This window comes from Salmo trutta, unplaced genomic scaffold, assembly GCF_901001165.1.
Source record: "Salmo trutta unplaced genomic scaffold, fSalTru1.1, whole genome shotgun sequence".
NCBI lineage: Eukaryota > Metazoa > Chordata > Actinopteri > Salmoniformes > Salmonidae > Salmo > Salmo trutta.
Genome location: NW_021823043.1, coordinates 1,667,679 through 1,808,409, shown reverse-complemented (window position 1 = coordinate 1,808,409; position 140,731 = coordinate 1,667,679). Strand labels below are relative to the sequence as shown.

General features: G+C 45.0%; 11 protein-coding genes across 21 annotated transcripts in view; 7 read left to right on the top strand and 4 right to left on the bottom strand.

The window, feature by feature from the left end:
- Window positions 1–15,288, bottom strand: part of LOC115188454 (calcium-independent phospholipase A2-gamma) — a 25,070-nt gene extending 9,782 nt beyond the window's left edge. Inside the window, exons 1-8 of one of the 3 annotated variants that reach the window (XM_029747328.1) lie at window positions 15,224–15,288; window positions 13,484–13,970; window positions 12,170–13,427; window positions 11,815–11,964; window positions 11,389–11,635; window positions 10,548–10,719; window positions 9,382–9,439; window positions 8,655–8,849 (exon numbers count right to left, since the gene is read on the bottom strand). In XM_029747328.1, coding sequence (XP_029603188.1) covers window positions 8,655–8,849; window positions 9,382–9,439; window positions 10,548–10,719; window positions 11,389–11,635; window positions 11,815–11,964; window positions 12,170–13,258 — 1,911 coding nt within the window. In that variant the 5' untranslated portion in view covers window positions 13,259–13,427; window positions 13,484–13,970; window positions 15,224–15,288. Of the gene's footprint in view, window positions 1–8,654; window positions 8,850–9,381; window positions 9,440–10,547; window positions 10,720–11,388; window positions 11,636–11,814; window positions 11,965–12,169; window positions 13,971–14,161; window positions 14,254–15,223 lie in introns of those variants that run through there. The other 2 variants (XM_029747326.1, XM_029747327.1) reach the window with 2 other exon arrangements.
- Window positions 14,281–14,969, top strand: LOC115188455 (A-kinase anchor protein 14-like). Its single transcript, XM_029747329.1, has one exon. The coding sequence runs from the start codon at window positions 14,303–14,305 to the stop codon at window positions 14,819–14,821; it is 519 nt and encodes a 172-aa protein (XP_029603189.1). The 5' UTR covers window positions 14,281–14,302; the 3' UTR covers window positions 14,822–14,969.
- Window positions 15,289–25,552: 10,264 nt separating the features above from the next.
- Window positions 25,553–28,192, top strand: LOC115188448 (arg8-vasotocin receptor-like). Its single transcript, XM_029747314.1, has 2 exons — window positions 25,553–26,614; window positions 26,945–28,192. Exons 1-2 carry the CDS (start codon window positions 25,759–25,761, stop codon window positions 27,022–27,024), a joined length of 936 nt encoding a protein of 311 aa, XP_029603174.1. The 5' UTR covers window positions 25,553–25,758; the 3' UTR covers window positions 27,025–28,192.
- A 6,396-nt stretch (window positions 28,193–34,588) lies between these two features.
- On the bottom strand, window positions 34,589–38,331 carry LOC115188368 (THAP domain-containing protein 5-like). Of its 3 annotated transcripts, none has more exons than XM_029747138.1 (3): window positions 38,135–38,331; window positions 37,570–37,756; window positions 34,589–37,031 (listed from the first exon to the last, which is right to left on the bottom strand). In XM_029747138.1, the coding sequence occupies exons 2-3, from the start codon at window positions 37,708–37,710 to the stop codon at window positions 36,204–36,206; spliced, it is 969 nt and encodes a 322-aa protein (XP_029602998.1). In that variant the 5' UTR covers window positions 37,711–37,756; window positions 38,135–38,331; the 3' UTR covers window positions 34,589–36,203. The 3 variants fall into 3 exon arrangements, with proteins under 3 accessions (XP_029602998.1, XP_029602999.1, XP_029602997.1); XM_029747139.1 differs by having other exon boundaries at window positions 38,230–38,329; XM_029747137.1 differs by having other exon boundaries at window positions 38,140–38,328.
- Window positions 38,332–38,891: 560 nt separating this feature from the next.
- On the top strand, window positions 38,892–55,766 carry LOC115188369 (CD82 antigen). Of its 2 annotated transcripts, none has more exons than XM_029747140.1 (8): window positions 38,892–39,111; window positions 39,281–39,359; window positions 39,577–39,689; window positions 39,949–40,023; window positions 40,243–40,347; window positions 40,477–40,653; window positions 40,852–40,935; window positions 55,372–55,766. In XM_029747140.1, exons 1-8 carry the CDS (start codon window positions 39,046–39,048, stop codon window positions 55,663–55,665), a joined length of 993 nt encoding a protein of 330 aa, XP_029603000.1. In that variant the 5' UTR covers window positions 38,892–39,045; the 3' UTR covers window positions 55,666–55,766. The 2 variants fall into 2 exon arrangements, with proteins under 2 accessions (XP_029603000.1, XP_029603001.1); XM_029747141.1 differs by lacking the exon at window positions 55,372–55,766 and adding an exon at window positions 41,504–42,664 and having other exon boundaries at window positions 38,907–39,111.
- On the top strand, window positions 46,071–50,468 carry LOC115188367 (thymidine phosphorylase). Of its 3 annotated transcripts, none has more exons than XM_029747132.1 (11): window positions 46,071–46,316; window positions 46,468–46,572; window positions 47,094–47,285; window positions 47,697–47,899; window positions 48,044–48,142; window positions 48,242–48,371; window positions 48,456–48,574; window positions 48,775–48,937; window positions 49,240–49,467; window positions 49,638–49,778; window positions 49,867–50,468. In XM_029747132.1, the coding sequence occupies exons 1-11, from the start codon at window positions 46,268–46,270 to the stop codon at window positions 50,004–50,006; spliced, it is 1,569 nt and encodes a 522-aa protein (XP_029602992.1). In that variant the 5' UTR covers window positions 46,071–46,267; the 3' UTR covers window positions 50,007–50,468. The 3 variants fall into 3 exon arrangements, with proteins under 3 accessions (XP_029602992.1, XP_029602995.1, XP_029602996.1); XM_029747135.1 differs by having other exon boundaries at window positions 46,072–46,316; window positions 47,139–47,285; XM_029747136.1 differs by lacking the exon at window positions 46,071–46,316 and having other exon boundaries at window positions 47,135–47,285.
- Window positions 55,767–58,280: 2,514 nt separating the features above from the next.
- On the top strand, window positions 58,281–63,041 carry LOC115188366 (thymidine phosphorylase). 3 transcript variants are annotated; one of them, XM_029747130.1, is made up of 11 exons: window positions 58,281–58,377; window positions 59,133–59,237; window positions 59,668–59,919; window positions 60,301–60,503; window positions 60,708–60,806; window positions 60,894–61,023; window positions 61,108–61,226; window positions 61,427–61,589; window positions 61,812–62,039; window positions 62,148–62,288; window positions 62,371–63,041. In XM_029747130.1, exons 1-11 carry the CDS (start codon window positions 58,347–58,349, stop codon window positions 62,508–62,510), a joined length of 1,611 nt encoding a protein of 536 aa, XP_029602990.1. In that variant the 5' UTR covers window positions 58,281–58,346; the 3' UTR covers window positions 62,511–63,041. The 3 variants fall into 3 exon arrangements, with proteins under 3 accessions (XP_029602990.1, XP_029602989.1, XP_029602991.1); XM_029747129.1 differs by lacking the exon at window positions 58,281–58,377 and adding an exon at window positions 58,745–58,982; XM_029747131.1 differs by lacking the exon at window positions 58,281–58,377 and having other exon boundaries at window positions 58,749–59,237; window positions 59,769–59,919.
- A 9,057-nt stretch (window positions 63,042–72,098) lies between these two features.
- Window positions 72,099–75,682, bottom strand: LOC115188389 (U6 snRNA-associated Sm-like protein LSm8). Its single transcript, XM_029747194.1, has 4 exons — window positions 75,563–75,682; window positions 73,120–73,160; window positions 72,688–72,815; window positions 72,099–72,440 (listed from the first exon to the last, which is right to left on the bottom strand). Exons 1-4 carry the CDS (start codon window positions 75,591–75,593, stop codon window positions 72,350–72,352), a joined length of 291 nt encoding a protein of 96 aa, XP_029603054.1. The 5' UTR covers window positions 75,594–75,682; the 3' UTR covers window positions 72,099–72,349.
- A 1,554-nt stretch (window positions 75,683–77,236) lies between these two features.
- On the bottom strand, window positions 77,237–92,464 carry LOC115188390 (RAD50-interacting protein 1). The gene is made up of 13 exons (XM_029747195.1): window positions 92,154–92,464; window positions 91,670–91,911; window positions 91,345–91,518; window positions 90,869–91,009; window positions 82,929–83,085; window positions 81,714–81,824; window positions 81,246–81,471; window positions 80,777–80,914; window positions 80,226–80,425; window positions 79,294–79,514; window positions 78,749–78,929; window positions 78,334–78,452; window positions 77,237–78,137 (listed from the first exon to the last, which is right to left on the bottom strand). The coding sequence occupies exons 1-13, from the start codon at window positions 92,382–92,384 to the stop codon at window positions 77,918–77,920; spliced, it is 2,361 nt and encodes a 786-aa protein (XP_029603055.1). The 5' UTR covers window positions 92,385–92,464; the 3' UTR covers window positions 77,237–77,917.
- Window positions 92,465–97,822: 5,358 nt separating this feature from the next.
- On the top strand, window positions 97,823–104,226 carry LOC115188395 (tetraspanin-8). The gene is made up of 9 exons (XM_029747204.1): window positions 97,823–98,035; window positions 98,852–98,917; window positions 99,188–99,301; window positions 99,600–99,674; window positions 101,126–101,221; window positions 101,449–101,547; window positions 101,999–102,109; window positions 102,970–103,053; window positions 103,620–104,226. Exons 1-9 carry the CDS (start codon window positions 97,976–97,978, stop codon window positions 103,746–103,748), a joined length of 834 nt encoding a protein of 277 aa, XP_029603064.1. The 5' UTR covers window positions 97,823–97,975; the 3' UTR covers window positions 103,749–104,226.
- A 3,782-nt stretch (window positions 104,227–108,008) lies between these two features.
- LOC115188423 (ras-related protein Rab-19) lies at window positions 108,009–115,348 on the top strand. 2 transcript variants are annotated; one of them, XM_029747272.1, is made up of 4 exons: window positions 108,009–108,263; window positions 108,372–108,635; window positions 112,394–112,577; window positions 112,834–115,348. In XM_029747272.1, the coding sequence occupies exons 2-4, from the start codon at window positions 108,432–108,434 to the stop codon at window positions 113,115–113,117; spliced, it is 672 nt and encodes a 223-aa protein (XP_029603132.1). In that variant the 5' UTR covers window positions 108,009–108,263; window positions 108,372–108,431; the 3' UTR covers window positions 113,118–115,348. The 2 variants fall into 2 exon arrangements, with proteins under 2 accessions (XP_029603132.1, XP_029603131.1); XM_029747271.1 differs by having other exon boundaries at window positions 108,009–108,635.
- Window positions 115,349–140,731: the final 25,383 nt, after the last annotated feature.

Sequence of the window (140,731 nt, the reverse complement as noted above, 5' to 3'; positions counted from 1 at the left end):
TCATTTAGCTAGCTATAACAAACAAACCTGCTCATTTAAATCCCCATAACAGCAGCAGGTCATTTAGCTAGCTATAACAAACAAACCTGCTCATTTAAATCCCCATAAAAGCAGGTAATTTAGCTAGCTATAACAAACCAACCTGCTCATTTAAATCCCCATAACAGCAGGTCATTTAGCTAGCTATAACAAACAAACCTGCTCATTTAAATCCCCATAACAGCAGCAGGTCATTTAGCTAGCTATAACAAACAAACCTGTTCATTTAAATCCCCATAAAAGCAGGTAATTTAGCTAGCTATAGCAAACAAACCTGTTCATTTAAATCCCCATAAAAGCAGGTAATTTAGCTAGCTATAACAAACAAACCTGCTCATTTAAATCCCCATAACAGCAGCAGGTCATTTAGCTAGCTATAACAAACAAACCTGCTCATTTAAATCCCCATAAAAGCAGGTAATTTAGCTAGCTATAACAAACCAACCTGCTCATTTAAATCCAACCTGAGAGTCCCTGACTGAGGCTTCTCAGCTTCTCTTCATGCATGATATCCTAACACAACACTAGCACAAAATGGATGTACTGGCTCTCGTCTCATTGTTTATCTGTGTCCAGATGGGCAGATGACAGGGACTGGGAGAGAGGATATGTTGCATTCAGCTGAGGCAGAAGAGATCCCATTTTCTGTCCCGTTGCCTCATGAACACTGGGGAGGTCGAACTGGGAGCCACGCACTGCTCATCTCCCCTCTAGACTCTGGGTGTCCCAGAAATAGCACCCTATTCCCTATGTAGTGCACTACTATAGGGCTGTGGTCAGAAGTCGTGCACTATATAGGGAATAGGGTGGCATCCTCTCTGTCACAGTGTATTTATGACGGAACAACATTCATGCTAATGCCAGTAAAACAAACACCACTGAACTAAACTGCACATGGCTGAGCCAGACTAGCTACATGTTTAAATATACCAGATCACTGTGTATTAGTTCACCATGGATCTACTATAGAACCAGTACTATACAACCGAGCCAGACTAGCTACATGTTTAAATATACCAGATCACTGTGTATTAGTTCACCATGGATCTACTATAGAACCAGGACTATACAACCGAGCCAGACTAGCTACATGTTTAAATATACCAGATCACTGTGTATTAGTTCACCATGGATCTACTATAGAACCAGTACTATACAACCGAGCCAGACTAGCTACATGTTTAAATATACCAGATCACTGTGTATTAGTTCACCATGGATCTACTATAGAACCAGTACTATACAACCGAGCCAGACTAGCTACATGTTTAAATATACCAGATCACTGTGTATTAGTTCACCATGGATCTACTATAGAACCAGTACTATACAACCGAGCCAGACTAGCTACATGTTTAAATATACCAGATCACTGTGTATTAGTTCACCATGGATCTACTATAGAACCAGTACTATACAACCGTAGCAGGCGGTGCGGTAAGCGCAACGCATTAGCCGGGGTCACACTTCCTGCCCTCCAGGACATCTACAGCACCCGGTGTCACAGGAAGGACAAGAAGATCATGAAGAACCTCAGCCATCCGAGCCACGGCCTGTTCACCCCGCTAACATCTAGAAGATCATTAAGGACCTCAGGCACCCGATCCACAGCCTGTTCACCCTGCTAACATCTAGAAGATCATGAAGGACCTCAGCCATCCGATCCACAGCCTGTTCACCCTGCTAACATCTAGAAGATCATTAAGGAACTCATCCACCCGAGCCACGGCCTGTTCACCCCGCTAACATCTAGAAGATCATTAAGGACCTCAGGCACCCGATCCACAGCCTGTTCACCCTGCTAACATCTAGAAGATCATTAAGGACCTCATCCACCCGAGCCACGGCCTGTTCACCCTGCTAACATCTAGAAGATCATGAAGGACCTCAGGCACCCGATCCACAGCCTGTTCACCCTGCTAACATCTAGAAGATCATTAAGGACCTCATCCACCCGAGCCACGGCCTGTTCACCCCGCTAACATCTAGAAGATCATTAAGGACCTCAGGCACCCGATCCACAGCCTGTTCACCCTGCTAACATCTAGAAGATCATTAAGGACCTCATCCATCCGAGCCACGGCCTGTTCACCCCGCTAACATCTAGAAGATCATTAAGGACCTCAGGCACCCGATCCACAGCCTGTTCACCCTGCTAACATCTAGAAGATCATTAAGGACCTCAGGCACCCGATCCACAGCCTGTTCACCCTGCTAACATCTAGAAGATCATTAAGGACCTCAGCCATCCGATCCACAGCCTGTTCACCCCGCTAACATCTAGAAGATCATTAAGGACCTCATCCACCCGATCCACAGCCTGTTCACCCTGCTAACATCTAGAAGGTGGAGACAGTACAGGTGCATCAAAGCTGGAACCGAGAGACTTAGAAACTCCTATCTCCAGGCCATCAGACTGTTAAATAGTCACTACTAGCCATCCTCCACCCAGTACTCTACCCTGCACCTTAGAGACTGCTGCCCTTGGTACATAGAGTCATTGAACACTGGTCACTTTAATAATGTTTACATACTCTTTTACCCACTTTATACTGTATTCTAGCGATGGCTCATCCTAACAATTATTACATTTTTTGGGATGTTTGTGTGTATTGCTCGGTATTATGTGTACGCAACCAATAAACTTAGATTTTATTTACTGTGTAAGGATGGTAGACACAGTGAGAAACAGGTCAACTCCACTGCCTCAGTCAAACTCTGTCTGGCAGATGCTCTTTGAGAAATGGCATCTGTGGTGTTGAAGAATAGAGGGAGAGTGAGAATCTAGAGTCCTGAATGACAACGTCGGGTCAAACGGCCAATAGAACATAACTCAGCTCCAAGGGGAATGTAGAGAACAGCACAGAGAAGTATCAACTCCTCCCCGTCTGCTCTCTCCAGGTGGTCACTGGAAATACACATCAGCCTTCTACTACTTCCACTACCATAAAACTACAGCTGACGCAAGCACACACAATGTCTTCAGGAAATGTACCTTTATTAGTTGTTGCTTGGTTAAATCAAAGTTGGTCTAACGGTTCCATACAGACACTCCCAAGTCTTTATTCAAGGCTAAATAAAGGTCAAATAAATAAACCACTCTCTGATTGTGAGGTTCCTAGGATGATTCTGCTTGGCCAATCTAAGAGCTTTGGCTTGGGTCAATGGACTGATGCCAACCCAGGGCACTGGTCCATGTTATTACTGACAGAGTGGAGGGACGGAGTTGGACATTACGACCATTACCGTGGCACCCATCCGCAATGTGTGTGTGCAGGGCCGGCTCCGGGCATAGGCAACATAAGCAGACGTTTAGGGCCCCAGGCCACTAGGGGGCCCCAGACCCCCAAAACAGGATCTCAGTCGGTGTCTCAACTTACTGTTGAGATATGAATAGTAGAATACACAAGATGATAAATGTGGTTGTGCATCAGCAATTTATCTTTTGTTATGTCAGTCACAGTTTGCCATGTCAACTAACAATTTTTTTTATTTTAAAGTTAGTCTAGCCAGCTATCTAAACTTGTAGTAATCATGGTCGAATTACCGACTGGACAGGCATGGCACGTACCCAGGGGCCCTGATCTCCAGGGGGCACCCATTGATTTTGTTAGTCACTCAGATATCATCAACATGGCATGAGTCATGGCAAAATGTGTAGAAAGTAAAATTGCAGGACATTTGCTTTAAAACTGAAACAATCTCTCTAACCCATTGCAAAATGGGTAGAATTGCAACAACAAAAAACTCTGCCCCTTGGCAACAGGTATAGAACTGCAGTAAACATACTTTAAAACAGCATCATGTTCTCTACACCCCATGGCAAAATGGGTAGAATTACAGCAAATTGACTTTTAAACATAAATGTTTTTCTCTCCGCTGTCAAGTGGGAGGCCCCTAAAATCTTGCTTAGGGTCCACAAAAGACTAAAACTGGCCCTGTGAGAGTGTGTGGTCGCGTTAGCGCAGGACTCAAATTATTGTTGTTGTAAATTCTGCTCGGCTTCAGTCAGGGTTCACGCCAAATCATGAATGTAAAAGGACTAATTTCGTGCTTCAGTTGCACTTCTCCACTGGATGAAATATCTTCTCTGTCATCATTGGATCACCAGACAGCGCTTTGACTAATGTGTAGGCTACTTTTCTACAGTGTAGTTGTTCTTAAAATGAAAGACTAACTATGATAAACAGAAATATTTTACAAGTAAAATGTAGATAAGCTAGCTAGGATCCCCTTAGCTATAATTATTAGCTAGCTACATAGCTAGATATCTCATTAGGAGGTGTCTGTTTATCTGTGATATGATTCCTGAAAATAGTAGCTTAGCCTGTTGATGGCAATAATGAATCTAGCCTAAACCTGAAGCCTAACCGTTATGGGCTCCCGAGTGGCACAGCGGTCTAAGGCACTGCATCTCAGTGCTGGAGGCGTCACTACAGACCCTGGTTCGATTCCAGGCTGTATCACAACCGGCCGTGATTGGGAGTCCCATAGGGCGGCGCACAATTGGCCCAGCGTGATCCAGGTTAGGGTTTGGCCGAGGTAGGCCGTCATTGTAAATAAAAATGTGTTCTTAACTGACTTTCCTAGTTAAATAAATAAATGATGATGATAGCTAACCAAGCCAGCTAGATAATGACCCTTTTGAAAGCTTAGACTCAGTGTGCAAAACAGTCATCAAGGCAAAGCAGGGCTACTTTGAAGAATCTTTTTTGGTTACTACATGATTCCATATGTGTTATTTTATAGTTTTGATGTCTTCACTATTATTCTACAATGTAGAAAATAGTCCAAATAAAGAAAATCCCTTGAATGAGTCGGTCCAAACTTTTGACTGGTACTGTATGTGCTTAATATACTATCCAGATAGGAAAATGTCACAGAACATTCCATAGAATTCTAGAAAATACCACTGGATCTCTAAAACGTCTAACTCATTCACAGTAAAAGGTATTACTATAGTGATTTCAGATGATCAATCCTTACAGAACACGGAACACTCAATATGCTTTAAGTTTTTCTCCATCTTCATTAGGAAGTTGTGTGGCAGTTGTTTGGGGAAAAAACTTGTTTTTTCTTGACTGATGACCATTTGATGGCTGTGGTGCCAATTTGTCATATCATTTGAAAGGGCTGTTTCTCAGCTTTCAAAATATGTATCATGTTTTCATATATGGTTTGACACCAGCAAATGTATCTCATTAACGCATGCAGAGGTCATGGACTGAGTACATTTCAGAGCAGTTAGCTGGTGATCTAAAGCCTAGTGTTTTCATTCCCCTTTAAAACACTGATTTATTATGGACGGGCTGGTGGGCGGCGTCTCCATCCGGACTGACTGAGAGCAGAGGGAGTTCAGCTGTCAACCGCTTTCTCAGCCAAGAGCTACAGCTGCTACTTACATTTTAATCCACACACACGCACACACGCACACACGCACACGAACATAAAGGGATTAGTGATAAGAGTCTATTGACTATGTAATAGCGTATTAGTTAGGCCTGTCCACTGGGTATGTAGCATTGTCAGAGAAGAGAGAGAGCTGAAGGGACATTATGATAATGAAAGCACTGTGTTATGAAATGGACTTAGCCTTATCAAAATGTTGAAGCAGGAAGTTCAATGATCAAAAGGAGGTTCCTCCAAGATAACAGGCAAGTCTCATGACAAACTAAGGATTCAAATGATTACTGGCACATTAAAACAACTAAATATGTCCATTGAACAGTAGCGAAAACTCCCAAAACAACGCAGCTCTCTGAAGAGGCGAGTCAAGAGCTGCGGACCTTGAATACATCTCTAGTCTACACTCTCCTCTTTGGTCTGTTGTGAAGCTTTTGAAACGAGGGAAACAGGGCCAAAACACAGTGGCACACAGTAAATAAAGCATGTCACCAAATCATCCATCTCTCTCCACACACACAGATCTCACACCGACTAATCCTGTGGCGTGTGTGTGCGGTACGTGTTTAAATATCAATAAATGATGGGAGTGTGTGTGGCAGGGCACTGTGCTCCATTGTGAATGGCTGATCAAAGGGCCTGTAGGGCAGGAAGCAGCTACCTCTCCTTTCAGACTGGGTAAAGGTTAAAGAACGGCTGTCTGAGGGCTCTGCCCAGATGGAGGGATGGAGGGAGGCCCAAACCCACTTGGTCGGGTAGATAGAAATCTCCATGGCAACCAGTGAATATTCTAAGGCTCTGAGAAGAGAGCTTGCTTTGCAGTTAGCTCTGATTTCCTACTTCCTGAAACAAAGTAACATCCAGGAAATAGCCTTCGATCTATGACGCAGGTGTACAGTCTACAACCAAACAAAACTAAAGCAGGTCAACGGAGTGGCGTCCAAATTACACAGGTCAAATAGCATTTTGTTTAGCTGGAAAAGTCTGACAAACAAACAGGCTGTTGAGGTACAACCTGACAGGGGGTTGGCTATCCAGCAGATATTCTCTTTCATTAAGAGTCACTGTCTGCTCCCATTCCCCTACAGACAGCAGCACCTACAGGAACCCTTCTCCATCACGGGGGGCTCAGTCTTTCATGTGTGTTTGAAGTGAGAGTTCTGTTCACAATCAGACCCCACAGAGCCCCAGGAGAGCAACAGGATTAGACCCAACCAAATCATGAGAGAACAAGAAGATCATTCTTTCCAATGTGTCAAGTAATTAACAAAAAAACAGAGCAAACTAGAATGATATTTGGCCCTAAACAGAGGGTACACAGTGGCAGAATACCTGTTCACTGTGACTGACCCAAACTTAAGGAAAGCTTTGACTATGTACAGACTCAGTGAGCATAGCCTTGCTATTGAGAAAGGCCACCGTAGGCAGACCTGGCTCTCAAGAGAAGACAGGCTATGTGCCCACTGCCCACAAAATGAGGTGGAAACTGAGCTGCACTTCCTAACCTCCTGCCAAATGTATGACCATATTAGAGACACATATTTCCCTCAGATTACACAGATCCACAAAGAATTTGAAAACAAACCCAATTTTGATAAACTCCCATATCTACTGGGTGAAATACCACAGTGTGACATCACAGCAGCAAGATGTGTGATCTGTTGCCACAAGAAAAGGGCAACCAGTGAAGAACAAACATTATAAATACAACCCATATTTATGTTTATTTATTTTCCCTTTTGTACTTTAACTATTTTCACATCATTACAACACTGTATATAGACAAATGTCTTTATTCTTTTGGAACTTGTGAGTGTAATGTTTACTGTTTATTTGTTATTGTTCATTTCACTTTTGTTTATTATCTATTTCACTTGCTTTGGCAATGTAAACATATGTTTCCCATGACAATGAAGCCCCTTAAATTTGAATTGAAATGGAATTGAGAGGGGTTGAGGTAGAGAGAGTACTAAAGCTACACATCCAGAGACAGATGAATTGAGAGGGGTTGAGGTAGAGAGAGTACTAAAGCTACACATCCAGAGACAGATGAATTGAGAGGGGTTGAGGTAGAGAGAGTACTAAAGCTACACATCCAGAGACAGATGAATTGAGAGGGGTTGAGGTAGAGAGAGTACTAAAGCTACACATCCAGAGACAGATGAATTGAGAAGGGTTGAGGTAGAGAGAGTACTAAAGCTACACATCCAGAGACAGATGAATTGAGAGGGGTTGAGGTAGAGAGAGTACTAAAGCTACACATCCAGAGACAGATGAATTGAGAAGGGTTGAGGTAGAGAGAGTACTAAAGCTACACATCCAGAGACAGATGAATTGAGAGGGGTTGAGGTAGAGAAAGAGAGAGTACTAAAGCTACACATCCAGAGACAGATGAATTGAGAGGGGTTGAGGTAGAGAGAGTACTAAAGCTACACATCCAGAGACAGATGAATTGAGAAGGGTTGAGGTAGAGAGAGTACTAAAGCTACACATCCAGAGACAGATGAATTGAGAGGGGTTGAGGTAGAGAGAGTACTAAAGCTACACATCCAGAGACAGATGAATTGAGAGGGGTTGAGGTAGAGAAAGAGAGAGTACTAAAGCTACACATCCAGAGACAGATGAATTGAGAAGGGTTGAGGTAGAGAAAGAGAGAGTACTAAAGCTACACATCCAGAGACAGATGAATTGAGAGGGGTTGAGGTAGAGAAAGAGAGAGTACTAAAGCTACACATCCAGAGACAGATGAATTGAGAAGGGTTGAGGTAGAGAGAGTACTAAAGCTACACATCCAGAGACAGATGAATTGAGAGGGGTTGAGGTAGAGAGAGTACTAAAGCTACACATCCAGAGACAGATGAATTGAGAGGGGTTGAGGTAGAGAGAGTACTAAAGCTACACATCCAGAGACAGATGAATTGAGAGGGGTTGAGGTAGAGAGAGTACTAAAGCTACACATCCAGAGACAGATGAATTGAGAGGGGTAGAGAAAGAGAGAGTACTAAAGCTACACATCCAGAGACAGATGAATTGAGAGGGGTTGAGGTAGAGAGAGTACTAAAGCTACACATCCAGAGACAGATGAATTGAGAGGGGTTGAGGTAGAGAGAGTACTAAAGCTACACATCCAGAGACAGATGAATTGAGAGGGGTTGAGGTAGAGAAAGAGAGAGTACTAAAGCTACACATCCAGAGACAGATGAATTGGTTACCTGGTGCAGGTCTTTTCCCAGTGTATACTCCTGGAAGTACCCTGGGGCGGCGGAGGAGGCTCTGATGGCCTGCCACATCTTGTGTTTACAGTCTCCTATGTAGTGGGACCTGACCCCTGGTAGCAGGCTGTAGTTCCTGAACACATAGGCCTTCAGAGGTAGACCCCTGTTCACTATGGTGCTCACTGCTGACACCTGGAGGAGGAACAGAGGCATGAACTAAATGAAGACGTGTTCATGAGAGAATGGATGGGTTGGTTGTTTAGCAACAAAACCGACGTGCACAACTATCTGGCAAAACAGACGGGTTGGCTTAGATGGTTAACAACATAAACTATATTTAGTCTCCAATCTTTATTGAAAACATAAATACATTTGCACAATGAGCACTTGTTGTCTCTTAAATGCGTCGTTACAGTTGTTGGTTAGCTAGCTAGTGAATTTTATCCATATTAGCATTGACATGACATGAGTCAAAACCCCTGAAAACAAGAACAAGACACAATGAGACTAAATGAGTAACCTAGGATTCCCTACATGGCAGCTTGTGGTCCTTGTTGCTATCTGACCGTCCAGGACCGTAACAACGCAGGCCTTCCGGCCGTATCGATGCGGTCGTATCATTTAGGTGGCGTTGTCAGCCAACCCGTCTATATGGACTTTATTAAGTCTTTGTTCCCTGTGTAAGCGTATGGTTGTTTAAAGTGATGTATAGATCAAATCTTACCTTTGGGCATTTTGGATCCCGGGCTGTCTCGACCATGAGGCCTTCTCCCATTCTCTCCCTGTTACACACAAAACAGTCACCACTTCATTATCAAATCAGACAAAATGATATACTGACATGACAGTATCCTAGACGGAGCAGCAGGGTACTGACATGACAGTATCCTAGCCGGAGCAGCAGGGTACTGACATGACAGTATCCTAGACGGAGCAGCAGGGTACTGACATGACAGTATCCTAGACGGAGCAGCAGGGTACTGACATGACAGTATACTAGACGGAGCAGCAGGGTACTGACATGACAGTATACTAGACGGAGCAGCAGGGTACTGACATGACAGTATCCTAGACGGAGCAGCAGGGTACTGACATGACAGTATCCTAGACGGAGCAGCAGGGTACTGACATGACAGTATCCTAGCCGGAGCAGCAGGGTACTGACATGACAGTATCCTAGACGGAGCAGCAGGGTACTGACATGACAGTATCCTAGACGGAGCAGCAGGGTACTGACATGACAGTATCCTAGACGGAGCAGCAGGGTACTGACATGACAGTATACTAGACGGAGCAGCAGGGTACTGACATGACAGTATACTAGACGGAGCAGCAGGGTACTGACATGACAGTATACTAGACGGAGCAGCAGGGTACTGACATGACAGTATCCTAGACGGAGCAGCAGGGTACTGACATGACAGTATACTAGACGGAGCAGCAGGGTACTGACATGACAGTATACTAGACGGAGCAGCAGGGTACTGACATGACAGTATACTAGACGGAGCAGCAGGGTACTGACATGACAGTATACTAGACGGAGCAGCAGGGTACTGACATGACAGTATACTAGACGGAGCAGCAGGGTACTGGCATGACAGTATACTAGACGGAGCAGCAGGGTACTGACATGACAGTATACTAGACGGAGCAGCAGGGTACTGACATGACAGTATACTAGACGGAGCAGCAGGGTACTGACATGACAGTATACTAGACGGAGCAGCAGGGTACTGACATGACAGTATACTAGACGGAGCAGCAGGGTACTGACATGACAGTATACTAGACGGAGCAGCAGGGTACTGACATGACAGTATCCTAGACGGAGCAGCAGGGTACTGACATGACAGTATCCTAGACGGAGCAGCAGGGTACTGTACTCACTTGAGGATGTTCTCCCAGATCTGGCTGTCGTAGAAGGCGTGGCTCCAGCCCATCTTGACGGTTCCCACGATGACGTTCTGTTTGAACACATCAGAACCCAGCTTCCTGTAGAGTTCCTCACAATCATCCAGAGGAATCTGGAACACCCCCAACATGAAGGCCAGGATCGCACCTGCGAAGTAGGGGTTTATTGTGTTAGGATGCCACGTGCCAAACAGGACTTTCAGATTTACATTTTCTTATTATTCTCCCCAATGTCGTGATATCCAATTGGTAGTTACAGTCTTGTCCCATCGCGACAACTCCTGTACGGACTCAGGAGAGACGAAGGTTGAGAGCTATGCGTCCTCCGAAACACGACCCTGCCAAGCCGCACTGCTTCTTGATGCACAGCTCGCTTAACCCGGAAGCCAGCCTCACCAACGTGTCAGAGGAAACACCGTACAGCTGGCGACCGTGTCAGCGTGCATGCGCCCAGCCCGCCACAGGAGTCGCTAGAGTGCGATGGGACAAGGACATCCCGGCCGGCCCAAACCCTCCCCTAAACCGGACGACGCTGGGCCAAATGTGCGTCGCCTCATGGGTCTCCCGGTCATGGCCGGTCTGTAATGACGCCTCAAGCGCTGCGCCACTTGGGAGGCCCTGACTTGATTTTAAGACTGGACTGTATAGTGCCTTTCATTAAACATAGGTGACTGGTTTCTCAGACATACATGAAACCCAGTCTTGGCCTAAAAAGAATGCTCAATGGGTTATGTTGTCAGGACTAGGCCTAATCTGTCTGGGAAACCAGCTCTAGTAGTGTTGTAGAAAACACAGGGAGCATGGTGAAACAGCCTACCTGTGCTGACCCCACAGATGTAGTCAAACAACTGGTAGATGGGTTTGCCCGTCAGGGTCTGCAGTTTGTGTAGGGTCTGCAGGGCTACCAGTCCCCTGGTCCCCCCTCCATCGATGGCCAGGATCCGTATACCCTGGCCCTTCACAGGGTCTGTGTATCCCACCAGGGCCAGGGCCTCTCTCACTGCAGCCTGGAGCCTGGGGTCTCTGGTCTGCCTCAGACGCAACAGGCACGGGACCACCCTCTCCTGGGGGGGGGGGGGGGGGGGGGGGGGGTTCACTTCAGCAAATTCACACACTTCTACATGTACCTACCTTAGTTGGTCTATGAGAGCTTCTGCTATACGACTAAAATATGAATGTAAATATACCCACAGTATATCTACAAGGATTGACGTTGACATTGTCTCCAAAAACAGCCCCACACCTTGACGGCCACGCCGCGTGTCTCAGGGTACTCCAGTAGATGTAGGCTAAGCTCCTCCACACGGCTGGTGTGGATATTCATGTCTGTGGCTTTCTGGATGCCCTGCACCAAGGCTCTGGTCCTGTTGTCCATACTCACCCGGGCTATGATCTGGGATGGGAGGGAACAGAACATATCCAGGATCCTTTTTTAAAAATGAATATCAACATTAGATATAAGGTAAGCATTGTGTGTAATGTTTTCCCTCTGTCCCAGATCATTGAACATGAACTTCAAACTGACAGGGTATTAAAAGTTAATTTTAATTCATTCACATGGCATAGAATCATTAATGTATATGAATCAGTTTCAGTACCTTCTCTCTCTGGCTCAGCAGTAGTTTCTTGGCCCCCTCTTCAGCGTTCTTCTCCTCCTCAGTCTCTATCTTCTCTCCAGGCTTCCTCATAGCCACCTCAGTGGTCTTCTTCTCTCCAGGCATCCTCACAGCCTCCTCCATGGTCTTCTCAGAGGTCTTCTCTTTAACTGCTGCTGTGACGCTCTTGGGGTCAGCTCTGAACTTACTAGGTACCAAGGGTGCTATGTAGCTGCCAAAGAATGCCTGAACATTGGGGCGAGGGTCGGACAGATACCGCCCAAACCCCCCTTTTTTAGAGGGTGTTAGGGTGGGGGTAGGAGTGGAGGTATGGGTGACTGGGTCAGAGGAAGTACTGTCTGTGGCAGGGCTCTCTCGGGTGGGAACCCCCGAGGTTGGGCTAACCTCCTCCAGGGGAGGAGTCGGTGGTGGGGTAGCAGCCTCGCCCTGGATAGCCTTGGTCTCAGCTGCCACAGGTACTGAAACGGGGATGTGGTCCCCCCTCTTAGTGCTCCGGTAGCGTTGATTGAGAGCAGGCTTGGAGGACGTGGATGCTTGAGCATGGTCATTTAGATGGTGAGGCTTCTTGTCATCTCCTGTTGATAGACTACTACTACTCCCGAAGTAGTCGTTGACATGTTGAGACAGGGTGCTGTATGTCTCGTCCATGTTGGTAGACAGGGCCTCTGGTTGGAACAGCTGTAACGTCTGCTTGGCCATGGCTGACGAGGAGCTAGCGGTGGATATAGCCACTGATGCGGCGGAGTTAGCCACTGACGCAGCGAGGCTATGTTTGGGCTTGATGTTGGCTATGAAGGGTTTCTCTAAAACCTGATTCTCCTTCCCCTCCTCTCCATTGTTCTGGTCCTGTCCTACTGTCTGGTCCTGCTCTTGTGGCTTCATGGCTATTGCAGCAGCTGAAGCGTCACTAGCTGCCAGGGTTGGAGATGGAGTCGGAGGCTCCGCTTCGGCCAGTACCTTCTCTGCATGGGCGGCTGCGGCACTGGGCTTAAGGCGGGATATCTTGGAGAGGAGGTCGCTGCCGCTTACTGCTTTAGTAACAGTGTTGAGCGTGCTCCTGATACGCGACATGCGTCAGCTCACACCAGAGACAGGAGATAGTTCAAATGGTATGACTGGACTACAGCCTTTGCTTGTGCCAGTGCTGATACAGGAATAGGCCTTGATGGGTCATCTCCTTCACTTGTGTGGTCTGTGTTCAGTTAGGACAACCTCTGGAGACTGGGTGAGTTAGGACAACCTCTGGAGACTGGGTCAGTCAGGACAACCTCTGGAGACTGGGTCAGTCAGGACAACCTCTGGAGACTGGGTCAGTCAGGACAACCTCTGGAGACTGGGTCAGTCAGGACAACCTCTGGAGACTGGTTCAGTCAGGACAACCTCTGGAGACTGGGTCAGTCAGGACAACCTCTGGAGACTGGGTCAGTCAGGACAACCTCTGGAGACTGGATCAGTCAGGACAAGCTCTGGAGACTGGATCAGTCAGGACAAGCTCTGGAGACTGGATCAGTCAGGACAAGCTCTGGAGACTGGATCAGTCAGGACAAGCTCTGGAGACTGGGTCAGTCAGGACAAGCTCTGGAGACTGGGTCAGTCAGGACAAGCTCTGGAGACTGGATCAGTCAGGACAAGCTCTGGAGACTGGATCAGTCAGGACAAGCTCTGGAGACTGGGTCAGTTAGGACAAGCTCTGGAGACTGGATCAGTCAGGACAAGCTCTGGAGACTGGGTCAGTCCTCTTGGCTCTGGTCCAGCACAGGTCATCTAGGAATGAAGCTGCCTCCTAGAATATCCGAGAAAGAAAGCTAATGGATGTCAGAGGACTTTGTGCAAAGTGTAGCTAAATAAACATACCATTTAGTCTAAAGTAAAACCACAATGGAGAGAAACAGCCCCTCATTAGAATGAACAAAGGTATTGGCCCACACAAAAAAATAGATAGCACTGGTTGGCCATTCAAACCCTATCAATTACCCGGATGTTCCTTCTGTTCCACGGTAGCCATGGAAACCCTTCAAAACAACAACATTCGTTTTACAGTGTAGAAAACTAATGATATCTACGGGTTTCCAAATACTTTCTCAAAGTAAGTTTTGATATACGAAGAGAAACACGATGGATGAGAGACCTTCATCAAACCTAAGCTTGAGAGCATCTGAAATCGTGAAAAATGTACTGGAGAACGCACGCGGTGCCCTCGGCCACCAGCAAGAGGTGGAAGACTCCACCGAATACGAGTTTAGAAACATCGAATGGATCACTTGCAAGGACTTTACAATTGAACTGGGGAAACTGCGAATCGAGGAGTACATCCACACATGGGAGGTGCACACCAGCTGGCTTTTTAGCCTAGTATTCCTCCAGGAGACGGATCACGAGTTTCACAAACAGTACCACTACCGGGCACAATGGAGCATCCCCACCCGACGCACCCCGATCCCCAAGGCGACTGCCTGTGTCTACTTTGTCATTGTGATTTCCAAGATCAAACCTCAGACTTTGCCCGTGGAGGTGTACTTTCTAGTGGAGTCGAACAGGCTGACACACAGGCCAGGCCAAACGAGGTTCAGGGAGAAGTGGTTGAAAGACGTCATCGAGAGCAAAACGTTGCTCCAGAATACTGTAGACTTTTAGCTGTCCATTCCAATGTTTACATTGCTAACGTTTCCGTGGCGAATATTCATCTCGAGACACCTAACGTTACCTAGCGAGCACATATCTGTATCATATATGTATCAATAAAGGGACCACTGCCTTCACTGTGAAGAGTTGAAAAAAAACATAACTGCATAGATATTTGTTTTACAACAACTCGGTGGTTTTTTGCTAGCTAGCTTAGCTCGCTAACTAGCGATACAACCCAGCAGCTAGTACCTAACGTTAATGTATTTTACGCCTGCTACGCTGGGTTAGCTAACTAGCAATGCAGCATCAGCTCGCTAATCATCATTGAGTTTACGACAGCCCATTTCAAAAGGTGTTTTGTAAATGATGATAAAACCTAGACAAATGTAACATGTCATCCAAGGAAATTACCAGAATAATCAGCGTTTCATTGACAGATCTGCTCGCTTAGGAAAACAGGAAATGTGTAAATATACAATAGATCACGTTACGGTGCTCTGCTTCTCGATTGGCTGTTTCATAGGCACGTCAACCGCTAACCACCAACCACGAGAGGGCATGCATTGACTTCTCTCTAACACTAGAGGGCAGCATTTTATGTGACATCATCCTCCCTGTGTGAATCATTAGATTTCATTGTGGAACAGCTACAGTATTTCATTGAATTTAAATAGGAGAAAAATCATTCCGCACGACTCATTTGTATTACTTATGTTTGGCACAAATGTTTATTTCACCAATTAGAGTATGAACTAATGATTTGATGAAATCTAGATGGAGTGTGCATCCGATTGTAATCTACAACATTCCAGCATCATGGAGAGCGGCACAGCCACATACAGCCCACCACCGAAAGTAGCTAATGGCTTAGCTATAACATTATTATTTTTGTTGTTAACCCAATCACAAGAGGAGGATTGTTCAATTGATAAAATACAATATCAACATGTGATGCAAATGAAATATGTATGATTTAGAGATCATTGATCATCCCATTGAGAATTGATTTATCTCTACTATGGATTCTTCCATGCAGAGTCTCATTCAACAACATGCAGTGTGAAATGTCATGAAGGTGTACAAATGTCAAATGAGCTCAGTGGTTTTTGCCTGTCTCTTATCTTGATACAACATGGTTGGGAGGAACATTGTTTTCTATGATTTCAACAAAGGTAATTGGACAAGGTCCATTCAGGCCTCACAATGGGGTGCCCACGAATTCTCTCAAACCTCAATGTAAAACCACTGTCTGGATGTGTCCCAAATGGAGCCTGTTCCTGTGCCTGTTCCTGTGTCTGTTAATGTGTCTGTTCCTGTGTCTGTGTCTGTTCCTGTGCCTGTTCCTGTGCCTGTTCCTGTGCCTGTTCCTGTGTCTGTGCCTGTGTCTGTTCCTGTGTCTGTGCCTGTTCCTGTTCCTGTGTCTGTTCCTGTTCCTGTGTCTTTTCCTGTGCCTGTTCCTGTGTCTTTTCCTGTGCCTGTTCCTGTGCCTGTTCCTGTGTCTGTTCCTTTGTCTGTTCCTGTGTCTGTTCCTGTGTCTGTGCCTGTTCCTGTGCCTGTTCCTGTGTCTGTTCCTGTGTCTGTTCCTGTGTCTGTTCCTTTGTCTGTTCCTGTGCCTGTTCCTGTGTCTGTTCCTGTGTCTGTTCCTGTGCCTGTTCCTATGTCTGTGCCTGTGTCTGTTCCTGTGTCTGTTCCTGTGTCTGTGTCTGTTCCTTTGTCTGTTCCTGTGTCTGTTCCTGTGTCTGTTCCTGTGTCTGTTCCTTTGTCTGTTCCTGTGTCTGTGCCTGTTCCTGTGCCTGTTCCTGTGTCTGTTCCTGTTCCTGTGTCTGTTCCTGTGTCTGTGTCTGTTCCTGTGTCTGTTCCTGTGTCTGTTCCTGTGTCTGTTCCTGTGCCTGTGCCGGTTCCTGTGCCCGCTCTAAAGGGCCACAGGGTTCTCGATGTGTTTATTGGATTTCCACCCTATTACATGACACAAACAGTACGCCTGCTTCACCAGTAGTGGGCATAGACCAGTTGAATAAATGACTCTCTGGTACAGCGTGTAATAACATGGGAGAGCACAGTAACAACCCACAGAGGCACAGTGCTGCTGGAAGAGCACAGTAACAACCCACAGAGGCACAGTGCTGCTGGAAGAGCACAGTAACAACCCACAGAGGCACAGTGCTGCTGGAGGAGCACAGTAACAACCCACAGAGGCACAGTGCTGCTGGAGGAGCACAGAAACAACCCACAGAGGTACAGTGCTGCTGGAAGAGCACAGTAACAACCCACAGAGGCACAGTGCTGCTGGAGGAGCACAGTAACAACCCACAGAGGCACAGTGATGCTGGAAGAGCACAGTAACAACCCACAGAGGCACAGTGCTGCTGGAGTAGCACAGTAACAACCCACAGAGGCACAGTGCTGCTGGAGGAGTACAGTAGCAACCCACAGAGGCACAGTGCTGCTGGAAGAGCACAGTAACAACCCACAGAGGCACAGTGCTGCTGGAGAAGCACAGTAACAACCCACAGAGGTACAGTGCTGCTGGAGGAGCACAGTAACAACCCACAGAGGCACAGTGCTGCTGGAAGAGCACAGTAACAACCCACAGAGGTACAGTTCTGCTGGAGGAGCACAGTAACAACCCACAGAGGCACAGTGCTGCTGGATACTCCTGTTGATCCTAGCTGCCAAAATTAAACACAATTACATTTTTGTATTTGTGTATGTATGGATGTTTTATAGCAAAACCCCTTCCCCTTTGTTCCATTCAAACAGTAATAACAGTTTCAATAGAGATCATCAAAAACATACAGCAGAAGCAAACCCATTATTATGTCATATGTCATTATTATGTCATATGTCATTATTGTTCTATCATCCATAGAAGAAAAGCATTCTCTGATTATACACTGTATTCAGATTCCTGTCACAGTGCTCTGAACTGACTCAATAGTAAACGTTGTTGAAATGATGTTCCTTTCTATGAAGGGCAGCAGATAATTCCATATATTAGTGGCGCAATCCAATTCAAGTTGCCCTTCCCTCTTAACCATGACAGGTCCCCATAGCAACCAGGTCTTGCACCGTGCTCCTTGGAACCGTATAGGTAAGGTTAATGATAGGGGTAAACAAGACACAGAGTGAGATGGTCAGATGTTTGGAACCGATAGATGATTCACACAGAGACTGAGGATATAGAGAATCCCATGAGGTCATATAGAAGTCAATTACACTCATGTGGATTTACTGTATGACTCCAGATTCATTTTAAAGTCTATCGTACACAGTGCATGTAACGCCCTGGCCATAGAGAGGGGTTTTTGTTCTTTATTTTGGTTAGGCCAGGGTGTTACATTGGGTGGGCATTCTATGTTCTGTTTCTATGTTTTTGTATTTCTTTGTTTTGGGCCGTGTGTGGCTCCCAATCAGGCACAGCTGAAGTTCGTTGTTGTTGATTGGGAGTCACACATAAGTGCATGTTTTTCCGTTGGGGTTTTGTGGGTAATTGTTTCTGTCATTGTGTTTCACCTGACAGGACTGTTTGGCTGTCAGTTTCTTATTTTGTAGTTGTATAGTGTTCCGTTTAATAATTAAATATGATGAACACTAACTCCGCTGCGTTTTGGTCCACTCTCTCTCATGACAGCCGTTACAGTGCACGATGCTTCGCAACCTAAAGATGAATCACACCGAGTGGGGATATTGGGAATCCCAAGGGATCATAGAAGACAAAATTGCAGTTATTGCTATGTGGTGTTACAGCGTCACTCCAGAATCATTTCAAAGTGGCTAGTGTAGCTCAGATCTACTGTATACTGTAGCTAGATACAGCTTTACTGCACCACTCCAGAATCATTTCAAAGTGTCTAGTGTAGCTCAGATCTACTGTATACTGTAGCTAGATACAACTATACTGCACCACTCCAGAATCATTTCAAAGTGTCTAGTGTAGCTCAGATCTACTGTATACTGTAGCTAGTGTCGTGTCTTTGGCTATGCCGGATTAAGTGATATGACATGCTAATTTATAAAATTATTTCTCTGTAATTAATATTACCTGATTAAGCTAATCATGTAAATGTAATTAACTAGAAAGTCGGGGCACCACAGAAGAACGTGTATAGAGCTGTTATCTTCTGAATAAACTCTTAAAATACTTAGCAATATTTTACATCGATAGCAGTCAATATTAACCCTTATCTTATTTTCAGTCTCATCATGAAAGTTGTCAATTCTTGGTTATCTTCACGAACCCTGGCTAACAAGTTGAATCAGCAATACAAAATTGGGTTTAATTATTTATTTACTAAATACCTAACTAATCACACAGAATTACAAATACACAGAATACATATGATGTCATACAGAAAACGTCCCGGTGGACGGAACCTGGTTACACAAAGGAAAGGGGGTTGGGCTTGAATGAAAGGGCTGGAAGACTTAGGAACAAACAAACAGCAGCTATGCTATCGTAAATACATTATCTTATGCATTCTAAATTACCGCCCATTTGGAAAAGGAAAATGCAATAAATATTTACTCTGAGCTGCGCTTCGGTAGGTTGGTCGTAGATGCTGGCCGGGTTGGCCACAGATCTTCCTGTAGTGGAAGAATGTCAATGGTGGCAAATTGGATACGTGGTGGTATCTTCGTCTGGTTGTTAGACTGGATCCGTCGTCCGTCCTTTCCTAGCCCACGTTAGCAGCGGCTAACTCAACGGCTAGGAAGTATCACTTCTGTAGTGAATAAGCTCAAAGTTCATACCAGTTCATACCATAGCTCACGCCGAGGTTGGCTTAGTTCTGTCCTTGATATGTGTCTGTCCTTCTAACGTAGAGGCTGCAGACCTCACGTACTGGAACACCGTGAATGTCTTTTCGTCAAAGACTTATATAGTGGAGAGGAGGGAAGGAGGTGTTTCATCGTTTATAACCCCTGTCTCTTCACAGGGTTGGCCACTGATCGAGCAGGGCACATTCCTTATGAAAACCCAATTCTCTCATTTGGAAGCTAAAATTACATTTAATCTCCTAACAAACAATTTCAATATCAAACATTTCAATTGCATAACAATTCCATGTGACTCTGATAACTAGAGGGTGTATACTTTCTCAGGTACAGTTTATGTCGTCCTGTCATCAATCATAATGTCTCAGATAACAATGAACTGACATACATACTCATTACGTTATCAAGCATATTTCCAACTGGTTTTATTATCAAAAGATGGTTCCTTTTCCCCATTTGTTTGATGTTCCCAGACTCTCTATATTTAACACAGGCTATTCAAGTCCTTCAGTAGGGTCAGAGAGAGAGGGGAAGGGAGAAAGGTATTTATGGGGGGGTCATAAACCTTACCCACAGGCCAACGTCATGACACTAGATACAGCTTTACTGCACCACTCCAGAATCATTTCAAAGTGGCTAGTGTAGCTCAGATCTACTGTATACTGTAGCTAGATACAGCTTTACTGCACCACTCCAGAATCATTTCAAAGTGTCTAGTGTAGCTCAGATCTACTGTATACTGTAGCTAGATACAGCTTTACTGCACCACTCCAGAATCATTTCAAAGTGGCTAGTGTAGCTCAGATCTACTGTATACTGTAGCTAGATACAGCTTTACTGCACCACTCCAGAATCATTTAAAGTATATAGCAGTGTAGCTAAGAGCCATTGGGAAACAAAAACTATATTTATATATTTTAGGCATAGAGTACATGCTGTGTAAAAGTTGATATCTGAAGACAGAAGATGCAGCAATGGAAACGTAATAAACACTGGATGAATAATCTAAAAGGGTCTATTTCTGACTTGCTTTACGACAGCAAGCTTTAGAGCATCACTAATGTATGGACATTACGTCTGTATGTATGTTGCCCTGATCATATTGCTCTCTGTCACTGAGCATGATGGGTGGCATGGATAGGTGGCATGATGGGTGGCATTACTGGTGGCATGAATGATCGGCTATGAAAAGCCAACTGACATTTACTCCTGAGGTGCTGACCTGTTGAACCCTCGACAACCACTGTGATTATTATTATTTGACCCTGCTGGTCATCTATGAACGTTTGAACATCTTGGCCATGTTCTGTTATAATCTCCACCCGGCACAGCCAGAAGAGGACTGGCCTCCCCTCAGAGCCTGGTTTTTCTCTAGGTTTCTTCCTAGGTTCCAGCCTTTTTAGGGAGTTTTTCCAAGCCACCGTGCTTCTACATCTGCATTGCTTGCTGTTTGGGATTTTAGGCTGGGTTTCTGTACAGCACTATGTGACATCGGCTGATGTAAAAAGAGCTTTATAAATAAATACATTTCATTGATTGATGGACGGTTGGCATGGACAGGTGGCATGGACGGTTGGCATGGACAGGTGGCATGGACAGGTGGCATGACAGGTGGCATTACGGGTGGCATGACCGGTGGCATGTGTGGGTAGCATGGACAGGTGGCATGGATGGGTGGCATGGACAGGTGGCATGGATGGAATGGACTGGTGGCATGGATGGGTAGCATGGCAGGTGGCATGGACGGGTGGCATGGGTGGGTGGCATGGACAGGTGGCATGGACGGGTGGCATGGATGGGTGGCATGAACTGCATAATAGATATGCAGTTGTATAGTTGGAAAATACTATTATGTGGTACTTAACAGCACCATAAACAGTGTCGGTGTGTCCTCACACTGAAGGAAAACAGCCTTTTATTCTAGCATGATGTGGGTGCATCCCAAATGGCACCCTATTCCCTATATAGTGCACTACTTTTGACCAGGGCCCATAGGGTCTAAAGTAGTGCACTATGTAGGGAATGGGGTGCCATTTGGGAGACAGTCATGGTGTGGAAAGGTTGTGGATAATGAATAACAGCACGCAGCACACTGTAACACTCAGAAGCGAAGGCTCTGCAAGCTGCTAGACACAAATCTCAGCTTCAATATTCAATACATCCTTTCAGATATGTGCCTTCCTGCTGATAAGTACTGTACAAATTACCTTTTCTTCACGATTGTCACAAAGGCACTAGGTGAAACAGGACTCAGAGAAGTGCTCTCACGGAGGCCAGAGTAACGGTATAAACACATCATTTCACAATATGACATTTACCACAGTCTGAATCTCTAGAAATTCCCTTTATCCAAGAATATGCCCTGACCAGTCAATACAGTTGTTGACTTGATGCTTTTAAGTAAACGTGGTCCGTATTGATACATGGATGCTGAGGGGGAAATGCACACCAATGTTCTTTTACATTAAATTGTAAAGGATACAAGTCCTTATACCTGACTTTTATCAATCATATTCAACATGGATTACATTTGAAAGAGTCTTGTTTAGGGGTGGATGTTGTCACGTCCTGGCCAGTATATAAGGTTAATTGTTATTGTAGTTTGGTCAGGACGTGGCAGAGGGTATTTGTTTTATGTGGTTCAGGGTGGTGTGTTTGTTTAAAGGGTGTTTGATGTAGTATTTCCGGGGTTTTGGTTTATAGTCTATGTTTATGTATTTCTATGTGTAGTCTAGTGAGTGTATGTCTATGTTAGGTTAATTGGGGTTGGGACTCTCAGTTGAAGGCAGGTGTTGTCTATCTGCCTTTGATTGAGAGTCCCATATAGTAGGGTGTGTTTGTGTTTGGATTTGGTGGGTGATTGTTCTGTGTTGAGCCTATGCTAGCCAGACTGTTTGTAGTTGTTCGTTCTTTTTCTGTTTTGTTATTTTGTATGTTCATTTTTTGAAGTTAATAAATTCTCAAGATGAGCATACACGTACCTGCTGCGTTTTGGTCCTCCTTCACCGACGACAACCGTGACAGATGTAGTCTGTTCCTGTCACGTCCTGGCCAGTATAAGGGTTAATTGTTATTGTAGTTTGGTCAGGACGTGGCAGAGGGTATTTGTTTTATGTAGTTCAGGGTGGTGTGTTTGTTAAAAGGGTGTTTGATTTAGTATTTCTGGGTTTTTGGTTTATGGTCTATGTTTGTGTTTCTATGGTTGATTAATTGGGGTTGGGACTCTCAATTGAAGGCAGGTGTTTTCTCTTTGCCTTTGATTGAGAGTCCCATATATTGGGGTGTGTTTGTGTTTGTCATTTGTGGGAGATTGTTCTGTGTGCAAGCCTTATGCTTTGCCAGACTGTTTTGTCGATCATTATTTCTGTTTGTTATTTTGGTGTTCATTTTTGTATTCGTTAAAACGTCGAGATGAGCATACACATACCTGCTGCGTTTTGGTCCTCCATTACCGACGACACCCGTGACAGAATCTCCCACCAACTAAGGACCAAGCAGCAGAGGAAAGGAGAGTTCGAGTTGGACTGGCGGGAGAGATGGACCTGGGAGGAAGTTCTGGACGGGGCTGGACCTTGGCACCAGGCTGGGGAGTACCGTCGCCCACGGGAGGAAATTGAGGCAGCCAAGGCAGAGAGGCGAAGGTACGAGGCCTTGGACGCGCTGAGGGAGAAGCACGAGAGGCACCCCCAAGAAATGTTTTGGGGGGGCCCACGGGTAGTTTGGCTAGGCCTAGGAAGAGCCGGAAGCCAGCTACCCGTGGTTATATGGAGGAGCGTATGAGGTGGAGAGCGCCATGTTTCGCTGAGGAGCGCACTATCTCACCCATATGCACGCACAGTCCGGTGCGCGTTATTCCAGCCCCTCGCAGGTGCCGTGCTAGAGCGGGCATCCAGCCTGGTAGGAGGATGCCTGCGCATCTGGTCGCCGGTACGCCTCCGAGGACCAGGCTACCCAACTCCCGCTCTACGCACGGCTACCATCAGGCCCCTGCACAGCCCAGTCTGCCCTGTACGAGCACCCCGCTTGTACAGGGCTACTAGTTCCATCCAGCCAAGGCGGGTTGTGCAGGAGGTAAGATCAAGACCGACTGTGTGCCTCCATAGCCCTGGGTTTCCAGCGCCTGTCTCTCGTGCAGACCCGGAAGTGCGTCAACCCAGTCCGACTCGTCCTGTTCCCGCTCCCCGCACTAGCCTGGAGGTGCGTGTTCACAATCTGGTACGCCCAGTACCAGCACCACGCACCAGGCTTCAAGTGCGTAAACCCAGCCTCGCCAGTCAACAGTCACCAGAGCTGCCCGCCAGTCAACAGTCACCAGAGCTGCCCGCCAGTCAACAGTCACCAGAGCTGCCCGCCAGTCAACAGTCACCAGAGCTGCCCGCCAGTCAACAGTCGCCAGAGCTGCCCGCCAGCCAACAGTCGCCAGAGCTGCCCGCCAGCCAACAGTCGCCAGAGCTGCCCGCCAGCCAACAGTCGCCAGAGCTGCCCGCCAGCCAACAGTCGCCAGAGCTGCCCGCCAGCCAACAGTCGCCAGAGCTGCCCGCCAGTCAACCGTCGCCAGAGCTGCCGGCCAGTCAACCGTCGTCAGAGCTGCCCGCCAGTCAACAGTCGCCAGAGAGGCCAGACTGGCCCGAACTGCCGGAGTGGCCAGACTGGCCCGAACTGCCGGAGTGGCCAGACTGCCCCGAGCTGCCGGACTGCCCAGACTGCCCCGAGCTGCCGGACTGCCCAGACTGGCCCGAGCTGCCGGAGTGGCCAGACTGCCCCGAGCTGCCGGACTGCCCAGACTGCCCCGAGCTGCCGGACTGCCCAGACTGTCCCGAGCTGCCAGACTGCCCCGAGCTGCCAGACTGCCCCGAGCTGCCAGACTGGCCAGACTGCCCCGAACTACCAGAGTGGCCCGACTGCCTGGAACGGCCAGAACCGGAGCCACCTCCTGATATAGGTGGGTTGGGGAGGGGGGGTGTAGCACAGTGCCGCCGTTGACGGCAGCCACCCTCCCTTCCCTCCCTTTTAGTAGAGGGGAAATTTGTTTTGTTGTTTGGGGTTGTGGTTTATTTTTATTTTAAGGTGCTTCCGGGGTTAGCACCTTTAAGGGGGGGGGGGTACTGTCACGTCCTGGCCAGTATAAGGGTTAATTGTTATTGTAGTTTGGTCAGGACGTGGCAGAGGGTATTTGTTTTATGTAGTTCAGGGTGGTGTGTTTGTTAAAAGGGTGTTTGATTTAGTATTTCCGGGTTTTTGGTTTATGGTCTGTTTGTGTTTCTATGGTTGATTAATTGGGGTTGGGACTCTCAATTGAATTGAAGGCAGGTGTTTTCTCTTTGCCTTTGATTGAGAGTCCCATATATTGGGGTGTGTTTGTCATTTGTGGGAGATTGTTCTGTGTGTAAGCCTTATGCTTTGCCAGACTGTTTTGTCGATCGTTATTTCTGTTTGTTATTTTGGTGTTCATTTTTGTATTCATTAAAACGTCGAGATGAGCATACACATACCTGCTGCGTTTTGGTCCTCCATTACCGACGACAAGCGTGACAGTTCCTTTTGTATTTTGTGGAAGAAAGGCTTTTCATTAGGCCCATGTGGCTGATGGTGACAAAGTACAGGTCTATGTCTCCAATTAATATTGACAAGAAATGGAAATGAGGGACATTGAAGGAAATGAATGTGCACTTACGTGTGAAGCCAGGAGAGGTGTTCATATTGAACACGTAGACTAGATGTGCGTTACACTCTGGGAATGCGCACTGCGCACCTACCTATACAGCACATTCTGATTTCATTGGTGCATCCAGAGCCATATTTAAACAGGCCTACAGCTCTGGTGCACCTGTCGTTGCAGGCCATCTTTTCTCAGACGCTGATGGCCCGTACAAAATGTCTCAGTCAGACGATGCTTGCAGGGCTACCCAACCACATAGCGCCCGGCGGCCAAACTGACGTTTCTTGAAGGTATGTAGCGATCAATGGAGCAGCAAATTAAATTCAGGTTGAGTCGTCAGGCAAATACGACGCTACTACCAGCTAAAGCACTTGTTGCTGCTGCGCAGAGCTACTGCGCATCATAGGCGAGAGATAGGGGCCGATTTGCAAATAGGAAAGTATTGGACCTAATTTTCTGAACATAATTAACAATGAGAAAACAAATAGTAACCAAAAAAATATTGTAAGGGACAATGAGTTTACAACTCAATTATAGTGGCAATGGCAGTTCAGAGCGGGAGGACGCGGGAGGAACTGATGAAACAGGTGAACACGACTTTGCGCTTCTAAAAGCTGGAGTTTTGGGATTGATTTTTGTCTTAGCCACATGTGGGAATTTGTGCCTTCTACGTGCGCTTTGGAGGAAGCGCAAGATGAATACAAGGACCCACCTGTTCCTTCTGCACCTGTGCTTCGCGGACCTAGTGGTCGCTTTCTTCCAAGTCCTACCGCAGCTCTGCATGGAGGTTACGCACCGGTTCCGCGGCTCAGACTTCGTCTGTAGGTCGGTGAAATATCTTCAGGTGGTTGGGATGTTCGCCTCCACATACATGATAGTGGCCATGACCATAGATCGGTACCATGCGGTCTGCAAACCCATGGTGTCGTTCTTGAAGGGTTCCTTTAAGAGGTACGTCGCCATAGGCGCAGCGTGGCTGATCTCTCTGGCTTTCAGCACTCCGCAACTCTTCATCTTCTCTCTCCAAGAACTAGAGGACAACCTGTATGATTGTTGGGCGACATTTATTGAACCTTGGGGTTCTAAGATATACATCAGCTGGATTACTTTATCAGTGTTTGTTCTCCCGGTTATCATCTTGCTGTACTGCCAGATTAAAATATGCACGGGGATATACTTTAACATGAAGAGAAAGGCGCTCCAGGCTTCCACGAGCGACGGGCGCACGGGCACCAAAGGGGTCTCGAGCGCGATGTTGAAGACTGTCAAAATGACATTCGTCATCATTATGGTCTACTCGATATGCTGGAGCCCCTTCTTTGTGGTCCAGTTGTGGTCTGCATGGAGTCCCAGTACAGCGCCCACAAATGGTAAATTAGATTTTATTTGTGTATCTGCTTGTCATTTTACTACATTGTTAGGAGCTAGTAACATAAGCATTTCGCTGCACCTGCTATAACATCTGCTAAACTGTGTACACAACCAATACACTTTGGGATTAGAAATCAATGTGGTTTACTGTTTACTGTGGTTTACTGTCAATCGTTTATACCCTTGTGCCACCACAGGTATCTAGTTTAATAACAATGATTGGACTCCAGTTCCATTGATTTGCATGACCTTTCCCATTCTTTCTGTGGAAACCTGTAGTGCTATTTTTAGCATGCCATATCCTCTGTCTCTCTCTCTCTCTCTCTCAGGTCCACTGTTTGTCATCATCATGCTGCTTGCCAGTCTGAACAGCTGTACCAACCCCTGGATCTATCTTTACTACAGCTAGGAGACACTATGTTGGACTAGCTCTGGTCCAGGGTGCTACGTTCAGCTTCACAGGGCTCAGCATCAGCAAGCCACACATAACACCATGGACCAGAGCTATTGATGGACCATATGGGCAATATGGAAAGTCCCCCTAGTCCACTGCTTCACCCTGTACTGTATATAGCATTTCTTTGATGTCATTGAAGACCCATGGTTTAGACACATGTAAATATCCTCGTTGATTCAACATCAAGATTGGTATGTCAAGCCGACCATTTTAGCTCTCAGCAGTAAGCAAATTGAATGTATATTCTTTCAAGCTAATATTGTATAAGAGGTGCAGGAACTGGAGCAGTAGAACATTTGAGGTGGCGGTAGTCAGTTCGGGTGAGCTCCTGCCCAAATCAATCACTGATTATCTAGCAGGAAAACTATTGTGAGGAAGGATATGGGCATCAGGGAACAACGGATGGTTGCTTTGTGAGTATAATGTACATTTATTATGACTATCTGGTCCATATATTTATTGATGTGTTTGAGCTTTGACATATCTTTACATAGATATCTGTATTTTCTCCGTTTTGTGTAATGCAACAATAAAACACGTCTGTACATGATTTGAATAATTCCCTGAACAAGTCTGAATGTATCTATCTACTAATACTCACATTGTTTTTTTAAAACCCTGGTGCAAAACTCTGTTCAGGAGGAGAGTAAATGTTTCCTGTAGCTGGGGTCATGTGGTTGTGCTGATTGTTTTTCATGTTTAACATTACTGTACTGTTGTGTTGATTGTTTTCATGTTTAACATTACTGTACTATTGTGCTGATTGTTTTTCATGTTTAACATTACTGTACTGTTGTGCTGATTGTTTTTCATGTTTAACATTACTGTACTGTTGTGTTGATTGTTTTCATGTTTAACATTACTGTACTGTTGTGCTGATTGTTTTTCATGTTTAACATTACTGTACTATTGTGCTGATTGTTTTTCATGTTTAACATTACTGTACTATTGTGCTGATTGTTTTTCATGTTTAACATTACTGTACTATTGTGCTGATTGTTTTTCATGTTTAACATTACTGTACTGTTGTGCTGATTGCTGCTGCCTTCTCGGCCAGGCCTCCCTTGCTCTGTGTCTCAATTGGCTTTTCCTGGTTAAATAAAGGTAAAATAAAAAGTTCCGTATGGAAGTGAAATAATTCAGTGTTTTCTGGGAAAGCAACACTATCAAAGTAATAACTCCAATGACTTACATATGCTTGGGCTCTCTCCCGTCTAGCTTCAAACAAAATGGCACCGCGGGGTAAACATTTCAAAGAAATTAAGACCATTGTTGCATTCAACAATAGTCCTATGGTTTTCTTTTGAAAATACTTTTCCAATAGCAGACTCTCAGAGCTGATTTCCTTCCAGCCAAGTGATTATGACACATGCAGGCAGGGTTGGGGAGTAACTGATTACATGTAATCTGATAACCATCAGTTACGTTACCAGCAAAAATATTGTAATCAGATTACAGATGCTGTTAAAATACTAGATGTCTTCCATTACATAAAATACTTATGTCTTCCATTACTTTTAAATTGCGTGATAAAATACATTATGACACCTTTCTGTTTTCTCAATGACATTCAATTGTAAAAAGACATTAAAGTTTGTTCCACCTGAGCAAGTCTGACCACAAGTCAGAGATCACTATGATGACACATCAAATGATGACCACCAATCAGAGACCACTATGATGACACACCAAATGATGACCACCAATCAGAGACCACTATGATAACACACATTTGATGGATCCATTTTGTCTTCTTCTAATGCCTCGTAAAGGGAATGTAATCAGATTACATTACTGAGTTTGGTCAATCCAAAGTTGCATTACTGATTACAATTTTGGACAGACAACTAGTAACTCTAACGGATTACATTCAGAAAGTAAGCTACCCAACCCTGCATGCATGTTATTGACAATGTGGTAACACTTTATATTAAGGTCCCTTAATAAACAATATATAAACAGTTTACTTATCACTTATTCATCATTATTCCTACATTCGTAAATGTCATTAAGCAATCTCTAAATAGTCATTTACGCATTTATAAATGTTATTTTAAATGATTTATTAATGATTTATGAGATCATTCATAAATTGTTTAATCATAGTATGTTAACAATTTGTAAATTATTAATAATATACAACTAATGTACTTATTTGTCAACATAAGTTATTGTCAACATAAGATTATTGATAATGTATTTGTTAATGGTTGATTAATGGTTTGACTCAGCATGTATTTACATATTTATAAATTTATTTATATACAGTATGTCATGAATGGTATATTTATTAATTGTTAATGAGTACATTTATAAATGTGAGAACAGTTACTTACTAATATCTCAGTTGATGATTAATTTAGATCCTTATAAACCATTTACTAATTATTAATAAACTGTAATATAATAAATGTTGTGAATCCAATAGGTTGCTTTAGCATTACCTAGCCTAGCATGCTGATGAAAAAAAGCAGTTTAATGAAAAACGAGCAGTATTTAAATCTTCTCGGTTTTGTGGCTTGGATAATGGGATAATTCGGAGTACAAGCAACACCTTCTATTCACGGATTGACATACGTGTTTCAAGCCATATCCCTCATCCGTCACTGCGGTGAAAGCATATTGGAATAGGACAGTTTTGACTTGAAGGCAGACTGAACTTCAAGCTGAGTCTTGGCTAACTAAACACAGTAACATACTGTACCAGTCTAAAGTCTGGACATACCTATTCATTCTTTATTGTTACTATTTTCTACATTGGAGAATAATAGTGAAGACATCAAAACTATGAAATAACACATATGGAATCATATAGTAACCCAAAAAGTGTTAAACAAATCAAAATATAATTTATACTTGAGATTCTTCAAAGTAGCCACCCTTTCCCTTGATGACAGTTTTGCACACTCTTGGCATTCTCTCAACCAGCTTCATGAGGTAGTCTTTTGACTGCTACTGTATATAAATACATTGATAAATATGTATATAAATGGTGAGTCAAACCATTAATCAAACATTAACAAATGCCTTATAACTAATCGTATGAGTTGACAATAACTCCTTTATAACAATGTTGTTATGATTGCTCCTGGCTGGGGTTTGCTTCATTGTCACTTAATGTGAATTTCAGACTGCCTGAATAACAGACCATGAAATAACAAAAACACAAGACGATCTATTCTCTTCACAAATGTTTATCCATCTTGCAAACATTCAGACAAAAGAACAAAGGACTTGATTGCAAATTGCCTGTGAGGAAGGGAAATGCCTTTCATGTTCACTTTGAAAGCTATTATCATACTTAAGCAAGTGTGTGGTATATGGCCAATATACCATGGCTAAGGGCTGTATACAGACACTCTGTTTTGCGTTGCGCTTCAGAACAGCCCTTAGCCGTGGTATATTGGCCATACCCCCTCATGCCAATATAGTATATGTAGTATGGCTTGTCCAACAGGTTTCATAACCACTACCTGCATTCACATAATTACTGTACTTTGTCTTTAAGGGGGCAGTCTGCGTTTCCTACATCCATTTTTGGACTTTGAAATTAATTATATCTACCCATAGATTCTTGAAGAATATTACTTATAAATGCCCCATGAGTTTAGTTTAACTGTCGTACCCTATCAGAACCCAATCGAAAAGCTTGTTTTACTCCAATATTTGTAAACAATGCAATTGTAAACAGTGTATAGCCTCATGGTTAAAAATATAGTTATCCCTTAGCTTTTTCCCAAAACAGTGGTGGGGTGCCGCTTTGCTATAGTTTGACCTGCAGATTTTTAAAGACCAACTGTTCCAAAGACATGAGTCCTACATGGAACTGTATGTGCTGTACTGTTGGGTTTATTCTACAGGTTACAGTTAGATTACCCTGCCTGTCATTCCCCTGCCTTTATATAATTAACTGAAGAACATGTTGTTCATTTACTTGATGAACAAGCCTTAATTAGCATTGATGGACACCTACTCATCATTCAATACAAAATCAATTAAGAGACTTCTCTCCCAGCCAATCAGCCCCAATTATAGATGATTTGTAATGAACAATGGTGGGAACACCTGTCAGTAACCACAGGTTTGTTTACTTGGCTCATCTTGTACTGCAAACAAACACTCAATTTGGACTCCTCATTGGCTTTTATGGATCAGAGTGGTTACTGTGGGGTTTTTGTGTCTCTATGGCAATTGTAGACTAAGCTATATTAGTATGTCTTGGGAGTGGTTATGTCCACTCGTCCCTGTTGACACTGTAGTGGTTTTAAGTGTGCTTGTGAGCGAGCAAGAGCGAAAGAGAGAGAGAGATACTGTAGTGGTCCTCAGACCCTTCTTTAGTCCCTCTGAGAGAGAGAGAGAGAGAGAGAGAGAGAGAGAGAGATACTGTAGTGATCCTCAGACCCTTCATTAGTCCCTCTGAGAGAGAGAGAGAGAGAGAGAGAGAGAGAGAGAGAGAGAGAGACTGTAGTGGTCCTCAGACCTTTCTTTAGTCCCTCTGAGAGAGAGAGAGAGAGAGAGAGAGAGAGAGAGAGAGAGAGAGATACTGTAGTGGTCCTCAGACCTTTCTTTAGTCCCTCTGAGAGAGAGAGAGAGAGAGAGAGAGAGAGAGAGAGAGAGAGAGAGAGAGAGATACTGTAGTGGTCCTCAGACCCTTCTTTAGTTGGATTGGTTCAACAGTGCAGAAGTGAACCTCCCCGACATTTTTCTCGTCAGGACCAGAAAGAGAGAAACGATACACGTGGAACAGCGCCATGACTCAGTTGAACCAATAATGATTGTGTAAATACTCCCAGGAAACACGTTTCTTCTTTCTGGAGTCATTTTTCTCAAATGAAAAGCAGAAACGACTGACCTGTTCTGACAATACCATGCATAATGCATGTTAATACTTTAGACTCAAGGTGATTAGTAGCTTGCCTTCAATTACTAGAAGTATACTCTATCTTTGAATGGACATAACACAGGGAATGGATGTTTCATTTAGCATTAGCCTTTCACAAACAACAATAATAATACCATCAAAAGAATCTTATTACTCTGAAATTAAATTAGACTCTAAGTACAGAACAAACAATGGCCCCATGAAGTCTGTTTGTTTAGAGTCTTGCTAAACACCTCATTCATTCATATGAGTCGTTCAGGCAAGTGCAGTCAGGGCGGGCGTTCCAAATGGGCCCTAGTAGTGTATTATACAGGGTGCCCTTTGGGAAGCAGACAGGGCCTCGGTTCCTAGGGATGGAAAGCGTTTCTCTCAGGGGATGGCTGCAGAAAGATGCAGGGGTGAATCCTAACATGTTGACGTAGTCATGCAGTGATATCAACGGGAAACGAAGTGAACATTTGGCATCTAATGATAGCCTTCAGAAAGGTCAGTTATGATGAATGCATCAGCATATAATTATCATTGAAGAAAATGGACTGTCCACACTGTGGCAGTAGCACTAGTGGTTCTGGGGGGGGGCAGGGGGGGGCAATTCCCTGTGACAACAATTTTGGACCCCCTTGTGGCCCCCCTAAATGTGGAGTATGAAATAATTTTTACATAACTAATTTTTGCTATCGTTCTTTTTTTACATCCGTTATTAGACAGTGGCAACGCGGAACACTAATGATTATGAACATGGTCTTTTGCCTGCTAATGCCTGCAATGCAGTGAAGACAACGATATGACAACAATAACGTCTAATGTAACTGGCCCCTCTAACAGTACAACTGGCCCCAGCTTGGCCCCCCCAGTTGAAATGGTCTAGAACCGCCACTGGGCAGTAGCACCTAACAACCACTTACCTTTTGTTATGACTACGGGTACAATTAAAGTAAGTGCTTTTCTAAGGCAAAAGTCAGTGCTTAGATGTTCAGCTCAACCATAACTGGAGATATTCCTGTATCCACACAAACTCTGTGAATAGGCTGCTGCTCCAGAAACCTGGATCAAGGAGTTAGCCAGTTAACTGTCCAAAACTGCCTGAAATAACTTCATAGTTCTGAAGTTTCCAATAAAAACTATATTTACAATAAAAACAAGCAATAAAAAAATTGCTTTCTTAATCAACCAGAACATCAATAGTTAAATGTGGCTGCTAATCAAAGTTAGCTGGCTAAGTTAATAATCCTGCTTCCTGAAATACCCCACTGGGTTGGTGCAGTGCAGACATAAAGCCTGCCCCATGGCAGTTTGAATCCTAGATCCTATGCAGAATGCAAACAGGATTAGACTATCACTTGGCAACAGACAGAGCTGCAGTCAGATGACTAGGAGAGAGCCTAAAGGCAGAAGAGTGAGGAGCAAACTCAGATCGCCATTTTGAGGGCCATGTTCTAATGTAATATAAAGTTCATTAGACGTGTTGCGAGCACAAAGGTACTGCATTGAAACACACAAGCACAGCAATTAACATCTGTAATTGAATAAATATTGTTTTCCTATGACCGACATGATTGGGTGTTGTGTGTGTCCTTGTATTTGAGCTGCTGCTACATTCTATAGGACAGACACAGAACAAGGGTGTGGGCCAATCATCTAGAGCCAAAGACACGACCTACAGGCCTATCTTTACATGATCAAAGTCAACCTATATGATTTGAAATGGTCAGTGAAGTCCCCCAGCTTCTTCATTACTGCTCAAAAGGTCTTCTCGGATATCAATACAATTGCTGTGAAGTTCACTTTGTAGCATTGCAGACTAGTAATCAATCAGTCATCTCAGTATACATGCTGTTCTCTTTACCTGAGATCAATAAACTGGGAAAGTGACAATGTCGTAAGTTTGTCTTCAGAGTGGCTCTGTGAGGCGAGTGACGTTTCTCTTATAGATCTCAGGTCAAAATAACAGCATGTAGTCTACACTGGGACTAGACCTTCCTTCATCTCACAATAGTCTCCAAGCAGCCCTTTTATCAATGCTGTTGTGCTTTATGTAGCTGCTATTTCTCTCTCTACTATTGCTCCTATGGAATTCTAGTGGTTGCTCACATTATGTTTCATTACAAGTGATGAGAATTGAAACGGTCAGTTCTGGTTCGAGGTTACGCCACGTTCATAACAACTGTGAACTCGGAATAAAACGAGCTCCGACTGGGAAAAGTAGTTTTGAACGGTCGTTCAACTCGGAATTCCAAGTCGGGAACTCGGGCCTCTGATGCCCGGGAACTCCATCAAATATAAGGTCAAATCATGTCAGCGATCTACAGGTGGGAAGGTCGGAGCTCCAGAACGAAGCCTGAGTTCCCAAGTTGGAATTCCGAGTTGAATGACCGTTCAAATCTATTTTTTCCTGTCGGAGCTGGAATTCCCCCCAGTCCCCCCCCCCCCCCCAGCTGCATAAAGCTCCGTCATGAAGATCACTGACGTCATGATTTGACCTCGTCCCCCCCCCTCGTCCCCCCGAGTTCCCAGTTGTCTTGAAAGCACCATCAGTTTCATCATGACACGTGTGATGTCATTGCCAGTGCATTGATAAAAGGGTAGCTTGTAATGTAAGCCATTTCCAACAAGAAAGAGGACCGCAGTATTGTATTTTCATTGATGAGAAATCAGTTGACCATTTAATTACATTGTGGAAAGTAGAGGACGCCCAACCAATGGGAGTCAAGGAGCAACCAAACAGTTACATCATCAAAAAGGTGCAAAGCTTGTTTAACATTCAAATATATTATATTATTTAAGTAAGTATTAAAAGCTTGACGTTTCGGCCTTCAATGGCCTTCACCAGAACCGATTTATTCACCAGAACCTGGTTATTCACCAGAACCTGTTTATTCACCAGAACCGATTTATTCACCAGAACCGATTTATTCACCAGAACCGATTTATTTATCAGAACCTGTTTATTTATCAGAACCTGTTTATTCATCAGAACCTGTTTATTCACCAGAACCGGTTTATTCACCAGAACCGATTTCTTCATCAGAACCTGTTTATTCATCAGAACCGGTTTATTTATCAGAACCGGTTTATTCACCAGAACCTGTTTATTCACCAGAACCGATTTATTCATCAGAACCTGTTTATTCATCAGAACCGGTTTATTTATCAGAACCGGTTTATTCATCAGAACCGGTTTATTGATCAGAACCTGTTTATTCACCAGAACCGGTTTATTTATCAGAACCGGTTTATTCATCAGAACCGGTTTATTGATCAGAACCTGTTTATTCACCAGAACCTGTTTATTTATCAGAACCGGTTTATTCATCAGAACCGGTTTATTGATCAGAACCTGTTTATTTATCAGAACCTGTTTATTCATCAGAACCGGTTTATTCATCAGAACCTGTTTATTCATCAGAACCTGTTTATTTATCAGAACCTGTTTATTTATCAGAACCTGTTTATTTATCAGAACCTGTTTATTGATCAGAACCTGTTTATTCATCAGAACCTGTTTATTTATCAGAACCTGTTTATTGATCAGAACCGGTTTATTGATCAGAACCTGTTTATTTATCAGAACCTGTTTATTCATCAGAACCTGTTCTGATGAAGGCCATTGATGAAGTCCGAAACATCAAGCTTTTAATAGTTGCTTGAATAAAATATATTTTGAATAGTGATCAAGCATTGCACCTTTTCCTATTCAACCATTTATTTAGAACCTAGAAGATACACCTAAAACGGTGTAATCGTCTCAATTACTCAGATATAAAACATTACTGAAAAACACATGCCTTTTAATACATTAATAACAAGCACAGTAAGGATCTGTATGACCGCACAGTAGATTTGATATGATACACAAATACTATATCATTGAATAAAACAAGCAGCCATCTGTAGCACAAGAACAGGGAATATCACTTCCCTTAAAACGCACCTATTTACACCACTAATACTGACAATCTATGTCAGTCAGTGATGTCTAAACAGGAAACAGTAGTGCAGAGCACCAGGGCCTATCCTAAAGACACAGTGCCACCTAGCGGAGACAAATGGAAGGACAGGGAGCCCCTTCCTAGAACGCTCTTTGAGAAGGGCCTCACTACAAGTAAGTAATATAACTCTTGTGAAACATGTAAACAGATAATAAATAAGTACAAGTCATTGAGACTGTAATAACCCTGTAATAACTAGACAAAATCCATCTCATTAGAAAGACGGTTGTTAATGGAAACAAAGCACTACGGTTAAGACATCAGAGCAACGCAGAAGTAATATAGTCCTCTAGTAATTTCTGCTTTTCTTTCAAAACAATGTTGCTCTTCTTCAGATGTGCCATCTGGCTCTCAAGCCATTGTATTTTAGCCATAGTGCTTTCCTCTCTCCTATCCAGCTCCATGATCTTGGTGTGGAGGCTGGCTATCTTCCTCCACAGCTGTTCCTTGTCCGTGTCCTGTTTGGAGTAGGAGTGCTCGTACACAGAGATGTGATCCCCCTCCCCGGGGCCCTCCTCCCGGTCTCCCACCCACTCCTCCCTCCGCAGCTCCACAGGGAAGATCCTAAACGTCTGACCGAGGGCCACATGGAGGGCGTCCACCGTGGCTTCACATTCAGAGAAATGGCCAACAGGGACGACGGATTCACAGCAGAGCACAGTCACAGTGGAGTCCAGTGTATCCAGCTGCTGCAGTGTCTGTGTCTCACCAGACAGGTTCAAGCATGAGGCTGTCAGTATCCCACCACTGTCTCCAGATAGTTCTCTGTTCACCTCACACACTGCAGCCTGGGTCTCTGAGAGCATCACCTCTCCCAGGACCATTTCACTAGGAGTAGAGGCCTCTGTGTCTGAAACAAACGGTCTTTCATATAACAGTGTAGTGACCGTAGATTCACTGGCATCCTCAGGGTTAGGGACAGGAGTGACACTCACCACGACTGGTTCCACTCTGACTGTCCTTTTCAGAATCAGAGGTGTATTCTTGCCAGGAGGGGAGGGGGAGCGGATGAGTTCAATGTTGGCGTCGCATATCCTGGTTTTGGGCTTGGTGGTGTTCTTACTGGTGGAAACTGCTTTATCTTCATCCTGAGGGGAAAGAGTGATGGTAAAACACAAACACAAATCATGCTATCATAATATAGCCATGTATATTATTTTTATTTGGGGGATTTGTGTGTATTATTTAGTATTATTAGGTGTACTGCATTGTTGGATCTAGAAATTAAAGCGTTTCGCTGCAAAATATGTTGTACGACCAATACAATTTGATGTTGCACTTTAACAAATTCCAGGGATGGTTCAATTCAAAATCAAGGCAGTTAATTCAGGTAAACTTAAATAATAATTCAAAATGTGAAAAAACAGCATCTATTTTCAATAACTTCTCAATAAACTGAGGAGTAGAAGTTATTTATTTCAAAACTTTTTTCCATTGTTTAATTTTAATTTAAAATAAATTCCTGAAAATATCCTAACACAATGCTTTGTACACTGCAATGACGATCAGTGTAAAAAGCATGATCAAACTAATGTGAAACTCTAATATCAGTCCCTATTCTGGAAATGTGCATTAAGACTTCTGCTAATTGTGTTGGGTGTCATAGAAGGGTGTCTGTCTACTTACATGGTGTGTGTGAGGGAAGATGGTGGGGAAGGCTGTGTGTTTCAGGTACCGGATCCCCCATCGCAGGTCAAAGCAGTCCTCAGTGAAATGTTCACTACACAGGTACTGGTGTCTGCTGGGGGTCCACTCCTCTCGCTTCATGTTGTCTACCCATATCTGCAGCCTGACCTCATCTTGCAAGGGGAACCTGTGTGAGGAGACAATATGAACATGTTGTTAAGACAGCTACATTTGTTGACATGCCCTAGTTCGATTTGTCAGCCCCATCCAAATTCTCAACATTACATACAAAGCATTGCTTCTGTAACGTTACTAGTGTTTCAGCCTAGACTGAAGCCCAAGAAACACAATAACAACAAATGCAACACCAGTCATTCATTCAATTGTTATACACAATGTAAAGAAAGGAGGCTTTGTGTTTTTCTATGACAGCTAACTATTTGTTCTGAGGGCACTGCTGGATACACAACGCTAGCCAGCAGCCAATATGAGCATGCTAGTTAAGCTAGCTAGGAGTAGGACTGGATCTGCACATATAGAAACGTAATGGGAAAATAATAGATACCGTACGGGTAAAAGCTTATTCTCTTGTTTTCTTTAGAGGGTGTTCCTCCACGATTTTTGCAACGTTTTACAGCACAGTAACGGGGCATATTTCACCTGAAAACACATTAAACCTCTGTAGGCGGAAGTCTTTCTGTCTTCCTCTACTGTATGGCTGCGGCAGAGAAGAGAGTTGCTGCGGCACGTAAGTTGTTGCTCAGTGTCCAAATTACACTGCCCTCTAGCGCTTGGCGGTGGAACTGTATCTTTCCCACCAACCAGAGCCATTCTGCATTTAGATGTTCATTATGTCTCTCAAACAGTGGAGGCTGCTGAGGGGAGGACGGCTCATAATAATGTCTAGAATGGAGTGAGCCATCCTCCCCTCAGCAGCCTCAACTGCTCTCAAACATCAGTTTATTGTTCTGTAACAAACACCTAAACAGCATGCTGACTTTGTGTGTCAAAAAATGTAGGTTATCCCTACCATGGAAGACTCAGGATTCAAACCCATGCCATAACAATTGTCTCATAGGCTACTAGGACATAGGATCCAGGACCACAGCACTTCAAGTATCAGGAAGGTAAGAAGGTAGGTGGTAGGTAGATAGGTAGGTGTGTGTGTGTGTGTGTGTGTGTGTGTGTGTGTGTGTGTGTGTGTGTGTGTGTGTGTGTGTGTGTGTGTGTGTGTGTGTGTGTGTGTGTGTGTGAGATACCTTCATGCGTGGGTGTAGTTAATTATTAAGAACAACAAGGAGCTGGACTCTGTTCCCAAGGTGACGGAACCAGGAAATGGCACCTACCAAATAAAGCATTACCTTAACAGTAGTCAGGCAGATAGGGAGGTGAGAGAAAAAAAGTTGGTCTGGCATTGCTGTTGTCCGTCGCCGTGTCAGTGAGAAGTAACCACAGATAAAATATCAGGAAGACATCATGAAGGTGGACGACAAGTTTCAAATTCTGAAATTCTTTGCAGCAGTTTTCAACTCTGTTTTCCTGGTAAGAACAAAAAAAGATGGAGAATTCAACCTAACCCTAATCTAAACCAACTAGCATTCATCATCTGAATCTTCTAAAAACGATCCAGAGATGTGGCTTTGCCTCCCTACATTAGGGTTTCATGTACTACATATGAAGTGACATGCAGCTTTCTGAATCCTCTACACAGATTCTGGGGCTCTGTATCTTTGGATGTGCGGTATGGATCTTGTTTGACAAAGACAATTTCATTTCTGTTCTCAGCTCTGGTGAGTTATACTGGACAGAGAATTGCCATTTGTCACATTTCAGAGTTTCTATATTAACTCAAATGTTATGAGAGAGACAAGGGTGTGATTGTTCCTCCGAAAACACACCTGTGTTTTTGGTGTGTGTGTGTGTGTGTGTGTGTGTGTGTGTGTGTGTGTGTGTGTGTGTGTGTGTGTGTGTGTGTGTGTGTGTGTGTGTGTGTGTGTGTGTGTGTAGTTGAGGTGAAGACTGTTGCTGGGGGACTGTTCATCATTGGTCTAGTGGTGGTTGGTGTCACTATCCTGGGGTGTATGGGAGCCCAACTGGAGAACAGGTGCTTCCTACTACTGGTGAGTGGTCATGTTACGGTCATAATAACACACCCACCCACTTTATCACATATAGTATAACCTTTGAAATTTGATGTTTATGGACAAACGTATGATTCTGCTGTGAGACTGTGAGAGCTTGTTGGAACAAACAGCTGACCCACGCATCACTAACACACACACACGCACACACACACGTGACTCATCTTAAGCTCCTAGTGTAGTGTTTGTGGTGGTCTAACTGATTTTAGTCAACTCTCTGTCTTACCTTTCCTCTCAGTATATGGGCTTCCTGATCTGCATCGTCCTTGGTCAGCTGTTTGTCACCTTCATCATTTTGTTAAATCATGGAAAGGTATGTCCAGGACCAAGTATTAAGCATCTCAGAGAAAATGGGCTGTCTTTAACATGTTGTTGCATAGTACTATGACAGACAGACAGACAGACAGACAGACAGACAGACAGACAGACAGACAGACAGACAGACAGACAGACAGACAGACAGACAGACAGACAGACAGACAGACAGACAGACAGACAGACAGACAGACAGACATGTGTTTTGTTCTTACAGATCACATCTAAGATGAAAATAGAAGTGGATAAGATCATCACTGAATATGGAACAAACCCTGACAATCAACGACATTGGAAGCTTCTGGATAATGTACAGCGCTATGTATGTATGACAGCAATTGTGAAATATGGTCCACATCAAAAGTGAAGATGAGGCGAGACCGAACTGACCAATTGTGTGCGTGCGTGTGTGTGAATACGTGCGTGTGTGTGAATATGTGTGTGTGTGTAGGGGCACTGCTGTGGTATGCAGAGTCCTAATGACTGGCAGAGCAACATGTTCATTAAGAACAACAGTCTGATAGAGGTGTATCCCTGTTCCTGTTTCAACACCACGGACTGTCCTGCCATCTCAGGATTCAGCACACTGCTGTTTGGAAATGGAAATGAAACACAGATCCATCCACAGGTACAGTCTCTCTCTGTCTCTGTCTCTCTGTCTCTCTGTCTCTCTCTCTCTCTCTCTCTCTCTCTCTCTCTCTGTCTCTCTCTCTCTCTCTCTCTCTCTCTCTCTCTCTCTCTCTCTCTCTCTCTCTCTCTCTCTCATGCACACACACTCCTCCCATCTGTATTGACATTTTCAAGTGTGTGTGTGTTTTTTTTACAGAGTTGTGTAGACATAATCACCAACTGGCTGAAGGAGAACACTTTGACAATAGTGGGCATGGAAGTGGGCCTGCTAATCGTTCAGGTAACACACAGACACATGAACACACACGAACACACACACGAACACACACACACAGACACACAGAGACACACACACACAAAGACACACACACACAAACACACACACACACACGTGCACACACACACACACACGCACAAAGACACATGCACAAAGACACACACACACACACACACACACACACACACACACACACACACACACACACACACACACACACACACACACACACACCCACTACTCAGCTGTTCACATTTGTCTTAATCGACAGGTTTTCCAGTTTGTTGTTGTTGATGTTAAACAGGTCCTTCAGTTTGTTGTTGTTGTTGTTGATGTTAAACAGGTCCTCCAGTTTGTTGTTGTTGTTGTTGATGTTAAACAGGTCCTTCAGTTTGTTGTTGTTGTTGTTGATGTTAAACAGGTCCTTCAGTTTGTTGTTGTTGTTGATGTTAAACAGGTCCTCCAGTTTGTTGTTGTTGTTGTTGATGTTAAACAGGTCCTTCAGTTTGTTGTTGTTGTTGATGTTAAACAGGTCCTCCAGTTTGTTGTTGTTGTTGTTGATGTTAAACAGATCCTCCAGTTTATAGTGGCTGTGTATCTGTACCAGACTGTTGGTCAGAAAGCCAAGCTGAGAAATGTTAGTCAACTGATTCGCTCTGAGGACCATCGTGAACCAAACCCTGACTTCCTTGATGACCCTGACCAAAACCATGCCTATCCTGAACCAAACCAGGCCTACGCACATACAAACTTTGCCTACCCTGAAGACCAACACCAGGCTGACTTCGGACCAAACCATTCCTACCACCGCTAACCAGGACCAGAGTGTTGCTGTATGACTGAAGACACTTTGGGCGCTAACATTGAATTGCTCAGTGGAGTTTGGTGGGAGGAGCAATAGGAGGATGGGCTCATTGTAATGACTGGAAAGGAATGATTGGAACGGAGTCAAACGTGGTTTCCATATGTTTGATACCATTCCATCAATTCCATTCCAGCCATTACAATGAGCCCGTCCTCCTGTAGCTCCTGCCACCAGCCGCCACTGGAATTGCTCAAACTCTAAATGTTCAGTTCAGTGCTTTCAGCCACACAGGCCTTCTACTAAAGAGGGTTTTCTGCTGACAATGAGAACAATCTTAGTTCATTAGTTTCCATTGTTTTTTACTGTTTAATGATCCGATCAGCCCTAACTGATCAGCCGGACCTCACCTTGTGTGAATAGTTGTGTACGGTACTGGTCAGTCGGACCTCACCTTGTGTGAATAGTTGTGTACGGTACTGATCAGCCGGACCTCACCTTGTGTGAATAGTTGTGTACGGTACTGATCAGCCGGACCTCACCTTGTGTGAATAGTTGTGTACGGTACTGATCAGCCGGACCTCACCTTGTGTGAATAGTTGTGTACGGTACTGATCAGCCGGACCTCACCTTGTGTGAATAGTTGTGTACGGTCCTGGTCAGCCTGAACAGTTACTTGGAAATGTAGACATAAAGAAAGGTACCACCATTTTGAAACTGCAAGCCGACTCCACCATTGACTAATACAAACAACTTTTGAACCCCTTTACATTTCACAAGACTGTTGTTATGTCTGCAGACGGACAGCGTTAACATTGCTGCCTTGAAATAGTTCATTGAGTTTGATAGTGCTATCACTGAGTGATGCCTGACATTGGTGATAAGTGATTGACTGTCTGTAAATTACGCATTAAAATCTTCAAAATGGGATTTCTTGATTCTTCACAATGGCACCCTCATCTGGTTATCTTGAGTGACACAGGTGAGTTTTATACATAAAGAGTAGCATTCTGTTTGTGAAATGTGGCGTAAGTGATGTTGTGGGTATAGGCCTATGAAATGCTTTGATTAAGTTCCATTATGTGTCTTTCATATTTGATGGAAAACCATATGTATTAAGGCATGAGGGAAGACAGGTCAGATGTTAGGTTCGGACTAGGGAGGGTACAGGTAGAGGAGGACAGGTATAGACCAGGGTCAGATGTAAGGACTAGGGAGGGTACAGGTAGAGGAGGACAGGTATAGACCAGGGTCAGATGTAAGGATCAGGGAGGGTACAGGTAGAAGAAGACAGGTATAGACCAGGGTCAGATGTAAGGATCAGGGAGGGTACAGGAAGAGGAAGACAGGTATAGACCAGGGTCAGATGTAAGGATCAGGGAGGGTACAGGTAGAGGAGGACAGGTATAGACCAGGGTCAGATGTAAGGATCAGGGAGGGTACAGGTAGAGGAGGACAGGTATAGACCAGGGTCAGATGTAAGGATCAGGGAGGGTACAGGTAGAGGAGGACAGGTATAGACCAGGGTCAGATGTAAGGATCAGGGAGGGTACAGGTAGAGGAAGACAGGTATAGACCAGGGTCAGATGTAAGGACTAGGGAGGGTACAGGTAGAGGAGGACAGGTATAGACCAGGGTCAGATGTAAGGATCAGGGAGGGTACAGGTAGAAGAAGACAGGTATAGACCAGGGTCAGATGTAAGGATCAGGGAGGGTACAGGAAGAGGAAGACAGGTATAGACCAGGGTCAGATGTAAGGATCAGGGAGGGTACAGGTAGAGGAGACGTAGGTCAGTAGGATCAGGGAGGGTACAGGTAGAGGAGGACAGGTATAGACCAGGGTCAGATGTAAGGATCAGGGAGGGTACAGGTAGAGGAGGACAGGTATAGACCAGGGTCAGATGTAAGGATCAGGGAGGGTACAGGTAGAGGAAGGACAGGTATAGACCAGGGTCAGATGTAAGGACTAGGGAGGGTACAGGTAGAGGAAGGACAGGTATAGACCAGGGTCAGATGTAAGGATCAGGGAGGGTACAGGTAGAGGAGGACAGGTATAGACCAGGGTCAGATGTAAGGATCAGGGAGGGTACAGGTAGAGGAGGACAGGTATAGACCAGGGTCAGATGTAAGGATCAGGGAGGGTACAGGTAGAGGAGGACAGGTATAGACCAGGGTCAGATGTAAGGATCAGGGAGGGTACAGGTAGAGGAGGACAGGTATAGACCAGGGCCAGATGTAAGGATCAGGGAGGGTACAGGTAGAGGAGGACAGGTATAGACCAGGGTCAGATGTAAGGATCAGGGAGGGTACAGGTAGAGGAGGACAGGTATAGACCAGGGTCAGATGTAAGGATCAGGGAGGGTACAGGTAGAGGAGGACAGGTATAGACCAGGGCCAGATGTAAGGATCAGGGAGGGTACAGGTAGAGGAGGACAGGTATAGACCAGGGTCAGATGTAAGGATCAGGGAGGGTACAGGAAGAGGAAGACAGGTATAGACCAGGGTCAGATGTAAGGATCAGGGAGGGTACAGGTAGAGGAGGACAGGTATAGACCAGGGTCAGATGTAAGGATCAGGGAGGGTACAGGTAGAGGAGGACAGGTATAGACCAGGGTCAGATGTAAGGATCAGGGAGGGTACAGGTAGAAGAAGACAGGTATAGACCAGGGTCAGATGTAAGGATCAGGGAGGGTACAGGTAGAGGAAGACAGGTATAGACCAGGGCCAGATGTAAGGATCAGGGAGGGTACAGGTAGAGGAAGACAGGTATAGACCAGGGTCAGATGTAAGGATCAGGGAGGGTACAGGTAGAGGAGGACAGGTATAGACCAGGGTCAGATGTAAGGATCAGGGAGGATACAGGTAGAAGAAGACAGGTATAGACCAGGGTCAGATGTAAGGATCAGGGAGGGTACAGGTAGAGGAAGACAGGTATAGACCAGGGCCAGATGTAAGGATCAGGGAGGGTACAGGTAGAGGAAGACAGGTATAGACCAGGGTCAGATGTAAGGATCAGGGAGGGTACAGGTAGAGGAGGACAGGTATAGACCAGGGTCAGATGTAAGGATCAGGGAGGGTACAGGTAGAGGAAGACAGGTATAGACCAGGGTCAGATGTAAGGATCAGGGAGGGTACAGGTAGAGGAGGACAGGTATAGACCAGGGCCAGATGTAAGGATCAGGGAGGATACAGGTAGAGGAGGACAGGTATAGACCAGGGTCAGATGTAAGGATCAGGGAGGGTACAGGTAGAGGAGGACAGGTATAGACCAGGGTCAGATGTAAGGATCAGGGAGGATACAGGTAGAGGAGGACAGGTATAGACCAGGGTCAGATGTAAGGATCAGGGAGGGTACAGGTAGAGGAAGACAGGTATAGACCAGGGTCAGATGTAAGGATCAGGGAGGGTTCAGGTAGAGGAGGACAGGTATAGACCAGGGTCAGATGTAAGGATCAGGGAGGGTACAGGTAGAGGAGGACAGGTATAGACCAGGGTCAGATGTAAGGATCAGGGAGGGTACAGGTAGAGGAGGACAGGTATAGACCAGGGTCAGATGTAAGGATCAGGGTGGGTTCAGGTAGAGGAAGACAGGTGAGGGTAAGAAGAAGGGTGAGGGTAAGGGGAGGGGTGAGGGTAAGGGGAGGGGTGAGGGTAAGGGGAGGGGGAGGGGTGAGTGTAAGGGGAGGGGTGAGAAGAAGGGTGAGGGTAAGGGGATGAGGGGATGTGGTAGGGTCAGATTTATTTAGGTCAACATGACTGTTTCCCTTTCTGACTCGTGGTGGGTTGTGACTACTGTAGTAGTTATTGACTAACTGACCCGCTCCACCACTCACACCCATTGGCCACTAGTCCATCCATACAGACAGACAGAGGGGGGTATTTGACCCGTGTGTCCTCAAGGTTGGAAGACATGACAGTGTTCAGGAGCAGCTTTCCAGTACAGGTTGGAAACTCTGAAGTTTTGAAAACCTTAACAGACACATGTAGAAAATAAGAGGAGGAAGGGCAGCGCTGCTGAGGTACACAATAGTAGATTTTGGTAGACAGAAGGTGCTCTTTGGTAAAAGGGGTAAATTGGTCATCATAAAGAAAGGAGGACCAAGGCACTCTTCATACAATTAATTAAAATGCTTTTATTTGTATAGCATGTTCAATGAAAATAAAGTTCAAAATCTCAGACGCATTTCGGCTGCATGGCTTTCCTCAGGGAGTACAAAGAAATGACAATACAATGTCCTCTTTTGGACAGATTTTTCCAATCAGCCCTGATTTGAAGAGGGAGTGGTTACATAATTCATTGGACAACACCTAGTAAGCGATACTATACACATTAAAAAGTGAAATACTGTAGATATGTTATCAAAAAATGGAACTCAAAGCTAGAAGCATCAGAATGTCTAGAAAGGTATTTCTAACCTTAAATATGACTGGGCAAAGTGCCAAGAATAGGAGAGCCATCTATTCCATAGAACACTAGAACACTGCCAACGTGGACAATAACAGTCCAAACATAGCTGAGGGCCATAGTGCAAAATGTCCAGTAGATGGCGGAAAAGAGACCAATCACGTCCCGACAGGAAAGGTGAGTAATCCATGATATGGGCAGTTGACTCAGAGAAAGACAATAGTTGAACAGTTTTGAACAAATGAATTTCTTCCAAAATGAAGTAGAAGCAAGAGAGAAATAGAGCAAGAGAGAGAGATTATTATTGTTATTTTTCTTTTTTTTTCAGTTTCATTTTCGTTTATCTGGCAAATTCAGCTGGCTAGTTCAGCCAACAGAAACGCCCTGCTCAAACATACTTTCCAACACAACACTAGAACTGTTCTAAGTCAAGGTAAGATGTTGGTATTACTAATTTATTGCCACTGGGGCCCACTTGTATAACTGTTAACTGTTACACTGACGTTACTGCATGATTGTAGCGGGTTTACTAACGCGTTAGTTCTATTAACTATGCTGATGATGTATGCCGTTACTTTAGCTAATATGGTAACAAAGATGTAGGTTGTTTGTAGAGGTTTGGCTTGGAAATGTTTTTGTTGCCTGGTCACATACAGCTGATGTGTTGTACACTGAAGTCCACAAGCAAAGGGAGAGAAGGAACGCAACGTGGCAGTTATGAGAGTGAACTCTATTTACGGTGATCGGGGTGTATTCATTCCGACGATTCTGTTGATACACACACACACATACACACACACACACAATAGTTTATGATTTAAAACAATCCCTCTTGTATTTTCCTCTCCTACTTGTCACATGCAGCTGTGTGTCAGTCCACTGTGTGTCAATCCGCTGTGTGTCAATCCGCTGTGTGTCAGTCCACTGTGTGTCAGTCCACTGTGTGTCAATCCACTGTGTGTCAGTCCACTGTGTGTCAATCCGCTGTGTGTCAGTCAGCTGCAGGGATGGCGCAACACGAGCAGAGCGCAGCCTCTTTCCCCGAGCACATCCGCAAGAAACGGAACGGTGAACAGCTGAGCGCTGGGGAGATCCGAGACTTCGTTCAGGGTGTCAAGGACAAGACCATCCAAGAGAGTCAGATTGGTACACACACACACACACACACACACACACACACACACACACACACACACACACACACACACACACACACACACACACACACACACACACACACACACCATCCAGTGACGTGCAGGTAGGTCACAGAGTCACAGTGTGTGAGATGCCAGATAAGGCAGATGGCAGACCATAGGTCTGCAGAGAGGAAGACCCCCACACACTTTAGACTGAGTATCAATAGTCAAGCTCAGGCCAAAACCTGCACTCTACAGTTACAATTCTGACCTGATGTGTGTGTGTGTGTGTGTGTGTGTGTGCGCGCACGTGTGTGTATGTGCATGTGTGTATGTGTGTGTGTTTGTGCGTGTGTCTGTGCATGTGCGTGTGTGTGTATGTGTGTGTGTGTTTGTGCGTGTGTCTGTGCGTGTGTAGGGGCCATGCTGATGGCAATCTGGCTGCAGGGCATGGTAGCGGAGGAGACTCTCGCACTGACGAAGGAGATGATGATGTCAGGGGAAGTGATGTCATGGCCGGCAGAGTGGGAGGGGCTAGTGGTGGATAAACACTCGACGGGTGGAGTGGGGGACAAGATCAGCCTGGTGCTGGCTCCTGCTCTGGCTGCCTGCGGCTGCAAGGTACCTGCCTGGATCCACCTGTGTGTGTGTGTGTTTCTGTGTGTGTGTGCCTACGTGTGTGTGTGTCTATGTGTGTGTGGGTGTGTGTGTGTGTGTGTGTCTGAGTGTGTGTGTGTGTCTGACTATCAGAAGCTGTGTCCATAGGTACCCATGATAAGTGGCAGAGGTCTGGCGCACACAGGCGGCACGCTCGACAAACTGGAGTCTATCCCTGGCTTTAACGTCTATCAGTCAGTACAACAGGTACTCTCTCTCTCTCTCTCTCTATATCTCTATCTCTCTCTATCTCTCTCTCTCGTTCTCTCTCGTTATTAACGTGTGATATTGTGGCACCATCCTCAGCTGCATGGAATCCTGGAGGAGGTTGGCTGTTGCATTGTAGGACAGACAGATAACCTGGTGCCTGCTGATAAGGTCATGTACGCTCTGAGAGACGTTACGTCTACAGTCGACAGCCTCCCACTCATCACAGGTCTGACAACAACAACAACAGCAAACTGGACTACCTTTCAAAGTAGAGAAATGAACATCTGAATAGTGTGTGTGTCCTCTCCAGGCTCTATCATCTCTAAGAAGGGTGCTGAGTCTCTGAATGCGTTGGTTCTGGATGTGAAGTTTGGGAATGCAGCTCTCTACAAAGACCTGGGCAGTGCCAAGTCACTGGCCCAGTCCATGGTAACCCTAACACTGATACCTGACCTTTACCCCATTCTTGTTTGAATGTCTGGAGGGCCATGTTTTCACTCCTGCCTTGTACTTGATTGAACAAATAAGGTCGTTGATTTAGTTAGGAACTCACCTGGTTGTCAAGTCTGGAATAGAAAGGACATAACAAAAAGCAGAGCCGTGACCCTTGACCCCAATCTCTCCTGCAGGTGACAGTTGGGAACAGTTTGGGGATCCGTACGGGGGCGGTGCTTAGTCGTATGAACTGTCCTATTGGTCGCTGTGTGGGGAACACTCTGGAAGTGATGGAGTCCCTGGAGTGTCTAAAGGGGAGGGGGCCAGACGACATACTGGAGCTGGTCACAAGTCTGGGTGAGGAATACACACAGACACACAAACACACAAACTCAGTGAATTGGTTCCTTTGGACCAAAACCAAGCAGACAAAGACCTAGTTAGAATGTCAGTGCTGCTCGGGCTTAGCTACAGTCTAGACACAGAAGCTGTGGAAGTTCCAAGTCATTCTGAAGTCATTACCTTCAAATTCAAGTCAATCTTCTGTGTGTGTGTGTGTGTGTGTGTGTGTGTGTGTGTGTGTGTCTGTGTGTGTGTGTGTGTGTGTGTGTGTGTGTGTGTGTGTGTGTGTGTGTGTGTGTGTGTGTGTGTGTGTGTAGGTGGGCTGCTGTTGTGGATGGTTGGCCGTGCAGGGAGCCTGGAGGAGGGTAAAAAGGTGATCTCTACAACCCTGCAGAATGGTGCAGCCCTGGAAAAGTTCCAGAACATGATGATTGGTCAGGGAGTAACCAGTCAGATCGCTGCATCACTCTGTTCAACCAACACAGACTACTACAGCATCCTGAGACGGGCACACTACCAGACAGAACTGGAGACACAGGGCCACGGTAACACACACACACACACACACACACACACACACACACACACACACACACACACACACACACACACACACACACACACACACACACACACACACACACACACACAGGTACAGATACACAAATGCACACACACGTATACACTGCATGACTTTGTCTTTTGGTGTCTGCAGGGACAGTGCTGGACATAGACGGCATGGTCATTGCTCAGGTGCTGCACAGGTTGGGGGCGGGACGTTCGAAGGCCGGAGACCCTGTCAATCACAGCGTGGGGGCGGAGCTTCTGCTGTCTTTGGGACAGAAGGTGGAGAAAGGTGAGAACTCTGACCCTGTGTGTGTGTGTGTGTGTGTGTGTTAGTCAGTGTCACCCTGATCTGACTGACCTTTGCCCTCTGACCCCAGGGCAGCCATGGCTGCGTGTCCACTACGAGACTCCGGCGCTGAGCGCAGAGCAGAGACTCAGTCTCCAAGGGGCGCTGACACTGGGGCCCGCCGACCAGCTACTGACACAGCCACTAGTGGCAGAAATCATACTGCCATAGTGACACAAATCCACTCTATGTTAAAGCTTGACTGGGAGATGACCTGCCTTTGGGAATCTCAGTGTTTTATTTTTAAAGGATGTATAGTTCAGAACTAAAGGCCTGTGTCTCCTGCTCTTTACTCTCAAAGTCCTCTCTGAACCACCCATATAAAGTCACAAGATTCTGTGGAGACTGAATAGATGTTAACCGTTTCCAGGAACTGTGTGAGGGCAATTTCTGTTAAACCTTACTAATGCTTGTGTACTAAAATATCCTTCTTGAAGCCTAGGCATTGGGCTTGAGATGGTTAAAGAAACTAACTCATATAAAAGTGTGTGTGTGCACATTAATAAAGGCCTGTTGTAACTGTTCTGGGTGTGTAGCATGACCCCAGGATGTCTGGGAGCTCAGCCAATACTTGACAGAAACTGACTGGTTCCTCTTAAGTTAACGGGAGACAGAGTAAAGGTTATTCCTGCACACCAATGATTGAGCTATTGTTCTGTCTGGAGCCTGTTTCTGGGCAACAGATTCATGTTTTGTCTGTGTGTGTGTGACCAGTAGGACCATACATCATCTGGGCCGACAGTCAAAGGCGCTAGCTTGCCCAACTTGGGGGAACCGTTGAGCAACTCAAATCAAATCAAAGTTTATTTGTCACGTGAAATGCTTACTTACAGGCTCTAACCAATAGTGCAAAAAAGGTATTAGGTGAACAATAGGTAAGTATAGAAATTAAAACAACAGTAAAAAGACAGTGAAAAATAACAGTAGCGAGGCTACATACAGACACCGGTTAGTCGGGCTGATTGAGGTAGTATGTACATGTAGATATGGTTAAAGTGACTATGCATATATGATGAACAGAGAGTAGCAGTAGCGTAAAAGAGGGGTTGGTGGGTGGCGGGTGGCGGGACACAATGCAGATAGCCCGGTTAGCCAATGTACAGGGAGCACTGGTTGGTCGGCCCAATTGAGGTAGTATGTACATGAATGTATAGTTAAAGTGACTATGCATATATGATAAACAGAGTAGCAGCAGCGTAAAAGAGGGGTTGGGGGGGGCCCACAATGCAAATAGTCCGGGTAACCATTTGATTACCTGTTCAGGAGTCTTATGGCTTGTGGGTAAACACTGTTGAGAAACCTTTTTGTCCTAGACTTGGCACTCCGGTACCGCTTGCCATGCAATAGAAGAGAGAACCGTCTATTACTGGGGTGGCTGGGGTCTTTGACAATTTTTGGGGCCGTCCTCTGACACCGCCTCGTGTAGAGGTCCTGGATGGCAGGCAGCTTAGCCCCAGTAATGTACTGGGCCGTACGCACTACCCTCTGTAGTGCCTTGCAGTCGGAGGCCGAGCAGTTGCCGTACCAGGCAGTGATGCAACCAGTCAGGATGGTGCAGCTGTAGAACCCTTTGAGGATCTCAGGACCCATGCCAAATCTTTTTAGTTTCCTGAGGGAGAATAGGCTTTGTCGTGCCCTCTTCACGACTGTTTTGGTATGTTTGGACCATTCTAGTTTGTTGGTGATGTGGACACCAAGGAACTTGAAGCTCTCAACCTGCTCCACTACAGCCCCGTCGATGAGAATGGGAGCGTGCTCGGCCCTCCTTTTCCTGTAGTGCACAATCATCTCCTTTGTCTTGGTCATGTTGAGGGATAGGTTGTTATTCTGGCTACACCCGGTCAGGTCAGGTCTCTGACCTCCTCCCTATAAGCTGTCTCGTCGTTGTCGGTGGTCAGGCCTACCACTGTTGTGTCATCAGCAAACTTAATGATGGTGTTGGAGTCGTGCCTGGCCATGCAGTCGTGGGTGAACAGGGAGTACAGGAGGGGACTGAGCATGCACCCCTGGGGGGCTCCAGTGTTGAGGATCAGTGTGGCAGATGTGTTGCTACCTACCCTCACCACCTGGGGACGGCCCATCAGGAAGTCCAGGATCCAGTTGCAGAGGGAGGTGTTTAGTCCCAGGATCCTTAGCTTAGTGATGAGCTTTGAGGGTACTATGGTGTTGAAAGCTGAGCTGTATGAATAGCAATGAATAGCATTCTCACATCGTTCCTTTTATCCAGGTGGGAAAGGGCTGTGTGGAGTGCAATAGAGATTGCATCATCTGTGGATCTGTTTGGGCGGTATGCAAATTGGAGTGGGTCTAGGGTTTCTGGGATAATGGTGTTGATGTGAGCCATTACCAGCCTTTCAAAGCATTTTTAATGGCCACGGACGTGAGTGCTACGGGTCTGTAGTCATTTAGGCAGGTTGCCTTCGTGTTCTTGGGCACAGGGACTATGGTGGTCTGCTTGAAACATGTTGGTGTTACAGTCTCAATCAGGGACATGTTGAAAATGTCAGTGAAGACACCTGCCAGTTGGTCAGCACATGCCCGGAGCACACGTCCTGGTAATCCATCTGGCCCCACAGGCTTGTGAATGTTGACCTGTTTAAAGGTCTTACTCACGTCGGCTATGGAGAGCGTGATCACACAGTCATCCGGAACTGCTGATGCTCTCATGCATGCCTCAGTGTTGCTTGCCTCGAAGCGAGCATAGAAGTGATTTAGCTGGTCTAGTTGGCTCGTGTCACTGGGCAGCTTGCGGCTGTGCTTCCCTTTGTAGTCTGTAATAGTTTGCAAGCCCTGCCACATAAAATCAGCGTCGGAGACGGTGTAGTATGATTCAATCTAGCCCCTTATTGACGCTTTGCCTGTTTGATGGAATCCCGGAACATGTTCCAGTCTGTGATAGCAAAACAGTCCTGTAGTTTAGCATCTGCTTCATCTGACCACTTTTTTATAGACCGAGTAACTGCTGCTTCCTGCTTTAATTTTTGCTTGTAAGCAAGAATCAGGAGTTGTGGTCGGAAGTATGTCAGGCGTGACTTCCTGACTGTTATCCAGAAACACACACAGTAAGCCAAGACAAATGCTGATTGACAGCTGACTGTGTTATATCAGTTTCACTGACAGTTTCATTAGTGTGTGTAGGGATTTTCCTTTTTGGTTTGTCTCAGCATGAACTGAACAGATTCTTCCAAAACAAAAACGATACTGCTTTCCACGATGCTTCTAAATATGAACACACATGTCCACACATCTCTATTATAATAGAAATAAAAGAACAAAATGTTTGGCCAGTATGGCCCTAAAAACCTGGTAACTTTAATATTATGCAAACATTTGGTGGCACAGAAAGAAAGGAAACATTACAGAAAGAAAGGAGATATTACTGCACTGTTGGAGCTAGGAACACAAGCATTTCACTACTCACTCACGTACACATATCTGCTAAATATGTGTATGTGACAAATACAATTTAGTTTGATTTGATTTGTAAAGGATATCATAAAGGCCCAATGTAGGCTACATCTCAATCAATATAAAAATATTTTGCAAATGTATTGAAAATTAAATACAGAAATCAAATTTACATAAGTATTCACACCCCTGAATCTATACTTTGTAGAAGCACCTTTGGCAGCGAATACAGATTTGTGCCATCTTGGGTTTGTCTGTATCAGCTTTGCACATCTGGATTTGGGGGTTTTCTCCCATTCTTCCTTTTCTCAAGCTCTGTTCTGTTCTCAAGCTCTGTTAAATTAGATGGGGAGCGGCGAAAAACAGCAATCTTCAAGTCCTTCAATCCACAGATTTCCAATGCGTTCAAGTCTAGGCTTTGGCTGGGCCACTCAAGGACTTTCACATTGTTGTTCTGAAGTCATCCCAGCATTGCTTTGGCTGTAAGCTTGAGGTCATTGTCCTATTGGAACGTAAATCTTTGCCTCAGTCTAAAGTTGTTTGCACTCTAAAGCAGGTCATCATCAAGGATTTGCCTGTATTTGGATCCATTCATTGTTCCCTCTATCCTTGCCAGTCTCCCAGTCCATACAGCTGAATAGCATCCCCATAGCATGATGCTGCCACCAGGCTTCACTGTAGGGATGGTGTTTGACGGGTGATGAGCTGTGCCTGGTTTTCTCAACTTGGTCTCAGAGCATTTCGTATTATTTTGTGTGTATATAAAACCAAAACACTCCATTTACTATGATATGTAACGTTTCGTATGGTATCTTAATTTGTGGATGTCCATTATCCATTTTTAATGATATGTTATGAATAACAATTCACACAATATGTTTCGAATTTGTTAAGCGTATCATATGTCACAAATTACAATTTGTTGTTGCTAACAGCTAGGTGGCTAACGCTAACTAGCTCTAGGGGTTAAGGTTAGTGGAAGGGTTAGCTAAAAGGATTAGGGGAAGGGTTAGCTAACTTGATAAGTAGTTGCAACGTAACTATAAAGTAGTTACAATGTTGCTAATTAGCTAAAAGTTGCTAAAGTTTTCCGTGATGAGATTCAAACACGCAACCTTGGGGTTGCTAGACGTTTGTGTTATACGTCCACTCATCCATCCCGACCAACCACCCTACTTTTGTTTTTGCCTTAAGTAACCTGTTTTATGTAACCATTATGGAGGAAATTATTGAATTACCTACCATGTTGTTTAATTGAACATACTATGCTGTTTTTACTTGGAGTATTATCCATTGTTATATTTTAGTATAGGCTTGTCTTGTGTGACTTAGTCATGGGTCTGGGCGTACAGATAAGAGCCTTTTGGTTTCGACTGTAGTATGTGACATCCTGTTTTAACAAACTACAGGAACTTAGATGTGTGGAAACCGTAAGGGAAATATTATGTATTTACCTGCTTTGTTGAATATTGATCGTTGAATTATATGCTTAACAATAGTAAGAGATTTTCATAACTACAAATGCTGTGCTTCTGTAAAGGGATGGTTCCCCTCTAGCTCCCTGCAGCTGGTCTGTGGATATAGTCAAGGAAAATGGTGTGAGCCGAGATAGAGAGAGCCTGAGAAATAGAACAAACCCCTATTTGTTTCTAATGATCTTTGCTTCTGAGAAACTAACCCAAGGTACGGGGAAACAACACCGGTGAACATAACCACAAGATGAACCCAAGGTAGCTTATGATGCCCCGATCTGCATGGGAGGGGTGGAACCAGCCATGACTAAGCATTTTTAGGTCTGCTATATAGGACCTCTGTTTTTTCTGTATCGTTGAGCTCTCGGCCTTACACTCAAGAGTGTGGGGTCGACCAGCTTCATTATTGCAATTCTTATTAAATAAAGATGATCGTTTGAAGAAATGACAAAGTCTCTCTCACTTGGTTAGAATGTCCTGCTAAACATTCAGGTAACACACCGACACACACACACACACACCCTGCCACATGAACACAGACACACACATATTATTCAGTTGTTCACATTTGTCTTGATCGACAGGTCCTCCAGTTTGTTGTTGTTGATGTTAAACAGGTCCTTCAGTTTGTTGTTGTTGTTGTTGATGTTAAACAGGTCCTCCAGTTTATAGTGGCTGTGTATCTATACCAGACTGTTGGTCAGAAAGCCAAGCTGAGAAATGGTTGTCAACTGATTCGCTCTGAGGAACATTGTGAACCAAACCCTGACTTCCTTGATGACCCTGACTACCCTGACCAAAACCATGCTTATCCTGAACCAAACCAGGCCTACGCACATACAAACCTTGCCTACCCTGAACAAATCATTGCCTACCCTGAAGAAATCCTTGCCTACTCTGATGACCAACACCAGGCTGACTTCGGACCAAACCATTCCTACCACCACTAACCAGGACCAGAGTGTTGCTGTATGACTGAAGACACTTTGGGTGCTAACATTGAATTGCTCAGTGGAGTTTGGTGGGAGGAGCAATAGGAGGATGGGCTCATTGTAATGGCTGTAATGGTATATTTGGAACAGAGTCAAACGTGGTTTCCACATGTTTGATACCATTCCATGAATTCCATTCCAGCCATTACAATGAGCCCGTCCTCCTGTATCTCCTCCCACCAGCCGCCACTGGAATTGCTCTAACTCTAAATGCTCAGTTCAGTGCTTTCAGAGGAAGACAGGTATAGACCAGGGTCAGATGTAAGGATCAGTGAGGTGTCATGATATGGCCCACTTTGGGTATAGTGAGTACCATCCCCCTCTCTCTCTCTCCCTCCTACACCCAGGTTCTGTTATCTCAGGTCGTAAATTCCTAGAGGAGACTCTCCACCTAGACATGCAGAAAGAGACACATAGAGAGAACAAAGGAACTTCTTCTACATCACAGAACTTGAGAACTGAACAATATCCATGTTTTGGAGAATGTGTAAACGGTCGGTGGAGTTGCCAGTTACGACCCGGTCCGTTTTGTTTCATGTTTGTGACCTTATGAAAGACAATACAGCCACATTACCATAAGTCTGTTTTACAGGAGCCTCCGTTATGAGGTTTGCGTCTAATTATTGTATAAAACGAATGAGTAAAGATGAAACTATTTGTGAAATTATGTAAGGTGATGTTGAACCGTTAATGTGAGAGAAATGTATATCCTTCAAAGTCATTGGCCCGCCCCCGTGAGCACAGACATGATCTGGCCCTTTTCTACTCTGAGACTATTGATCCCGACAGAATAAGCGCAAATCTTCGATACTAATTACTAGTCTGCAGCTAGTGTCACGTCCTGACCAGTAAAAGGGGTTATTTGTTATTGTAGTTTGGTCAGGACGTGGCAGGGGTGTGTTTGTTTTGTGTTGTCGGGGGTTTTGGGTAGTGTTCTATGTTTTGTATTTCTATGTTCAATTTTCTAGTTTTTCTATTTCTATGTCTAGTTTATTGTTTTGACCTTCAATTGGAGGCAGCTGTTCCTCGTTGCCTCTAATTGAAGGTCCTATTTAGTAGGGGTGTTTTTTCTATGGGTTTTGTGGGTAGTTGTTTCTTGTTTAGCTGTGTGCCTGAAAAGTCTGTTTTCGTCATTCTTTTTGTTCAGTGTTCATTTATTTTAAATAAAGAAGATAATGAGCATTCACGTACCCGCTGCATTTTGGTCCAATCACTACGACGGCCGTGACAGCTAGAAATTAAGTCGACCTGGAATGTGAAGACCAACAACCGCCGAAACATCTATTCTATAAGAACATTTTTGAATGGTACTCTCAAGTATCCAGAGAGACTTCATGGAAGCAGTGAGACGATCAGATGAACTTTCCAACAGAAAGATGGACGATTCCAACAGAGATCACGATGACACACTGAGCGTAAATATATATTGATTGCAATTATTCCCGAATGAGTGAGCATTCATGTGCAAAGGATTAGCATTTCAATCAGCATAATTATCAACTGTGTAGTGACTCTTGTCTTTCCCGCCCTCCTCAGTCCACACCCACTTCCCTTTGTCCACCAAGCCGTCATATCGGCTTAGCCCACTAGGGAACCTCCCCTATCATTTCCTTGTAACCATATCTACTGTTTGTTTGTTCATGCATTTCTGTGATTATTTAGTTAGTTAGTAAATAAATGATTAAGACAATTGATGTATGGAGGATTCATAGTAAAGGCTGGGTTCGTGCAGATAACCAACGATTTACAACGTTCGGAATGAGACTACCGTAAAGGTAAAGAATAATTCATTAATTTGAAGGCTAAAGAGTTATAATAGGAAAATTATAACTTTGTAATCTGAAGATTTTTCTTGGTGCCCCGACTTCCTAGTTAATTACATTTAAATGATTAGTTTAATCGCGTAATAATAATTACAAAGAATTTATTTGATAAAATAACAGTCTTCAATTCCTTGATGCCATAGACACAACAGAGAATACAACAGAGAATACCGGAAGAGGAAGACAGGTATAGACCAGGGTCAGATGTAAGGATCAGGGAGGGTACAGGAAGAGGAAGACAGGTATAGACCAGGGTCAGATGTAAGGATCAGGGAGGGTACAGGAAGAGGAAGACAGGTATAGACCAGGGTCAGATGTAAGGATCAGGGAGGGTACAGGTAGAGGAGGACAGGTATAGACCAGGGTCAGATGTAAGGATCAGGGAGGGTTCAGGAAGAGGAAGACAGGTAAATATATGTGATACTGGATAGAGTTAATATCCTGGATTATATGTTTGGTGAGGGTAAGGGGAGGGGGTGAGGGTAAGGGGAGGGGGTGAGGGTGAGAAGAAGGGTAAGGGTAAGGGGGGTGAGGGTAAGGGTAAGGGAGGGGGGAGATTGAGGGTGAGAAGAAGGGTGAGGGTAAGGGGAGGGGTGAGAAGAAGGGTGAGGGTAAGGGGATGAGGGGATGTGGTAGGGTCAGATTTATTTAGGTCAACATGACTGTTTCCCTTTCTGACTCGTGGTGGGTTGTGACTACTGTAGTAGTTATTGACTAACTGACCCGCTCCACCACTCACACCCATTGGCCACTAGTCCATCCATACAGAGAGACAGAGGGGGGTATTTGACCCGTGTGTCCTCAAGGTTGGAAGACATGAGTGTTCAGGAGCAGCGTTCCGGTACAGGTAGGAAACTATGAAGTTTTGAAAACCTTAACAGACACATGTAGAAAATAAGAGGAGGAAGGGCAGCGCTGCTGAGGTACACAATAGTAGATTTTGGTAGACAGAAGGTGCTCTTTGGTAAAAGGGGTAAATTGGTCATCAAAAAGAAAGGAGGACCAAGGCACTCTTCATACAATTAATTAAAATGCTTTTATTTGTATAGCATGTTCAATGAAAATAAAGTTCAAAATCTCAGACGCATTTCGGCTGCATGGCTTTCCTCAGGGAGTACAAAGAAATGACAATACAATATCCTCTTTTGGACAGATTTTTCCAATCAGCCCTGATTTGAAGAGGGAGTGGTTACATACACATTAAAAAGTGAAATACTGTAGATATGTTATCAAAAAATGGAACTCAAAGCTAGAAGCATCAGAATGTCTAGAAAGGTATTTCTAACCTTAAATATGACTGGGCAAAGTGCCAAGAATAGGAGAGCCATCTATTCCATAGAACACTAGAACACTGCCAACGTGGACAATAACAGTCCAAACATAGCTGAGGGCCATAGTGCAAAATGTCCAGTAGATGGCAGAAAAGAGACCAATCACGTCCCGACAGGAAAGGTGAGTAATCCATGATATGGGCAGTTGACTCAGAGAAAGACAATAGTTGAACAGTTTTGAACAAATGAATTTCTTCCAAAATGAAGTAGAAGCAAGAGAGAAATAGAGCAAGAGAGAGAGATTATTATTGTTATTTTTCTTTTTTTTCAGTTTCATTTTCGCTTATCTGGCAAATTCAGCTGGCTAGTTCAGCCAACAGAAACGCCCTGCTCAAACATACTTTCCAACACAACACTAGAACTGTTCTAAGTCAAGGTAAGATGTTGGTATTACTAATTTATTGCCACTGGGGCCCACTTGTGTAACAGTTAACTGGTACACTGACGTTACTGCATGATTGTAGAGGGTTTACTAACGCGTTAGTTCTATTAACTATGCTGATGATGTATGCCGTTACTTTAGCTAATATGGTAACAAAGATGTAGGTTGTTTGTAGAGGTTTGGCTTGGAAATGTTTTTGTTGCCTGGTCACATACAGCTGATGTGTTGTACACTGAAGTCCACAAGCAAAGGGAGAGAAGGAACGCAACGTGGCAGTTATGAGAGTGAACTCTATTTACGGTGATCAGGGGTGTATTCATTCCGACGATTCTGTTGAAACACACACACACACACACACACACACAATAGTTTATGATTTAAAACAATCCCTCTTGTATTTTCCTCTCCTACTTGTCACATGCAGCTGTGTGTCAGTCCGCTGTGTGTCAGTCCACTGTGTGTCAATCCGCTGTGTGTCAGTCCACTGTGTGTCAGTCCACTGTGTGTCAATCCGCTGTGTGTCAGTCAGCTGCGGGTATGGCGCAACACGAGCAGAGCGCAGCCTCTTTCCCCGAGCACATCCGCAAGAAACGGAACGGTGAACAGCTGAGCGCTGGGGAGATCCGAGACTTCGTTCAGGGTGTCAAGGACAAGACCATCCAAGAGAGTCAGATTGGTACACACACACACACACACACACACACACACACACACACACACACACACACACACACACACGCCATCCAGTGACGTGCAGGTAGGTCACAGAGTCACAGTGTGTGAGATGCCAGATAAGGCAGATGGTAGACCATAGGTCTGCAGAGAGGAAGACCCCCACACACTTCAGACTGAGTATCAATAGACAAGCTCAGGTAAAAACCTGCACTCTACAGTTGAAATTCTGACCTGATGTGTGTGTGTGTGCGCGCACGTGTACGCGTGTGTGCGTGTGTGTATGTGCGTGTGTGTATGTGTGTGTGTGTTTGTGCGTGTGTGTGTGCATGTGCGTGTGTGTGTGTGTGTGTGTGTGTTTGTGCGTGTGTCTGTGCGTGTGTAGGGGCCATGCTGATGGCAATCTGGCTGCAGGGCATGGTAGCGGAGGAGACTCTCGCACTGACGAAGGAGATGATGATGTCAGGGGAAGTGATGTCATGGCCGGCAGAGTGGGAGGGGCTAGTGGTGGATAAACACTCGACGGGTGGAGTGGGGGACAAGATCAGCCTGGTGCTGGCTCCTGCTCTGGCTGCCTGCGGCTGCAAGGTACCTGCCTGGATCCACCTGTGTGCGTGTGTGTTTCTGTGTGTGTCTGTGTGTGTGTCTATGTGTGTGTGTGTCTGTGTGTGTGTGTGTCTATGTGTGTGTGTGTGTCTATGTGTGTGTGTGTGTCTATGTGTGTGTGTGTGTGTCTACGTGTGTGTGTGTGTGTGTCTGACTGTGTCTGACTATCAGAAGCTGTGTCCATAGGTACCCATGATAAGTGGCAGAGGTCTGGCGCACACAGGCGGCACGCTCGACAAACTGGAGTCTATCCCTGGCTTTAACGTCTATCAGTCAGTACAACAGGTACTCTCTCTCTCTCTCTATCTCTCTCTATCTCTCTCTCTCGTTCTCTCTCGTTATTAACGTGTGATATTGTGGCACCATCCTCAGCTGCATGGAATCCTGGAGGAGGTTGGCTGTTGCATTGTAGGACAGACAGATAACCTGGTGCCTGCTGATAAGGTCATGTACGCTCTGAGAGACGTTACGTCTACAGTCGACAGCCTCCCACTCATCACAGGTCTGACAACAACAACAACAGCAAACTGGACTACCTTTCAAAGTAGAGAAATGAACATCTGAATAGTGTGTGTGTCCTCTCCAGGCTCTATCATCTCTAAGAAGGGTGCTGAGTCTCTGAATGCGTTGGTTCTGGATGTGAAGTTTGGGAATGCAGCTCTCTACAAAGACCTGGGCAGTGCCAAGTCACTGGCCCAGTCCATGGTAACCCTAACACTGATACCTGACCTTTACCCCATTCTTGTTTGAATGTCTGGAGGGCCATGTTTTCACTCCTGCCTTGTACTTGATTGATCAAATAAGGTCGTTGATTTAGTTAGGAACTCACCTGGTTGTCAAGTCTGGAATAGAAAGGCCATAACAAAAAGCAGAGCCGTGACCCTTGACCCCAATCTCTCCTGCAGGTGACAGTTGGGAACAGTTTGGGGATCCGTACGGGGGCGGTGCTTAGTCGTATGAACTGTCCTATTGGTCGCTGTGTGGGGAACACTCTGGAAGTGATGGAGTCCCTGGAGTGTCTAAAGGGGAGGGGGCCAGACGACATACTGGAGCTGGTCACAAGTCTGGGTGAGGAATACACACAGACACACAAACACACACAAACTCAGTGAATTGGTTCCTTTGGACCAAAACCAAGCAGACAAAGACCTAGTTAGAATGTCAGTGCTGCTCGGGCTTAGCTACAGTCTAGACACAGAAGCTGTGGAAGTTCCAAGTCATTCTGAAGTCATTACCTTCAAATTCAAGTCAATCTTCTGTGTCTGTCTGTGTGTCTGTGTGTGTGTGTAGGTGGGCTGCTGTTGTGGATGGTTGGCCGTGCAGGGAGCCTGGAGGAGGGTAAAAAGGTGATCTCTACAACCCTGCAGAATGGTGCAGCCCTGGAAAAGTTCCAGAACATGATGATTGGTCAGGGAGTAACCAGTCAGATCGCTGCATCACTCTGTTCAACCAACACAGACTACTACAGCATCCTGAGACGGGCACACTACCAGACAGAACTGGAGACACAGGGCCACGGTAACACACACACACACACACACACACACACACACACCCACAGGTACAGATACACAAATGCGCACACACATGTATACACTGCATGACTTTGTCTTTTGGTGTCTGCAGGGACAGTGCTGGACATAGACGGCATGGTCATTGCTCAGGTGCTGCACAGGTTGGGGGCGGGACGTTCAAAGGCCGGAGACCCTGTCAATCACAGCGTGGGGGCGGAGCTTCTGGTGTCTTTGGGACAGAAGGTGGCGAAAGGTGAGAACTCTCTGACCCTGTGTGTGTGTGTGTGTTAGTCAGTGTCACCCTGATCTGACTGACCTTTGCCCTCTGACCCCAGGGCAGCCATGGCTGCGTGTCCACTACGAGACTCCGGCGCTGAGCGCAGAGCAGAGACTCAGTCTCCAAGGGGCGCTGACACTGGGGCCCGCCGACCAGCTACTGACACAGCCACTAGTGGCAGAAATCATACTGCCATAGTGACACAAATCCACTCTATGTTAAAGCTTGATTGGGAGATGACCTGCCTTTGGGAATCTCAGTGTTTTATTTTTAAAGGATGTATAGTTCAGAACTAAAGGCCTGTGTCTCCTGCTCTTTACTCTCAAAGTCCTCTCTGAACCACCCATATAAAGTCACAAGATTCTGTGGAGACTGAATAGATGTTAACCGTTTCCAGGAACTGTTATGAATCACAGGATTGTTTTCCAGAAAAACACACATTAAGCCAAGACAGATGTTGATTTACAGCTGAGTTTCATTAGAGTGTGTGTGTGTGTGTGTGTGTGGTGTGTGTGTGTGTGGGGATTTTCCTTTTTGGTTTGTCTCAGCATGAACTGAACAGATTCTTCCAAAACAAAAACGATACTGCTTTCCACGATGCTTCTAAATATGAATACACATGTCCACACATCTCTATTATAATAGAAATAAAAGAACAAAATGTTTGGCCAGTATGGCCCTAACAACCTGGTAACTTTAATATTATGCAAACATTTGGTGGCACAGAAAGAAAGGAAACATTACAGAAAGAAAGGAGATATTACTGCACTGTTGGAGCTAGGAACACAAGCATTTTGCTACTCACTCACATATCTGCTAAATATGTGTATGTGACCGATAAAATGTAGTTTGATTTGATTTGTAAAGGATATCATAAAAGCCCAATGTAGGCTACATCTCAATCAATATAAAAATATTTTAGCAAATGTATTGAAAATTAAATACAGAAATCTAATTTACATAAGTATTCACACCCCTGAGTCTATACTTTGTAGAAGCACCTTTGGCAGCGAATACAGATTTGCGTCCTCTTGGGTTTGTCTGTATCAGCTTTGCACATCTGGATTTGGCGGTTTTCTCCCATTCTTCCTTTTCTCAAGCTCTGTTAAATTAGATGGGGAGCGGCGAAAAACAGCAATCTTCAAGTACTTCAATCCACAGATTTTCAATGCGTTCAAGTCTAGGCTTTGGCTGGGCCACTCAAGGACTTTCACATTGTTGTTCTGAAGTCATCCCAGCATTGCTTTGGCTGTAAGCTTGAGGTCATTGTCCTGTTGGAACGTAAATCTTTGCCTCAGTCTAAAGTTGTTTGCACTCTAAAGCAGGTCATCATCAAGGATTTGCCTGTATTTGGATCCATTCATTGTTCCCTCTATCCTTCCCAGTCTCCCAGTCCATGCAGCTGAATAGCATCCCCAAAGCATGATGCTGCCACCAGGGTTCACTGTAGGGATGGTGTTTGACGAGTGATGAGCTGTGCCTGGTTTTCTCAACTTGGTCTCAGAGCATTTCGTATTATTTTGTGCATATATTAAACCAAAACACTCCATTTACTATGATATGTAACGTATGGTATCTTAATTTGTGGATGTCCATTATCCATTTTTAATGATATGTTATGAATAACAATTTGTTAAACGTATCATATGTCACAAATTACAATTTGTTGTTGCTAACAGCTAGGTGGCTAACGCCAACTAGCTCTAGGGGTTAAGGTTAGGGGAAGGGTTAGCTGAAAGGATTAGGGGAAGAGTTAGCTAACTTGATAAGTAGTTGCAACGTAGCTATAAAGTAATTGCAAAGTTGCTAAAGTTTTCGGTGATGAGATTCAAACACGCAACCTTGGGGTTGCTAGACGTTTGTGTTATACGCCCACTCATCCACCCCGACCAACCACCCTACTTTTGTTTTTGCCTTAAGTAACCTGTTTTATGTAACCATTATGGAGAAAATTATTGAATTACCTACTATGTTGTTTAATTGAACATACTATGCTGTTTTTACTTGGAGAATTATCCATTGTTATATTTTAGTATAGGCTTGTCTTGTGTGACTTAGTCATGGGTCTGGGCGTACAGATAAGAGCCTTTTGGTTTCGACTGTAGTATGTGACATCCTGTTTTAACAATCTACAGGAACTTAGATGTGTGGAAACTGTAAGGGAAATATTACCTATTTACCTGCTTTGTTGAATATTGATCGTTGAATTATATGCTTAACAATAGTAAGAGATTTTCATAACTACAAATGCTGGAAAACAACACCCAGTGAACATAACCACAAGATGAACCCAAGATAGTTTATGACGCCCCGATCTGCATGGGAGGGGTGGAACCAGCCAGTACTAAGCATTTTTAGGTCTGCTATATAGGACCTCTGTTTTTTCTGTATTATTGAGCTCTCAGCCTTACACTCAAGAGTGTGGGGTCGACCAGCTTCATTATTGCAATTCTTAGTAAATAAAGATGATCGTTTGAAGAAATGACAAAGTCTCTCTTACTTGGTTAGAATGTCCTGCTAAACATTCAGGTAACACACAGACGCGCACACAAACACACCGACACATGCACACACATGCACACACACACACAAACACAGACACGCACACACACACAACTCAGCTGTTCACATTTTTCTTGATTGACACGTTTTCCAGTTTGTTGTTGATGTTGATGTTAAACAGGTCCTCCAGTTTATAGTGGCTGTGTATCTGTACCAGACTGTTGGTCAGAAAGCCAAGCTGAGAAATGTTAGTCAACTGATTCGCTCTGAGGAACATTGTGAACCAAACCCTGACTTCCTTGATGACCCTGACTACCCTGACCAAAACCATGCTTATCCTGAACCAAACCAGGCCTACGCACATACAAACCTTGCCTACCTGGAACAAATCATTGCCTTCCTGAACCAAGACAAGCCTACTCTGATGACCAACACCAGGCTGACTTCGGACCAAACCATTCCTACCAGCACTAACCAGGACCAGAGTGTTGCTGTATGACTGAAGACACTTTGGGCGCTAACATTGAATTGCTCAGTGGAGTTTGGTGGGAGGAGCAATAGGAGGATGGGCTCATTGTAATGACTGGAATGGAATGATTGGAACGGAGTCAAACGTGGTTTCCATATGTTTGATACCATTCCATCAATTCCATTCCAGCCATTACAATGAGCCCATCCTCCTGTAGCTAGGGTCCTACATGTATGTACCTGTCTTAGTCGAGAACAGGTCTGTCTATTTCTGTGGCTCTACGGCTTCCATGCCCTAATATAAAACAAAACGAAACTTTGTGCAAGGCAATAAGATAACGGTGGCTAAATGCCAGAGGGGATGAGTCATTAAGAGGAGTTACTATGAGTGTGACGTAAGGAAGAATAATGTTTCAAACGTGTGTGGCAAGACTGGAAGGCAGATGTTATCTTTGAACCAGCTTGGCTTTTGTTATATGGTAATAAAAGTCTATTTGAACTCACAGGCTCCGGTATTTGTGAAATATGATTGACCGAATATTTCCACGACACCGACTCCACCCTTGAGTAAAATAAACAACTTTTGAACCCCTTTACATTTCACAAGACTGTTTTTACGTCTGCAGATGAACCACGTTACCCTCTACGGGATGGGTGTCCCAAAACCGGGAAGGTTGTTGCAAAGGTGCGCTAATGTGACTAGAAAAACTTTGTATAAAACAGCCAACATTCCGGGACATAGACATGTCTTATATGGACAGAAAGATTAAATTCTTGTTAATCTAACTGCAGTGTCCAATTAAGAGTAGCTATCACAGTGAAAATAATACCATGCTATTTTTATTTACATTTACATTTAAGTCATTTAGCAGACGCTCTTATCCAGAGCGACTTACAAATTGGTGCATTCACCTTATGATATCCAGTGGAACAACCACTTTACAATAGTGCATCTAATCTTTTAGGGGGTGGGGGTTAGAAGGATTACTTCATCCTATCCTAGGTATTCCTTAAAGAGGTGGGGTTTCAGGTGTCTCCGGAAGGTGGTGATTGACTCCGCTGTCCTGGCGTCGTGAGGGAGCTTGTTCCACCATAGGGGTGCCAGAGCAGCGAACAGTTTTGACTGGGCTGAGCGGGAACTGTGCTTCCTCAGAGGTAGGGGGGCCAGCAGGCCAGAGGTGGATGAGCGCGGTGCCCTCGTTTGGGTGTAGGGACTGATCAGAGCCTAAAGGTACGGAGGTGCCGTTCCCCTCACGGCTCCGTAGGCAAGCACCATGGTCTTGTAGCGGATGCGAGCTTCAACTGGAAGCCAGTGGAGAGAGCGGAGGAGCAGGGTGATGTGAGAGAACTTGGGAAGGTTGAACACCAGACGGGCTGCGGCGTTCTGGATGAGTTGTAGGGGTTTAATGGCACAGGCAGGGAGCCCAGCCAACAGCGAGTTGCAGTAATCCAGACGGGAGATGACAAGTGCCTGGATTAGGACCTGCGCCGCTTCCTGTGTGAGGCAGGGTCGTACTCTACGAATGTTGTAGAGCATGAACCTACAGGATCGGGTCACCGCCTTGATGTTAGTGGAGAACGACAGGGTGTTGTCCAGGGTCACGCCAAGGTTCTTAGCACTCTGGGAGGAGGACACAATGGAGTTGTCAACCGTGATGGCGAGATCCTGGAACGGGCAGTCCTTCCCCGGGAGGAAAAGCAGCTCCGTCTTGCCGAGGTTCAGCTTGAGGTGGTGATCCGTCATCCACACTGATATGTCTGCCAGACATGCAGAGATGCGATTCGCCACCTGGTTATCAGAAGGGGGAAAGGAGAATATTAATTGTGTGTCGTCTGCATAGCAATGATAGGAGAAACCATGTGAGGATATGACAGAGCCAAGTGACTTGGTGTATAGCGAGAATAGGAGAGGGCCTAGAACAGAGCCCTGGGGGACACCAGTGGTGAGAACACGTGGTGCGGAGACAGATTCTCGCCACGCCACCTGGTAGGAGCGACCTGTCAGGTAGGACGCAATCCAAGCGTGGGCCGCGCCGGAGATGCCCAACTTGGAGAGGGTGGAGAGGAGGATCTGGTGGTTCACAGTATCAAAGGCAGCAGATAGGTCTAAAAGGATGAGAGCAGAGGAGAGAGAGTTAGCTTTAGCAGTGCGGAGAGCCTCCGTGACACAGAGAAGAGCAGTCTCACGGCAGTCTCACGGCAACTGGTTTGATACATTCACCTCTGAAGGTAATTAATGTACTTATATTCAGTAATCTTGCTCTGATTTGTCATCCTGAGGGTCCCAGAGATAAAATGTAGCAAAGTTTTGTTTGATCAAATCTATCTTTATGTTTAAATGTAGGAACTGGGGGTCTACAGTTTGACCCCGCTGCTGTCTTTGGCTCCACACCCATCCCCGTCCGCCCATCTAGATGTGTGAAAGTTAATGTATAAGCTAATGATCCATCATGTATGATATTCCTGGGAGTGTGTCAACTTTAATTTGTGGGGGGGGTTGTATTATCTTTTACCAGATCCAATGTGTTATATTCTCCTACATTAATTTCACATTTCCACAAATGTCCAAGTGTTTCCTTTCAAATGGTATCATGAATATGCATATCCTTGCTTCAGTTCCTGAGCTACAGGCAGTTAGATTTGGGTATGACATTTTAGGCGATCCTTAAGAGTGCTGCCTTTAAATATTTAATTTAGTTTGATAGTGCTATCATTGTGTGATGCCTGACATTGGTGATAAGTGATTGATTGTTTCTTGATTCTTCACAATGGCACCCTCTTCTGGTTATCTTGAGTGACACAGGTGAGTTTTATACATAAAGAGTAGCATTCTGTTTGTGAGATGTGGCATAAGTGATGTTATGGGTATAGGCCTATGAAATGCTTTGATTAAGTTCCATTATGTGTCTTTCATATTTGATGGAAAACCATATGTATTAAGGCATGAGGGAAGACAGGTCAGATGTTACGTTCGGACTAGGGAGGGTACAGGTAGAGGAGGACAGGTATAGACCAGGGTCAGATGTAAGGATCAGGGAGGGTTCAGGTAGAGGAGGACAGGTATAGACCAGGGTCAGATGTAAGGATCAGGGAGGGTACAGGAAGAGGAAGACAGGTATAGACCAGGGTCAGATGTAAGGATCAGGGAGGGTACAGGTAGAGGAGGACAGGTATAGACCAGGGTCAGATGTAAGGATCAGGGAGGGTACAGGTAGAGGAGGACAGGTATAGACCAGGGTCAGATGTAAGGATCAGGGAGGGTACAGGTAGAGGAAGACAGGTATAGACCAGGGTCAGATGTAAGGATCAGGGAGGGTACAGGTAGAGGAGGACAGGTATAGACCAGGGTCAGATGTAAGGATCAGGGAGGGTACAGGTAGAGGAGGACAGGTATAGACCAGGGTCAGATGTAAGGATCAGGGAGGGTACAGGTAGAGGAAGACAGGTATAGACCAGGGTCAGATGTAAGGATCAGGGAGGGTTCAGGAAGAGGAAGACAGGTATAGACCAGGGTCAGATGTAAGGATCAGGGAGGATACAGGAAGAGGAAGACAGGTATAGACCAGGGTCAGATGTAAGGATCAGGGAGGGTTCAGGTAGAGGAGGACAGGTATAGACCAGGGTCAGATGTAAGGATCAGGGAGGATACAGGTAGAGGAAGACAGGTAAAGATATGTGATACTGGATAGAGTTAATATACTGGATTATATGTTTTATGTGGGGGGTGAGTGTAAGGGGAGGGGGTGAGATTGAGGGTAAGAAGACGGGTGAGGGTAAGGGGAGGGGTGAGGGTAAGAAGAAGGGTGAGGGTAAGGGGAGGGGTGAGGGTGAGGGTGAGAAGAAGGGTGAGGGTAAGGGGAGGGTTGAGGGTAAGGGGAGGGTTGAGGGTGAGAAGAAGGGTGAGGGTGAGAAGAAGGGTGAGGGTAAGGGGATGAGGGGATGTGGTAGGGTCAGATTTATTTAGGTCAACATGACTGTTTCCCTTTCTGACTCGTGGTGGGTTGTGACTACTGTAGTAGTTATTGACTAACTGACCCGCTCCACCACTCACACCCATTGGCCACTAGTCCATCCATACAGACAGACAGAGAGGGGTATTTGACCCGTGTGTCCTCAAGGTTGGAAGACATGACAGTGTTCAGGAGCAGCTTTCCAGTACAGGTTGGAAACTATGAAGTTTTGAAAACCTTAACAGACCCAAATTGAAAGCAATTGCATAAAACTGCTATAGATTTGTTCTACTCCTGACTAGTTTGATAGTTATTATGACCCTACCATTTGTTAAACGTATGATATGTCACGAATTACAATTTGTTATTGCTAACAGCTAGGTGGCTAACACTAACTAGCTCTAGGGGTTAAGTTTAGGGGAAGGGTTAGCTAACTTTCTAACTAGTTGCAACGTAGCTAAAAAGTAGTTACAAAGTTGCTAATTAGCTAAAATTGGCCGTGATAAGATTCAAGACATTCATGTTATACAGCCACCCATCCACCCAGCCACCCAGCCACCCAGCCACCCATCCACCCATCCACCCATCCACCCAGCCACCCATCCACCCAGCCACCCAGCCACCCCACTTTTGTTTTTGCCTAAATTAACCAGTCTTATGTAACCATACCAAACATAACATATTATACTAATTTGAGTTGTCCCAGATTTACTTTTACTTTGCATTCAGGTCAAAGAGCAACATCTTTGTCTCATCAGACCTTTTTCCAAACTTAAAGGTGGGCCTTTTCTCAGGAGTGGTTTCCATCTGGCCACTCCCATAAAGCCCAGATGGGTGAAGTCCTGTACAGACTTGTCCTTCTGGCAGGTTCTCCCATCTTAGCCAAGGAACTCTTTAGTTCTGCCAGAGTGGTCATTGGGTTCTCGGTCAGTTTCCTGACCAAGGTCCTTCTTGTCCGGTTTGGTCGGACGGCCAGCTCAAGGCAGTCTGGGTAGTTTCATATTTTTTCAATTTCCCAATGATGGAGACCACTGTGCTCTAGGAAACTTTCAACACTCTTGATATACGGCCCATCACAATTCTATCTCAGAGATCTACAGACAGTTCCTTGGACTTCATGGTATAGTTTCTGCTCTGACATGCACTGTCAACTGTGGGACCTTATGTAGACAAGTATTGAGATGGCGCCGACAGAGACGGTCACCTCGCTTCAGGTCCTTAGAAAACTATGCAGTTATTAGTTTGTTTATGTATTATTTCTTACATTGTTAGCCCAGAAAACCTTAAGTGTTATTACATACAGCCAGGAAGAACTATTGGATATAAAAGCGGTGTCAACTTACCAACATTACGACCAGGAATACGACTTTCCCGAGGCGGGTCCTTTGTTCGGACCTCCACCCTGGACATGCGATCTTATCCCAGAGGCCGACCCAAAACAACGCGGTCGCCGCAGGAGAGGCAGACGGAGTGGCCTACTGGTCAGACTCAGAAGGCGAGCACAACATCCACCGCTTCCGAGCATATTACTCGCCAATGTCCAATCTCCTCAGGAGGCTGAACAAATTTGGCTTGACATCTAAAACACTCACAAATTTTTACAGATGCACAATCGAGAGCATCCTGTCGGGCTGTATCACCGTCTGGTATGGCAATTGCACGCCCTCAACCGCAAGGCTCTCCAGAGGGTAGTGAGGTCTGCACAACGCATCACCGGGGGCAAACTCCCTGCCCTCCAGGACACCTACAGCACCCGATGTCACAGGAAGGCCAAAAAGATCATCAAGGACAACAACCACCTGAGCCACTGCCTGTTCACCCCACTATCATCCAGAAGGCGAGGTCAGTACAGGTGCATCAAAGCAGGGACTGAGAGACTGAAAAACAGCTTCTATCTCAAGGCCATCAGACTGTTAAACAGCCATCACTAACAGACAGGCTGCTGCCAACAGACTCAAATCTCTGGCCACTTAAATAAATGGAATTAATAAAGGTATCACTAGTCACTTTAAATAACGCCACTTTAATCATTTTTACATATCCTACATTACTCATCTCATATGTATATACTGTATTCTATACCATCTACTGCATCTTGCCTATGCCGCACACCATCACTCATCCATATATTAATATGTACATATTCTATTCATCCCTTTACATGTGTGTGTATATGGTAGTTGTTGTGAATTTGTTAGATATTAATGCATAGTCGGAACTTGAAGCACAAGCATTTCGCTACACTGACATTAACATCTGCTAACCATGTGTATGGGACCAATAACATTTGATTTGTTTCTTTCAAAAAGATGTCCAAACAATTGAATTGAATCATCCTTGAAACTCAAGGATGATCAAAGGAAATTGGATGCCCCCAAGATCAATTTGGAGCATCAGAGCAAAGGAGTGGGAATAGTTATGTAAATTAGATATTTCTAGATTTCATTTAATACATTTCCAAAAACATGTTTTCACTTTGTTATTATGTGGTGTGCAGATGGTTGAGAAAAAAAATATTTAATCCATTTTTAATTCAGGCTGTAACACAAAATGGTGAATAAGTCAAGAGGTATGAATGAATACTTTCTGAAGGTACTATATATTTAAGCAATAAGGCACGAGGGGGTGTGATATATGTCCAATATACCACGGCTAAGGGCTGTTCTTACGCACGACACAATTGCTATTATAAACTGGTTACCAACGTAATTAGAGCAGTAAAAATAAATGTTTTGTCACATCCATGGTATATGGTCTGATATACCACAGCTGTCAGCCAATCAGCATTCAGGGCTCAAACCACCCAGTTGTATAATAGACCTTTACTCCCTCACACTGTTGTTGTGGAGTAACAACACACACTTCATGTTAAACGAAACACACTTTATTAAAAAATATCACCACAAATTCATCAACATCCTATTATTAGTCCCCTGGGTCCTTCATGAGGGAAGATAAACTGTGCTCTTCAGACAGGGACATCAGTTATTGCTGAGTAGGTGGTGAAAATTTAAACACTACTCTATTTCTCACTTTCTCTTTCACACTCTCTCTCACACACACAATCACTCTGGTGTAGGGGTCAGCACACCAGAGTTGAGGGGTCAGGGTGAGAGGTCAGTGGACTATAGAGTTAAGGGGTTCAGCGCGGATGTTCCCCAGGTCCAGCGAAGAATCTGTGTCCTCGTCAATCTCCCCAATCACAGCTCTGCAAAACAGAGAAGAGCAGTTGGGCCTGGGTGTACTACTGTGAGTTGAAGTCTGATCCCTGTCGTCCCCCCCCATCCAAAGTGGCCAGTTAAAGTGTTCATTCCCCTCACGGTTTCAGAAATGTTGTCGACACTCAGTCTCTTCACCAATCCAAGTCCTTGATGGGGAGTGAACGGGCACAGTGAGAGGGAGAGGTTGTTTGGGAGAAAGGTGAGAGTTCAGCCAGAGGTTGACATGATACTTACACGTTGTCTCCTCTGACGATGTATAGTCCCAGGACCACCTGCTCCACGCCCTGAGAGGAACTGAACACACGCTCATGACTCTCATCCAGAATCAGGTTGATGGTCTGGTCAAAGCCCTTCAGTGTGCCCTGAACACACAGTCAGTTCAACGGTCCAATCAAAACAGTACACAGTCAGTTCAACGGTCCAATCAAAACAGTACACGGACAGTCAGTTCAACGGTCCAATCAAAACAGTACACGGACAGTCAGTTCAAAGGTCCAATCAAAACAGTGCACGCACAATCAGATCAACGGTCCAATCAAAACAGTACACACACATCAACGGTCCAATCAAAACAGTACACACACAAAAATCAGGTTGGTCCAGTCAAAACCATTCAGACGCACAGATCTGGAGCCAAGTACAGCAGTGAAGTAGCTAGAGCCATACCACTATCATCCGTCCGTCAGATGTAACGATGGCCACTGTACCTGAAACACAACAGCTAAGGAAAACATTTGGTACACTATTTCCAACCTGGTCTCAGGGGTAGACGTAACATAGTAAATGTAAATCCGTGACATTCATAATTTGTATAAATTACATTTCGTATGGTATGTATTCATTTGTGGATGTCCTTCATCCATACATGGGCGGCAGGTAGCCTAGTGGTTAGAGCGTTGGACTAGTAACCGAAAGGTTGCAAGATCGAATCCCCGAGCTGACAAACGTATCTCCATCTGTCGTTCTGCCCCTGAACAAGGTAGTTAACCCACTGTTCCTAGGCCGTCATTGAAAATAAGATTTTTTTCTTAACTGACTTGCTTAGTTAAATAAAGGTAAAATAAAAAATGTATATATGTTACGAAATACAATAAGTATGATATGTTACTAATTCCAATTTGTTGTGGCTAACATTAGCTAGGCTTGGGGTTAAGGTTAGGTTAAAGGGTTAAGGTTAGCTAACATGCAAAGTAGCTAAATATATAGTAAGTAGTTGCAAAGTTACCAACTTAGCTAAAATGCTTAAGTTGTCCGTGATGAGATTCGAACACACAACTTTTGGGTTGCTAGACGTTTGAGTTATACGCCCGACCAACCACCCTACTTTAGTTTTTACTTATTGAGTAACGTTCTCTCTTATGTAACCATACTAAACGTTTTGAGTGTCCAGGATTTCCGTTTACTATATTACGTCTAGTCTATCACCTCGATCAGACCGACAGCGTCAATGCGTTTTGGCGCATTCATTTCCAATGAAACGCTGCGCTTGCCTTGCAACATTGCGTGGTACATACACGGAACAAAAACGCAACATGTAAAGTGTTGGTCCCATGTTCTATGAGCTGAAATAAAAGATCCCAGAAATGATCCATGCACACAAAAAGCTTATTTCTCTCAATTGTTTTGCACAAATTAGTTTACATCACTTAGAGAGCATCTCTCTTTTGTCAAGATATGCCTATCCTGTAAAGTGGATGGATTATCAAGAAGCTGATTAAACAGCACGATCATCACACAGGTGCCCCTAAAATGGTCATCAAAATGTGCAATTTTGTCACAACAATGCCACAGACTTCAAGTTTTGAGGGAGTGTGCAATTGGCATGCTGACTGCAGGAATGTCCACCAGGGCTGTTGCCAGAGAATTGCATGTTCATTTCTCTACCATAATGTCGTTTTAGAGAATTTGGCAGTACTTCTAACCACAGACCATGTGTATGGCGTTGTCGGTGAGTGGTTTGCTGATGTTAACGTTGTGAACAGAGGGTTATGGTATGGGCAGGCATAAGCTACGGCCAACGAACACAACTGCATTTTATCGATAGCAATTTGAATGCAGAGAGATACCGTGACAATATCCTGAGGCCCATTGTCGTGCCATTCATCTGTTTTAGCATGATAATGCACGGCCCCATATCGCAAGGACCTGTACACAATTCCTGGAAGCTGAAAATGGCCTACATACTCAGACATGTCACCCATTGAGCATTTTATTTTACCTTTATTTAACTAGGCAAGTCAGTTAAGCGCAAATTCTTATTTTCAAAGACGGCCTAGGAACAGTGGATTAACTGCCTTGTTCAGGGGAACAGTGGGTTAACTGCCTTGTTCAGGGGAACAGTGGGTTAACTGCCTTGTTCAGGGGAACAGTGGGTTAACTGCCTTGTTCAGGGGAACAGTGGGTTAACTGCCTTGTTCAGGGGCAGAGCGACAGATTTGAACCGGGGATTCGATCTTGCAACCTTTCTAGTCCAACGCTCTAACCACTAGACTACCTGCCGCCCCAATCGAGGCATATGAGACCAGGCTGCTATTTCATGAGAAGCTGCACATGCAGCAATACTGTTGAGCTTGCACGACAAATCCATAGTTAGCTTGCTATTATAAACTTGGTGGTTCAAGCCCTGAATGCTGATTGGCTGAAAGCCGTTGTATATCAGACAGTATACCACAGGTATGACAAAACATGTATTTTTACTGTTCTAATTAAATTTGTAACCAGTTTATAATAGCAATAAGGCACCTCGGGGGTTTGTGCTATATTGCCAATATACCACAGCTACGGGCTGTATTCAGGCACTCAGTTTTGAGTCGTGCTAAAGAACAGCGCACATATCCGTGGTATATTGGCCATATACCACATCCTCGGGCCTTATTGCTTAAATAACACAGTTGGATGAACATGTACCCATGTTTGGCTTCCAAAATCATTTGTATGATCTTTTATCTAACTAGCGCAGTTACATGTCATTCTAAAAGCCATATGTGATGCTATTGCTAGCAAAGCTCAATCTAGCAGGCCAAAGCACCCACGCATCAATAATCATGCGATTCATCAGCAAAAGTCCCCTTCAGTGACTGTTCCAGAATTCATTTAGTTCAAAGGATACGGTTGATGTAGCTCTCGAGGGCAGTCGACATGATGACAAAGACTCGTTCAAATCCGCCGGGTTTATTTGGAAAACACAAACGTAGCTCCACCGTAGATCACATCGGCGTGCAGGCACAAACCGGAAACAGCATCAGACCAGACTAGATGATTGCAGACCCACTAATGATTTTGGTGTCCAGAAGATGGCGCCGAATCCACAGAAAATGAGTGTCGCACCGTTTTTTATACCTCAGTGGTGTCGCCCTACCGATCCATGTTTACCAGACCGCCCTTTGTAGGGATAATGGGCCTGTTCGACCTTGGATCATAATTAACTCCTGATTAGTATTTGTAGATCAGTCAGTCACCATTTACCCACAATGCATCATGGATTTGATGCTCTCCAGCCAAAGGGACCAGGGTTCTGGTCTTGAAGCATGGTTTCAACTGTTCCTACAGTTTTGCTTCGGTACTGCAGTTTAACTGACACCCGGACCAAAAATACAATAGACGGCCACATAGAGAAGTCAGACTAGAAAATTCCTAATAAGACACTTTAGTCATAACCTTTGTGCACAAAACAGCAATTTAATTATTTGAATAATTTTTTCACCAGTACTCACAGCTGAAGATAGTGGTCCTGTTGGAGAGCGTCACAACGTGATGTATCATAGATCGATTGTGACTGAATGATCTACAAATAATGAGTCGTTATTTATGATGCAAGGTGATTTGTAGATCAGTCAATCAGCAGTCACCTGCAATATCAAACAAGCCCATTAACGTTTTAATATTCATCCAATGTCTGCTATGTTTTCGGATGACGTAATCGCTACTCCCTTTGCGCATTGAGTGCTAGGGCACATGTGATATTGGTCTTATAAATCAGATGAAACCTGGTCATGAAGAACGTCAGGAGATTAAACAGTCGGACATATGGATGCAGTCTCTAGCGCTCATTATACCTCAGTGTCTCCAACACTGCTTCTGTTTCTATGGCATACTGCACCTGGGCAGGCTGCTGAGACCCACCTGGGCAGGCTGCTGAGACCCACCTGGGCAGACCCACCTGGGCAGGCTACTGAGACCCACCTGGGCAGGCTACTGAGACCCACCTGGGCAGGCTGCTGAGACCCACCTGGGCAGGCTGCTGAGACCCACCTGGGCAGGCTGCTGAGACCCACCTGGGCAGGCTGCTGAGACCCACCTGGGCAGGCTGCTGAGACCCACCTGGGCAGGCTGACCTGGGCAGGCTGCTGAGAGCCACCTGGGCAGGCTACTGAGACCCACCTGGGCAGGCTGCTGAGACCCACCTGGGCAGGCTGCTGAGACCCACCTGGGCAGGCTGCTGAGACCCACCTGGGCAGGCTACTGAGACCCACCTGGGCAGGCTGCTGAGACCCACCTGGGCAGGCTGCTGAGACCCACCTGGGCAGGCTGCTGAGACCCACCTGGGCAGGCTGCTGAGAGCCACCTGGGCAGGCTGCTGAGACCCACCTGGGCAGGCTGCTGAGACCCCACCTGGGCAGGCTGCTGAGACCCACCTGGGCAGGCTGCTGAGACCCACCTGGGCAGGCTGCTGAGACCCACTTGGCTCACTGGAGTGACTTCCTCAGAATCTTTCACTCTGAAATACATTAGCATGAATGTACATGATTTGTTGTCAAAAAGGCAGTTACTGACATAAATTACATTTTTGGGATTTAAATGTTTTTTTATTTCTCACTTCTTTACAAATGTATATGACATTAAATAAGGTAATGTGACAGACAGGGCTGTTGTTATCAAATGCACTGGACTGCTTAAAACAGCAGTGTTAAGGTCTCCTATATCTCATCTGGTTAAAGACAACAGTCCCTGTCAGGAAGTGAGAGGGGGACCTCCTGAAATACCCATCCACACCATGTAACGTAGTGGTACTACTAGATCTCCTCCACCAGAAGACAGAAGTCTGTGCTGTCAGTCAATAGACAAATAATGTCATCTACATGAGCAGTGTCCGTTCATATAAACACATCCATCAGCCTCCAGTCGAGGTCTCTCTCCTGCCTTTAGGCCAGGAGTGGTGAGTTGATATGGAACAAGTGCTGAGCTTGTAGACAGAGGATCGGCAAAGTAAACAAAACTGGGATTAAACGGGATAGGACAGGAGTATTCAGGAATGAGAGCGGTCTATTCCAGGTTTCTGGGATACGGTGTAGTTCATTGGTAGTGGTTGTTCTTTGCCAGCTGAAGCCGTCCTAGCCTGGTCACAGATCTGTTAGAGCTGCCTTGCTCCTTGCTCAACTCCTATGGCCAATCGGCATCACAAAGACCATAGGAGTTGTCAAAAACACATCTGGTACCAGGCTACTGTTCTTCCTCCCATCTCCCCTCACTTTCCCGGCCAGGAGGCCCTGAGGTTGAGCAGGATGAGGACGTCGCAGGGGGCCAGGCGGTAGACCCCCAGCTCGTTGAGGGCTGACACAGGGCTGGGCTGCTGACCCTGTGGGGTCCCTGGTTCCTCCTCGTCTTCCTCAGCCTGCCTCAGGACGTCTCGTAGAAGAAGAGCTGAGCCCACATTCAGACACAGGATGACGCAGGCCTCCTTCACACTGAGGGAGGGAGACATGACCAATCCTTTTAACCTACAAATTATTTGACAAGGAATTCAACCCCTGTGTAGGACATTTAATAACCTAAGGAACCACAAACAAACTGTAGGTCTCTTCTAAAGATTATGGTACAGTGGACAATGTTTTCAGGTGATATTGTCAGCAGAATTGCCATTGTATGTAATGGCCCACTCACTGTTTGAAGAAGTTCTCAGGCCTCTTGCAGTAGTGTCCAAACAGAGGGAAGAGGTTTCTTGTCATGTCGAATTGGAGCTGGGCTGCACCCCCCTCGTTGAAGTGGTTATACAGAATCACCTGAGGGAGACAGGTAGCAGGTCCAGAAGTTAATAGAGATGTGATTACCCCCCAAAAAACACTCTATTGCTTCATCCTATTTCTTACATCTGTATTTTATCATTAGAATTAGTCAGTAGCCATTGTAGTTTTAATGTATTTGAGAACAGATGTGTCTAATGATGTGAGACAATCTAATTACCTTATTTTAAGTCACTCCAGACAGTAGTATCTGCGAAATCACTAAAAGTTCAAATATTTCATGAAGTCAACTATCTGATTCATTCCTATTGTAGCAGGCCAGCAGTGTGACTCACATTCTGGTAGAGGAAGAGGTCCAGCCTCTCAGCCAGGTCCTGCCAGCCCATCTGGAAGAGAGGCAGACACAGCATCTGCTGCAGCTGGAGCAGGTGGTCCCTGAGACACTGCATCAGAGGACAGGCTAAACTGGACAGGGACATGGTGGCCTGGTCACACTGGGACGGCAGAGACAACCACCTGGGAGGACAAGGATACACGTTAGTGTCATTCTACTTTTTAACATTTTGTTCACTCCAACATTTTGTTGTTCAATTGGGTATATGGTGGCTGCAGGTGATGATCTGAGCTCTACTAGATTCTTTCAAGAAATCACATTTCATTCCTACTGTCCAGGCCTACTGTCAGCCTGGACCTAAACACCAGCCTACTGTCAGCCTGGACCTAAACACCAGCCTACTGTCAGCCTGGACCTAAACACCAAGCAAAGCAAGGCGACAGTGGGTGCCTAGTGTTTAAAACTCCAAAGATAAGACTACATCTTGAGAGGAACTAGATTCAACAGAAAGAACCCTTCCTGTAAGTGAAGAGTGTCTCCACTGACCTGTCCCTGCAGTAGGGCTGGGCCTTCTTCTGTACGTCCCTCATTACAGCCTCCAGTAACCTGCCCAGCATGTCTCCTCTCAGCCTCTCCAGCAGCCCCAGGAGCCCCTCAAACAAAGACCCCTCCAGAGAGGCCAGACGGCCGGACTCAGTGACCCCCAGCGGCCCCAACAACTCCTCCTCCCCCAGGGCCACAGCTGACTGCTGCAGCTGCAGGAAGAACTGAGGAAGAATAGAGGAGAGTAAAGAAAGTTGAACAGCCTTGAAGAAGACCTCTGGAGCAGTGCAGTAAAAGGAGGGACCATACAGCAGAGTGAAGGTGTTTATATGTGGCCTTTTCTGTCCCCTTAACCTGGAGAATTGTTGGATGTGCATACTACTTCTGAACTGACAACACATGTACAGTCAGACAGACTGACAGACTGACAGACAGGCAGGCAGGCAGGCGGGCAGCATGTGGAGAAGTATTTGTGTATTTATTATGGATCCCCATTAGCTGCCAAAGCAGCAGCTACTCTTCCTGGGGTCCAGCAAAATTAAGGCAGTTTATACCATTTTAATACATTACAATACATTCACAGATTTCACAACACACTGTGGGCCCTCAGGCCCCTACTCCACCACTACCACATATCTACATACTAAATCCATCTGTATGTATAGTGCGTATGTCATCGTGTGTGTGTGTGTGTGTGTGTGTGTGTGTGTGTGTGTGTGTGTGTGTCTGAAGTCTTTTTTTGTGGCACCTGACCACACGACTGAACAGTAGTCCAGGTGCGACAAAAGTAGGGCCTGTAGGACCCGCCTTGTTGATAGTGTTGTTAAGAAGGCAGAGCATCGCTTTATTATAGACAGACCTCTCCCCATCTCAGCTTCTACTGCATCAATATGTTTTGTATAGCAACAGTGTGATGGCTCCGAGGGGCCACGTACCACGTTGTCTCCCCAGTCCCCCAGCACGGTGGAGATGTAGTTGGCAGCGTTGAGAATAGCACAGTATCTAGCGCCCAGCGGGTTACGGGACTCCTCCTTCATCACCTGGGTGAGGCGGATACGGAAGTCGTCCACCAGCTCCCTCTGTAGCGCCAGGAAACGCAGCTGGGCACGAGGGCAGGGGAGGGCACGGTAGCGGTCTGATAGGGGAGTATTAGAGATTGAGGGGGAGAGAGAGGAGCAGGGCGAGAAGGAGGATAGAGGGAGGTGGAGGGGGGAGATAGGGAAAGCAGAGAGAGGGAGGGAGAGAAGGGGAAAGAGAGAGAGATAGAGTGCAGTAAGTCAGAGGCTGCCTCAACAGCAGGTCGCCCCTCTACGACAAACAGAGGGAAGAGAAGTGACAACCACCAAGACAGACAGAGTGAGACAGACGAGAGAGAGACAGAGAGAGACAGAGAGAGAGAGAGACAGAGAGTGACAGAGAGAGGCAGATAGAGAGAGAGAGAGAGACAGAGAGAGTGATAAACTGATAAAGTAGTTAATAATCCTACCAGTGATGACCAGCAGTAAGGTCATGAAGGTCTCAGCGCAGTCTGGAGCCTTGAGTTCGTCCATGTCACTGATGTCTTTGTACTGGGAGCTCCAAGCCCCTTCAGCAGACAGCATGGCATCCACCTTCTCTATCGCCACTACAGAGACACACAGTTGGGATGAGCACACATCACACATTCACTAAATCACATACGCTGACATAAACAGAGTCTAACAGAGAAGTCACATCCCACATAAAATCAATCTCTTTAGTCAGTCCCAAATGGCTTCCTACTACTTCCCTTCACCCAAACCCTTCAATGTTTGCAGATCTGTAAGGTCGAAGCGATATGGCGGAAGCTCTGCCAGTACACTGCTTATACCTATCCAGCCCCTTCAGATCTGCAGAAATTGGAGGGTTAGGGCCAAGGGGAAAGAGTAGGGAACGATGAGAGATGCTCTACTGCTGCCTCTCTCTCTCTCACTCACTCTTCCTCTCCACAGTGAGCCACTTCTGCAGCACGACCTCGTCCAGCAGGACATGCAGCGCTCCGGGCAGGGTGCTGGGGTAGGAGTGGGTGGTGCGCAGCTCCCTCTCGAACTGCAGGATCTCATCCACCAGGTGGCAGAAGAGAGCGTCGTCGTAGAGCAGCCGTGGAGCATCCGACACTAGCTTCTCTTGGGCCAGGGTGAGTAGACCGCGACACAGCTCCACCTGGTGGGGACAGGAGGGATGACATGATACTTCAATAGCTATAACCATTAGATTTTATTATATTCATATATATATGCTTATATCCTCTCATATGACTGTGGACATCAAGAGCTGCTACGATTGACAGATGACTGCAATGGACTCAGCTTGACTTTCAGCTTTGAATCTTGGGGGTGAACAAATACTTCAATGGCACATGAAGTCAGGATTGTAGATGATCATTTAGCGGCTGATCCTCTAACCTTGGCATTGACGTTCGCTCCATTTCTGTCCAGAATGGGCTGGATCTTCTCCTCCATGAAGTTGGAGCTGTTAGCCATCCACATCAGGACCTGGGTCAGGAACCACTCAGGCTGCATGGAGACAGATGGACGTTATTATTATTCTCACAGTCTCTCTGTCTGTGTGTGTTTCAGACATGCTCTGTGTGTGTGTGTGTGTGTGTTTGAGACATGCTATGTGTGTGTGTGTGTGTGTGTGTTTGAGACATGCTATGTGTGTGTGTGTGTGTGAGACATGCTCTGTGTGTGTGTGTGTGTGTGTGTGTGTGAGACATGCTCTGTGTGTGTGTGTGTGTGTGTGTGTGTGTGAGACATGCTCTGTGTGTGTGTGTGTGTGTGTGTGTGTGAGACATGCTCTGTGTGTGTGTGTGTGTGTGAGACATGCTCTGTGTGTGTGTGTGTGTTTGAGACATGCTCTGTGTGTCTGTGTGTTTGAGACATGCTATGTGTGTGTGTGTGTGTGTGTGTGTGTGTGTGTGTGTTTGAGACATGCTATGTGTGTGTGTTTGAGACATGCTATGTGTGTGTGTGTGTGTGTGTTTGAGACATGCTATGTGTGTGTGTGTGTGTGTGTGTGTGTGTTTAAGACATGCTATGTGTGTGTGTGTTTGAGACATGCTATGTGTGTGTGTGTGTGTGTGTGTGTGTTTGAGACAGGCTATGTGTGTGTGTGTGTGTGTGTGTTTGAGACATGCTATGTGTGTGTGTGTGTGTGTGTGTGTGTTTGAGACAGGCTATGTGTGTGTGTGTGTGTGTGTGTTTGAGACATGCTATGTGTGTGTGTGTGTTTGTCTTTTTGTATGCCATATTTTTTTTTTATATTTGAGTTAACCAATGATATTAGGCCACACTTGGCCATGATTACAAACACCTGTGTGTCTCTTGACACTATATAAATGACTCATCTCCCAGTGTTTGTGATGATACCCTGATGAAACGTTGGTTATTACATTTCTGCATCTGAGCTCTTAGTGTGCGGCTTTCCTTTATTTTCTAGTGTTCTACTCCGCTAGCCAGCACCTCGCCTTTATAGGTGTGCGTTTCTTTTTTCTAGATTGTGTGTGTGTTTGAGACATGCTATGTGTGTGTGTGTGTGTGTGTGTGTGTGTGTGTGTGTGTGTGTGTGTGTGTGTGTGTGTGTGTGTGTGTGTGTGTGTGTGTGTGTGTTGCTCTAACCTTGTTGAGTGAGTTGGTCTGACGGTTTCCAGTGAAGTGGTATCGAAACCTCTTGCTCAGAGGAAGCAACATGATCTGGACAGGAAGAGACAGGGGTGTCGTCGGGGGCAACCCTACACGGGACACAGAGGGTGGCTTCTCTGATATGAGATCATCACTGAGAAACAGGTTAAAGAATCTGGCCAGGTATTCATCTCAGTACAATGTCTCAATGTAAAATGATAACATCAATATCTTAGGAAGTGTGTGGGGGACAGTATGTCTGTGACTGGGAATGTATGAAGTATGAAGCTAGTGTATGAAGAAGTGTGCAGAGTGTATATAATGCACTGTGTCTATAACCCAGTCCTGTCTACAACCCAGTCCTGTCTACAACCCAGTCCTGTCTATAACCCAGTCCTGTCTACAACCCAGTCCTGTCTATAACCCAGTCCTGTCTACAACCCAGTCCTGTCTACGACCCAGTCCTGTCTACGACCCAGTCCTGTCTACAACCCAGTACTGTCTATAACCAGTTAGTGTGTATAACCTAGTAGTGTCTATAACCCAGTCCTGTCTATAACCTAGTCCTGTCTACAACCCAGTCCTGTCTATAACCCAGTAGTGTCTATAACCCAGTAGTGTCTATAACCTAGTAGTGTCTATAACCCAGTCCTGTCTATAACCCAGTAGTGTCTATAACCCAGTCCTGTCTATAACCCAGTAGTGTCTATAACCAGTTAGTGTGTATAACCTAGTAGTGTCTACAACCCAGTCCTGTCTATAACCAGTTAGTGTGTATAACCCAGTAGTGTCTATAACCCAGTCCTGTCTATAACCCAGTAGTGTCTATAACCCAGTAGTGTCTATAACCTAGTAGTGTCTATAACCCAGTCCTGTCTATAACCCAGTAGTGTCTATAACCCAGTAGTGTCTATAACCTGTCTACAACCCAGTACTGTCTATAACCAGTTAGTGTGTATAACCTAGTAGTGTCTATAACCCAGTCCTGTCTATAACCTAGTCCTGTCTACAACCCAGTCCTGTCTATAACCTAGTAGTGTCTATAACCCAGTAGTGTCTATAACCCAGTAGTGTCTATAACCCAGTAGTGTCTATAACCCAGTCCTGTCTATAACCCAGTAGTGTCTATAACCTAGTAGTGTCTATAACCCAGTCCTGTCTATAACCCAGTCCTGTCTATAACCCAGTCCTGTCTATAACCCAGTCCTGTCTATAACCCAGTCCTGTCTATAACCCAGTCCTGTCTATAACCCAGTAGTGTCTATAACCCAGTAGTGTCTATAACCAGTTAGTGTCTATAACCAGTTAGTGTCTATAACCAGTTAGTGTCTATAACCTAGTAGTGTCTATAACCCAGTAGTGTCTATAACCCAGTAGTGTCTATAACCCAGTAGTGTCTATAACCAGTTAGTGTCTATAACCAGTTAGTGTCTATAACCTAGTAGTGTCTATAACCCAGTAGTGTCTATAACCTAGTAGTGTCTATAACCTAGTAGTGTCTATAACCCAGTAGTGTCTATAACCCAGTAGTGTCTATAACCCAGTAGTGTCTATAACCCAGTCCTGTCTATAACCCAGTCCTGTCTATAACCCAGTAGTGTCTATAACCAGTTAGTGTCTATAACCCAGTCCTGTCTATAACCTAGTAGTGTCTATAACCCAGTAGTGTCTATAACCCAGTAGTGTCTATAACCTAGTAGTGTCTATAACCCAGTAGTGTCTATAACCCAGTAGTGTCTATAACCCAGTAGTGTCTATAACCCAGTAGTGTCTATAACCCAGTAGTGTCTATAACCCAGTAGTGTCTATAACCTAGTAGTGTCTATAACCCAGTAGTGTCTATAACCCAGTAGTGTCTATAACCCAGTAGTGTCTATAACCTAGTAGTGTCTATAACCTAGTAGTGTCTATAACCCAGTCCTGTCTATAACCCAGTCCTGTCTATAACCCAGTAGTGTCTATAACCCAGTCCTGTCTATAACCCAGTAGCGTCTATAACCTAGTAGTGTCTATAACCCAGTAGTGTCTATAACCCAGTAGTGTCTATAACCCAGTAGTGTCTATAACCCAGTACTGTCTATAACCCAGTCCTGTCTATAACCTAGTAGTGTCTATAACCCAGTCCTGTCTATAACCCAGTAGTGTCTATAACCCAGTAGTGTCTATAACCCAGTAGCGTCTATAACCTAGTAGTGTCTATAACCCAGTAGTGTCTATAACCCAGTCCTGTCTATAACCTAGTAGTGTCTATAACCCAGTCCTGTCTACAACCCAGTCCTGTCTATAACCCAGTAGTGTCTATAACCCAGTAGTGTCTATAACCCAGTAGTGTCTATAACCCAGTCCTGTCTATAACCCAGTAGTGTCTATAACCCAGTAGTGTCTATAACCCAGTAGTGTCTATAACCCAGTAGTGTCTATAACCCAGTCCTGTCTATAACCTAGTAGTGTCTATAACCCAGTCCTGTCTATAACCCAGTCCTGTCTATAACCCAGTCCTGTCTATAACCTAGTAGTGTCTATAACCCAGTCCTGTCTATAACCCAGTCCTGTCTATAACCCAGTCCTGTCTATAACCCAGTAGTGTCTATAACCTAGTAGTGTCTATAACCTAGTAGTGTCTATAACCCAGTAGTGTCTATAACCCAGTAGTGTCTATAACCTAGTAGTGTCTATAACCCAGTCCTGTCTATAACCTAGTAGCGTCTATAACCCAGTAGTGTCTATAACCTAGTAGTGTCTATAACCTAGTAGTGTCTATAACCTAGTAGTGTCTATAACCTAGTAGTGTCTATAACCTAGTAGTGTCTATAACCTAGTAGTATCTATAACCTAGTAGTGTCTATAACCTAGTAGTGTCTATAACCCAGTCCTGTCTATAACCCAGTAGTGTCTATAACCCAGTCCTGTCTATAACCCAGTCCTGTCTATAACCCAGTCCTGTCTATAACCCAGTAGCGTCTATAACCCAGTAGTGTCTATAACCTAGTAGTGTCTATAACCTAGTAGTGTCTATAACCCAGTAGCGTCTATAACCTAGTAGTGTCTATAACCCAGTAGTGTCTATAACCCAGTCCTGTCTATAACCCAGTCCTGTCTATAACCCAGTCCTGTCTATAACCCAGTAGTGTCTATAACCCAGTAGTGTCTATAACCCAGTAGTGTCTATAACCCAGTCCTGTCTATAACCTAGTAGTGTCTATAACCCAGTAGTGTCTATAACCCAGTAGTGTCTATAACCCAGTCCTGTCTATAACCCAGTCCTGTCTATAACCTAGTAGTGTCTATAACCCAGTAGTGTCTATAACCCAGTCCTGTCTATAACCCAGTAGTGTCTATAACCCAGTAGCGTCTATAACCCAGTAGCGTCTATAACCTAGTAGTGTCTATAACCTAGTAGTGTCTATTACCCAGTCCTGTCTATAACCAGTTAGTGTCTATAACCTAGTAGTGTCTATAACCCAGTAGTGTCTATAACCCAGTAGTGTCTATAACCCAGTAGTGTCTATAACCCAGTAGTGTCTATAACCCAGTCCTGTCTATAACCCAGTAGCGTCTATAACCTAGTAGTGTCTATAACCTAGTAGTGTCTATAACCTAGTAGTGTCTATAACCCAGTAGTGTCTATAACCCAGTAGCGTCTATAACCCAGTAGTGTCTATAACCCAGTAGTGTCTATAACCCAGTAGTGTCTATAACCTAGTAGTGTCTATAACCTAGTAGTGTCTATAACCCAGTAGTGTCTATAACCTAGTAGTGTCTATAACCCAGTAGTGTCTATAACCCAGTAGTGTCTATAACCCAGTAGTGTCTATAACCCAGTCCTGTCTATAACCTAGTAGTCTATAACCCAGTAGTGTCTATAACCCAGTAGTGTCTATAACCCAGTCCTGTCTATAACCCAGTAGTGTCTATAACCCAGTCCTGTCTATAACCCTGTAGCGTCTATAACCTAGTAGTGTCTATAACCCAGTAGTGTCTATAACCCAGTAGCGTCTATAACCCAGTCCTGTCTATAACCCAGTAGTGTCTATAACCCAGTAGTGTCTATAACCCAGTAGTGTCTATAACCTAGTAGTGTCTATAACCTAGTAGTGTCTATAACCCAGTAGTGTCTATAACCTAGTAGTGTCTATAACCTAGTAGTGTCTATAACCTAGTAGTGTCTATAACCCAGTAGTGTCTATAACCCAGTAGTGTCTATAACCTAGTAGTGTCTATAACCTAGTAGTGTCTATAACCCAGTAGTGTCTATAACCCAGTAGTGTCTATAACCTAGTAGTGTCTATAACCTAGTAGTGTCTATAACCAGTTAGTGTCTATAACCCAGTAGTGTCTACAACCCAGTAGTGTCTATAACCTAGTAGTGTCTATAACCCAGTCCTGTCTATAACCCAGTCCTGTCTATAACCTAGTAGTGTCTATAACCCAGTCCTGTCTATAACCCAGTCCTGTCTATAACCTATTAGTGTCTATAACCTAGTAGTGTCTATAACCTAGTAGTGTCTATAACCCAGTAGTGTCTATAACCCAGTCCTGTCTATAACCCAGTAGTGTCTATAACCCAGTAGTGTCTATAACCCAGTAGTGTCTATAACCTAGTAGTGTCTATAACCCAGTCCTGTCTATAACCCAGTAGTGTCTATAACCCAGTAGTGTCTATAACCCAGTCCTGTCTATAACCTAGTAGTGTCTATAACCTAGTAGTGTCTATAACCCAGTAGTGTCTATAACCCAGTAGTGTCTATAACCCAGTAGTGTCTATAACCCAGTAGTGTCTATAACCAGTTAGTGTCTATAACCTAGTAGTGTCTATAACCCAGTAGTGTCTATAACCCAGTAGTGTCTATAACCCAGTAGTGTCTATAACCCAGTAGTGTCTATAACCAGTTAGTGTCTATAACCTAGTAGTGTCTATAACCCAGTAGTGTCTATAACCAGTTAGTGTCTATAACCTAGTAGTGTCTATAACCTAGTAGTGTCTATAACCCAGTAGTGTCTATAACCTAGTAGTGTCTATAACCAGTTAGTGTCTATAACCTTGTAGTGTCTATAACCCAGTAGTGTCTATAACCTAGTAGTGTCTATAACCTAGTAGTGTCTATAACCCAGTAGTGTCTATAACCCAGTAGTGTCTATAACCAGTTAGTGTCTATAACCTAGTAGTGTCTATAACCCAGTAGTGTCTATAACCTAGTAGTGTCTATAACCTAGTAGTGTCTATAACCAGTTAGTGTCTATAACCTAGTAGTGTCTATAACCCAGTAGTGTCTATAACCAGTAGTGTCTATAACCCAGTAGTGTCTATAACCCAGTAGTGTCTATAACCCAGTAGTGTCTATAACCCAGTAGTGTCTATAACCCAGTCCTGTCTATAACCAGTTAGTGTCTATAACCCAGTAGTGTCTATAACCCAGTAGTGTCTATAACCCAGTAGTGTCTATAACCCAGTAGTGTCTATAACCCAGTAGTGTCTATAACCCAGTAGTGTCTATAACCCAGTAGTGTCTATAACCAGTTAGTGTCTATAACCTAGTAGTGTCTATAACCCAGTAGTGTCTATAACCTAGTAGTGTCTATAACCCAGTAGTGTCTATAACCCAGTAGTGTCTATAACCAGTTAGTGTCTATAACCTAGTAGTGTCTATAACCTAGTAGTGTCTATAACCCAGTAGTGTCTATAACCCAGTAGTGTCTATAACCAGTTAGTGTCTATAACCCAGTCCTGTCTATAACCCAGTAGTGTCTATAACCCAGTAGTGTCTATAACCCAGTAGTGTCTATAACCAGTTAGTGTCTATAACCCAGTAGTGTCTATAACCTAGTAGTGTCTATAACCTAGTAGTGTCTATAACCCAGTAGTGTCTATAACCTAGTAGTGTCTATAACCCAGTAGTGTCTATAACCCAGTCCTGTCTATAACCCAGTCCTGTCTATAACCCAGTAGTGTCTATAACCCAGTAGTGTCTATAACCCAGTAGTGTCTATAACCCAGTAGTGTCTATAACCCAGTCGTGTCTATAACCCAGTAGCGTCTATAACCCAGTCCTGTCTATAACCCAGTAGTGTCTATAACCCAGTAGTGTCTATAACCTAGTAGTGTCTATAACCAGTTAGTGTCTATAACCCAGTCCTGTCTATAACCCAGTAGTGTCTATAACCCAGTAGTGTCTATAACCCAGTAGTGTCTATAACCCAGTAGTGTCTATAACCTAGTAGTGTCTATAACCAGTTAGTGTCTATAACCCAGTCCTGTCTATAACCCAGTAGTGTCTATAACCCAGTAGTGTCTATAACCCAGTAGTGTCTATAACCCAGTAGTGTCTATAACCCAGTAGTGTCTATAACCTAGTAGTGTCTATAACCAGTTAGTGTCTATAACCTAGTAGTGTCTATAACCCAGTAGTGTCTATAACCCAGTAGTGTCTATAACCCAGTAGTGTCTATAACCTAGTAGTGTCTATAACCAGTTAGTGTCTATAACCTAGTAGTGTCTATAACCTAGTAGTGTCTATAACCCAGTAGTGTCTATAACCCAGTAGTGTCTATAACCAGTTAGTGTCTATAACCCAGTCCTGTCTATAACCCAGTAGTGTCTATAACCTAGTAGTGTCTATAACCTAGTAGTGTCTATAACCCAGTAGTGTCTATAACCCAGTAGTGTCTATAACCAGTTAGTGTCTATAACCTAGTAGTGTCTATAACCCAGTCCTGTCTATAACCCAGTAGTGTCTATAACCCAGTAGTGTCTATAACCCAGTAGTGTCTATAACCCAGTAGTGTCTATAACCAGTTAGTGTCTATAACCTAGTAGTGTCTATAACCCAGTAGTGTCTATAACCTAGTAGTGTCTATAACCTAGTAGTATCTATAACCCAGTCCTGTCTATAACCCAGTAGTGTCTATAACCCAGTAGTGTCTATAACCCAGTCCTGTCTATAACCCAGTAGCGTCTATAACCTAGTAGTGTCTATAACCCAGTCCTGTCTATAACCCAGTAGTGTCTATAACCTAGTAGTGTCTATAACCTAGTAGTGTCTATAACCCAGTAGTGTCTATAACCTAGTAGTGTCTATAACCTAGTAGTGTCTATAACCTAGTAGTGTCTATAACCTAGTAGTATCTATAACCTAGTAGTGTCTATAACCTAGTAGTGTCTATAACCCAGTAGCGTCTATAACCTAGTAGTGTCTATAACCCAGTCCTGTCTATAACCCAGTAGTGTCTATAACCTAGTAGTGTCTATAACCTAGTAGTGTCTATAACCCAGTAGTGTCTATAACCTAGTAGTGTCTATAACCCAGTAGTGTCTATAACCTAGTAGTGTCTATAACCTAGTAGTGTCTATAACCCAGTCCTGTCTATAACCCAGTAGTGTCTATAACCCAGTAGTGTCTATAACCCAGTCCTGTCTATAACCCAGTCCTGTCTATAACCCAGTAGTGTCTATAACCCAGTAGTGTCTATAACCCAGTAGTGTCTATAACCCAGTCCTGTCTATAACCCAGTAGTGTCTATAACCCAGTAGTGTCTATAACCCAGTCCTGTCTATAACCCAGTAGTGTCTATAACCCAGTCCTGTCTATAACCCAGTCCTGTCTATAACCCAGTCCTGTCTATAACCCAGTAGTGTCTATAACCCAGTCCTGTCTATAACCCAGTAGTGTCTATAACCCAGTCCTGTCTATAACCCAGTCCTGTCTATAACCCAGTAGTGTCTATAACCCAGTAGTGTCTATAACCCAGTCCTGTCTATAACCCAGTCCTGTCTATAACCCAGTCCTGTCTATAACCCAGTCCTGTCTATAACCCAGTCCTGTCTATAACCCAGTCCTGTCTATAACCTAGTAGTGTCTATAACAGCGTATGTATAACAGACGATAATGCTAGTGAGTATGTCTTCGACACTGATAACACTATATTGGGGTGAAGGATACGAGGTCTGTAGAGACAGGAGCTGAGCCACCAGTAACTCCAGCTGGCTGTGGAGCTCCTGAGCATTGGCAGGGGGGGAGAGAGACTGGGTGGGAGGAGAGATGAACGGCCAGTGGAGCTGGATCAGCAACTCCTCAAAATCACTGCCAGACAGAGGAGGAGGAGTTCAAAATCCCATTCAGGTCTGAGGCAGCTTGACTTGGGATCATCATAATAACTGTGAATCACCAAGCCCGGTCCTGGAGAGCTACTGGTCCAACACAAATACACCTGGTCAACTAATCATTTAGACTGAATTAGATGGGTTAGTGCCAGGCTGGAACGAAGGCCTGCATGGCTGGTTACTCTCCAGGACCAGGGTTGATCTAAATAGAGATCCTAATAACTAACACAGAGTTCTCCATCTCCAGTCCTTCTGCTCCGGCCCGGCACGCTAACACAACAAACTGCCTGCCCTGTCTGACCCATACATACATACCCAGCCAGTCTGTCCTTAATGATCTTGTGCCAGAAGTGTAGTGTGTCTCTGAGGAAGGCCTGGAGATGAGAGCAGCCAGATTGCTTTAGGCCCACATCTAGACTGGCCATGCTGCCCACCGCCACCACTGCCTCCCATATACTGTTGGTCATCAGACACTGCTGGATGCTGTCACTGTGGGAGGAGAGAACAACAGTTAGCAGAACACCTTAACATACAGTAGGATACCATTTTGTGTGTGTGTATTCCAATCAGGTTCCTATCTTTGAATACTGTCAAATATATTGTCCAACTGCAAGAAGAAGAAAATAATACTGTTGCTCACCTGAGTTCTTCAATGCGTGACACACACTGCAGGTATTTCATGTGTTTCTCTGTGTTGTCCAGCTGTTCCAGGGTCCGTCCCAGGCTGTCTGCCCAGGGCTGGGCGCCCTGCAGGTGCTGTATCAGGGTGTTGGACAGGACCCTCTCCCGCTGGAGCAAACCTTCCAGAGACACACGGGACTCCTCGGCTGCAGACAGCGCTGCTGACACCCGCAGCGGCACCGAACTGGACACCGTCAGAACCTGAGAAGGTGGGTGGAGGAAGACCTGTCAGCAAGGGAAATTTACGCCCTTAAACTAGCTAGCAGAGGTTAGCTAGCTGGATAGATCATGTTTGTATTACTTACATTAACTAGCTGCTGTCAAGGGGCAGAATACAATTCGCATTATTAACGATTCTATTATTTTTCATGCAATAATTGATACAGCATTGAAAGCTGATTTCGAGTGTGCAACATGAAGTTAACAACGCGCTTGCTAGCTACCTGCTCCTCCAGCAACTTATTTTCCGCTGTCAGTTTCTCCAGGAGCGAGCTAACTTTCTTCAGTGACTTCAGATCCCCTCCGATTTCTTTCTCTATCAAGTCGACAACGTAGTCGGGGAGTGCTCCATCCCCCGATCCTGTTTCGGAGTCTTCATCATTTGTCGATATAGGGCTTTGTAGATCAGATTCATCACTTTGTCCGTTTTGCTGCTCTGCAGAGGGCGCCGCCATCTTTCTTCTGCGTCTCTTCCACGTCAACAGCACGCAGATGTAAACACAGCACCAAACACAACCGTCACCGGCAATACACACCCTCTAGTGGTGACAGTTAGTACTGCGGGACCTCTCACGGGTAAACACTTGGGACATTTCCAACTACTACACAGTCCATGCTTCCTTCTCTCCTCCGTTCATTGGCTTGGAGTGACCAGTGATATCATAAGTGAAGTGGTGAAAGTTTCAGAAGATTAACCGTAGATGTGTTATTTCAGTGATTACTAAAGGAAATTAGGAAGGATGTTTTCAAAACAAGGCCCTCAGAGTTGAGTGTCATGTTGACAATCAAGACCTCACAGGAAACAACTGGACATACTGTATGTGCTCAGTTATGTAGTTGTTGAACTAATCTGTTACCCAGAAAGGAACAGTTCTATTCCAGCATCTTATTCTGTCCTATTCTACTGTATCTTAGTCTATGCTGCTCTGACATTGCTCATCCAAATATTTATATATTCTTAATTCCTTTACTTTAGATTGTGTATATTGTTAGATATTACTGCACTGTTGGAGCTAGAAACACAAGCATTTTGCTACACCTGCAATAACATCTACTATACACGTGTATGTGACAAATAAAATGTGATTTGATCTCAAACATATTGTAAAATACGTACGATCCCTTCTCCTTCATTCGTACATCCTTTTCCTGGGAATGGGGAATATGCTAGAGTCTGTTCCGTTACTATCATATTCTTGAGTCTGTTCCGTTACTATCATATTCTTGAGTCTGTTCCATTACTATCATATGCTTGAGTCTGTTCCGTTACTATCATATGCTTGAGTCTGTTCCGTTACTATCATATGCTTGAGTCTGTTCCATTACTATCATATGCTTGAGTCTGTTCCATTACTATCATATGCTTGAGTCTGTTCCATTACTATCATATGCTTGAGTCTGTTCCGTTACTATCATATGCTTGAGTCTGTTCCATTACTATCATATGCTTGAGTCTGTTCCATTACTATCATATGCTTGAGTCTGTTCCATTACTATCATATGCTTGAGTCTGTTCCGTTACTATCATATGCTTGAGTCTGTTCCGTTACTATCATATGCTTGAGTCTGTTCCGTTACTATCATATGCTTGAGTCTGTTCCGTTACTATCATATGCTTGAGTCTGTTCCATTACTATCATATGCTTCAGTCTGTTCCGTTACTATCATACGCTTGAGTCTGTTCCATTACTATCATATGCTTGAGTCTGTTCCATTACTATCATATGCTTGAGTCTGTTCCGTTACTATCATATGCTTGAGTCTGTTCCATTACTATCATATGCTTGAGTCTGTTCCGTTACTATCATATGCTTGAGTCTGTTCCATTACTATCATATGCTTGAGTCTGTTCCATTACTATCATATGCTTGAGTCTGTTCCATTACTATCTTCCTCTGTACAAAATGTGCTCCAGATGTTTTGAGGGGGGTTGCATTGACATTGACATTGCTTAACAATTGGCCCTTCTCTGGATTCCTAGGGACACAGTGGGGCTGCGTCTCAAATTGCATTCTATTCCCTATATAGTGCACTTCTTTTGACAAGGGCCCATAGAGCACTAGGGCCATTTTGGACGTAGTGTGGGGAGGTCATAGTTGTGGCTAGTTATGTGATGGCTAGAAATGGCTAGTTATGTGATTTCATGTTCACCCACGCATCCTTGTGTAACAGTATAGCTTCCGTCCCTCTCCTCGCCTCAAACCAGGGACCCTCTGCACACACCGCGGCCCTTGTAGAGCAAGGGGAACAACCAGTTCAAGGTCTAATAGTGAGTGACGTCACCGATTGAAACGCTATTAGCGCGCACCCAACTAACTAACTAGCCATTTCACATCGGTTACACTTGCTCTGGACTGACCTCTGGAGTCTGGATTCCTGTAGTAGATGCTTTGTTCTGCCAAGACAACAGATAGAAGAGCAGACAATAAGTGCTATATGAGTTCTTAATTCTCTCTCTCTCTTTAATGGGGTGTTATTGTCATGGGAAACATATGTTTACGTTGCCAAAGCAAGTGAAATAAACAGTAAACAACACAAAGGTTTCAAAAAGATACAGACATTTCAAGAATTATATTATCAGATATGTCCAGTGTTTTAACAATGAGCAAATAGTTGTAGTGCTAATAGTGGGTGAAGATAAATAAACACATCAATATTTACAATGTTGTTTGTGCTCCTGGTTGCCCTTTTTCTCAGGGCAACTGGCCACAAATCTTGCTGCTGTGGTTGCACATCTCTCTCTAACTTCCGGAAGAGCCCATTTAAAGAAAATATAAGTCAAGTTCATGGGCGTTGCGTTCATGCGGGCTAGTCCCTCCCATGGGCGTTGCGTTCATGCGGGCTAGTCCCTCCCATGGGCGTTGCGTTCATGCGGGCTAGTCCCTCCCATGGGCGTTGCGTTCATGCGGGCTAGTCCCTCCCATGGGCGTTGCGTTCATGCGGGCTAGTCCCTCCCATGGGCGTTGCGTTCATGCGGGCTAGTCCCTCCCATGGGCGTTGCGTTCATGCGGGCTAGTCCCTCCCATGGGCGTTGCGTTCATGCGGGCTAGTCCCTCCCATGGGCGTTGCGTTCATGCGGGCTAGTCCCTCCCATGGGCGTTGCGTTCATGCGGGCTAGTCCCTCCCATGGGCGTTGCGTTCATGCGGGCTAGTCCCTCCCATGGGCGTTGCGTTCATGCGGGCTAGTCCCTCCCATGGGCGTTGCGTTCATGCGGGCTAGTCCCTCCCATGACACAAAACCCCATTCAGCAGCATGTCAACACACTCATGTTGAGAAGAACAAGAAACAGTTAAAGGAATCGGACAATCTATTTTCTGGACTTAAAGATTCTGGGCTTCAGCTAGACCAACTCTGAAGTGAACTGCTTATCCAAACTGTTGATTAAACCTGTATTAATGTGTAAACCTATATTTTTCATAGTCTAAAACAACCACAGCACCCCCCTTGTCTGCAGGTTTAATAACCAAAGATGAATCTTTCAATAATTCATTAAGTGCCTGTTCTTCTGTTCTAGTGAGATTTTTCTGAATGTGGTTTGTTTGTCTCGTATACACTGACATGGCTTCTTGTTCGACTAACCTACAATAGGTATTAATCGAGGAGTTGTTAACTATGGGACAGAATTTGCTTTTGGGCCATGTGTTCCTTGGCCCGAAACAGTGTTTTGTGAAAACACACGCTTAAGTTTAATCTTGCGAAAGAATTTAAACAGATCTACTTTCGTATCAAATGGTTTATCTGTACATGTAGGTACAAAAGAGAGGCCCTTAGATAAGACTGAGACTTGAGCGTAAGTAAGGTCTTTTTTGGAGAGGTTAATTACCGCGTCCCTGGTTATTAAACCTGCAGACAAGGGGGGCGCTGTGGTTGTTTTAGACTATGAAAAATATAAAGAAGAAATTCAGAGACAACTCAGTAATGAACGTTTCTATAGAAAACAGAGTGTTGATCCCTCACAGGTGTTCCAAAGGGATATATGCTCTAATCTGGAGCCCCATTAAACCACCTTATCTCAAAACCTGAATATCAATATCTTTGCTGTAAATGTGCCATACGTCCTTGCCTGTACATTTTACCGAAATTACACAAACCTAAAACACAACGCAATTATCCAGGCAGACCAGTGGTTGCAGGAATAGGCTCAATGCTAGAGCCATTGTCGAACTTTGTAGACGCTTTTATTAAAACTCATGTGCAAGCATTATCATATGTAAAAGACTCTATAGACTTCATAAACAAGATCTCACCAATAACGGGTTTAACAGAAGACTGTATTCTGGTCACATTAGATGTCGAGAGTCTATATACCAGCATTCCCCATGTGGGGGGGCTGGCAGCCCTAGCTCACTATTTGGGAGACAGAGATACTAATGAATATCCACCAACAAACTTTATTCTAGAACTGGCTGAATATGTTTTGAAGTATAACTATTTTAGATTTGATGATGAATACTACCTCCAAACGAATGGAACATCGATGGGCTCCACATTCGCTCCGAGCTATGCTAAGCTTTATGTGGGTCTTTTTGAGGAACGTTTTGTTAATAATAAAAACGAAAACCCATTTTTGAATAAAATCCTGAAGTGGTATCGATATATTGACGACATTTTTTGCATATGGGAAGGAACTGAACAAGAGCTGTCAGGTTTTATGGCACTACTCAATGACATTGACCCCAATCTCAAATTCACTATTGAAAGTGACACTAAACGTGTTCATTACCTCGACATGTGGATTGAGAAATCAAATGGAACCCTGTTTACAACTCTGTATAGAAAAGAAACAGACAGAAATACTCTATTACAGGGGACAGCTTCCATCCTGAGCCATTAAAAAGAGGACTTCCTAGAAGCCAGTTTTTCAGACTGGGCCGTAAATGCCACTCCACAGAGGATTATCTAGAAAAAGCAGCGGATATGCGCACTAGGTTTCTAAGAGGCTATTCGCCACAATGTGTGGATGAAGCTCTTCATTTGACATTGGGAAAAACACGAGATGAATTGTTACAAAAAAGACCCGCTAAAGCAAAAGAACACTCCGTAATGTTCACAACCACATATACTTTGAATTCGCGAAAAGTGTGAGGTGTGGTCAAGAAACACTGGCATGTTTTATCATCCGACCCAGCTTTGCCGGCTGAATTAAAAAAATCCACCACTTATTGTGTATAGGAGAGGTCGCAATTTACACGATAAATTGGTTCATGCCAACTGCCAGCCACGAAAGAAAATCAGCCAGGCTCTTTTACGCCCTCTACCAAATGGTAGCTATAAATACAGAGGATGCGCACAGTGCAACAATATGATGAAGTATGAATATTTCTGCCACCCACACACAGGAAAACGGTTCCAAATAAATGACATTATTACGTGTTCCACCACCCATGTTATTTACATTATTAAATGTCCATGTGGGCTGTGCTATGTCGGTAAGACCTCCCGCTCTCTCAAACAGAGAATTAGTGAACATAAAAGTTCAATCAGGAGAAACGACAGGGATTATCCAGTCGCAGTACATTTTAATGACCTAAAACATGACATTTCTACCTTTAGATTTTGTGGCATAGAGAAAGTTAAGATGTCAGACAGGGGAGGTGATATTAATAATACTCTGAGCAAAATGAACATGAATTATGTGTCTATTTAAGATTACTCTGATGTTTTTCGTATGATGTACACAATGATTAATGAAAACTTGCTATGTCCTCATTGTGGTTTTATGGACGTGTTCAATGCGTCTTATTTATACACTTTTGTAGTGCTTGTGAAATGCATATTGTTATGTTTGGTAGTACTTATTTATTTTTCCTTTGCCTCCGACCCCTTTCCATGCGTGGAACGGATGTGGGTGGGGCTAGGTCTATATAGAGGTGCTGTTTTCAGAACATTCACAAAAGCTTATTAAATATCAGTGACACTATCAAGAGCAGTGTGCGGTTTCCTTTTTCCTTCATCCTGTTTCAACTGTTGCCATGCACCTGCAATAAGATTGCTCAGATGTGCGAGTGCCTTTTGAATTTTGTTTTATTATAACCAAATATAGAAATGGGAATAATTAATATCTGCGTAAAACGGGCGTTCATTTTCGTCTGTGTCTTGATCGGGGTAAGTTATCGTCCAGTCTATTGGCCTGTTAATATTCGAGTTGATTTTTTCTAGGAACAACGTTTTTTAATGTGAGCAGATTTTTTGTAATTATTGCCGGTTATTTTTGTAACTTCTGCGCACGGAGGGGTGTTCAAGCAGTGAGAGTTGCAGTTCACACGCAACGGAATAAAGAGCCGTGCCACTTTCATCAACAATAATGAGCGGATTGATCTATAGTGCAGTATTGAAAGAAACACGACAATAGAAATGTTGTATTTAATGTTGCAATTAGGCTACTGGGCTTTAATCTAACCTTTCACTGGAACACGTTTTAGCTCTGGGTTGTGGCTGTGTTCAGTTTATTTATTTCGGCCTTTTAGTTCCCCTATTTGTTTATTTGCTCAGTATAATGCTCTAGCGCTGCTACATTCTTTAAAGTTATGAGTTATGTTTATTCTCATCTTCAAATAGGCCTACTGACCTTAGTTATCACGTTTTTGTCAGAATATTAGGCTACTCAATAACTGATATTAGATTTTTATACAGCTGACTAAGTAAATATCTCAGCTATTCATTTCTTAATAATGTATAATTTCTTAGTCTATTTATAAATGAGGTATAATATATGTAAATACAATTTACTGTCTGCTTACAAACCATTTGTAGATGGTGTTGGTCAAATGCATTATTGAAGTTATGAAGAAATAGATCCCTCAACTCTCCTCTGAAACAAATTACTGTATCAACCTTTACTGTGCAATATCAGTAGAATTGTCAGTATAATACCCTGTACATTGTAATGATTGATTGTATCATGTGTTGTATTCTCTTCAGATCATCAGCACCCTCCTGCTGGCCATCACATTATTTGGACATGGGTACTTCCACCAATCAGAAGAAGTAATTATCTTATTTTTATAGCCCCTATTATACTAATTATATCCTACACATTTCATTATAATAATGACGTGCCCACCTAGCCTGGTCCCAGATCTGTTTGTGCTGTCTTTCCAACTCCTACAGTGTTTAGTATGACAACAACCATAGGAGTTGGCTATACAGCATAAACAGATCTGAGACCAGGCTAGACTTCAGCAGTATCATTGTAATATTATGATTATAAACCCAGAATTGCCATATCATTAATCTGGCTTGTCTTCCTTTTCACAGATAGAGATTCTACCAGGGATAGCAGTTCTTTATGTCCTAGAAGCAGCAACCCTGGTCCTGTCAATCTTGGGGGTCTATGGCGCTCGCAAGGAGAAGAAATGGGCTGTGGTTCTGGTAAGCTTGCTAAGACCTGTCCCAAAGTGTTAGCCTGATCCCAGATCTGTTTGTTTGTCTTGGATAATTATCATAGGAGTTGGCTATACAGCACAAACAGATCTGGGATCTGGCTACCGACGACATCTCCCCTACTGCAAACTGTTCCTTTCTGATATGTAAGGGCATGCCATACAACTCAAATGAAAACAACGCTTTTCCCATGACCTGTTTCCAACATGTTTTCCAGAAAGTGTGATAAGGTTTGAATTAACCTTTAGTATTGATTTTGCTTTACAACCCCTATATGTGTGTGTAGTTTTCAGTAGGTATGTCACTGGCCAGCCTATACCTGTTTGTGGAGTCCGTGAAAATATATCAATTCAAACACGAGGTACAGTAGTCATATATATATATATATATATATATATATATATATACATACATACATACATACATACATGCATACATACATACATACATACATACATACATGCATACATACATGCATGCATGCATACATACATACATACATACATACATACATACATACATGCATGCATACATACATACATACATACATGCATGCATGCATGCATACATGCATGCATGCATGCATACATACATACATACATACATGCATGCATGCATGCATACATACATACATACATACATGCATGCATGCATACATACATGCATGCATGCATACATACATACATACATGCATGCATGCATGCATGCATGCATGCATACATGCATGCATGCATGCACGCACGCACGCACGCACGCACGCACGCACGCACGCACGCACGCACGCACGCACGCACGCACGCACGCACGCACGCACGCACGCACGCACGCACGCACGCACGCACGCACGCACGCACGCACGCACGCACGCACGCACGCACGCACACACACACACATGCATGCATGCATGCATACATACATACATACATGCATGCATGCATACATACATACATGCATGCATACATACATGCATGCATGCATGCATGCATGCATGCATGCATACATACATGCATGCATGCATACATACATACATACATACATACATACATACATACATACATACATACATACATACATACATACAGGTAACTGCCAAAATAAAGGAAACACCAACATAAAGTGTCTTTATAGGGCGTTGGGCCACAGCGAGCCAGAACAGATTTAATGCACCTTGGCATAGATCCTACAAGTGTCTAGAACTCTATTGGAGGGATGCGAGACCATTCTTTCATGATAAATTCCATCATTGGGGTTCTGTTGATGGTGGTAGAAAACGCTGTTTCAGGAGCTGCTTCAGAATCTCACATAGGTGTTCAATTAGGTTGAGATCTGGTGACTGAGACGGCAATGGCATGTGGTTTACATCGATCGTTTTCATGCTCATCAAACCATTCAGGGACCACTCGTGCCCTTTGGATGGGGGCATATCATCCTATGGGGGCATAGCCATGGTAGCCAAAATCATTTTCATACTGTGCATGACCCTAAGCATTATGGGATATTAATTGCTTACTTAACTCAGGAACCACACCTGTGTGGAAGCACCTACTTTCAATATACTCCATGTCCCTCATTTACTCAAGGGTTTCCATTATTTTGTCAGTTACCTGTTTATATCTTCATTTTCTAATTCAACCTTGAGACAATGTTTGTTTGCTGTTCTGGTGGAAAATATTTGAGAAGTTATTGTATGATTGTGCAATACATCTGATTCTTGATAATTCAATGTACTGTATCTGTCCATTTCAAATTCAGAGCTGATTCTAGGTTTCAGCTGTGAATATAACACTCAATGTTAACTTGATTCATTTCAAGATGGAGGAGTTAACCAGAGAGGAACATCTAGGTAGGATGCCTCTAAGTGGAGCGAATCAAACAGATTTAGAAGAGCTGTACAACATACAGACTAAGGTAAGTCACCTTTATTTAATGCTTCTTATGGTCTCTGCTTGTGCCAATTCACAGCCCCAGAGTGCCAATTCAATGTAGGTGTGTCTTTAGGGATGGTTTTCCATATTATGTAAATCTAGGCCTGGACTAAAAGCACTTTTATTGGAGATTTCTCCAGGTTCTTCCAGGACTAGGCCTTAACTATATATGGTAAATGTTTTTATAATGTCTGTTTCCTTCACTTTCAGTTAAAATGCTGTGGACTCGTACAAGGCTACCAAGACTGGGGCACAGACATCCCCCTCTCCTGTCTCTGTTCTGATGAGGACTCAACAAACTTTAAATGTGTGAGTCTGCTGTGTTAAATAAGTTAACTTTGTTGCTGGTGTTATGTGTATGCTGAGGAGGATGGGCTTCAATGTGTCAGTCTGTGTTAAATAAGTTAACTTTGTTGCTGGTGTTATGTGTATGCTGAGGAGGATGGGTTTCAATGTGTCAGTCTGTGTTAAAAATGTTATCACTCAAATATGAAAGTATAAATCTCTCGTCTTTCGATAAGAGCAATACATTTTTTTCTTTAAAAAGTATTTCTAAAACAAAATACAAAACAGATGAGGACAGTGACAAGACAACCATACATAAACTGAGGAAGATGTACATGACAAAACTGTAAAAGCAACAAAAACGATAGAACACATTTGGACCAGACAATTATCATGGATGCCATGCTGCAGCCTAATAAGAAATCATGCAGCTAAAGTAAAGCACTGTTTTAAACCATGTCACATTCTATTTCAGGTTGCTCGTGGTAACAATACAAGATTTGTTATTCACTATCCCAACAGTGATATGTCTGAGGATGATGACCACAAGGGACTAATGGATGAACACATTCTGGTATATAAAGAGGTAAAAACATGTCATTCCACTACACCGGGGATGGGTAACTGGCGGCCATTTTGAAGTCCCTCGGATCAATTAGGCCATGTCAGCTAATATTTTTTAGATTGCTAAATTTGTTTACCGGCCACCTATCTAAACTTGTTATCATGGCTGAATTACCACCCATGGGGTCCCCATTGATGTTGTTAGTCAGTCTCACTCATGTCATTAAAAACTGCATACATTTCTCACCAGCCTATGGCAAAATGTGTAGAATTGCAGCAAACTTGCTTTAAAACGGCAACATTTTCTCTTCACCCCATGTCAAAATGTGTAGAATTGCACAAAATGAACTCTAAAATAAACAAAAATGTCTCTCTGCTGTCAAGAACTAAAAAGTTTATTTTAAATTTTGCGCCAAAGGTTTTGCAGTACTCATTGATACAATTGTAACGAACGTCGTTGGAAGAATGGTCAGATCAAGGCGCAGCGTGGTTTGGGTTCATCATCTTTTTTTAAGGTGAACCAGCAACAAAACAGAAACCAACGAAACGTACAGCCTTGTATGGCTAAAAAGCAACAATACAAAAGCAAGATCCCACAAACAACAGATGGGAAAAGGCTGCCTAAATATGATCCCCAATCAGAGACAACGATAGACAGTTGCCTCTGATTGGGAACCATACCAGGCCAACATAGAAATACAAAAAACTAGAGTATCCACCCTAGTCACACCCTGACCTAACAAAAATAGAGAATAAAAAAGGCTCTCTAAGGTCAGGGTGTGACAACAATAAACTGATATTTGTTCAAGTTCTGATATAATACAGAGCTGTATACTCTTGTTTTTCACACAAAATGACAAACTCTTAATTGTTCCTTTTCAGCCATGTCTTCCCAACTTATTCTCTTTGGTGGGCTATGGAATCAGCCTGATGATAGGACCATTAGTAGCACTTCAAGCATTATGGGTATGTATTTCATATCTATGTCTGTACTATTTAACCTTTCCAGGGTTGGGGTCCATTCAGTTTTTTAGAGGCAGCTGGTCCTCGTTGTCTCTAATTGGAGATCATATTTAAGTCATTTTTTTTTTTTCACCTGTGTTTGTGGGTAGTTATTTTCTGTTTAGTTAGTCTTTGTACCTGACAGAACTGTTGGCTGTTTGTTATTTTGTCTTTAGTATTCTGAGTTAAAATAAATATTCAGTATGAGCACTCAACACGCTGCGCCTTGGTCCCCTCTCTACGACAGCCGTTACAGTTTCTTATAATTATTACACACAGGCCGTACTTGGCAGCTAAAAGCTGAATTGCAGTACACAGTCCATACAAGTAAACAAGAGCAATAAAATCATCTGAAAGTCAGGATGCTAACTGAAGGATGGATGAATTGACCCCAGCGCTGTACCATAGTGATTTTTACCGTACCTCTCGAGTGTAGGCCTATTTGATTTAACCATTATCTATCACACTCAGCACCTAGTCACCTGCTCCATCAATCCTGACTGAGCCGTTACTGTGTGTCTGGTCCTCAGGATATTGGAGTTGCCCTGGCCATCACAATACTCTGCCAGATGAGAAGAAAGGTTAATGTGCCACCTGTGATCTTCACCTCTCAACCACCTCAGTACAGAGAGCTGTGTGACACAGCAGAGAGTGTCTGAAATGAAATGGTCCTCTTATGAAGGATACTCAATGCACTAGTCTGAGTGCCAGTCTGTTTGTGCCATCATGACAACTTCTGTCACTCATTTGTGTCAAGCCAAACATGACAATGGGTGACAAAGAGTTGACTTGGCAATGACAGACTGGCACGATGGTCTTTGTTTAACTAGGCAAGTCAGTTATGAACAACTTCTTATTTACAATGACGGCCTACCGGGGAACAGTGGGTTAACTGCCTTGTTCAGGGGCAGAACGACAGTTGGCATTGGCAAGACCACAAACAGATCTGGGATCAGGTTAGCAATGCACTCATATTTTGTACATACTCATAACACACTTGAAATGACAACTAGGGACATTATTAGACATCTCTACTGTGTTGTCCAAAGTGTTACTGTTCAACTGTTCAACCATTTAACCATTGTAGTGCCTCAGTGTTGGTTACAGTGTCTTGAATAAAGGGACAAGCATCTTTTATCATTATGGTCCTTCTTTATTCAACAACCATTTCTTCCAATGACTTTTGTCCTCTCCCCATCCTTATTTCATTTTCTGCCTTTGGCTTTGGTTGTCATTGGCCAGACCACAAACAGATCTGGAATCAGGCTAGCAATGCATCCATATTATGCACATACTCATAACACACTTGAAATGACAACTAGGGACATTATTAGACATTAGACATCTTTGCTGTGTTGTCCAAAGTATTACTGTTCAACTGATTATCCATCTGACTGCCAGCAAGAGTCTTCTTATTGGCTGTCAAGGGTTCTGTAAAACCTGTGGTTTGTTTTTCTGTTGTAAATAATTGGTAACCGTTTAACCATTGAAGTGCCTCAGTGTTGGTTACAGTGTCTTGAATAAAGGGAGAAGCGTCTTTTAAGATTATGTTCCTTTATTCGACAACCAACATCTTTAAAAAAATATATATTTTCTTTACTAAACCAAACTGTATAATCAAAATGACTTTGCCATTATCACAGAAAGTCACAATCAGACTCGGACAAAAATGGCATTTCCTCCAATGACCTTTGTCCTCTCCCCATCCTCATTTCATTTTCTGCCTTTGTCTTTTCCTCCTGCTCTCTCCTCTCATCCTCTCTCTTCCTCTTTTCCTCCTGCTCTCTCCTCTCATCCTCTCTCTTCCTCTTTTCCTCCTGCTCTCTCCTCTCATCCTCTCTCTTCCTCTTTTCCTCCTGCTCTCTCCTCTCATCCTCTCTCTTCCTCTTTTCCTCCTGCTCTCTCCTCTCGTCCTCTCTCTTCCTCTTTTCCTCCTTCTCTCTCCTCTCATCCTCCTCTCTAACTCTTTTCCTCCTGCTCTCTCCTCTCATCCTCCTCTCTAACTCTTTTCCTCCTGCTCTCTCCTCTCATCCTCCTCTCTCTTCCTCTCATCTTCTTTCCCTGTTTCACCCTCTTCTCCTCCTGTCTTTCACAGTCCCTCAGCTCTTTCTCTCTCCTCTTCTGTCCTGCCTTCTCTGTCTTTGTCTCTGCTTCTTTTCTCTTCCTCTCCTCCTCCTCTTGTTTCTTCAACTTGTCTTTCTCTTTCTTCCAACTGAATACAGTCTGACTCAGGGGGAAAAGTTGATTAAAACAATGAAGAAGTAATGAAGGACTGTAAACTGTATGATATTAGACCAGTGGCTGTAGCCCGGGTACCAGTCGGTTTAGCTATCATTCCACTCCTTGCCACTCCTTGTCATGCTAAACATTTGGCAGTACAAGGGGTGGAATGTTAACTCAACAGACTGGTACCCAGGCTACTGTGGTACCTACTCATAATATCATTTTACGTTAATTCAATAAACTACTTTGTTCTATTTACCTGTGTGGCAGAAGTTTCCTTGGCAACGTGCTGCGCTGCTGTGGTTCCATCGTCATGGCTCCCCAAATGACCTGCATTGCACTGTAAAATCACAGGAGGGCAGTAGATATTAACTCATCAAGTTAGTTAGATGCACACATCCTAGAGAGAGAGAGAGGGCCCTAGCCTGTTCCCAGATCTGTTTGTGTTATCATGTGTTTGGCATGACAAGCAGAGGCATGATGGCACAAACAAACTGGTTCCCAGGCTAAGAAGGGCCCTTGATACTTCTACAGATACTTCTATCAGTAGCATTTCATCTGTCTACAAACCCTAACTCTAACCTTAACCCTAATCCTTATTTTAAACCTTACCCTAACCGTAACTTTAGCAAGCAGTTGCTTATGAACAGATAGTTTGTTTGTTATCCCCCGTTTTTCACAGCAGGAAAACATTTGAATTATTATGTGGGTTATAATTAATGGACATTTTTTGTAGGGGTTGATACATTTTTCATTAGGGCAAATCAAGTCGGACATTTTTTAAGTGAAAATTACAAACTTTAGAATACTTTTTTAAACCTTGAATACACTACAAGTTTGCACAGATGGACTATCCAAATAACCTGGATTAAGAAGGGTCTTTACTACTGGTGCATGGTTCTCGCCATGTTTCCATTGCTTTTCATGTCCTGCAAGTCAATGATGGTATTAAGCACATCAATAGTCTCCCTCAGATGTATGTTCTCTTCCTCCATTGCATTTCTCTCAGTGCTCCACCTCCCCCTCTCTCCTCCTCTTCCTCCTGTCCCACTCTCTGCTCCTCCAGTTCCCTCACCCACTCTTCTCTCTTCTTGTTCTTCTCCTCCATCTTCTCCAGTTCTCTCGCTCTCTCTATCGCTAGATCCAGGAGTTTGCTGAGTGACTCGATCTCCTCCTGCGCTGCCTTGCTCTCCTCTTTTATCCACTCTCTGTCCTCTATCTCTTTCTTTTACAATTCTTTTATCATCTTACTCACACTCCTAAACCTCACCATTGCCCCCAACATACTTTCCTGACGGTCCTCCAGCTATAGCTGGTACTCCAGCATATCTCTCTCTAGCTGTTCCACTCTAGCCAAAGCTTCTTCTGGTTAACTCTGTTATCCTCTAAATCTATCATCTCCTTTTCCTTCTTCTGGTTAACTCTGTTATCCTCTAAATCTATCATCTCCTTTTCCTTCTTCTGGTTAACTCTGTTATCCTCTAAATCTATCATCTCCTTTTCCTTCTTCTGGTTAACTCTGTTATCCTCTAAATCTATCATCTCCTTTTCCTTCTTCTGGTTAACTCTGTTATCCTCTAAATCTATCATCTCCTTTTCCTTCTTCTGGTTAACTCTGTGCACCGTTTCTCTCTCTCCTTCTCCAGCTCTACCTCCTCCTTCTCTTCTCTTGTCCTCCTCAACTCTGCCTCTAACAACCTTCTTTCTCTCCATCTTAATTAGATGCCATTCCAACTCCCCGTCTTGCTTCAGATGTACCTTCTCTTTGTCTCTCCATCTCTCAGACTGCTTTATCTCTGCACTCCATTCTTCCTTTTCTCTTCCTGATTCTCTCAGTCTCTTTCTGTATCACAGATCTTAATGGATCACACTCCCCCGCTGCTTGTATTGCCCGGTCTACTGCAAGCTCCAGCCTTTCTTTCTCATCCAGTTCCCCTTATTTCTTCTCTTCATCCATCTGTTCCCTCTTCTTCTGAAAGTCATTTTCTTCTACTTTTAAGTTTTCTTTCTTTTTATTTTGATAGTTTATTTTTCCCCGAAACTCTTTCCTTGTTTTTCCTGGAGATCCTCACTCGTCATCTCATACTCTCTGTCACTGTCCCCAAGACTCTGCAAAGGTAACCAAGCCATTGGTCCACCAATCCACAAGGAGTTATGTTGTGGTGGAGAATGTTTTGATTTAAGTGTTCTGGAAGATGATATTCAGTTGAATATAATGTTTAATTCAAAACAACTGCTTTACAGTTCTGAGTTCCAACATTGAATAGAATGTGAGGCAGAGTTTCCACAAATACTGAAAGTTGTTTTTCTCAGTTAAAGACAGTAATGATAACATGATATATAATTATAATACATCAAAACGGTTTATCTGTTTTTGTATCTATTTTGTTATCTATTTAATTTGGAAAGTGTTTTAAAAAAGTATTTTTAACAGATTGTATCCAGGTTTTGAGAGCAATGTCAATGAGAACTGAAACACTACATTTCCCACAATACCACAGGTGGGGGCTCACGTGACGATTAGCAGGTAGGGCGGGATTAAATTGTTTGCGGTGCAGTTGGACAGTTCAGGGTGGGCGGGTAGAGAGAGACGGAAAAACATAGTGAGGGCGGGAAGGCAACAGGTGGATGGAGAAAGAGAAGTCACATCCACTAACAAAGACAATCTGGAGGAGAAAGATGGCAGCTCTTTGACAGTGTAAAGGAGACTCAATCTGTTTCTTATTCTGTGTGGAAGAGTAGTGCTTACTATTGGCTGTTCAGTGCACTCTGTTGCCGTTGGAAATGAACTGGGGCAACACCTGAGAAGGAGGCTGGTCGGGAGCAGAAAGGGAATGCTTTGAGCCGCTGTTATCCTCACTTGGTGGATGTAAGGGAGGGAGAGGGAGAGAGGCCTGATTGGAGGGAACATTCTGGGCTTGACTGAAAGACCTGTGCTCCATTCTCAACAGGTACAAGTCAACAAGAGACCCTATGTCATCTGTGATTATAACCTAGCCACAACCATAGCATTGTAAGGCAGACATCAGGCACTTGCTTCTAACACAGTTGTAACATAGTCCTAGCATCGTGGCGTGTGTTGGTGTGGCTCCCAGGCCAGCCAGCCGCTCCTCTTCACGATGCAGCAGCCAACTGGAGGAGTGGAGCAGCAGGACGAATCCTTTGATTTCCTGTTCAAGATCATCCTGATTGGAGATTCCAACGTGGGCAAGACCTGCGTGGTCCAGAGCTTCAAGTCAGGACCGTTCTCAGAGAGGCAACAGAACACCATAGGAGTGGACTTCACCGTGCGGACAGTGGACATCGAGGGCAAGAAAATTAAGGTAAGGAGGTCAGCCTCAAACCTTTAGAAGAAATGGTGCTTTATAGAACTAAAGAGGGTTCAATGAAAGTCAGCCTAACCCTAAACCTAACCCTACAGTCACTGTCACTCCAGCAAGCTGTTGCATAGCAACAGAGCTGCAGTTGGTAGTTTGTTGATAGTTTGAACATCTACAACACATCTTCTGTTGTTGACTATACACATAACATATAACTGAAATGTCAAAGTGTTGCCTCCTGACCAGATTAGTTGCTGTCTGAATACTTCAGTTTCCAGGCCATTAGAGTGGTTGGTGTAAAATACAGCTGTTGTCTTGTGATACTGCCAAGAAGGCTTTGCAGGCCTTAATTAAGTTGACACTTAATACAAGTTGGACCAGCATTTCATGAGCAACTCGCCTTTCTGGTTCTCCTACAACACATCAGTCATTCCTCTTTCTCTTCCCCGACCAAAAACGTCAGTTCCTATTGAGGTCAAACTACTGTATGCTTGAATAGGAAACCTCTATGAGGGGCTGGCTACACTCTTATCATTGTTTTTACTATCTAGAACCTTAAAGGCTTTTTGGTTGCAGGTAGAATGCTTTTGTGTTCCGTGTAGAACCATTTCTACAGATGGTTCTACCTGGAGCCAAAAACGGTTCTAACTGGAATCAAAAAGGGTTCTCCTATGGGTCAGCAGAAGAACTCTTTTGGAACCCTTTTTTCTAAGAGTGAAGGTTTAAATACTTTAGAGATACTTTAGGTTTAAATGATTTTGTAGCTGGAGGGCACCTCCCTCCCTCCTCTACCTACACCTGCTAACTGTATTGTTCCCCAAACCTGCCAGACAAGAGAGGTGATAGGAAGGTATTTCTGGTGCGCTCTCTTCCTCTTACCAACCACAGAGAAACACTCTTAGAAAAAAGGCTTACAAAAGGATTATTCCACTGTCCCCGTAGGAGAACCTTTTTTGGTTCCATGTAGAAGCCTCTGTGGAAAGAACCAAAAAGGGTTCTATGGGGACAGCCAAATAGCCATTTTGGGTTGTAGATAGCACCTTTTGTTTAAGAGTGGTATCTGTACATTATTACTAGAGGGGCCTACTGTGTGTCATATACCTCCTTCATTCTAGAATGGGATCTATTTCATTCTGTGTTACTGACCGTATCCTCAAACAACTGACCTTTGACACAGGAAGGAAGGAAGAGCAGGCAAGTGGATGGCTTCAGAATGTATCTCAGTCTGGGGCTCTGTCCCAGAGCGCACCCTATTCCTAATCTAGTGCACTACTTTCGACCAGGGCCCATGTCTCTGGTCGAAAGTAGTGCACTATATAGGGAATAGGGTGCCAATTGGTTTATGGCCACTCTGTGTGAATAGGGCCTTGTTGCCTCAACTGACCGCACATCAGAACGTATGCAAATCATGCATGATGACAACACTAGACAATTGTTGCTATCCCTGTACCACACACAACTCCACGTGACAACTGTAACCACACAAAGAGACAGATCAATGCAAACAGCATTTATTGAGACTGCTTGTACTATTTACTGACAGGAACATGGATATTATTCTGCTGTAAAGAGTTCTATTTACTGACAGGAACATGGATATTATTCTGCTGTAAAGAGTTCTATTTATTGACAGGAACATGGATATTATTCTGCTGTAAAGAGTTCTATTTACTGACAGGAACATGGATATTATTCTGCTGTAAAGAGTTCTATTTATTGACAGGAACATGGATATTATTCTGCTGTAAAGAGTTCTATTTACTGACAGGAACATGGATATTATTCTGCTGTAAAGAGTTCTATTTACTGACAGGAACATGGATATTATTCTGCTGTAAAGAGTTCTATTTACTGACAGGAACATGGATATTATTCTGCTGTAAAGAGTTCTATTTACTGACAGGAACATGGATATTATTCTGCTGTAAAGAGTTCTATTTATTGACAGGAACATGGATATTATTCTGCTGTAAAGAGTTCTATTTACTGACAGGAACATGGATATTATTCTGCTGTAAAGAGTTCTATTTACTGACAGGAACATGGATATTATTCTGCTGTAAAGAGTTCTATTTACTGACAGGAACATGGATATTATTCTGCTGTAAAGAGTTCTATTTACTGACAGGAACATGGATATTATTCTGCTGTAAAGAGTTCTATTTACTGACAGGAACATGGATATTATTCTGCTGTAAAGAGTTCTATTTACTGACAGGAACATGGATATTATTCTGCTGTAAAGAGTTCTATTTACTGACAGGAACATGGATATTATTCTGCTGTAAAGAGTTCTATTTACTGACAGGAACATGGATATTATTCTGCTGTAAAGAGTTCTATTTACTGACAGGAACATGGATATTATTCTGCTGTAAAGAGTTCTATTTACTGACAGGAACATGGATATTATTCTGCTGTAAAGAGTTCTATTTACTGACAGGAACATGGATATTATTCTGCTGTAAAGAGTTCTATTTACTGACAGGAACATGGATATTATTCTGCTGTAAAGAGTTCTATTTACTGACAGGAACATGGATATTATTCTGCTGTAAAGAGTTCTATTTACTGACAGGAACATGGATATTATTCTGCTGTAAAGAGTTCTATTTACTGACAGGAACATGGATATTATTCTGCTGTAAAGAGTTCTATTTACTGACAGGAACATGGATATTATTCTGCTGTAAAGAGTTCTATTTACTGACAGGAACATGGATATTATTCTGCTGTAAAGAGTTCTATTTACTGACAGGAACATGGATATTATTCTGCTGTAAAGAGTTCTATTTACTGACAGGAACATGGATATTATTCTGCTGTAAAGAGTTCTATTTACTGACAGGAACATGGATATTATTCTGCTGTAAAGAGTTCTATTTATTGACAGGAACATGGATATTATTCCACTGCACACATCCTGTATATAAGCTATCCCTCCCAAAGCCAGAGACATGTTTAGTACATTACAACTACAGCACATATGAATCAAGACATAGATAATCCCTACAGTAGCTTCTGGAAGCATATAAAATCTGTTTTATCCAACAAGTTCTCCTGTGCTTGTGTACATGTTGTGTGGCTGATTAGGAGAAAGAGAGATGAACGGAGTTAACGGGGGTTTTAGAGGAAGACAAAGATAAAGTCTGTGAGGAGAGTGATAAAGAAACCAATGCAGGTTAAAACCAGGTGAGCATGGGAGATTAGGAACTCTGGTGCCAGGTGTGTCAGGTTGCTATGGCAGTTGTTGCTATGCTAACATGAAGAGAGGAGCAGGTCAGGCAGAGGCTGAAGGAGATGCCTCAGACATACAGTGGCATACTGCAGCCTTTTTTAACATTTACATTTTGTTAAGGTGTCATTTCAGTAGTGCTGCCTTCACACAGAGTATTGTTCCCTCCAGGAGTATATTAGACTGTGAGATCATTGTTTTGTATTGTTCCCTCCAGGAGTATATTAGACTGTGAGATCATTGTTTTGTATTGTTCCCTCCAGGAGTATTTTAGACTGTGAGATCATTGTTTTGTATTGGTCCCTCCAGGAGTATATTAGACTGTGAGATCATTGTTTTGTATTGTTCCCTCCAGGAGTATGTTAGACTGTGAGATCATTGTTTTGTATTGTTCCCTCCAGGAGTATATTAGACTGTGAGATCATTGTTTTGTATTGTTCCCTCCAGGAGTATATTAGACTGTGAGATCATTGTGTTTGTGTGTGAGATATTTATCTAATTCTGTGTGTGTGTCTGTGTAAAACAGATGCAGGTATGGGACACGGCTGGACAGGAGCGTTTCCGGACCATCACCCAGAGTTACTACCGCAGCGCCCACGGCGCCATGATCGCCTATGACATCACACGCCACGGAACCTTTGACTCCGTGTCCAATTGGATCAGGGAGGTGGAGCTGTACGGCGCGGCCAATGTAGTGCTCTGTCTCATTGGTGAGTGGGAGCAAAAATATTTGCTAACGCTATGTGGCATGGGCCATTGTTTTGAATTGAACTGTTTGTTCTATCATTTGTATTTCTATAATTGAGATGTAAAGATTTGAAATAAAAAGGTTTCTGGGCCTTTCTCAGAAAAGAGGTTCAAACCTTTAAAATACTTTAACCCCTGACCCCTTCCTGTTCAAATAAAGGTTTTTGACAAATCAGTTCTAAAAACAAAACTTTAAACACCTATTTCTCTCCCTCCCAGGTAACAAGTCTGACCTGGAGTCTGAGCGGCAGGTGTTGTTCCAGGAGGCATGCTGTATGGCTGAGGAGAGAGGCATCCTGGCAGCGTTAGAGACCTCAGCTAAGGAGGCCAAGAATGTGGACGATGCCTTCATGATGATGGCCCGCGAGCTGCTGGCACGCAACGGCATGGCCGTCCGGCAACAGGCCCCTAGCAACAATGACTCGCCCCGCGTCCTGCTCCGAGCCAACTCACGACCAATCAACGGGCCAGCGGTGATCACAGACAAGAAGACGTGTTGCTGACATAGAGAGGAGGAAGGACAACAGAGGGAGTGTAAGAATGGATACCTGGGGGGACATGTGTGAGCCACTGTGTTGCCTGGAGGAGGACAGAATAAGGCAGGGATCATCAACTGGAACGGATGGTCGGGAGGCCGGAACACAAATCCAGTTCATATGTAAACCACAAGTTGACCGCCAGAAGCCCAAACGGATATAGTTTGACTAAAACATCGTCTTTTCAAACCTTGCTCACATTTGTATACGTTCACGTATCTCTCTATTATGCGTGGGAATACTTGGGAACAGATTTCTTAAATTAAAATCACTTGGAGCTGATTTCCTGGTGTTTCTACAATCTTTAATGTTCAACAATGAAAATTACACAAAGAAATATATATATATATAATATATCTTCTTTTTTTTACTTGGGGGGCAAATAAACCCACCGGCGTGCCGCCAGCTGGGGAACCCTGGAATAGGGGAAGCTGAGACTGTTACCCAGTACACACACACCTTTTTTGTGGGTGCCTTTAGGTACTATTGACCTATGACCTATGCAGTGGTGTAGCGCAGTTTCTCAGTTGCTGTTTTAGTTCTCAGGGATTCTTTAAAGACGCGACAATCTCAACTTTTTCCCACGAATATTGGTCTTAATATTAACAAAATGTGAAATATATATTTTGATCGACCAAAGTATCAGCTATCACACCATGTAAATGAATAACTTCCTAATGACATTTTGAATAAATCATCAAATGCAACTAACTGGATTTATGTCAACCCCATCAGACCCCATAAATGGCATTTTCATTTACAATTATTAGTGTTTAAAGTGTTCAAAACGGCCTTGGATTGTTTCACTCTAGTATTAGATTATTCAAATATGTAATACAAATCTCCAAACTTCTTTTTGTTTAGTTTTCTAGATTTCGGACATAAAACAACATTTATAAAACAAACATCACCCCTAGGTCTAACATAGCAAATATTACAATTCTTTAAACATCTGTTGCAGAACAATTCAAATATTTCGTCTGAATATTGACAACAACAACAAAACCTTAAGAGGTAGTTGGCAACAGATACTGATACTGCCTCTAAAAATACGAGCTCAATAAAAAAAAAGTAAAATATGGATAATGATTCATTTCAGCACTCTGACGGAGTTGACGTTAGACAAAAACCTGACAGAGTTGATGCTTAACAGAGTGGACAAAAAATGATGCTTAACAGAGTGGACAAAAAATGATGCTTAACAGAGTGGACAAAAAATGATGCTTAACAGAGTGGACAGAAATTGATGCTTAATTCAAGTGGTATACACAGTAGCAATTATATTTTACTCAGTTGCTTTATGACTCTAAATCCTAATTTAAAGAATATTTCTCTCAAAACGGAGATTTGGTGAACTTCGTCAGATTATTCTAAAATCTGAAATGAATCAGGAATGAGGAGGGTCAGCTATGCCATAAGGACCCCTCGTCCATCTCCTCGTTAGATTACGATATAATATGAATTTTGGTTCAAATATGTTACATTTAAGTCACAGAGGGCTATTGCATAAAACTACATAAGATCATGTTTCAGTTAATATCCATTATTGGCAGTTTTTTCTATAATTTTGGGGAGTTTGAAATTGGGATCCTTTGCTCAGGACAGGGCATTTCCAGGCATAGAGCCGACATGGAAATGAATAATATTGAAAGTTAGAAGATTTGAAAAAACCCTAATATTGTGGGGGTGCGTGCTATGCCAGGGGATCTATGACACTGTGACCTTGTGAGTGTCCCGGGGGGGAGTGGACTGGAGCAGTGGATGAAACACTACATTACTCCTCCACCTGCTGCTATCCATGTTGTTGCTGAAAGCCTACAGTGCCTGAACGGTGCCTGAACAGGACCTGCACATTGCCTGTAGTGTGACTCTCAGCAGCTTCCTCACACAGAGCTATGGTATTGTATTAGAACAAATGTGCACATCAGTGATGTACTACTGACGTCTCAAGAGACATTTTCATTTGTGATGATTTATGTACAATGATGCCTAATATGTGACCGTCAATGGTCAGTGGCCATACGTTATACTATTGTTATAGACATTCAATTAGATTTTCATTTGAGGCCATGTGGCAGAAAGTGATAAGGGAAGCTAGTGGGTCTGGGAAGGTGTGATGTAGTTGATGTTTGTGTGATGTATTTTGTATCTTTTGTATTGTTTCTCAAAGATCAAATAAAATCAACAACAAAAGAATACATAGATTGTAAAAGATGATTGTAGTAATTCGTAGAGGAAAAAGGTTGAGGTTCAGTTTGAACTAAGTGCTGCACTACGGGCTTTTCAAGTCGGGCCTTTGGAAAAGTACAATACCTGTGTGTCAGTAAGGAGAATAAGGACATGCGTACACTTTGGTAAGACACTGAAAACCGGTGTAACTCTCTGGATACCACTAGAGGGCGTAGTAGGCCTACGTTCACTTATCCTTTGATTCTGCAGCAGGTATGACAGTGAGTACCAGGAGAGATCCTTTGATTCTGCAGCAGGTATGACAGTGAGTACCAGGAGAGATCCTTTGATTCTGCAGCAGGTATGACAGTTAGTACCAGGAGAGATCCTTTGATTCTGCAGCAGGTATGACAGTTAGTACCAGGAGAGAGCCTTTGATTCTGCAGCAGGTATGACAGTTAGTACCAGGAGAGATCCTTTGATTCTGCAGCAGGTATGACAGTTAGTACCAGGAGAGAGCCTTTGATTCTGCAGCAGGTATGACAGTTAGTACCAGGAGAGAGCCTTTGATTCTGCAGCAGGTATGACAGTTAGTACCAGGAGAGAGCCTTTGATTCTGCAGCAGGTATGACAGTTAGTACCAGGAGAGAGCCTTTGATTCTGCAGCAGGTATGACAGTTATTACCAGGAGAGATCCTTTGATTCTGCAGCAGGTATGACATTGTGGCATACCCACATGAGATAACATTTTCACACATTACCTGTGTAGGAGTTAGTTTGAATCACTGTTGCTTCTAGCTAAGATGATCTACTTCCTGCAGGCTTTGATCAATTAGTAAATAGGTGTTATTACTGCGCCGTTGGAGCTAGAAACACAAGCATTTCGCTGCACCTGCGATTAACATTTGCAAATCTGTGTATTCGACCAATAAACTTTGATTTGATTTGAAATCATGTGATGCTGCTTTCAGCCTTACCAATGTATACTGCAATGTCCCTTGGTGGGATGAATAAAGTACTGCTAACTACAACTACTACCATTACTACTGCTTTCAGTGTTATTATTATTATTATTATAACAACAATCAAAAGCAACATGACCATGGGTCTTTTTTTTATTGAATTTTATGAGGCACCGACTGAAACAGATATGGTTTAAATTTTAGTTTTCAGATGCGTTGAAAAGCAACACAACTGAACCCAGGTATGTGAACCCCTGTGACCTGTAATGAGAAACACATCCAGGGACACCCTATGAATGTCCAGCAGTATTACGCCTAAAGCTATTCCAGCTTTCCTGTTCCCAGCTCCACATAACAGGGGCATTACTGTAATCTGACGCCGTGGTTGGTTCCCGGATGGATTTCATGGACTTCTGTTCAAGCACTAGGGGACCTAGTGAAGTAACAAAAAAACTTGCCCTACTGAGAACTGAACGACATCGAAACAAACAATCTATCAAACTAAACAGACATCACTTTTCTGGCAACACACAACCCTCTGGAGTGGGGAAATCTCTTCTGAAACATCTGTAGCTAAACTGTCCTGTCCATTCAATGAGAATAAGGCAGGAGGAAGAGTGTTTTGTTAGGTGGATGGAATGTCTACCATGTTGAGTCAGTCAGGCAATAACAACTTTCAGCACCGACACAGTTAATGGGGGCGGCAGCGTAGCCAAGTGGTTAGAGCGCAAGATCAAATCCCCGAGCTGACAAGGTACAAATCTGTTGTTCTGCCCCTGAACAAGGCAGTTAACCCACTGTTCCCCTGAACAAGGCAGTTAACCCACTGTTCCCCTAAACAAGGCAGTTAACCCACTGTTCCCCTGAACAAGGCAGTTAACCCACTGTTCCCCTGAACAAGGCAGTTAACCCAGTGTTCCCCTGAACAAGGCAGTTAACCCACTGTTCCCCTGAACAAGGCAGTTAACCCACTGTTCCCCTGAACAAGGCAGTTAACCCACTGTTCCCCTGAACAAGGCAGTTAACCCACTGTTCCCCGGTAGGCCGTCTTTGAAAATAAGAATTTGTTCTTAACTGACTTTCCTAGTTCAATAAAGGGTAGAAGACTGAGAGGTGTTTGAATGGAGTTGACATATTATTTTTTTTTAACCTTTATTTAACCTGGCAAGTCAGTTAAGAACAAATTCTTATTTTGAATGACGGCCTAGGGTTAACTGCCTTGTTCAGGGGAACAGTGGGTTAACTGCCTTGTTCAGGGGAACAGTGGGTTAACTGCCTTGTTCAGGGGAACACTGGGTTAACTGCCTTGTTCAGGGGAACAGTGGGTTAACTGCCTTGTTCAGGGGAACAGTGGGTTAACTGCCTTGTTCAGGGGAACAGTGGGTTAACTGCCTTGTTCAGGGGAACAGTGGGTTAACTGCCTTGTTCAGGGGAACACTGGGTTAACTGCCTTGTTCAGGGGAACAGTGGGTTAACTGCCTTGTTCAGGGGAACAGTGGGTTAACTGCCTTGTTCAGGGGAACAGTGGGTTAACTGCCTTGTTCAGGGGAACAGTGGGTTAACTGCCTTGTTCAGGGGAACAGTGGGTTAACTGCCTTGTTCAGGGGAACAGTGGGTTAACTGCCTTGTTCAGGGGAACAGTGGGTTAACTGCCTTGTTCAGGGGAACAGTGGGTTAACTGCCTTGTTCAGAGGAACAGTGGGTTAACTGCCTTGTTCAGAGGCAGAACAATAGATTTGTACCTTGTCAGCTCAGGGATTCCAACTTGCAACCTTTCAGTTACTAGCCCAACACTCTAACCACTAGGCTACCCTGCTGGTTACTGGCCCAACACTCTAACCACTAGGCTACCCTGCTGGTTACTGGCCCAACACTCTAACCACTAGGCTACCCTGCTGGTTACTAGTCCAACGCTCTAACCACTAGGCTACCCTGCTGGTTACTAGCCCAACACTCTAACCGCTAGGCTACCCTGCTGATTACTGGCCCAACACTCTAACCACTAGGCTACCCTGCTGGTTACTAGCCCAACACTCTAACCACTAGGCTACCCTGCTGGTTACTAGCCCAACACTCTAACCACTAGGCTATCCTGCTGGTTACTAGCCCAACACTCTAACCACTAGGCTACCCTGCTGGTTACTGGCCCAACACTCTAACCACTAGGCTACCTGCTGGTTACTGGCCCAACACTCTAACCACTAGGCTACCTGCTGGTTACTGGCCCAACACTCTAACCACTAGGCTACCTGCTGGTTACTAGCCCAACACTCTAACCACTAGGCTACCTGCTGGTTACTGGCCCAACACTCTAACCACTAGGCTACCTGCTGGTTACTGGCCCAACACTCTAACCACTAGGCTACCCTGCCACCCCAATAGACCACAGGAGGATATTTGATGGATAGGGGGCAAAGGAAAGAGAGAACACTAGAGAGAGAGAGAGAACATTAGAGAGAGAGAGAGAACATTAGAGAGTGAGAGCAAGAGAGAAAGAAACAAACAGAGAGAACGTGAGAGAGAAACAAACAAAGAAAGAGAGAGAGAAAGTGAGAGAGAAACAAAGAAAGAGAGAGAGCGATAGAAGGAGAAAGAAAGAAAAAGTGATCACTACAGATAGAAGGAAAAGCTTTCAGTGGGGTGATCCGTCTAGAATAATTGTCCCATTGCTGGACACCATGTCTGCTGAAGACGGATGGAAGCAATTACCACAGTCTGTTTGCCAGAAGCCCAGGAACCAGAGTCTGGGTCCCTACAAAGAGGCTCTATCCCTACAGAGGCTGACGAAACAGAAAAAGAGGCTGACGTTTACAAGGATATATAAGAAAGCATTCCTCCTCTGGGGGCCCCGGTGTTACCTCTGGTTTCATCCCAGCCACAGTCATGTCAAAGCAGCCACTTCCTCCAGGACGCTCCACGTGGGTGTGGAGCTTCCAAGACATAAGCCATTTCCTCTTTAGCTACACACACAACCTATAGAAGAGCCACGCTTCACATCTAATAGATGAGTGTACCAAACCTCGATGAGGAAAGTCGCTTTGTATTCCTTTGAGAAGTTCTATTAGGACATTTTTGAGAAACCACATGACCAAAAGTATGTGGACACCTGCTCGTCAAACATCTCATTCCAAAATCAAGGGCATTAATATTGAGTTTGTCCCCCCTTTGCTGCTATAACAGCCTCCACTCTTCTGGGAAGGCTTTCCACTAGAAGTTAGAACATTGCTGCGGGGACTTGCTTCCATTCAGCCACAAGAGCATTAGTGAGGTCGGGCACTGATGTTGCGCAATTAGGCTTGGTTCACAAGTCGGCGTACCAATTTATTCCAAAGGTGCTTGATGGTGTTGAGGTCAGGGCTCTGTGCAGGTCAATCAAGTTCTTTCACACCAATCTCAACAAATAATTTCTGGATGAACCTCGCTTTGTGCATAGGGGCATTGTCATGCTGAAACAGGAAAGAGCCTTCCCCAAACTGTTGCCACAAAGTTGGAAGCACAGAACTGTCTGGAATATCATTGTATGCTGTAACGTTAAGATGTCACTACACTGGAACTAAGGGGCCAAGCCCAATTCCTCCACCAAACTTTACAGTTGGCACTATATATTGGGGCAGGTTGCATTCTCCTGGCATCCACCAAACGCAGATTTGTCTGTCAGATTGCCAGATGTTCAGCAATGAAAACCCATTTCATGAAGCTCCCGACGAACAGTTCTTGTGCTGACGTTGCTTCCAGAGGCAGTTTGGAACTCGGTAGTGAGATTTTGCAACCGCGGACAGACGATTTTTAAGCGCTACGCTTGTGTGGCCTACCACTTCGCGGCTGAATTGTTGTTGCTCCTAGACGTTTCCACTTCACAATAACAGCACTTACAGTTAACGGGGCAGCTCTAGCAGGGCAGAAATGTGATGAACTGACTTGTTGGAAGGGTGGCATCCTATGACTGTGCCAGGTGGAAAGTCACTGAGCTCTTCAGTAAGGCCATTCTACTGGCAATGTTTGTCTATGGAGATTGCATGTCTGTGTGCTCGATTTTATACACCTGTCAGCAACGGGTGTGGTTGAAACAGCCAAATCCACTCATTTGAAGGGGTGTCCACATACTGCTGTATATACAGTGTATGTCATGGCTCTGCGGTTAATGATAGTGTAGTTACTATGTGTATTCACTCTATAAATGTAGACTGTCATTAAATATGATGTGGAGTGGTACCCTCATGGGTTTAAAAGACCAATAATATTGAGACTGTAGATGGTAAAAATACTTTTTAAATAATAATAATAAGACAAAGTGGCCTGTTTTTGTTTTATTTTCAACCAGTGAGACTTTAGTCGTATGAATTGCTGAAAAGTAGTTAGTGTTGTTTCCTTCATGGTTATTAACAGCATCTTGAAATAGTTTAATTCTGTTTTAATGTGAGCATTCACAACATATTTCACCATGTTTTCCTCCCACTTTGGTCAGAAACACACTGGAACACACTGTTTATATATATATATATGAGATTTTTTCTGAGATACCCTGTGATTAATCCAAAACCAAAATTACAGCTTCTGAACACGCAGATCTTGGAAGGACATGGTGCAGAATAGCCCAGCCCAGAACTCAAACTATGGAAACAGACCTACAGACAACAATGACACTCAATGGAAACATCCAGAGCTCTCATCACCTAATCAAGAAAGGTGTTTACTAGCAGCCCAACAGGAGACCTCTAGAGAAACAAGCTGGCCCTCCCTTGAGCTGGTACAGTATGTGTCTGTTTGAGACTTTACAGTGACACAGTCTGCTAAGACTTTAAAGTGACACGGTCTGCTGAGACTCTACAATGACACGGTCTGCTGAGACTTTACAGTGACACGGTCTGACGAGACTTTACAGTAACACGGTCTGCTGAGACTTTACAGTGACACGGTCTGCTGAGACTACACAGAGACACAGTCTGCTGACACTACACAGAGACACAGTCTGCTGAGACTTTACAGTGACTTGGTCTGCTGAGACTTTACAGTGACACGGTCTGCTGAGACTTTACAGTGACACGGTCTGCTGAGACTTTACAGTGACACGGTCTGCTGAAACTTCACAGAGACACAGTCTGCTGAGACTTTACAGTGACACGGTCTGCTGAGACTTTACAGTGACATGGTCTGCTGAGACTTTACAGTGACACGGTCTGCTGAGACTTTACAGTGACACGGTCTGCTGAGACTTTACAGTGAGACGGTCTGCTGAGACTTTACAGTGACACGGTCTGCTGAGACTACACAGAGACACAGTCTGCTGAGACTTTACAGTGACTCGGTCTGCTGAGACTTTACAGTGACACGGTCTGCTGAGACTTTACAGTGACACGGTCTGCTGAAACTTCACAGAGACACAGTCTGCTGAGACTTTACAGTGACTCGGTCTGCTGAGACTTTACAGTTACATGGTCTGCTGAGACTTTACAGAGACACGGTCTGCTGAGACTACACAGAGACACAGTCTGCTGAGACTTTACAGTGACTCGGTCTGCTGAGACTTTACAGTGACACGGTCTGCTGAGACTTTACAGTGACACGGTCTGCTGAAACTTCACAGTGACATGGTCTGCTGAGACTTTACAGAGACACGGTCTGCTGAGACTTTTCAGAGACACGGTCTGGTGAGACTTCACAGTGACATGTTTGATGAGACTTTACAGAGACACGGTGTGCTGAGACTTTACAGAGACACGGTCTGCTGAGACTTCACAGTGACACGTTTGCTGAGACTTTACAGAGACACGATCTGCTGAGACTTTACAGAGACACGGTCTGCTGAGACTTTACAGAGACACGGTCTGCTGAGACTTTACAGAGACACGGTCTGCTGAGACTTTACAGCGACACGGTCTGCTGAGACTTTACAGAGACACGGTCTGCTGAGACTTTACAGAGACACGGTGTGCTGAGACTTTGCAGTGACACAGTCTGCTGAGACTTTACAGAGACACGGTCTGCTGAGACTTTACAGAGACACGTTTGCTGAGACTTTACAGAGACACGGTCTGCTGAGACTTTACAGTGACACGGTCTGCTGAGACTTTACAGTGACACGGTCTGCTGAGACTTTACAGAGACACGGTCTGCTGAGACTTTACAGTGACACGGTCTGCTGAGACTTTACAGTGACACGGTCTGCTGAGACTTTACAGTGACACGTTTGCTGAGACTTTACAGTGACACGTTTGCTGAAACTTTACAGAGACACGGTCTTCTGAGAAAGACAACTGTGTGTCAGTGTGTGTGAAGGTATTTCCTTCCCAGCTGAAAGCAGGTATTATGTTGTGTGCAGCGCTTGTATAGAGCTTGGTTGTAGTTATTTTCTGCTTCTCTGGTTTCTGCTAGGTTAGGATACAATTCCAGAGAACCCGTCATGGTTCCCAGCTCAGATACAAGGCCAGCTCCAGCTGTAAATACCCAGGACCTCCCATAGGGGCAAAGCTCTGTCTGCTCTGTTCTGATTCACAAACCCCCACTGTCCAATCAGACTTCAGCGGGTGCGTCCCAAATGGCCTCCTATCCCCTATGTAGTGCACTACTTTTGACCAGGGCACACAGCAAATAGACTCTCCCATAGGTCTCCGGTCAAACGTAGTACACTATTTGGGAATAGGGTGCCTTTTGGGATCGCCCAGTGTCTCAGCCTAACCCCCCCGTCGGCTCCTAAACCTCAAGATGCCATGCTTTAAAGGCCAATTTAGCAAGATCCTAAAAGCTCTTCTCAGTAAAATACGTTATGAATGTCAGTGGGGCTCACTGTTAACACAGTCAGTGAGGCTGCTGCCATATGAACTGCTGCTGGAGTTTTTTAATGGGCCTAGTCTACTACTGATTACTTGTGCAGACAACATGCAGCTTGAATGGCCATTCAGGGGATTCAGTGTCTCTAAGGAGATATTGAAGGGGGACGGTGGAGAGGAGCTGCACAGTCAGCAAGGTGGAAGTAATGGAGCAGATGGAGCATGAGACAACCCACTGCGGTCACCTATGGGCTGTTCTATTGACCTTTGACCCCAGCCAGCTGTGTGAAACTCTAGACTTCTCTGGACAGACACCAAAGTCTGAAATTGCAATGTTATGTAACACAGGGGAGAGCAGGGGGTCTGGCCAGGGGAGAGCAGGGAGTCTGGACAGGGGAGAGTAGGGGGTCTGGCCAGGGGAGAGCAGGGAGTCTGGCCAGGGGAGAGCAGGGAGTCTGGACAGGGGAGAGTAGGGGGTCTGGCCAGGGGAGAGCAGGGAGTCTGGACTAGTGTTGGAGGGATATCCATTAGCACTATGGGGAAGCAATCAGAGAGTGACAGACGGGAACACAGACAGATGAGATCATATGGTGGAATAGACTGTGATAGTAGGAGTTGTTGGGTTGTCTCTGGTTTGACTGGAAAAGCTGTGGAGAGAAGCCCAAAGAGGAAGAGAGGAAGAGAAGGAGAGAGGAACCACAGCTGAAGTGTGTGGGTGCCCTCTCTCTGTTTTCTGTCTCTGTCTGTCTCTGTCTCTCTGTCTCTGTCTCTGTCTCTGTCTCTCTGTCTCTGTCTCTGTCTCTGTCTCTGTCTCTGTCTCTCTGTCTCTGTCTCTGTCTCTCTGTCTCTGTCTCTCTGTCTCTGTCTCTGTCTCTCTGTCTCTGTCTCTCTGTCTCTGTCTCTGTCTCTCTCTCTGTTTTCTGTCTCTGTCTGTCTCTGTCTCTCTGTCTCTGTCTCTGTCTCTCTGTCTCTGCCTCTGTCTCTGTCTCTCTCTCTCTCTCTCTCTCTCTCTCTGTTTTCTGTCTCTGTCTGTCTCTGTCTCTGTCTCTCTCTCTCTGTTTTTTCTATCTCTGTCTATCTCTTACACACACAAATACACATGCACAAACATGACAAACATGGTGGGACAGAGATATCAAGTGTCTTTCTGGATGTCCATGGATGGTGTAGCGTGGAAAATCCAACATGAAGCAAAATACCGTATGTGTCTGAAGTCTATATGCCATTACACTATGTTAGTCATAAACATCATGTTGTTTGATTCCTATAACAGATGTTAGTCATAAACATCATGTAGTTTGATTCCTATAACAGATGTTAGTCATAAACATCATGTAGTTTGATTCCTATAACAGATGTTAGTCATAAACATCATGTAGTTTGATTCCTATAACAGATGTTAGTCATAAACATCATGTTGTTTGATTCCTACAACAGATGTTAGTCTCAAACATCATGTAGTTTGATTCCTATAACAGATGTTAGTCATAAACATCATGCAGTTTGATTTCTATAACAGATGTTAGTCATAAACATCATGTAGTTTGATTTCTATAACACATGCAGCTCGGCCTCCCGAGTGGCGCAGAGGTCTAAGGCACTGCATCGCAGTGTTGTGGCGTCACTACAACCTGGGGTTCGATCATTACCGGACGTGACCGGGAGTCCCATAGGGTGGCGCACAATTGGCCGAGCGTCGTCCAGGTTAGGGGAGGGTTTGGCCGGGGGGGGGGCTATACTTGGCTCATCGCACTCTAGCGACCCCTTGTGGCGGGCCAGGTGCCTGCAGGCTGACTTCGGTCGTCAGTTGAACGGTGTTTCCTCCGACACGTTGGTGCAGCTGGCTTCAGGGTTAAGCGAGCGGGGGTTATGAAGCGTGGTTTAGCGGGTCATGTTTCGGGGGACGCACGACTCGACCTTCGCCTCTCCCGAGCTCAGACACTACCATTCTGCTGTACTCTGAGGGTGACACTATCATTCTGCTGTACTCTGAGGGCGACACTACCATTCTGCTGTACTCTGAGGGGACACTACCATTCTGCTGACACTACCATTCTGCTGTACTCTGAGGGCGACACTACCATTCTGCTGTACTCTGAGGGGGGACACTACCATTCTGCTGTACTCTGAGGGGGACACTACCATTCTGCTGTACTCTGAGGGCGACACTACCATTGTGCTGGATTCTGAGAGGGACACTACCATTCTGCTGTACTCTGAGGGGGGCACTACCATTCTGCTGTACTCTGAGAGGGACACTACCATTCTGCTGTACTCTGAGGGGGACACTACCATTCTGCTTTACTCTGTGAGGGACACTACCATTCTGCTGTACTCTGAGAGGGACACTACCATTCTGCTCTACTCTAAGGGGGACACTACCATTCTGCTCTACTCTGAGGGGGACACTACCATTCTGCTGTACTCTGAGGGGACACTACCATTCTGCTGTACTCTGAGGGGACACTACCATTCTGCTCTACTCTGAGGGGGACACTAACATTCTGCTGTACTCTGAGGGGACACTAACATTCTGCTGTACTCTGAGGGGACACTACCATTCTGCTGTACTCTGAGGGGGACACTGTCATTCTGCTGTACTCTGAGGGGGACACTGTCATTCTGCTGTACTGTGAGGGCGACACAACCATTCTGCTGACACTACCATTCTGCTGTACTCTGAGGGGACACTACCATTCTGCTGTACTCTGAGGGGACACTACCATTCTGCTCTACTCTGAGGGGGACACTAACATTCTGCTGTACTCTGAGGGGACACTAACATTCTGCTGTACTCTGAGGGGACACTACCATTCTGCTGTACTCTGAGGGGGACACTGTCATTCTGCTGTACTCTGAGGGGGACACTGTCATTCTGCTGTACTGTGAGGGCGACACAACCATTCTGCTGACACTACCATTCTGCTGTACTCTGAGAGGGACACTACCATTCTGCTGTACTTTGAGGGGGACACTACCATTCTGCTTTGCTCTGTGAGGGACACTACCGTTCCGCTGTACTCTGAGGGGGGACACTACCATTCTGCTGTACTCTGAGGGGACACTACCATTCTGCTGTACTCTGAGGGCGACACTACCATTCTGCTGTACTCTGAGAGGGACACTACCATTCTGCTGTACTCTGAGGGGACACTACCATTCTGCTGTACTCTGAGGGTGACACTACCATTCTGCTGTTCTCTGAGGGTGACACTACCATTCTGCTGTACTCTGAGGGGACACTACCATTCTGCTGTACTCTGAGGAGGGACACTACCATTCTGCTGTACTCTGAGGAGGGACTACCATTCTGCTGTACTCTGAGGAGGGACTACCATTCTGCTGTACTCTGAGGAGGGACTACCATTCTGCTGTACTCTGAGGAGGGACTACCATTCTGCTGTACTCTGAGGAGGGACACTACCATTCTGCTGTACTCTGAGGAGGGACTACCATTCTGCTGTACTCTGAGGAGGGACACTACCATTCTGCTGTACTCTGAGGGCGACACTACCATTCTGCTGTACTCTGAGGGGGACACTACCATTCTACTGTACTCTGAGGAGGGACTACCATTTTGCTGTCCCACATGTGTCAGTCCAAAATACAACCACTGGAGATCTTGGGCTGCCATGCTGGCTAAATCTGGAACAATTATTACCACCTGTACTTTGTGGGTTTTGGAGCCTGTAAGATGGATAGCACACTAAAATGGAAAGGACAGTTGGACTAAATGAAGCAGCGCTCATACAGTCACTTTGAGATCAGTTCCTAGAGTTAAGAGTCTTGACGCCAAAGTGTTAAGGTTGAAGGTTTAACAGCCACTCTGTTTCTAATTGGTCTCCTGATGGTGTCCTGCTGTTAGTGATTCTGTCTGTGTTACACAGAGGCTCTTATGGTACCCTACTGCCTAACATAGACCCCTGTGGGCCCTGGTCAAAAGCAGTGCACTATGTTGGGAATAGGGTGTCATTTAGGACGCAGGCAGACTAAGTGATATAGAGGAGCAGCGTGTGGGTGCCAGTCTGTTGCTGCTGTCTTGCCAACTCCTTATGGAACACATGTTTGGCTTGACAATGACAGCAACGGAGTTGGAAAGAGCACAAACAGGTCAGGATGACACGGAGTACCATGTTGGTGGGGCACAGAACAGCAATTTGTCTGCAATTCCTCTGTGTGTCTGTGTCATGTTGGCCCACCCATGTCCTGGGGTATCTCAGTAGTAACATGTTGGCCCACCCATGTCCTGGGGTATCTCAGTAGTAACATGTTGGCCCACCCATGTCCTGGGGTATCTCAGTAGTAACATGTTGGCCCACCCATGTCCTGGGGTATCTCAGTAGTAACATGTTGGCCCACCCATGTCCTGGGGTATCTCAGTAGTAACATGTTGGCCCACCCATGTCCTGGGGTATCTCAGTAGTAACATGTTGGCCCACCCATGTCCTGGGGTATCTCAGTAGTAACATGTTGGCCCACCCATGTCCTGGGGTATCTCAGTAGTAACATGTTGGCCCACCCATGTCCTGGGGTATCTCAGTAGTCATAATGCCAGTGGTAATATAGTCATACTAATGGATTGACTTGATATATTTTCCGGGTGCTCAAAGCGCATGACATTGTACAGTGCCAAACCCCACTAGAATGAGTGCAGCAATATTGATGCAGTAGATAAAGTACAGCAGATATCAACTAGAGGTCAGAACCAGGTCCACCTTCTTCTGACAGATATTTGATCCAGTCTAGGGACAATGATGAGAATACATCTGTTCTGACAGATATTTGATCCAGTCTAGGGACATGGATGAGAATACATCTGTTCTGAAAGATATTTGATCCAGTCTAGGGACATGGATGAGAATGCATCTGTTCTGACAGATATTTGATCCAGTCTAGGGACATGGATGAGAATGCATCTGTTCTGACAGATATTTGATCCAGTCTAGGGACATGGATGAGAATACATCTGTTCTGACAGATATTTGATCCAGTCTAGGGACCTGGATGAGAATACATCTGCTCTGACAGATATTTGATCCAGTCTAGGGACCTGGATGAGAATACATCTGCTCTGACAGATATTTGATCCAGTCTAGGGACATTGATGAGAATACATCTGTTCTGACAGATATTTGATCCAGTCTAGGGACATGGATGAGAATACATCTGTTCTGACAGCACACAGGCCATAGATGAGGTACACCCACAGCACAGTACATAACCATATGTCAGGCACTGTGTTGCCCTGTCTACCACCTGTCTATGGTTGGAAAATGAACTAACGTGTACTCCTTAACATCTCTCCAGCAGACTGGACATTCATTAAGTCTTTCCAGTGACATGGCGATGGAAGTATTTATTTTCATTCGCCATCTCTCTATCAACACAATCGGTCGTCATGGAAACCGGTGTGTCATGGCGAACTTTGACTGATCAGCAGAGCTCCTGTGGTGTCATCAGTACAGCTCATCAGTACAGCTCATCGGTACAGCTCATCGGTACAGCTCATCGGTACAGCTCACTAGTGCAGCTCACTAGTACAGCTCATCGGTACAGCTCATCGGTGCAGCTCGTCGGTGCAGCTCACTAGTGCAGCTCACTTGTACAGCTCATCAGTGCAGCTCACTAGTGCAGCTCACTAGTACAGCTCATCGGTACAGCTTGTCGGTGCAGCTCACTAGTGCAGCTCACTTGATTCCTGCTCATCAGTACAGCTCATCGGTGCAGCGCGTCGGTGCAGCTCACTAGTGCAGCTCACTTGTACAGCTCATCGGTGCAGCTCACTAGTGCAGCTCACTAGTACAGCTCATCGGTGCAGCTTGTCGGGGCAGCTCACTAGTGCAGCTCACTTGATTCCTGCTCATCAGTACAGCTCATCGGTACAGCTCATCTGTGCAGCTCATCGGTACAGCTCATCTGCGCAGCTCATCGGTACAGCTCGTCGATATAGTTCATCGGTGCAGCTCACTAGTGCAGCTCATCGGTACAGCTCATCAGTAGAACTCATCGATGCAGCTCATCGGTACAGCTCATCGGTACAACTCATCGGTACAGCTCATCGGTGCAGCTCATCAGTACAGCTCATCGGTACAGCTCATCAGTAGAACTCATCGATGCAGCTCATCGGTTCAGCTCATCAGTTGAACTCATCGATGCAGCGCATCGGTACAGCTCATCGATGCAGCTCATCGGTTCAGCTCATCAGTTGATTTCATCGATGCAGCGCATCGGTACAGCTCATCGGTACAGCTCATCGCTGCAGCTCATCGGTACAGCTCATCGGTGCAGCTCATCGGTACAGCTCATTGGTGCAGCTCATCAGTAGAACTTATCGGTACAGCTCATCGGTACAGCTCATTGGTGCAGCTCATCAGTAGAACTTATCAGTACAGCTCATCAGTACAGCTCATCGCTGCAGCTCATCGGTACAGCTCATTGGTGCAGCTCATCAGTAGAACTTATCGGTACAGCTCATCAGTACAGCTCATTGGTGCAGCTCATCAGCAGAACTTATCAGTACAGCTCATCAGTACAGCTCATCGGTGCAGCTCATCGGTACAGCTCATTGGTGCAGCTCATCAGTAGAACTTATCAGTACAGCTCATCGGTACAGCTCATTGGTGCAGCTCATCAGTAGAACTTATCAGTACAGCTCATTGGTGCAGCTCATCAGTAGAACTTATCGGTACAGCTCATCGGTACAGCTCATCAGTACACCTCATCGGTACAGCTCATTGGTGCAGCTCATCAGTAGAACTTATCAGTACAGCTCATCGGTACAGCTCATCGCTGCAGCTCACACACAAGTGGAGGTGAAGCGGAATGAAGCTATGGCCAAAAAAACTTTGTGGGGTTTTCTCACTGACCTCAAGGCCCTTTTCCTTTTGTAAATCAGGAGATTTACAAATCCAAGACGTGTCCTGGATAGTTCTGTAATCAACCTACTTTCCATGTCACCTTTCTTAACGTTACTGAGAAGTTTTTAGGGCTTAATGCTCCATTTAAAGAAAACAGATGCTGAATGTAGTTAGAAAGCCTGGTATTAGAGAAAAAGTGAGTGAGATAAATTCATATATTATCCTCACTGACTTTAGGACCTCTGAAAGAGAGGAGTTATGATGACCCAAATACCTCATGGTCATTGACCATACCTCTCCCCTGTCTCTCCCTATCCCTCCCTTCCTCCATCTTTCTCCCCCACCAACATATTTTCCCCCCATCCTGCTCTTCCCCCCTCTCTTCCTCCTCTCAACAGAAGATGACATTCCGCTGGTGAGCAGCAGAGTGAAGAGGTCTGGATTGGGGTGTAGGGGTGTAAGTCTGAGAGCCTGGTGAGTCAGTCAATCATATTTCAGAACAGACAGAGAACCACACCACTGGCGCCACATCAGTACAGAGCAGAGAGGCTAGAGAGGGGAGGGTTACACACAGACAAACACACACACACACACACACACACACAGTACCCTGTCCGCACCACACTGGAGAGCAGATGTCAGAGTGAATGGTTTATGCTCCATGGTAAACTGCCTGGAGTCACACAGCAATCCTTTTCCATTCTTCAGTCTGTGTTTACTCTACACACAACATGTACCATCCTTCATACATCTAACAGACATCCAACCAGAAAAAGGGTTGGCAAAGAGACAAAGCAGAACGATGCCTTTTAGCCAGCATGAAACAAAGAGAGAGGATGAATGGGTGTTAGATTAGATCCTCCATGTTTTGTGGAGATTCATCACTATCCTGGGGTTTGTTTATAGCTGGATCAGAGAGAGAGAGGGGGAGAGCGAGCGAAAGAGGACAGAGAGAGAGGGAGCGAGAGAGAGGGGGGGACTGTCTGTGTGTTCTTTAGAGGTGTTTTGAACAATGGTACAGGATATTTATTTATGGAGTGAGGACACCAAGGTGCTCATGGGATAAGACAGATGTTCTAAAATAATAATTAAGATGACACATAATCCTTCTAACACTCTGATACCTGTGATCCCATTCCTCTTGTCTAAACCCTGGTTCTCTGCCAAAGAGGGAAAGGGAAAGGGGGATTCCTAGTCAGTTGCACAACTGAATGCATTCAATCAAAATGTGTCTTCCGGATTTAACCCAACCCCTCTGAATCAGACTGTCAGGCTCGGTAACAGAAGGGGTTCAAGCCCTGTGAGTCTTAAATAGCTCATGATAATCTCTCCTGTTGACTGGTGAAGAGAAAGAGACAGGTGTGTTGTATCTCAATGACGACCCAGGCCCACACAGACACAGCCACTCACTGACAGACACACAGACGGCCCTACATTCCTGCTGGAGATATAAAGTACATTGTGAATGACAGGGAATAACACAGGGATAACTAGCCTTCTGGTCCAGGCTGTGGAGAGGAGAGAATGAAATGGAATGTATTCCGTATGGGGGGGCTGGAAAGAGGGAATTCATTAGTTCCAGAATCTTCTAGGGGAGAGTGGGGTAGGATGAGCCAAAGGGGTAAGTTGAGCCACCCTTGTTTCTAGGAAACCATAGACAAAATTAATCATTTGAGCAAATATTTAGGAGGGTTACATTTTATTTTAATCCCTTTTTTGTGATATCCAATCGCGATCTTATCTCATCGCTGCAACTCCCCAACGGGCTCAGAAGAGTCATGAGGTCAAGTCATGAGTCCTAAGCCAGACTGAGTTTCTTAACACCCGCCCGCTTAACCCAGAAGCCAGCCGCACCAATGTGCCGGAGGAAACACAGTTCAACTGACGACCGATGTCAGCCTGCAGGCGCCCGGCCCACCACAAGGAGTCGCTAGAGCGTGATGAGCCAAGTAAAGCCCCCCCCAACCAAACCCTCCCCTAACCCGGACGACGCTGGGCCAATTGTGCGCCGCCCTATGGGACTCCAGGTCACGGCTGGTTGTGACACAGCCTGGGATCGAACCCGGGTCTGTAGTGACGCCTCAAGTGTGGGCTAATATAGTCAAAATGTTTGCCTTGGGGTAGGTTGTGTCAATGGTTGAGCCAATGGCAAGTTGAGCAAGTGTTTTCTTCCTAGGCATAACACAAGGCATTATCTCTAGGATATGAGGTAAAAACAAGGCCTGGCCTGTGTTAAAAGTGTAACAAAAAGTACAATGTGTTTGTTAGATGTTAAGCCTGTGTTGAAAGATACTTAAAATAGGCCTCCCGAGTGGCGCAGCGGTCTAAGGCACTGCATCGCAGTGCTAGAGGCATCACTACAGATCCGGGTTTGATCCCGGGGTGTGTCGCGACCGGGAGACCCATGAGGCACCGCACAATTGGCCCAGCGTCGTACAGGTTAGGGGAGGGGTTTGGCCTGCCTGGATGTCCTTGTCCTATCATGCTCTAGCAACTCCTTGTGCCGGGTGCATGCACACTGACTTTGGTCGGCCGCTGTACAGTGTTTCCTCCTAAACACTGTGTTTGGGAAATAAAGATAGACAATATTTCAGTCAGTTGTGCCGGGTAATGTCAGGTAAAGAGGTCCTTCTGCATTCCTTCGATATTTTCAGTAGAGGTTGTGCATCAATATTGAATTTTAAAAGCCTGTTATATTAAAATGACTAAATTCGATTTTTATTATGAATAAAGACTTGCTAAAGTGCCCAAATTCTTGATGTTGACATGTCGCTCTGTGCACCCTCTGTGACTTCTAGGATGATTTTAACCCATTTAAACCCCGCATTTCTCCACATTCTCATCATCATTGTAAAGCCCTAGTTATTTTGTTGCTTTGACAAAGTCATTTTGGGGCAACAGGTAGCCTGGTGGTTAGAGCATTGGGCCAGTAACCAAAAGGTTGCTAGAGCGGATCCCCGAGTTACGGTCAACCCTGTTACGGTCAACCCTGTTACGGTCCACACTGTTACGGTCAACCCTGTTAAGGTTAACCCTGTTGCGGTCAACCCTGTTACGGTCAACCCTGTTACGGTCAACCCTGTTACGGTCCACACTGTTACGGTCAACCCTGTTAAGGTTAACCCTGTTACGGTCAACCCTGTTCAGGTCAACCCTGTTACGGTCAACCCTGTTAAGGTCAACCCTGTTACGGTCAACCCTGTTAAGGTCAACCCTGTTACGGTTAACCCTGTTACGGTCAACCCTGTTACGGTCAACCCTGTTAAGGTCAACCCTGTTACGGTCAACCCTGTTAAGGTCAACCCTGTTACGGTCAACCCTGTTAAGGTCAACCCTGTTCAGGTCAACCCTGTTCAGGTCAACCCTGTTACGGTTAACCCTGTTAAGGTCAACCCTGTTCAGGTCAACCCTGTTAAGGTCAACCCTGTTCAGGTCAACCCTGTTAAGGTCAACCCTGTTCAGGTCAACCCTGTTAAGGTCAACCCTGTTACGGTTAACCCTGTTAAGGTCAACCCTGTTCAGGTCAACCCTGTTAAGGTCAACCCTGTTCAGGTCAACCCTGTTAAGGTCAACCCTGTTCAGGTCAACCCTGTTAAGGTCAACCCTGTTACGGTTAACCCTGTTAAGGTCAACCCTGTTCAGGTCAACCCTGTTCAGGTCAACCCTGTTACGGTCAACCCTGTTAAGGTCAACCCTGTTACGGTTAACCCTGTTACGGTCAACCCTGTTACGGTCAACCCTGTTAAGGTCAACCCTGTTCAGGTCAACCCTGTTACGGTCAACCCTGTTAAGGTCAACCCTGTTACGGTCAACCCTGTTACTGTCAACCCTGTTACGGTCAACCCTGTTAAGGTCAACCCTGTTAAGGTCAACCCTATTACTTTATTTAGCACTTAATAGGCACTTACGTATTTTTTTAATTTAACCTTGAGATGGGAGAATGTGTTTTTTTTTAAGTTGCTCGTTATGAATTTTTTTGAAAATCAGGTGAAATAAAACTTTTTTTTAATGAAGTTACACTGTACCTTAATGTACTCATTTGGTGGAACGACCCAGCTCCCAGCCACTGATAGGCTGCGAGGCTAAAGACCACACCCAGCTCCCAGCCACTGATAGGCTGTTAGGCTAATGGAGTGTGTGAGGCTAAATATTAAGGGTTTTGTTTTTGTTTTCATTCAGGAAGAAGGGAAGATCCATTTCACTTTTCATCTCAAGTGCTAGTCATGAGTGGTGCCAAACTAGCAAATGTATAAACACTACCACGACTTATTATAGTATTATTCCACACACATGCTTGTGATGCTGTAACAACATTATCCTAGGTTAGTAATACAACTTGAAGGAGTGTGTACTGGACTGTTGGAATGTCCCAAAGAGGAAGGTTGTGTGTGTGTGTGTGTGTGTGTGTGTGTGTGTGTGTGTGTGTGTGTGTGTGTGTGTGTGTGTGTGTGTGTGTGTGTTTCCATGATTCAGGGTGTGCTGTATACACTGAGCTACACAGTTAGAGTTAAACAATGCTTCTGTTTGATTTACAGTGACAGCACAAATACAACAAATCTCTCTCACACTGATCCCTCTACTTTGAGCTTTCCTTTTTCTCCTTCTCTCTCTCTGGGAGTAGAGTGGCTGTCTTTTTCCATGGTTGTGGTCAGAAAGCTCTCAGTGAAGTGTGGAGGAACGGCTACAATCACTTCCTTCACTCTTTCACAGCGTCTCTTGACTGTCTGTGAGTGTGACTGTGTGTGAATGTGTGTGTGTGTGTGTGTGTGTGTGTGTGTGTGTGTGTGTGTGTGTGTGTGTGTGTGTGTGTGTGTGTGTGTGTGTGTGTGTGTGTGTGTGTGTGTGTGTGTGTGTGACTGCACAGAGTCATAAACAGCTGACAACATTAATAAAGCCACTGTACAACGTGCCACGGTGCTACAACACTGTAATTCACCACAGACTTATTTCTTCTGATTTTTATTGAGCATTTATTTTTAAATAAGAGCTAAAACTCCATAAAATATACAATTAAAGAAACAAATAGTAAAAACTTAATTGACTTGTAACATCAGGGTCATGGCAACACTGAAAACTAATCATCAGGCAGTGAGGTCACCCTCCAATGATAGACAAGGGGGAGGTGTTGACAGTGAGGTCACCCTCCAATGATAGACAAGGGGGAGGTGTTGACAGTGAGGTCACCCTCCAATGATAGACAAGGGGGAGGTGTTGACAGTGAGGTCACCCTCCAATGATAGACAAGGGGGAGGTGTTGACAATGAGGTCACCCTCCAATGATAGACAAGGGGGAGGTGTTGACAGTGAGGTCACCCTCCAATGATAGACAAGGGGGAGGTGTTGACAGCGAGAACACCCTCCAATGATAGACAAGGGGGAGGTGTTGACAGTGGGCTCACCCTCCAATGATAGACAAGGGGGAGGTATTGACAGTGAGGTCACCCTCCAATGATAGACAAGGGGGAGGTGTTGACAGTGAGGTCACCCTCCAATGATAGACAAGGGGGAGGTGTTGACAGTGAGGTCACCCTCCAATGATAGACAAGGGGGAGGTGTTGACAGTGAGGTCACCCTCCAATGATAGACAAGGGGGAGGTGTTGACACTGAGCTCACCCTCCAATGATAGACAAGGGGGAGGTGTTGACAGTGAGGTCACCCTCCAATGATAGACAAGGGGGAGGTGTTGACAGTGAGGTCACCCTCCAATGATAGACAAGGGGGAGGTGTTGACACTGAGCTCACCCTCCAATGATAGACAAGGGGGAGGTGTTGACAGTGAGGTCACCCTCCAATGATAGACAAGGGGGAGGTGTTGACAGTGAGGTCACCCTCAAATGATAGACAAGGGGGAGGGGTTGGTAGTTGGTCTTTTATGCTTTTGACATTAAAGTGAATGAATAGGTTTAGATTGTTGACATTTAAGCTCAGCTTTTAATTAAACAGAGGTATGTCATTCAAGATTAAATCTGGGATATTTTATCAATGGAAAGATAACTAATAAAGTACATCCAAAGTGGTCCATTTCATCTTTCTGTTTCAATCACGTTGAATGGTAACAGATCTATCCAATGGTGACTTCACTGTTTTCATGTTTTCAGGACATAAGAACAACCCATGCCTCTGAGGAGGACAACGACTTTCTCCCAGGAGCCTGTAGAACTGCAGTACACGCACAGACACAGACACACCATAACATACACACACAGTGCCATGCCATCTCAACACCAGAGAAACTAAGCAGCCATGTATCACATTCATGCAGACTGGGGCACATTAAGAGAGAGTTATTTGAAAGCCGGTAATCGGAACCAGATTGCTCCTTTAATTAGCGCGTCTCAGTGTGACACTATGCCCCATTATCCTGCTGCCTACAGATACAACATGTGGAAACAAGCCCAGCAATAGGAAGTGATGTTGGAGGAACCGGTCTAGACGGACGGACATGGATGTCGAGAGGACCACGGGGGTCTAGGCTGGGCTGTGGAGGGAGGAGAATCAATAGCACCACTCACACAGTTCTCAACTTGTCACAGAAGGAAACAGAGACGTTTTGAACAGGTTTTCGCCAGGATTAGGGCAAGATTTCCTCATCATGGAGAAAACTATCAGACTCCTACTGCGCCTTGCATGGCCAGTCAACAGATTGTCATAACTTGTTGTAATGGGATATATTATACTGTTGTTATGACAATGTTATGGCTTGATGATGATGGTTGTTACAATGACCTACTGCTGTTGTCACGTCCTGACCATAGAAAGCTGTTATTTTCTATGGTAGAGTAGGTCAGGGCGTGACAGTTTTTTTTTTATAGTTTAGATTTTCTATGTTGTTATGTTCTAGTTTTGAATTTCTATGTTGGGTTTTGTTTGGGAGGATCTCCAATTAGAGGCAGCTGGTCATCGTTGTCTCTAATTGGAGATCATACTTAAGTAGATGTTTTTCCCACCTGGGTTTGTGGGAGATTGATTTTGAGTAGGTGTATTTTGTAACTCTTCGTCACGGTTTGTTGTTTTGTTCTTTCAGTTTATTTGTATGTATTGCATAGTTTCACAGTTTAATAAAGAAAATGTGGAACGATACACACGCTGCACTTTGGTCCGCTCCTTCATCCTATGACAACCGTGACAGGATCTCCCACCACCAAAGGACCAAGCAGCGTGGAATGGACCAGTGGACTTGGGAGGAGATACTGGACGGGAAAGGACCCTGGAGGCAGGCTGGGGAGTATCGCCGGCCTAAAGAGGAGATTGAGGCAGCGAAAGCGGAGCGGCAATATTACGAGGCACTATACCAACCACGAGGCAAGTGCGAGAGGCAGCCCAAAAAATCTTTGGGGGGGGGGCACACGGGGAGATTGGCAGAGTCAGGGTGGAGACCTGAGCCAACTCCCAGTGCTTATTGTGGGGAGCGAGTGACTAAGCAAACATCGTGTTATGCGGTGATGCGCACTGTGTTGCCAGTGAGCATTCACAGCCCGGTGCGATCTGTGCCCGCGCCCCGCATTTGCCGAGCTAGGTTGAGCATTCAGCCAGGAAGGGTGGTACCAGCTCAGCGCTCCTGGTCTGCAGTTCACCTTCTTGGTCCAGGATATCCTGCGCCGGCTCTGCGCACTGTGTCGCCAGTGCGTATTCACAGCCCAGTGCGTCCTGTGCCAGCGCCCCGCATTTGCCGGGCGAAAGTAAGCATCCAGCCAGGATGGGTTGTGCCAGCCCTATGCTGTATATCCTGTGCCTGCTCATCGCACTTGCCCTGAGGTGCGTGTCACCAGTCTGGCGCCACCTGTGCCAGCCCCACGCATCAGGCCTCTAGTGCGCTTTCCCAGTCCAGAGCTTCCGGCGACAGTTCCCAGTCCAGAGCTTCCGGCGACAGTTCCCAGTCCAGAGCTTCCGGCGACAGTTCCCAGTCCAGAGCTTCCGGCGACAGTTTTACAGTCCAGAGCTTCCAGCGATGTTTTATAGTCCGGAACCTCCTGAGACGGCCTACAGTCCGTAACCTCCTGAGACGGCCTACAGTCCGGAACCTCCTGAGACGGCCCACAGTCCGGAACCTCCTGAGACGGCCCACAGTCCAGAACCTCCTGAGACGGCCCACAGTCCGCAACCTCCTGAGACGGCCTACAGTCCGGAACCTCCTGAGACGGCCTACAGTCCGGAACCTCCTGAGACGGCCCACAGTCCAGAACCTCCTGAGACGGCCTACAGTCCAGAACCTCCTGAGACGGCCCACAGTCCGGAACCTCCTGAGACGGCCCACAGTCCGGAACCTCCTGAGACGGCCCACAGTCCAGGCCCTCCTGAGAAGGCCCACAGTCCGGAATCTCCTGAGACGGCCCACAGTCCGGAACCTCCTGAGAGGGCCCACAGTCTGGAGCCTCCAGCGACGTCCTCCAGTCCGGAGCCTCCAGCAATGTCCTCCAGTCCGGAGTCTTCAGTGACGTCCTCCAGTCCAGAGTCTTCAACGACGGTCTGCAGTCCAGAGTCTTCAGCGACGGTCTGCAGTCCGAAGTCTTCAGCGACGGTCTGCAGTCCAGAGTCTTCATCGGCGGTCTGCAGTTCAGAGTCTCCAGCGGCAGGTCTGCAGTCCAGAGTCTCCAGCGGCGGTCGCCCACTTAGGTGGCGCCCCTGGCCACGCCGGAGGACTGGTGGACCCTGACTGCGCCCGGCTGGCGGGCGATTCTGGTTGCGCCCAGCTGGCGGGCGACCCTGGCTGCGCCCGGTTGGCGGGCGACCCTGGCTGCGCCCAGCTGGCGGGCGATTCTGGTTGCGCCCGGTTGGCGGGCGACCCTGGCTGCGCCCGGCTGGCGGGCGTCCCTGGCTGCGCCCGGCTGGCGGGCGACCCTGGCGGCTCCGGCGGCTCCGGGCTGGCGGGCGGCTCTGGCGGCACTGACCCAGGATTCACCAGGCTGGGGAGACGTGAAGGAGGCCTGGCCCTGGGCGCAGGCACAGGACTCACTGGGCTGGCGGGCGGCTCTGGCGACTCCGGACAGGCGGGCGGCTCTGGCGGTTCCGGACAGTCGGGCGGCTCTGGTGGCTCCGGACAGGGGGGCGGCTCTGGCGGCCCCGGACTGGCGGGCGGCTCTGACGGCTCCGGACTGGCGGGCGGCTCTGGCGGCTCCGGACTGGCGGGCGGCTCTGGCGGCTCCGGACTGGCGGGCGGCTCTGGCGGCTCCGGACTGGTGGGCGGCTCTGGCGGCCCCAGACTGGCGGGTGGCTCTGGCGGCTCCGGACTGACCAGGATGGGGAGACCCACTGGAGGCCTGGTCCATGGAGGAGGCACAGGCTTGACCAGGATGGGAAGACCCACTGGAGGCCTGGTCCGTGGAGGAGGCACAGGCTTGACCAGGATGGGGAGACCCACTGGAGGCCTGGTCCGTGGAGGAGGCACAGGATAAACCGGGCTGTGGGGGAGCACTGGAGTTCTGGTACGTAGGCTCTTTACCGACACTCCAGGCTGAATGCCCACTTTGGCCCGGCACGGGCAGAGCGCAGGCATTGGGCAAACTGGACCCTCCCAGCGCCCTGGAGACACAGTGCGCAGAGCCGGTACAGGATAACCTGGACCGAAAAGGCGCACTGGAGACCAGACGCGCTGAGCTGGCACAATCCGTCCTGGCTCGATGCCTGCACTCGCTTGGCACTTGCGGGGGGCTGGAATGTAGCGCTCCGGGCTGTCAACGCGCACTGGGGGCACCGTGCGCTCTACCGCATAACACGGTGCCTGACCAGTACTGCGCTGCCTGCCGTAAGCACGGGGAGTTGGCCCAGAATTCCTTCCTGGTTCCGCCACACTCCCCGTGTGCCCCCCCAAACATTTTTTGGGGCTGCCTCTCGTGCCTGTTGCACTCCCTCGCTTCGTACCAGCGCCTCTCAGCTATCGCCGCCTCGATCTCCCCTTGCGGGTGGCGATACTCCCCAGCCTGAGCCCACGGTCCACCTCCGTCGAGCAATTCCTCCCATCTCCAGGTGCTTCTCCTTCCTCCGCTGCTTGGTCCGTTGTTGGTGGGGGATTCTGTAACGGCTGTCTGTGGAAGTAGACCAAGGTGCAGCGGAGTTAGTGTTCATCTTTGAATTTTAATAAACGTAAGAACACTATACACACAAAACAAGAAAACCGACAGCCAAACAGTCCTGTCAGGTGCAAAACACTAAACAGAAACAATCCCCCACAAAACCCAAAGGAAAAACAGGCTCCTTATGTGTGACTCCCAATCAGCAACAACGAACTACAGCTGTGCCTGATTGGGAGCCACACACGGCCCAAAACAAAGAAATACAAAAACATAGAAAATGTACATAGAACGCCCACCCAATGTAACACCCTGGCCTAACCAAAATAAAGAACAAAAACCCCTCTCTATGGCCAGGGCGTTACAATGGTAGAGTAGGTAAGGGCGTGACAGGGTTTTTCTAGTTTAGATTTTCTATGTTATGTTCTAGTTTTGTATTTCTATGTTGGGTTTTGTTTGGGATGATCTCCAATTAGAGGCAGCTGGTCATCGTTGTCTCTAATTGGAGATCATACTTAAGTAGGTGTTTTTCCCACCTGGGTTTGTGGGAGATTGATTTTGAGTAGGTGTATTTTGTAACTCTTCGTCACGGTTTGTTGTTTTGTTCTTTCAGTTTATTTGTATGTATTGCATAGTTTCACAGTGTAACGGTCGTCGTACGTAGTGGACCAAGGCGCAGCGGGTTGAGTGCTCATAATGACTTTTATTGAACACAAACAAAACAAAACAAGAAAACGATCGAACAAACAAGATTGCAGGCTAAAACACACAGCTATGCAACCACAACTTCCCACAAAGGGATAGGTGAAACAGGGCTA

Bases quoted from the DNA above. Each gene is read 5' to 3' on its own strand.
- LOC115188455 (XM_029747329.1), top strand. From the start codon at position 14,303: ATGGATGAGAGACCTTCATCAAACCTAAGCTTGAGAGCATCTGAAATC.
- LOC115188448 (XM_029747314.1), top strand. From the start codon at position 25,759: ATGAGTTTACAACTCAATTATAGTGGCAATGGCAGTTCAGAGCGGGAG. The intron at 26,615-26,944 runs GTAAATTAGATT...TCTCTCTCTCAG, and splicing joins CAGTACAGCGCCCACAAATG to GTCCACTGTTTGTCATCATC.
- LOC115188368 (XM_029747137.1), bottom strand. From the start codon at position 38,222: ATGCCCCGTTACTGTGCTGTAAAACGTTGCAAAAATCGTGGAGGAACA. The intron at 37,757-38,139 runs GTACGGTATCTA...CTCCTCACACAG, and splicing joins AAGAGAATAAGCTTTTACCC to GTTCCCCTTGCAAGATGAGG. The intron at 37,032-37,569 runs GTAAGTAGACAG...CTTTCCCCTCAG, and splicing joins TCTTCCCTCACACACACCAT to GATGAAGATAAAGCAGTTTC.
- LOC115188369 (XM_029747140.1), top strand. From the start codon at position 39,046: ATGAAGGTGGACGACAAGTTTCAAATTCTGAAATTCTTTGCAGCAGTT. The intron at 39,360-39,576 runs GTGAGTTATACT...GTGTGTGTGTAG, and splicing joins CATTTCTGTTCTCAGCTCTG to TTGAGGTGAAGACTGTTGCT. The intron at 40,348-40,476 runs GTATGTATGACA...GTGTGTGTGTAG, and splicing joins TGGATAATGTACAGCGCTAT to GGGCACTGCTGTGGTATGCA.
- LOC115188367 (XM_029747132.1), top strand. From the start codon at position 46,268: ATGTCCAGTAGATGGCGGAAAAGAGACCAATCACGTCCCGACAGGAAA. The intron at 47,900-48,043 runs GTACCTGCCTGG...CTGTGTCCATAG, and splicing joins TGGCTGCCTGCGGCTGCAAG to GTACCCATGATAAGTGGCAG. The intron at 49,468-49,637 runs GTAACACACACA...TGGTGTCTGCAG, and splicing joins ACTGGAGACACAGGGCCACG to GGACAGTGCTGGACATAGAC.
- LOC115188366 (XM_029747129.1), top strand. From the start codon at position 58,934: ATGTCCAGTAGATGGCAGAAAAGAGACCAATCACGTCCCGACAGGAAA. The intron at 61,024-61,107 runs GTCTGACAACAA...TGTCCTCTCCAG, and splicing joins CAGCCTCCCACTCATCACAG to GCTCTATCATCTCTAAGAAG. The intron at 61,227-61,426 runs GTAACCCTAACA...TCTCTCCTGCAG, and splicing joins AGTCACTGGCCCAGTCCATG to GTGACAGTTGGGAACAGTTT.
- LOC115188389 (XM_029747194.1), bottom strand. From the start codon at position 75,593: ATGTCGACTGCCCTCGAGAGCTACATCAACC. The intron at 73,161-75,562 runs GTATCCTTTGAA...GTTGTGTTTCAG, and splicing joins CCTCGAGAGCTACATCAACC to GTACAGTGGCCATCGTTACA. The intron at 72,816-73,119 runs GTATGGCTCTAG...CTGTGTGTTCAG, and splicing joins CTGACGGACGGATGATAGTG to GGCACACTGAAGGGCTTTGA.
- LOC115188390 (XM_029747195.1), bottom strand. From the start codon at position 92,384: ATGGCGGCGCCCTCTGCAGAGCAGCAAAACGGACAAAGTGATGAATCT. The intron at 91,519-91,669 runs GTGAGCAACAGT...CTCCTCCCACAG, and splicing joins TCACGCATTGAAGAACTCAG to TGACAGCATCCAGCAGTGTC. The intron at 78,453-78,748 runs GTGAGTCACACT...TGTCTCCCTCAG, and splicing joins ACCTCTTCCTCTACCAGAAT to GTGATTCTGTATAACCACTT.
- LOC115188395 (XM_029747204.1), top strand. From the start codon at position 97,976: ATGGGAATAATTAATATCTGCGTAAAACGGGCGTTCATTTTCGTCTGT. The intron at 101,222-101,448 runs GTAAGTCACCTT...CTTCACTTTCAG, and splicing joins TGTACAACATACAGACTAAG to TTAAAATGCTGTGGACTCGT. The intron at 103,054-103,619 runs GTATGTATTTCA...TCTGGTCCTCAG, and splicing joins TAGCACTTCAAGCATTATGG to GATATTGGAGTTGCCCTGGC.
- LOC115188423 (XM_029747272.1), top strand. From the start codon at position 108,432: ATGCAGCAGCCAACTGGAGGAGTGGAGCAGCAGGACGAATCCTTTGAT. The intron at 108,636-112,393 runs GTAAGGAGGTCA...TGTGTAAAACAG, and splicing joins TCGAGGGCAAGAAAATTAAG to ATGCAGGTATGGGACACGGC. The intron at 112,578-112,833 runs GTGAGTGGGAGC...TCTCCCTCCCAG, and splicing joins TGTAGTGCTCTGTCTCATTG to GTAACAAGTCTGACCTGGAG.